We start from the raw sequence: 144179 nt of genomic DNA on the forward strand, positions 1-144179 counted from the left end.
ACAACGACTGATTGGACGAGTGTGTGAATATGTGTGAAATAATTGTGCGAATATCGACTGACGATCAGATTGTGTTAGTGACATATGAAAAAAATCAACACAGTATTCGTGTGAAATGATCGTGCAGAATTCGGCGAAGTTCCCCTCACAATTTTCTTTTTCACCATAGTTTAAGAGCAAATCTGGTAAATCTATTCTTCTTGGTGCCAGATCACAAGTGCAAATGTTCTGAGAAGGCAATAGGGACGTGGAATCGACGAATAAGTATACCAAGAGCGTCAATAAATTGGCGGTTGTTAACGTGGCTGCTCTCTATGTCTTTATTTGCAATGTGGCAAGTTTATAAATCACGATTCCATTTTCAGCAGCAGGAAACATTGAAGTTTTCTGTTCGATTGCTACAATCGATTGAACTACAAGTCAAAACAAAAAAAGACTGAACGGTGCATTTGTTGGCAAGAGGCTGTGTAGGAAATTTTTGGAAGTGAGCCAAGCTGAAGTCGGTGGACAAACATGAACTACCTCTGCAGCCGTGTACCCATGTCTGGCTCCTTTTTAAACCTTTCGATCCGCAGGAGAAGGAGGAAATTCTCTGCTTTCCAGTTCTAAAATTTTAGGGGATTTTGGCCTCCGAGAGGGAGGCTCCTTGGGGTCGAAAATGAATATTCTTCAGATAAATCTTTAGCGCTCTAAGGCGGCGTCCGCTAATTTACCTATCTACCTTGAGCAAGTTGAAGCTGACGTAGACCTAATAGAGGAGTTTTGGCTGGGTAGTAAGGGTATTTCTGGAATCAGGACGAAAAGTTATTAACAGATAATGCACATCCATGTAAGTAAACCTAGATTCCGCATACTCATCAGAAAAGAACTAAAAGTATTTACTTTCATGATGGCATTGTTACCGTAAGGCTGGAGTGTCATACCAGAAACCTCTGGCTGGTCTCAGCCTACATGACACAGGGAAGCAAGGTGGAGCTGCCTTCCATATTGGAGAGGGAAGCCCCAGCTGAGACGAAAGAAAGCCGGCGTCATCATTGGCACCGACGCGAATTCCCACCTCACTTGTTGGGGAAGTATGAGCTTTAATGGAATAGGGGAGACGCTTGACTATTTATAACAAGAGTGGGGTATATTAAAAGTGGAGTGCCTGACCTCACTCTGGCCTCTTCCTCACTGATGGGCCGAAAGGAGGTTGGAGAGTGCTTAATAGTCATTCCTGCGGAAATCCATAGGATCTTCCGAAAATTTGGATCTTCAGCGGCATCAGTCGATGAATCGGTGGTCATATTTCCCTGTGCATGTAAAAGAGCCCCCAGAGCTCTTATCCACAAAGGGTAGGGGTCCACATTTATAAGGTATTTAGGTGTTGGACGATGATCAGTAAGGACATACTCAAAATACTTCCCTACACCCATTTTCTGACAAATCCGATATCCCAAAATGCCAGTTGGAGTTGCGAGCCAAGCCCTCTTTTCATCCGTAGCAGCTTGCTGGATGAGCGCCGTGTGGCTTTAGAGATGAGTTCTTTCAAACCCTTCAAGTGAGGTTCTTAGGTTAACAAAACTGCAGCTGCTGAATGTTATGCGTGTTCTTTTCAGACATTGTCCGCTAGGTATTCATGCGCTGATGCTTGGTATTGCTTCAAATCTTTCCTTATCCCCAGTTGTCCTGCTCTCACTAGGGTGATATGCATACATCTTGGCACTCAAGCTTCTCCTCCTATTGGTGGCGTGCGTTTTGATGTTGTTCCACAAATGGAGGGACCTACAGTTTTATGCTGCCTGCGATCGGCAAATGATTTTTTATGTTGAGCTTTTTTCTAACTGAAATACACTCGGAAGTTTGCCCTTATCTGCCAAGGGGCGACCGCTATTAAAAATATGTTTTCTATCAATTGGTTTCGAAACTGTGCTCTGTAGAGAGATTGTAAAAACTCTCCACAAAGCTCGCGAATGCAAGAATGAGTATATGTAGCACTGTTTGTTCGGGGATGAATTTAGCGAAAGTATCACATACGACTGGCGGCAAAGAATACCTTTGTTATTTAGAACTCGTCCAAAAACCATGACAACCTTAACCTGAACCATTGCAAAGTGGAGCAAGAGCTGCTAGAACAGACGGTAGTAGAAAAGAATATTGTGGCAAAACACGAAAGTTCGCGAGCCGCCTGGCAACAAAAACCGAATGTATGAGATACTAAAAACAAAACATGAAAAAAGTTGTGTCAAAGACAATTTCAGACGAACAACAGTATGGATCTGCGCTAAAAGATCTCTTCACTATTCCCTACCTCCAAGCTCTATTCTCGAAGAATTTCAAGCAGTCGAGGATAAATTGGCTAGTGACGCAAGAACTAGATTATCTGTGGTAATTGCCGGTGATTTTAACGCGAGTTCCTTGGCATGGGTAGCAGTAGAACCAACGCCAAAGGCAGAGCCCTTCTCATAGTGTTGTTCTTTCTAAATAGTGTTGTCCCTGCTAAACACTGAACAGATGAATCCACGTATATTATATTTTCAACCGCTAACAGCTAATGATAACAGATATTAAACTACGAAAGAGTCATAGGCAAATTCTCTCACTGCAAGTTGGATGCATATTATTAACTCTCTTCGCGAACTAGAAATCTAAATATGTATATCTCTGAAGAATCATATGAACGGTAATGTACGACACAGATAACACTGTGTGACAAAAAAAAATTATATATACTTTTATGGAGACCTAGCACAACTTGTGGCTATAGAAAAACTAAACAAAATGGTATAGGAGAAATTTCCAATACACCCCCAAAATCTCGTTTTATGGCCATAAAACCGTTTTTCAGTAGGTTGATGTGAAGAATCACTCCTAACTTCGCCAATTTCCATCCGATTTCGAATTTGTTTTTTTAGTTCGAAAGAACAAAAACAAGCCTTTTTGACAGTGTGTTGACAATTTTTCTGAAATGACAACTGACGAGACTGTAGACGGAAGTATTTGGAATTTTTTTTATTTTTTCTCTATTTTTTCAACTTTGACATAATTTTTACGATATTATCCGATATTGAGGATTTTTTTTAGTACACTACTGTTATAGTAAATTTAATTTTGCGTCGAATGAGCTATATTTGACTGTAATTGAATTAAAATTAATAGACTTGTGTGAGTTTTAAGATTTTTTTTTTTTACTAATTTGGTATGTAGGCATCGAAGCATGAAAATGATAACAAGTGTCATTATAAACACATAATATTTATTGGAGTATTGTGCAGTGCAGCACTGTACGGTATGGTACGGTGCGGTACGGTGCAGTACACAACGGAACTGGTTCCAAACTTAAAAATGCATTGGAAACGGCCCTTTGGAGTTTAGTATGGTACGGTACATTTGTCATTCTCTTCATCAGTTTTGAATACTTCCATTGTTCTTCCATTGTTTAAATCGAGAAGCGAGCGTTTCAGATTGTCTTCCCGATAGAAGTAAATCACAAGAAAGATCCTGAAAATCTGAATTTGATACAATGTGTCGTTCTGAAGACTTAGAACCAGACGGAAAGTACTCTTCATCATCAGGTTTATTGTTATCAGTTTGAGGATCATCAGCAATGAGTTGAACTTCCTTCAGTTCCTGCAGTTGAGTCAATCATATCGTCCAAGACTACGGGGTTCTTAACAGTTGCAACATCAGCATACTTTATTACTTTATGTGCTTTCGAGCTTTATAATGATGACCGTTTACGTCCGTTTTATAAAAATAACAATCATTTGGTTTATGATAAGGCTGATGATGCCACATCATCGGAGAATATTGAGAAATTCGACTTTTCTGGCAACGTTTTGATTTATATCTCTTGAATTTCAATGAAACAAACAATAAAACTTTGACGTTTTAATAAGGTTAAATTATGATAACAAACTTCTTTTGTTAATCAATGTACAGTGTGAACTTTGGTACACTTGGGAGCTTTTTCATATTTCTATTGAAAAAAAAAGTGTGATAATATGTCAGATGTTTTCGTAAGTTTTAACCAGTTCTGTTGTATGCAGTACAGTACATATATACTCCAATAAATATTACGTATCTATAATAACGCATCAAAACACGTCCTTATTCCCATTTAGCGTAAGTTATACCTACATACCAAATTAGTAAAAAAAAAAAATCTTAAAACTCACACAACTCTATTAATTTTAATTCAATTACAGTCAAATATAGCTCATTCGACGCAAAATTAAATTTACTATAACAGTAGTGTACTAAAAAAAAATCCTCAATATCGGATAATATCGTAAAAATTATGTCAAAGTGGAAAAAATAGAGAAAAAATAAAAAAAATCCAAATACTTCCGTCTACAGTCTCGTCAGTTGTCATTTCAGAAAAATTGTCAACACACTGTCAAAAAGGCTTGTTTTTGTTCTTTCGAACTAAAAAAACAAATTCGAAATCGGATGGAAATTGGCGAAGTTAGGAGTGATTCTTCACATCAACCTACTGAAAAACGGTTTTATGGCCATAAAACGAGATTTTGGGGGTGTATTGGAAATTTCTCCTATACCATTTTTCTTAGTTTTACTATACCTACAAGTTGTACTAGGTCTCCATAAAAGTATAAAATCACTGTCGCACAGTGTAATTTAAGTAAAGAACTTAAAGTCTTTGGAGGATCATCGAAGGGATCTATTCTGGGTTCAAAACTCCAGAACATTATGTACAATGGTGCACTTCGATTGCAGCTACTTAAGGGCAGCTCAAAGTGGCCAAATACACAAAAAAAAAAATTACCAACATAGCAAACTGCTTAATCCGCAGTATACAATTATAGTTGGCAGAAGCAGGACTCCAACTAGCTTAGTACAAGACCAAGGCTGTCCTGTCCTGTTATGAAATAGCTTCCTATTAGAAGTTAAAATTAGTTATATACCATATTCGTGGACAAGTTGACTCAAGAGCAGTCGAGTAAAAAAAGTTTCACGAGCACTGAAGAGAATGATGCTGAACGTGGGAGGCCCCAGACAACTACGTAGGTAACTGTTCGTAAGTGTCGTACGTAATATCCTCCTATAGGTCCCGCAAATCTGGTCCGATGCTGTTAAGGTCACTGGATCAGGGGAAGCAGCCCTGGGGGTTAGGGGGTTTGTCTCATTGACATAGTGCCGAGCGAAACAGGGATGCACGCGTTATAGCAAGAGTGATGGGACTACTTACTTAGCGGTCGTTGAACATACCGTCTGATTTCTTCGATGAAGACGTGGGTAGGCAGAAGATATTGGAAAGTGGATTTCCACCTGACCCAAATGCTGACGGAAATCATGTTTATATATGTTCAGCATGAGGATAACCCTTACGGCACCTTCTGAGCAGGTGATTTTTTAGAAAGGGCTGATCATTACTTCTTTGTCTATCAAGCCATTGAAGGTAGAACATCTGGTGGATATTATGACTGAATTAATAGTTGCCGTTGTTTGCTACACGGCAAACACTATTCTAAATAAGCTGCGGCGCGTTGAACAGTTCTGCAAGATTTCACAGAAAGGCAATAGGTTGCCCCACCTCCACGGAAGGAAGGAAACGGAGCAGGGACGGGTTTTTAGTGCGGTGAGTCGGAAGGGAAGTCCCACAAGCAATTTAAACGCAAAGATTGAAATACATTTGTTGCTCACTTTCTAATTTTCTTTTCACAAGTAATTCGCCATAGAAGTTATCAGCCGATTTTGACATTCAAAATGCCAAATTGAAAAAACAAAATAGGCAAGTGTAAATGTTGTTGTTGCTCTAGCGATTAGATTATATATATATATAATTGGTGCGTACACCCTTTTTGGGTGTTTGGCCGAGCTCCTCCTCCTGTTTGTGGTGTGCGTCTTGATGTTGTTCCACAAATGGAGGGACCTACAGTTTCAAGCTGACTCTGCACGGCAGATAATTTTATGAGGAGGTTTTTGTTGGCAGAAATACGCTCGGAGGTTCGCCATTGCCTGCCGAGGGTGACCCGTATTAGAAAAATGTTTTTCTTAATTTCGATGTTTCACCGAGATTCGAACCTACGTTCTCTCTGTGAATTCCGAATGGTAGTCACGCACCAACCCATTCGGCTACGGCGCCGCAAGTGATTAGTGATTAGATTAGATTATGGAAATAATAGAGAAGTAGTAAAGTCCTCTCTCGACGAACAAAACTAGCACTCTACAAGGTTCTCCTCATGACCGCCCTAACATATGGCGCAGAATGGTAGACGATGACAATATTCGATGAAGCGTCGCTTGGAGAGAAGAAGAGATTGAACCTTTGCACGTTGGCGACGTCGAATATTTCAGGAGACGGAACGATGAGCTGTATGAGCTCTACGACGACATGGACATAGCACAGCAAATGAAAATCCAGCGGCTACGTTGGCTGGGTCATTTCGTCCGATACAAACGCTCCGGCTCTGAAAATATTCAATGCGGTACCAGCTGGTGGTATCAGAGGAAGAGAAAAGATCAGGTAGAAAGATCAGGTGGAGAAAGATTTGGCACGAGAAAGAAACTCGGCGAAAATCGCGTAAGCGGTTATCGCTTCATTTAAGAAGAAGAATAATAGAGAGACAGAATAAATAGAGTTGGTTTGAAAAATTGGGTTGAGGTCACTGTTTCGCATGTCTTTTGGATTCTTTGATGAATCTAAGGAGATCTTGAAAAGTATGGACTTGATCCATACTTAGTACATCCAATAGCCTAATTCTGATTAAAGAAAACGCCGGTCAGCTACAGAGAAAGAGCTCAGCAGTGCCCTTACTTTCAAGGCAGGATAGGCATATTAGGTCACCAATGATTTCCATAGTAGCCATATGCTGATCACAATCGTTTTGCTCTGTGATTACACCCATCAGTACTCTCAAGCTCTTCCTACTAAGTTTTAACCGCACGGTCGCTAATTTTATTTGTCTACTCTGCAGCAGCCCAAATCAGACCAACGTCTTCTATGGGTAAATCTCATGAAGTCATCAACGCATAGTTGTATTCATGCATAATTGACGCCTAAAAAGGATTCAGGGCCTAGTGGTATGCTTGCAAAACTTCATTAGCCAGCTTATCAGCCAACTCGTTCCCTGTAGTACCAAAAGGTCCAGGCATCCAAATAAGTTCAGTTGTGTCTTACTCTCATCGACTAATTTCGAAGAGCAGCGTGGGTTAGCAAGGGCTCTTAGTGCAGATTGACTGTCACTACAAACTCCTATACTGTTGCCCCGCCACTTTTTCTCAATTAGCCAGTACGCCACATTCAAGATGGCATAGACTTCCGTAAGGAATACCGTGGCCATCTGTCCTGCGGCATAGGAGTACTTAGTGTCTTCGTCTAAGTACCATCCAGATCCGCTTCCAACACTGGTTTTGGGTCCGTCGGTGTAGAAAGTGTGCTGATATCCCGTTAATAGGTTCTCTGGACTTAACCATTGATCTCTATCTGGGAGCAAAACGTCATACTTCTTACCGAAGCTAACGACAGGCACCCGATTGTCCACCGGCATCGAGAACAGTGTGCATCGCTCTGACAACTGGTGGTATATCTGACATTGGTCAGTGCTTACTTCATTTCCCCAGACTCCGTTTAACTTGAGCCTGTACGCCGCCTTCATTGCTTCCTTTAACATTTGAAGATATAGAGGTTGCAAATTCAAGGTTGCATTAAGAGCATAGCCAGATGTCGTACTCAAAGCACCGGTGACACCCAAACAGACACATCTCTGTAGTCTAGTTAGGGGATTTATTCTGGAATTAACTATAGTAGCCTTCTTACAGCTAGACTACAGCATTGTTTGTAGTAATGAGTCTAATCAGGGTGATGTACAACTAGTTTACTATCACCGGTCTTAGACCCCATGTCTTGCCAAAAGCTCTATTACACTGCCAGAAGACTTTTAGTGCTCGAGATATCATCTCCTCGACCTGCGTCTTCCAGGTCATCTTACTATCTGGGATTACCCCTAAGTATTTGACCTCAGAAAAAAGTTGCAGTGTTACTCCTTTCAAAATGGGTAGTAACAGACCTTCCATATTGTGTTTCCAGTGAAAAGTACAAGGTAATTTGAGACCATGCAGTTTGCACCAATGCTCAATCTTGTTTAGAGGTTCCTGCATTTTATTGCATAAAACGTTTGTGAGCCGGAAAGTATGTATTCTGGAGGTTACTTTGAAGCCGTGGGCAGACAAAAATTTCGTTGGCAGACCATGAACGTTTCAATAGGACGTGGCACCGTCTCACACAGCTCAAGTGAACCAAGAATGGCTAAAAAAAACTTTCCGAGCTTCATAACGTCCACACAATGGTTCTCAATTTCACCAGACGCGAATACGATGGATTATTCTCTTTGAGCCATTTTGTAGATCAAGGCCCGAATTAAAAGATTCACCAGTCTCGAGGCGCTGAATAAAGCCATGGTCCGCGAGTGGGCCAAAATACTTGCAAATAACATTCGGTCAGGTTGCGATTCGATTCTGGAACGTGTCAAGGCCGTCGTCAAGGCAAACAGTGGTCATATCGAGCAAAAGTAAATTGATTCTTAATTTTGTATTATTTTCACACATTTTTTACTTTGAATTGAACTAAAGTAATTTTCCAAAATAAATGTATGGCCTTTTTAATTGGTTACACTTCGAGTGTCGGACCCTGTATATATAAGGTGTTTTTTCGAGCTCCTCCTCCTATTTGTGGTGTACGTCTTGTTGTTGTTCCACAAATGGAGCGACCTACAGTTTTAAGTCGACTCCGAATGGCAGATATTTTTAATGAGTAGCTTTTTCATAGCAGAAATACACTCGGAGGTTTGCCATTGCCTGCCGAGGGGCGACCGCTATTAGAAAAAACTCTTTTTTATCATTTTTGGTGTTTCATGCGCGGAGATTCAAATATACGTGCTCCGAATGGTAGTCTCGCGCCAACCCATTTGGCTACGGCGGCCGCTTATAAGTATATCAGAAACTTTTTGGTAAAGCATAGTTGGTTTTGTGAACTTTGACCAAACGCGACGATTACTCAGCGAATTTGCCTTGACAGAAACGAACAAACTTACTTACATCAAGGAAAAAGCATGAAAAGGTAAACTGAAAAAACTTGTGCAAGTTTTCCATTGTAGGCAATTAAATTGATTTTTAACCATCCACTAAAATGCATCAAACAGCGTTGTAACCATCATCGAAAAGTAAATTTGGTGTCCGTCAACACTACCACCATTAACATCGCCAGCATCAACCGCCACCCGCAAACGGAAAGGTTATGTGCACACGTATATTTTTTAAAGCGGTTATATGAATTATTTCAAATTATGTATGTTTTATTATAAAATTATTTTTATACACGCGCGCACTTGAGCACAGAGGTCGGATAAAACGGCGCCCACTTCATACATTTAACGACTAAAAAAAGTCTTTTTGTCACTGCAAATATTTAATTGCTTTCAAATGTTTAAATGTAGAATGCATTGAAAATAATATTTATAAGACAGTCAACGTTTACACACAGATATATTTTATGGACGAGTAAACACAAAAACCATTTCAAAATAAACAAAAATATTCTAAATTATAGCATCCGTGCATATAGTCGGAGAAGCCAGTTATAAGTAATTATTTTGACTTATTTCTACCAGCATAACAGCTCATACTAATATTTTAAAGTAGCACAAATTACTAAATCAACTGCCCTTTGCACACCATCCCCTCAACAAATATTGTGTTTGAGTACTTTATAGTATAAGTAAATTTTGCGTACCTGCTTCTGTCGTCAAGAATTAAATACCATGATTGGGCACCCTTAATAAAACTTGCAGAAAAATCAAAACCATGGGTAACGCTGGCGTTTAATGCGTACTTTTATAAGCGCACATATATTTCCAAATATTTGTGCACATAATAACCCTCAAATTCATGCACGTGGCTCTTGACACGTGCTTAGCATCCAGGTTAAAGTTGCGATTATATTAATCGCTGATTAGTAATGGGACGTAATAGGAAGTTAAATAAACACTTCATTCACAGATATGAGCTCCTCTTTCTTTTGCCAATATGATATATTTAAGAGATTAAGCTTTATTTTTTAATACGAAAAACGAAGCAAATCGATGAAAAAGCGAATTGAATAACATGCAGATATACAAACCTATATTTCAACATTTTAACATACGTGTATAAAAAACCACAACAACAAAAACATTTTTTTATTTGACCAATTAAAAATATATTTAAGACATTGGGTTATGCATCTTTTTTAACGGAAGTGAAAATTAAGAGTCAATTCATATTTAAAATTATGTCTAGGCCGATGGCTACTAGTGCCTTTCGCAATGTAATATAATTACTTATAATTATATTTCTAGTAAATAAATAAATTTAAAATAATAAAAAAAGGGGGAAATCTAGGTTTACCATTTAACCCCCCTTGCAGAAGTGGGGACTTTTCAAAAAGGAGACTGTTGAGCACTTTTTCTGTAAATGTCCGGGCTTGACAGCTTCTTTCTTCGACGGCCTTGGGTAGTGCGCCAACCTAAATCCTTTCAATCTTCTCTAATACATCAACAGCTCTGGCTGACTGTACATATCTGCCTGTTGGAGGCCTCATTATGGTATCAAAACGGCACTTTAGTGCTACTTGGGGAGTGCCCGTGTGGTACTTCAACATTTCATCTACCTACCACTCGTATTTATATTCCTGTCAACGCTTGTTCGCAATTCTGCTCGTTTAAGAACTACCCATATTCAGCGCGCGTTGCTGCCGTCAACGTAGATTAGTTTGTGCGTTGAAAGCTTTTTTGTAAACAAATAGAATAAATGTAGGAATAATATCGTTGCAATCCTAATCGATAGCATAATCCTGGAAATTCCTGCTAAAACAATATTTGCGCATACTATATATTTATGTATGTACATCATGGTAAAACCATTCCTTCATAAAAACAGTCGCGTTTTAAAGCCTGGAGAAGAAATTTGCAAGCAGACAAACCGACATATTATTGATTAATTTTTACTTTTAAGCTATGTGCATATGTGTGGCGACCGCTGCAGCCGAATGGGTTGGTGCGTGACTACCATTCGGAGTACGTAAATTCGAATCTCCGCATATGAAATACTAAAAAAAAAAAGTTGTTTCTCATAGCGTTCGCCTCTCGGCAGACAATGCCATGAAAAAGCTCCTCATAAAAAATAAAACTGTAAAGCTCCTCATAAAAATTAAAACTGTCGGTCCCTCCATTTGTGGAACAACAATAAGACGCACGCCACAAATAGGAGGAGAAGCTCGGCCAAATACCCAAAAAGGGTGTAAGAGCCAATTATATATATAGAAATACATATATGCCTATAGTTTTGTAGGTTAGGTTAGGTAGTGCTATCTGATCTGTAAATAGATCTGACTTAGATCACTAGGGTTAGAAGATATCATTTTATATAATTCATAGTGCACGTCTTCGCGAGGTTTAAGCCGTTCAACCTTTTGTCAGCAATATCCTTCAAGGATGAAAAATATGTTCATCCTGGGCACATTTTTCGAGTCCTACAGAGAACAGGGCAGTGGCAAAGTAGGTGTTCTAAAGCACCCTTAGCATTCGCTTCGTTGCATGTGTTACACGTATCGCTTCGGACTAATCTCATTTTGTTAAGTGGAGTGAGACGGTGTCCCATCAGTACTCCAACCAATATTTTGCAGTATTTCCTAGCCAGTGATGAAATAAAGTTTGCAGTTTGAGTATTTCAAGTCCTGGCAGTTTTGTACGAAGTTGAGTGTCCCCATATTGACTGCGTTTTCAGAGCTAGTTCCTCATGTAGTTCCGTTTTCAGAAAAGAGAGTGATGGGCATACATATGTCTGACGTGCTCAATCTCGGCAAGAGAATACTTGCCTCAGTGTGCTCATCAGCTCCCTCATTTCCTTATATTTATTTCTTTGTGTACTGGTATCCAGTAAATAGTGCCATGCCCATTTCGGCAGAGTTCACCTATTTGGTATCTGCATTGTTCAACACATCCCGATTTAGTGCAAGGAGCCATTGAGAGCTAAGTATTAAGAGAAGTTAATTTCAGCTGCTTTTGTTGTGGCATCGATTTCAGCTTGAAATATACTACAGTAATTTGGGAGTCTGAAAGACTTTTGGAGATCAAATTGCGGATAAAATACAGCCGCTCCTACTCCTTACGCCATTTTGGCACTATCTATAAAGAAATTGTATGAATGGTATTTGGATTCCAGATCTTTCGGCCATCGATTTGGCTCTATAATGACCCTAGGCTTTTTGCCAAATTTAACTCGTGGAATCACGTAATCTGATCTTCCGGTTGAATCCAGAATATGACTGTGACCAAAAAGCCTATGGGAGAATCGTCCTGACATGTTCAGTCTTAGAGCAGATCTTTTGACTGAGTTTCTTACTACTAGTTTGATTGGATGCCAGTTGAGAATTTTATCTAATGCCGCTGATGGATTTATGCTCATAGCACCGGTTACACATATTCCTGCAATCCTTGCACGCTTTCTAATCTTTTGACGTAAATCACTTTATTGCACGCCGCTCATCATACTAGCGAACCATAGAGCATTTTTGGTCTATTGACCGCCATGTATGTCCAATGTGTGAGTCGAGGAGATAAGCGCCAAGTCTTGCCTATCTCTCTAACTGTCCTTGTGAGTATTTCCTCTGTTAGCCTTTACCGATATTATACTGGACCCCCATTCGCCTATCACATCCGATAGTTTAATAGGCTGCCGATCCAGTGTTGGATAGCAGGTTCCACACCAATTGAATCCAGGCCGTCTATCAAAGCTTCCGTAAATACATTGTTGACAGATTTGGTGACAGTAGTTCAGTTTTTTCCTTAATGTACAAACCAAGGAGTCTTTCGAGCATTTTCATTACGAATGATGTTAGGTCAATTAGCCTATAGTCCTTGCGATACAAGTGGCTGCTTTTACCTGGCATAAAGACAACCATAGCTAATCTCCAGCTTCTAGGGATGTAGTTTACCCTCAAACAGTATAGGAATATTTCTTTCAGCCACGGTATCAGCTCAGAGCTTCCTTTCTGCATCAGTGCTAGGAAGATTTCGTCCGGACCCACGGATGTAAAGGAGTCAAGAGACTTCAGTGACCAGTCCAACCTAGTTGTTGAGATCAGGTCTTCGAAGTTCTCGTCACTGCTTGTGTGGCGTGTAACTGTAGAGTCATTGGGAATGGCGCTGAAGTTTTTTCTAATAGCTCAATCTGCAGTCGCACGGTCGGCTTCCGTGGTTTTGGATTTCTTTAATTGCGGTATTGCTATTCGTAGCGCGTCATGGCCAGGTAGCGGAGCGACAGCCTCGTCATCAACAATTGGGTCAACGGAATTTTCACATTTTCTTTGACATCGTGTCGGCCCGTATTTTAAGTTCTTCGTATTCACGTTTTTCCGCCTCTTATACCTTTTCTCTGATAATATGTTCGCAGCGCGGCCATATTTCTGTGGCACCGTGCATGCTGGCTTGTTGATCAGTACTCTCTGGGAGAAGGAGTAAGTGTCGAGTGGCGAATCCTGTGATTGTCTGCTGCGATTGCTGTTGCAATCCGATGCTGCTTACAACTGCATTTTGGGTCACGGCGAAGTCGATCAGTATCAGCCCGTTAGTGAATGTTTTTTTTTTTTCATGTAGGCTAAATTTTCCGACTGTGTAAATAAAAATCCCTTCCTTATATATCATTTGAAGTCATTAAGCAATATTTTTATATCGTGCCGAGGGCACTACTCATAGAAACGCGCTAGGCGCTCATTGAAGTAGTATTGGCCGCATCGTCCTTCCCCTTTATCGGGACATGGGCGCAAATGAGCGAGTTGTTAGAGAATCTCGCATTGATATGGACTATTGCGAGAAGTTCGGCCCCCGTAGTGAACGAAAATACTTGGCGCCGAAGTCTTTCCCATCTTAATTCCGATAATGGGTCTTGTCCCGTCCATCACATCTCTTTAATGGCTAATGCCCATGTGGAAACAAATTCGGACAGAGGCACCTTCCCCATTAAGGGACCGGACATTCCAGTTACATGCCCTCAAATCGTAGTCACTCACGTTGCCTTCACACGTTTCCGTACTCCCAACCGGATGTTCGAAAGCTACCTAAGGGATACTTGAGTGTAACCCGGAAACTTTGATTTGCTTCAACGCTGCAGAAAAACGCCTATTTCAAGAGTTATTGACCAACACTAACACAATTCCAGTTTTTGCCACACGTATTGGTGTTTTTAGGCGTGCAACTCTATTTTTCTAAAAAAACTTGTTGCTCAGCTTGGCTCTTTTGACGGTTCATTAACATATACAAGCAGGTCAACTTGAAATTGGTTGTTAAACTTAGTTTATACTAATTGAAGGTCAGTAAAGCCAAATGTATTAATTTAAATTTCAATTTACTTGCTTTCCAAAATACTTCGGCCTTTCCACAGTCACCGAGGGCACCGTGCGAAATGTATTAAGTAAAGATGAAAATTCTGTAGCGAGTTGTCCGATTCCACTACGCTACGCACTGTGGTAGACTCACTGAAAATCGAGTGGGATCTATTTAACTTTTCCCTTACATGAAAGGCTGTTGAATACTACGAAAGACTGGTTCAACGGAGACTCCGTAGCACGACCATTATACCATAATTTCATGTTCGAATCCTACATGCTCTATCATACGGAGATCGTTAAGGATTACACGACAAACGGACCTGCCAGCTATCCCCCATTTCATATCGCTTTAAAGGCATCAAAAACTACGACTAAGTAACGTGTCGTGTGCTAGTGAATATGGATTATCGTTAGAGAATTGTTTGTACACTAGTTCAAAACTGCAGAAGGATCCCGATCTTTTTGTCTCTCCAATAAACGATTGTAGATGGTTTCAGTTTCCAAATCTGTCAGACATGGAAAGAAGTACGATTGTAAACAGCAATGCCGTGTTCTGGAAATAGTTCTGCGGGATAGTAGCACAGAAAGTGTCCTGCGATAGAAGTCATTGGAGGAACAATCCTATACGTTCCTATGTATTTCTATTGGGAACGCCCAGCATGTCGAAAGTCACCGTACTAATCAAAGGCCGGTCTAGATTGATGAGGGGCCTAGTTCTGTGTTCACACCTTCTAGACCTGTCTAATTACCTCATGCATAAGCTCTGTGGTTCATCTACTGTTGTTCAGCGTGATGTAAATCGACCTGATCCAGATCTTGCTTGAGAATAATGGAATGTCCACATATTGGGCAGAGTTGACTGATTTAAGATCAGTTCCCTTCCAACTCATCCATGATGCATTATCCAGAATAGAGTCTGTGCTCAGCGAACCAGAACATGTTCGTGGTGTGCCGCTCAGCTAGCTCTTTTACAATACTAAATTTAGTCCTTATGTTTCTATCAAAGTAATGAATCGAAATTTGAAGAGCATAAATAAAGACGCTAAACTGTGGAAGTTCGTATATTGTTGAATTACGAAGTACTTGTATATTAAATGCAAAAGGGTTCGACCGTTAATATTTGAGGAGACAGCTTTGTGTACGCACATGCACAGGCTCTGAAAATTTCTCAATTTTCTCTTCATTTTGTCTTAATGTATTGAAATTCAAGATTAAATAGGAATGTCTGTTGTCCGACAAACAGCTATTTCGGATGAAACTTCGCGGTATTTCCAATACATGCTCATATACATATATGAATTGAGAGTATCGACGTACCTCCATTCTCGGAGGTATTAATACTAATACTGCAGAAAAAACCTCAACGGATAATAAAGCTTCGCGACATCTGTGAGGAATTGCCGTTTGGTGGATCGTCTAAGTCCTCTTCTCACGAATATCTGTAAGGTTTGCCTCTACTTTTGCCACATACCGGAGGGTTGAGCAATGGCAATAACGGTCTTCATACCCAAAAGAGTCAGGACTTTTCATATGAAGTCCACTATTGTCAGGTACGCAGTAAGAGACACTCTTCTGCGCGTGGCCCTCTTTCCCCTACTCTGGAATCTTACAGTAAACACTCTAATCTTAAGATTGCAAAATACTGGCTATAATGCCATCGCTTATGCGGACGATATTGCATTAACGGTAATTAACAGGAAAACATCTCCAAGTTGAGCGAACTGTAACAAAATCTCTGCATTCCCCCTGGGGATAGCTGGTGCAAGGAGAGTGGACTGAGTGCCAACCTCACAAAGCATAGTGCACTGATGGTACACTGTGATTGTGAGCTCATCTTCTTCTGCGGGGCCACTGCTTGATGGCCAACTTTTGAAAAAATGGTATTCAAGAGCAGACTGGAAAGAGTCCAAAGAGCAGCATCCAGACTTATTACAGGAGTGCTGCTCTTTATCGCCACTAAGGCTCCTGATACTATTATACCTTCTCACTATAGAGTTATTAATGCCAAATTTCGGGTTAATTGCAACGCAATCAAATTTATGCGTACCTACCCTGTAAATATTGTAGATTTGGGCACTCGAAAATTCTTGGAACTTCTTCGGGAAAGCATAGGAAGATAAATTGCACACTGCTCTACAATTCTGTTTTGAAAACAATTCTTCCTTACGAATCCCAGAAGGAGGCGAACGTGTCTTCACTGACGGCTTGAGACTAAATACTACGGTCAGGAGTGGCATCCGTTCAGAAGTGCTGGAATTAAGCCCACTGCTACCCGACTACTGCAGGGGCTCTCAAGTCTAGTTTATAGATATAAAAGGGGCTGCATTGTGGGTCAGGAACTCTTTTGGGGTGGCACAACCGATAACTATCTACTCTAATAGTAAAGCTGAAATAAAATCTCTACAATGCAACAATAATTCTAGAAAAGTGGTAACTGAATGTATGTAGAGCTAGCTATTCTATTGTACTATTTCACAAATCGCCCTTCTTTTCCTCTCCATTCTCTCGTGCTGCCAAAATGCAACCTTGAGCTGAGAGAAACGTCGTCTAAATAAAACGAATCTGTTAAAGGTGGTGTTGGTAAATCAGCTAATTTGTTTTTTTTCTTTCCCCGTGTCCATGTAGCTGTCAGCCCGGAATGAAACAAGGCGATTTCATTATTGGTTTTCTAGTCTCCCTATACTTTGCTTTGACAATCAAATGTACAGAACATTGTTGTTGGTCTAGTGCCACTACCATGAATGCGCCTTGCGTCGAAACGACCTGTTTATACGTATTTATATCACCTTCCATTACTGCACCATGGTAAGTATCTTACAAATGTTACTTACCTGTGAATATAAATTATGAGAGGAAATAACATGTAGATATGGTTTTGATTCAAAAAATTTTATTCGAGAGTTTGCATACAATTTTTTTTAAGTCTGCGAGGATGTTTATTTTATAACAAACAAATAAGTTCGGCCAGAACCGAGCTTTATATACCATGCACACCTTTCTATGAAATGTAATTAGGTCAGCATCGTATTTTTAGCTTTAAAATTATTATACGCATACAATTGGAATTCTATAAGTAATAGCATTAGATATATCACATTTTTAATTTTGAAAAGTTTGTGCTATGGGGGCTACTGTCATATTTTATTAATGTTAAGCAGTGAGTGGTTTTATGAGATTAAAAGCAATGGGGGTCAAAGTTATATTGAGTCGTTGGAGTGTTTTTGCGATACAGACATTTATTCCAAATAAAAGACGTCGCGACCGTATTATTTTATATACATATATGTAATTGTATTTTTGCAATCATTTCCTATACCTGATCTAACCAATTTTTATTTCTTTATTTAATTTAAAAAAAAGCAACCTACTATATAAGAAAAATAACAAGAGTTTCATTAATATTTGAACATTTACTCATGTCATCGTCTGCACGGACGGACCGGACGTACGAGCGGACAGACGTACATGCCTCGCCATCCTGGGCATCCTGGTAATACAAATGTTCGTTTCTATCGTGAATCCGTTAGGTTTTTGCAAACAACCGGACAGGATTGAATAGATACATGTCATACACATATACATATAGTACGTAATTAATATAATATTTTTTCTTATATATTTTACCACGCTCTGCCTTGTAAAGGCAAATACCCCGTGCACTGTTGCTGATGCCCGTTTGAAATAAAATTATTCTGATTGCGATATGCCATTGCTAAGCTGTTTGACATTAAAGAATTATTACAAGATTGTTGCTGGATTTGATTGTGACCAACGATTGTCCCATTGTAACTGGCAATGAGCGCATTTGATGTGTCTGGAGAGTGGGAGTTAGTTGTTTCTCCTGTAATAAGGTTCAAACTACTTGAAATGCTGTTATTTACTTCCGCGGACCCATTGTTTTCATTTATAGTGTTATTGGTATTGCTATTAGAACTAGAATTGCCGTTGCTGGCATTGGTACTAGCTTGCTGCGATTGTGGTCCACTGTTATTACCCGCGCAGGGCTTACCATCTTTTACCAGTACAGGTACCGCAACACGTCTAGGCGAACTTGAGGTCTGTAATTAAAAGAAACGCAATATACATAAGGGGTCACACTGTAAAATATTGTATTTAAATAAAAAGTGCAATTTAATAGTAGTGCTTTTCTACAACATTTAATATAGTGCCCGCTCTCGGCTTTTCTTAAAAATGGCTAATCTTCTGTAAGAAGCCTTATATTGCAGAAACGAGCGAGATTTGCCAAACGAGCAAAGTGCATGCCGTAAGGCGAGCACTATTAAACAAAATCTGTTCTAACAATTCCAAGTTTATTTTTGTTAGAGTTTGAACTCAGGAAATTCCGCTGGTAACTCACATACAGCGTCTTGTGCGTTTTACTAGGGTACCTGCCGACGCCGGCTTTACCTCACAGCACTCAAAAGTCCAGCAGAGCAAATTAATTCATTGAACAGCGCCCCAAAACGCTAAGACCATTTATGGTACCATGAAATGGGCCCACGCGTCTCCTTGATGGCGTTCGAGGCACATCTAAACATCTGCCTAACTAACTAAGGTTCTAATTGCCTTTCTGCGTTAAACCACAATCACCACGACACTCTTCGAAGAATGGTCTTCACGAGCAGGTTGGAGCAAACTCCTATTCCTCGTGGTATCGAATTTAAGTCTCCGTCAGCCTTCGTATCCGAAACTTTTACATTTGAACCTCTACACCCCCAATATTCTCTGAGTATATGGTCAGTCGCCTATAAATGACATGTGTCAATATGATAACATTAGCGCATATCAAGATTCCACAGTTTCTCCAGATTAAAGAAGAGAACAAAACACTTTTGGCAGAAAATTTACAACGAAACCTCCGATAACTGACTGAAACCGATCGACTTCGCCGCGGCACAAAGCACTATAGTCTGCAGCACCAGATACTCGTTCTTTATGCATTGTCGCCGAAGAACAAATCAGATTTTGGCGAGCGCAAAAGAAAGGATGCTGCTTATAGCGCCACGCTTCGACCACGCCAATGCGAACAGTGTGGAATCACTACCGGGAGCTGAAAAAGGAATAGAGACGTACTACAGAATGAAGATACGAGAGGCCGAAATACGTGAGTGCGAGGAGCTTATGATGCTGCCCGATAAGAAAAGTGCACGAAAGTTCTACCAGAAAGTTTGGCGGCTTACAAAAGGTTTTAAGACACTTGCTGAATAGCGGCAACTGTGGATGTGCGAATATAAATGTGAATATTACGATCCCCCAATCGTTGAAGACGGGATTGCCATTCCGCTCTACGACCATGATGAGACTAGAAGCTTGGACGATGACAATATCCGATGAGGTGTCCTTTGGATTGTTTGAAAGAAAGATTCTGCTGAAGATTTATAGACCTTTGAACGTTGGTGACGGCAAGTACAATGAGCTGTATGCGATTTACGGTAACATAGACAAAGCACAGAGAATAAAGATCCAGCGGCTTCGTTGGATTGGTCATGTCGACCGAATGGACACAAAAGCTCCATCTTTGAACGTATTCTATGCAGTACCAGCTGGTGGTAACAGAGGAAGTAAAATACCTCCTCTGCGTTGGAAATATCTGGTGGAGCAGGACTTGGTTTCACTTGGTACATATGTCCAACTGGCGCCGGTTAGCACTTGTTAAATTAGGCCAAAATCGCGTAAGCGATTATCGCGCCAAACAAGATGAAGAAGTATCAAAAATGTTAATTTTATGGTGTTGGGTGTGCCCAGAATCGATTTTACAAAGTTCTTCTCCGAGTAACACACGACATTGCACCCAGAAGTATGAGAACTATGGCGAGGCTGATGACTGACCGAGACATTTGACTAGTAATACGGCGACATAGCCGTCTTCAACATACATACAAAGGTTTTTTATTAGAGATTTTTATATAATTCATTCTACAAGGTTTCTGTAAGAGGAAGGAGGAAACGACAACGTTTTTTATTGTTTAAAAATATTTACTTATTATCAGAAGTGATTTAGTTAAATTTTTATAAGTTAAAGTGGAAAATATTATATTAGAAATACCTGGTTTTGTTGACTTTGTTCTGCCATGGCCTTTTCTTTTGCTTGCCTTTTGCATTTATACCTGTGATTTTGAAACCATATTTTAACCTGAAAATTGCAAAACAATAGATTATATACATAATTTAATAATTTCATTGCTTGTTTTAGCATTTGAATATTTTAATAATAAGACACAAGCAACATGAATACGCTTCATGCTACACAGTATGAATTATCAGTTTATGGCGAGTTTCGGCTCCATACATCCGATGGAAATCAATGTTATTTGCGCTATCATTTTAAATATCTTAAATCACAAGATTATTACATCCATAGAGAAGTCACCGGAAAGCAGTAAAAATTAAAAACTACCTGAAAACCTGAACGCTTTATCGCTTCGTTAGGGGTCTAGCTCCCTTGCGTTTCAGACCCACTGCTGTTTGTCCCATTCTTTAATTATACTCGTATATGTAAGTGAATGCTTCCTTATGCCATTGTACTGTATGCGGATGATCGAAATTGTTTGCAATCTCGACTTACTTTGGACATAAATAAAATGGTTCAGAGTGTCTTTGGCGAGAACCAAAAATGCCCGCACTACGTCATATTGTATTTCAAATAATATCCTGAAAAATGTTAATGAATCTAAGGGCGTAGGCATTACTTGTGTCACCAAGCTCAGCTTTAATAGTCACATGCGAATGCTCGGGTTTCTGCGTTGTAGCATTATGAAGCTTATTGATCCATACAAGCTGAACATTTTATTCACGACTTTCATCCGTTCTCTTCGAGATTATGCAGTCTTTGTTTGCAGAGCTTACAATCAACTACAGATGACAAGAATAGAGCGGATACAGAAGATGCTTTCCATTTCAATTCAACCGGGCTATTCGGGCCATGTTCTTCGATTTCGATGAAACTTAAATATGTTGCTCTCTGGTCAAAATAATGAGACACGTATTTTTTTGTTCGCCAGAAAAAATTTTTTTTCAAGAGTTATCGGCAATTTTGTTGTTCGGCTCAAACTCGATTTTTTTTAATTGTATAAGAAAAAATTTTTTTTAAACGTAGTCAAATGTGAACCGATTTTAATAATTTTGGGTTCAAAATTATTGTCATTACTTACACGAGCGATTTCATGTAGAAACAATTGCAAAAAAGTAGTTGAAAATTGTTTAGTTTGCAAAAAACAAAAAGTGCGAAACAGGTTTTTTACTCAAAAATTCATTACTCAATAACAACTCATTTTAGCTACTGGGCATTCAGCTTAATTGAAGTTTGAGGTGTCCTCTTGATTTGGAAAAAGTTATAAAAAAAAAATACACTTTTTGAAATATTGAATTTCGAAAAAATTTCAATTTTTTTTCTTTTTTGCTAAATAAAAAATTTTTAACTACTTTTTTGTAATTGTTTCTACATGAAGTCGCTCGTGTAAGTAATTACGATCATTTTGAACCCAAAATTATTAAAATCGGTTCATATTTGACTAAGTTATGGGCGTTTAAAAACAATTTTTTCTTATACAATTAAAAAAAAATCGAGTTTGAGCCTAACAACAAAATTGCCGATAACTCTTGAAAAAATTTTTTTCCGGGCGAACAAAAAAATACGTGTCTCATTATTTTGACCAGAGACCAACATATTTGAGTTTCATCGAAATCGAAGAACATGACCCGAATAGCCCGGTTGAATTGAAATGGAAAGCATCAGAAGTTATTTCTCAAATTTTCTTTTTCTTTTCTGAATTTTGAAACTTCTATGCAATCATACACATCCCGCCTTATGTGAGGTTAGGTTAGTTCGGTTGCTTGTTTAAGACAATACACTCCCTGGTCCTTGTGATACCTGAATTTGTTTCCCTTCCCCTAACTAAGTTGTTTAAACCACTTAGATCTTTTTAAGAAGGTAACTAGTCGCTCCAGTGAGACATTTTGCAAACTTCCCAGGTCCTCAAAGAAATAATTGGCAAGATTTTTGGCACGGCTTCTTTGAAGTGCAGGACATTCACGGAGAAGGAGTGGGTCCGACTCAATTTCTTCTTCATCTCCGCAGAAGTGCAGGGGCCCGATATAACACGTATGAGGACGCTGGTAGCTGACTGTTGAATCCAATAGACATTTGGTACTTTTAAGATTCAGTTTTGGTCACAGCGCTTTGGTGACCCTAGAGTTAGTTATCAAACACCACCTTCCATTGGTTTCCGCGATTACGCTCAGTTCAATTGCCGTATATAACTCGCTTAGAGGAATGCTTGTGTCCTCTACCACATATCTTGAATTGATGCGCGTTGAGGCCAGTGCCTTGATCGCTGCATGACTATCAACTAAAATGGTAAGGATTGCTGGAGGTAATTCTTCAGTCTTATCGTTTTTGCTGCTTGGTCTATAGCGTAGATTTCAGTTTTGTAGCAGTCTGGGAGTCTAAATGAGCAATTTAAAATAATTGTTCCGAGTAAACTCTTGATCCAGTGCCATTGTCCATCTTTGAACTGTCAGTATAAATATGGTGGGCACTATCATCTGATTTTACTCTGGTCAGCCAATCCTTTCTGTCGGGTATTCGTAATTTATACTCTCTTTTCAGATCTTTCTTGATAACCAGAAAGTCTGTTTTCGATGCGTCTTGCAAGTGTTTCGCAGACAGTAGGACTGATGCATGACCGTGCGTGTTTTCTTTTAGCATGCCTGCCGCTATAATCCTGGAAGCAGATTTGGCCGTTATCCCTTTAACATATTATATTATATATCAATGGGTCGAATATGTAGTTTATGTTAATAAACTGAGAACTCTCGCAAGCCGTAGACCTATATATATTATCATAAAGTTTTGTCTACAGTGTTATTAAAGGAATAGTTGGCTATCGTTATCTCTTAGAAAGAACTAGTATTAATGCTCCGAAACGCAGACTCCAAATCTCTTATCCCCTCCATAGAGCCAATGTTCAAACCAAGTTTCCGAGGAAAGGGAAGGCATAGTCACTTATATTGCGAACCTTCAAAATGATATGTACTTATCTATTCAAACACAACTTGGCAGCGTAGGATAATCTATTGCCCAGCACTAAGATTTACTGGGGCTCCGCACTAGCTCCTGAAGAAATAGAAATGATGCTCGGTAATAAGGAATTTACTTTCCTTTCTTTGACATAGGACCTTAGAGTCTTGTCGGCATTCATCAGCTGATAAAGCTTTGGTGCGGAGTTTACTCGAGAATAGCCGCGAGTTAACAGAGATAGAGTGAAAGCTACAATGAAGGATTCTGCAGCTATGTAATGGCGAGTACATCGTGAAATACGTCAAGTCCCGATTATTCTGAGATGGTTGCGTAATATAACGCGCATGACAGATGGCGCCCCCAGAAGTCAATCGTGTCATACAACTCCGTAGCACCTAACTAAAGCACGAGGACATCCAAGACTAATATGGTTTGAATAAGTTTGAATGGACCTGAAAACAGTGGCTGTTAGAAGCTGGAGAACTATTACCGTGCATCAAGACGCATGGAAACGAATCTAGAACGAAGCTAAAGTTTACCTCGAGTTGTAAATCTGCTCGATGATGATGATGAGCATTTCTTTACTAGGGTTCATGATTTCTACCAAATTTTAGTAATTTAGCTTACTTTCTAACAGCGATATCACACTTTTTTGGTTTAAAAATTAACGTTATATGGGTGGTGGGTATGGTTATTGATCGATTTCTTCCATTTTCAATACTAAACTACCTGGGATAAAGAGTAAAATGTGTACCAAGTTTCGAGGCGAAATTGACTCCTCTCACCATTCTGAGCATTTTGGTATATCTATCTCGATTCTTTGATGATTTTACTTGCAACTGTTATGTGGATCAAATTATAACACCCTTGTGCGCAAGTGCGCGGGTATAAAAAACGGTTATTTGATTTATTTGTTAATCCTAATTTGACGATTTTAACGCTATGAAACAATATATGCTTAATTTGGGCTTACATTATTCTCTAATAGCATATGAATTATTATCTTATATGTGTAAGTATGGTGCAAGGTAATGTAAAATGTTAGACATTGCTTTTCATAAGACATTGTCGTGGTACATCCATTATGTATAACTCTCAGAAATGGAGCACGACGATTTGTGAAATGTTTTAACGAAGCCAAAAATCTTTTCACTCTATTCACTCCATTCATGTCTTTTCTGCAATTATCGGAATTTTGTAAAACCGAAAAAGCATTGTGAATACACTAACCGCATTTATTTGTTTTGTTTCTAGCACTTAAGATATGAAGTGCCCTTCTATAACACACTTTACAGCATCCCCTAACGGAGGCATGGCAGTACAATAGGAAATTTTCAATTAATATTTTAGGGTAGTTACGAATATTTATTCTGTCCTTGGGTTCTTCATTGTCCTTCGGAACAAAGAAAAATTAAAAAACTAAATTCTGGAGACGTGATATGACATGCAGAAAATTTTTACAGTTTTATTGTTCGATCACGTTTTGGCTGATGGGGATATTTTCCACATATGTATGTATGTGTTTATCCATACGGAATATTTGAAGCATAAAGTAATCGAAGCTATTATCTTGTGTCCCTAACCATCATCTAATGAAAATTGTATGTTTTACCTTTAACTTGCCCTTATTTATACCTATGTATATGAGTGTAAAAATATATTTGTATGAATAAAATTGCCAACCTAAAACAATATTTCATTGATCATTTATAGGCTGCATCAGTTAGAAAAAAATTAAACTTCGAAAACTAAAAATAATTATTTAAGCAGCTCCACAGCTAATTATTATACAATTACATTTATGTATGTATGTATATATGGAAGTTGATGAGGATATGATATACATACATATTTGTATGTATAATAATATAATGATATATTTTTCTAAACCATTATTTGATGTTATTCTTCTGAAATTCTGCTCCAATTAAATTTAGCCAAATTATTTTTGAACAGAAATGCATTTTTAAAGATAACATTTAATTTTTTTTTATATCTTAATAACAAATATTCCGGTTGCTCTGCTCTGCCGCTAATGCAAAGTATGTAAGTCATGGGATGCACCATTTTTATTTTTCTCCTTGTTCATTCCTCTCGGGAGCATAGGGCCTCGGCAAGACTCTTCCGTCGTACACGGTTCTGTGCTGTTGTTTTTGCACCGTCCTGTGAAATGTCGGCATCTGCAAGTTCGCACATCATCGACCTTCTCCAAGTGTTTTTTGGTCGACTGCGACCTCTGAAGAGATCGTGAGTCCATCGAGTTAGTTATAGTTAATAATTTGGGTTTGTCTGTGTTGCTGCAAAGTTGGTCTCAAAGGACCTGAAGTTTATGCAAAAAAGTGATCGAGTTGATATCGCCAAAGATTTTTGGGCTTATGAGAATGACATGCCATCCAAACATCAGGCGAGTGAGTGCAGAACTCCGAATGAACTCTTGTCGTTAGTCAAACAAGAAAGCGATTCTAACGGTTTTTATATATAACAACGCGTTGTACACCACAATTTTTTGCCAGAAGGTTAGGCAGTTAATAAGGACTATTATTTGAGTCTTATGAGACGTTTGAGCAACCCGTGAAGCAATCCGCCAAAAAAGGAAAGGATTTGTGGGGAAACAACTCGTGGATTTTGCACCATGATAACGGACCGTCGTACAGTGGCATCATTATTCGTGTGCCACCAATTGTCCAATTATGAAACGAGTATCACCCAAAAGTTAACGGATTCAACTGATCCGGCTCCTTTCAATTTTTTCTATGTGATCGAGTCAAAAAACCCTTACGGGGAACGCGTTTCAACAGCCGAAAGGAGGTAATGGAAAACTCAAAGAAGGCTCCAGAAACGTTTCGAAAGCTGGATCAAGCGTTGGCATAAATGCGTCAATTCTTACAAGAGCTGTACTTTATAGACTAAGATCTTTGCGTGGTGTTTTCCACGTAACCGAAGGGCATAGGCCAACAAGTTGAGATTAACGACGAATAAACATTTAGGCGTCTTTTTCAGCACGTCGCTTTAAGAACTCCGCGAACAGACTCATTTTTTTTCAAAGTAAATTTCCACGATTTGGAATAGTTTTTCTAGCGTTAAACGGTTCGTGATGACTTCCCAAATCTTACTGTATAGAAATGTCAACATAGTTTGACATTCTCAGCTGTCAAATTATAGTTACCAATATAGATATTTCTCATGCAGTAAAAAAAATTTGATATAACTGGCCATGCAAAAACACGGATTTTCGAGATTTATTTATTTGAGTCTATGGCTGCAATTCGTTTCGGTTGAGATAAATCCTATCCTACACTTCATAAGAGCGTCTTAATTGTTCCATGATAAATAAAGGCTGAGGTTTCCGTGTCACACAGTGGTACCACAACGGGCCTATATGGTCTAAGTGAGTTGGCCACAAAAACCTTACCTAACCATGGCCACAAAACCTTACATACTAACGGTACAATCATGCACGTTTTCTAACTAAAAGCTAAAACGAAAGCAAATATATAAGCCTTTGGTAAAAAGGCATAAACCTTGAGAATATATGGTTTTGAGAAGAGCAAAGCTTAGGCCAGTAACAGCTCTTGTAATAAGAGTAAAATTTGAATAAGTTAATTTAGTAACTTTTACATAAGACGGAGGAATGAAAACGCAATACTCTATGAGGAATGTTCAAGCGATTCTACTCTAGAAAATCAAGACAACTTACGAGACCACAGACAATGTCGTAGGTAAACATTACGGATTTTAAAGCGCATCTCGAACCAAGTGAACTAAAATCTATGAGCACACACCGAGAACAGTTGGACGAAAGAGGTTCTACCAAATTAAGCGGTTGAAGAGCGAAGCGAATAATTCTACACTGAAGTCTATCGATGCCAAGCTATTGGTACATATTACAACTTTGACCTAATCAGGGAATCGTGAAGAATTTAAAGAAGTATTGAAATCCTTAAGAGTATAAGAATCTTTGAAGTCCTTAGCTTAACTAGAGCAGGCCTTCGGTACAATAAAGCTAATTTGGTTAATAAACCCTGAATCACAAACGGCCCTAAGGTCCAAAAATTCATTGACAATAGAAAGCTGAGTGTTAGAAAGGGTATAAGCAGAGGTTAGTACTATAGAAAATGTTAATATGTCTATGGATAAGTTCGTGCGGTTTTACAACAGATGGCGTAACTTGATTATTATTCCATCGATCCACATTTCCAAACATTCATTGGAGAGCTACTGTCGTAAGGCACAAACGTCAGTATAAGTTTTTTATTTGAAGCGTAAACAACAATATTTTTACCACACTTGAAAATGTCGAATTTCGTGCCAAATAATGTGTTTTTGCGGGGAATTCTTCTTCATTATTTTAATATGAAGAAAAAAGCAGCCGAAAGTCATCGTATCTTGGTGGAAGTTTATGGTGAGCATGCTCTAGCTGAGCGAACGTGCCAGAAGTGGTTTGCACGCTTTAAAAGTGGTGATTTTGGCCGCGCCGCCAAAGTTCATGGATACCGAATTGGAGGAATTGCTCGATCAAGATCCGGCTCAAACGCAAGAAGAGGTTGCAAAAACTTTGGGAGTTGATCAATCAACCATTTCCAAACGTTTAAAAGCCATGGGAATGATCCGAAATTCAAATTTCAAAAAAAACCGCACGAACTTATTCATAGACCTATTGGAAAAAATTATTTATATTAAGAGTTTATTCATTTCTAAAACACCAGTCCAGGCATTTTCTGATACTAACGACATAATCTCAGTATCGATACGTTTGTTTCAATACTGGGTATATCGGTATTCGATCCAATATGCATATATTTACTACTCCTTTATTGGCAGTAATCTATCTGCACAATGTGTTTGGATTCAGCAATCAAAGGGAGAGAGTTTAGATGCGAAAGTTCGTTTTGCGCATGAACAGGTTTAACATGTATTAGTATCTGTGAATGTATGTGACAAATCCATTGAAGTGAGTGAATTCAAATGCCATTTATGACATACGATTACTTGGTTTTCCTTTTATTTTTTTTTTTATATATCTGTATTGTATGTAATGGTTGCTGACCGCAATTGTTGATACAGCCAATATCCTTCATATGCGCCCATTCGGTTATTTTCTTTCGTTACTGCATAAAATCCTGCCTCGTGATTATTTGTGCTTTCATTACCTTTCCTTTCGATATCAATACTAATATTTGTTTTTGATACATTCTGTAATATTGGAGCCTTTGCCTTTAACACATGGGCTGAAAAGTCTTGTGGCTAACAAAGAAAGCACTTTTTTGCTGAAAATTAGGTTTATGCATCAACATAATTTCCATCAAGAACAACGCAATCATTCCAACGCTGTTCTAACATTTCAATACCACCTTTGTAGAACGATTTACCTTTTGCCCCAAAATAAGTCTAAGTTTCAGCGATAAAACCTCTTCACTCGAGTGAAATTTTTTACGGGCCTGCGAACAGCCAGCATCCGCTGGAAGCCAAATTTGGCGAATAGAGTGGATGTGGGAGCACTCCGAAGTTCAATTCATGTAGTTTTGAACTTCTGTCCGAGCAGAAAGGTTGTTTCTAATAATGGAATACAGGACCCGTCTGCTAAGGGAAGAATGGAACAATTTCTGTTCTTAAGTAACACTGAATATGGCTGAATATATTTTTATAAGAAATAATTGATTAAATTTTAAAATAAAAATTTCAGCTTTAACCCTTTAATCCCATGTCGATGGGTCGTTCGCGCCGGATGCTTATTTCTGCTATATGACTCCAACAGAAATTTAGAAAAAAATCATAAGGTATCTTCTAAACATATCCAAAGAGTTTTTTCCAAAATTTTTTATTTATATAATATTCTATCAAAAACAAATGGTATGAAACATGCACCGCGCAATGGTTTCATGAAAAATTCATGATTTCTCAACGAATTGCCCGGTCACGAACGACCCATTGACATGGGATTACACCTATTAAGGGGTAACACCACTGTACACGCGTAAAATAAACACGATTTTTAAAGAATTTTTTTGTATAGAAGGAAAGGGGAAACAATCACTCTGATTTGGGAAGTTATTACTTATATACTAAAATACAAAACTACAAACTTTGATCGAAAAATTTTACAAAATGGCGGCATTGGAGACATTTCTGTAATGTGGTTTCTCTTGAAGGAGCTCCGCGGCACGCAGCACAGAGGGTGCAAATTTTAATCTGGAACAAAGAAACATTTTTTTTCTTAATCTTGATAAGAATATCTAGAGAAACACGTAGGAGATTTAAAAAATATTTATTTTTGTGGAATTAGCAAGCATTTGAAGGAAAAAACTCTATTTTGGACTAAAAAAACGGCACTTAAATAATTATAACAATTGTTTAAATTAATCTATCGAAAATCCCCTACGCTCTTCTCTTAAGAAGGTTATTATACAGACGTAGTGAAAAACCTGATTAAAAATATTTAAAATTGTTTGAGTTATGCTGCGTGCCAATTTCAGAAAACGTGTTTTGAGAAAAACGCGTTTAAAGTTTGGAAATTTGGAGAAGTCGTTAGGTAGCAGTCACTAACGCTTGGTTAAAAGCTTAAAATATTTATGAAATAGACTTCGGTAACGTATAAAACTTTTTGTTCTGTATTTTAAAAGGTTCAAAGAATTTTTTAAGCTTATAAAAAAAAACCAATTTTTTGAAATTTCTACAGTGGTGTTACCCCTTAATCAGTATATTTTCAGAAATTTGTGGAAAAGGTTAGCATTAAGTGGACCTTTCTTTGGATTTTATTCTGTTTTCTATTTCTGTTTCTTTATTTATTACGTACAATTTTATATTCAATTGCAGCCGTCGTTTATACTTTTGCATCAGAAGGCCAAAATATCGATACTTTACTTTCGATACCAATCGAAATATTAGTAACGATATTCATCTTCTAATACATATTTGTTAGTGGTACCGTTACTTTTTGTTATCTCACTTGATGAAACATCCGACAAGCTATAAGATTCTACTAAAAACTTCCGAGCCATCTGCATAAAGCAAAAACGTTGAATGATGAAAACAGGTCCCAATGTCATTAATGAAAATAACAAATAAAAGTGGACCAATAATGTTCCCTGGGGAACTCTAGAGGTGGCTTCAAAACTAAGCGATTTAGTATTATCTATTTCAACATACATACGTACAAACGAGATTCTTTTTGAGAGACATACCGTAATCCAAGTAAAGAATGAGGAATGAGCGCCTAGACTTTCAAATTAACGCAATAGAATATTATGAGAGACAGTATCGAATGCTTTTGAAAAATCTGCATGATATCGTCCTCTGAAAATCCATCCTTGAAAGATACAATGCAAATGCAGAAAATGATGATAGGTTGTCTACTGTAGAACGTACACAGACAAAATCATGCTGGTGTGGATTGATTATATCCTTGGTAGCATAAATTCATTTTTCTTCCACCACAATTTTACGCCACTCTGCATTTGTGGTGAATGTACACGTGCTTTGTTTATTGTAATGTGAAAAAAAACAAGACGGATCACAGTGTGGCAACTAGAAGAAATTAGCTGGACAAAAATATTCAATTAGCATTTTGGACAGATAAGGTCGAAATCAAAAAAAAAAAAAAAAAAAGAAATTGCTTTAGGGTCAGGGTAAGAGAGGGTAAGTGTTAATTTATTTAAAATTTAAAATAAATAATAAATAAATTCTAAAACACCTTATGGCGCTGAAATGAAAAAAAAAATAATAATAATAAAAGAGTAACACCCTTTGCATAATGGACAGTTTGTTTCAAAAATATAAACTACATTGTTTTACATAAAAAAAAAAAAAAATATTTATATATGTATGTATATACGTATATCAAAGAATATCGGGAATTTTTCATTTAAAAAGCGCGTATGTGTAACATATGTCTAAATTTTTTTTGCTGAAACGTTGGTACAACTGTCCCCCATAGGGTCGCAGAGCTTGAGCATAATCTGTCAATTAGCTTGTTTTTGGCATTTAATTATATCAGTCAACCGCAGGTGTGCTCTGCTATTTTCACTATGGATAAAAATATCGAGCTAGGAATTTGCCTCAAATTTTGTGTTTTGAACGGGATTTCGTATGCCGAATCGTTGAAAATGTTGCAGAAAGGCTATGGCGAGGGTGCTTTGGCAAAAACACGGGTCTACGAGTGGTATAAGGCCTTAAATGGTTAAAGCTTAACGCCTTCAATGGATGAAAACGTCGGCAAAGTCAAGGAAATGGTGCTGGAAAATCATAATTTAAGTTTGAGGGAGGTAACTCGTAACCTTAGTGTGTCTCACGAATCAATTCGGAAAACTTTAAACCAGCAATTGGGCATGAGACGCGTGGATTTTCGACTCGTTCCAAGAGAGTTGAATTTATTTAAAAAAATGCATACACCTTCGGCTGAAGACGTGCTTGAGTAAGTGACTTCGGACCCAACGTGTATCCAGCGCATCAGCGCATCATAACAGGTGATGAGTCGTGGCGCTATTTACATGAGCCGAAACCCAAAAAACCACGTCAAAGTCGGTCAAAAGAGAAAGTTATGCTGCTTGATTCTACGCTAAATAAAGATCATCGAACAACCACCGTATTCACCGGATTTAGCCATCTGTGCCTTTTTTCTTTTCCCAAAACTTAAATTGCCACTCCGCGGAATTCTGAATCTTCATAGCTTTCTCGATCTTCAAAATTCTATCTAAAATCTATCCTATCTCTAATTACAATGAGTATTTGTGTATTGGCTCAGCAAATAAGGAGAATTTTTTTTGATGACTTTCTCAAAACCTTTATAAGAAGATTTGACATAATCTGTAGCATGAACAACAGATCTTCGTTAGTAGTTATAGGCGAACACTTTCCAGTATTGTGAAGCCGATTTTTTATAAAATCCTTATTGCGAGCTTCCTGAGGTTCTACTGACAATTTCCTATTGGTATTTTACCACCTCATGGCTACGAAATAAAATTTTGTTTAACGTGGAAGGCATGTAGCTCCAATGGTATTGTTTTAAATAATCATTTTTGATTTAACTAGTGATTTCTTTCAACTTTTGTAAACATATTTCATAGCCTAAAGAAAGGTCTTTAATGATCTCTACATCTGTTACTGTAATTTCAGAATCTAGCGGTGGATTTTTGAAAAACCTGCTCGCAGTGTTGCTGTCATTTAAAATTCCATACGCTGCATTTATCTGTAATAACAGTCATTTCTTCTTTAAATCTATAAGTAGATTCATCCACATTATCTGCTTTAAATCTCGTTCCGTATTTGTTACTCTTTAGTGCGTCCTTTGGAGCTTCTGCCAATGGTGGTTAGAAATGCTGATATTGTTATTATTCTAACCGATTAATCAGAGGATTAGATTATATTTAGAGTGCAAAGACTTATAAAAATCTTCTCTTTGCTTACCGTTTTGTACTTTGGAACACTTTTCGTATAGTTCGCATTCACTAACGCACATTCTGAAAATTCGGGTTTTGAAATGGTTGTGAATAGAGGGTTTAGCTTATAAATAAAAAAATGAAAAATGTACGAATACAGCCAAATACAAAAACTCAGATCTATGTCAAACATTTTCACCTCTATGAGAGTTAAAAAATTGAGAAAAACTAAAACATTTTCAACGGGTTGAGTATTGTTCGCTATAACAACACAAATTCTAGTTCATTGCCACGAATTAAATTTGAAATATCAGCACATACCTTTAACTTTAACACTAGAAATACAGAGTTGCCCATATTCGACGGACCCATCTGGCACCCTATATCTTTTGACAGAGACATCAGATAGCTTAATGACATACCGCGTTGGAAGCGTCAGTCCAAGCAGATTTTTACCATGGAACAGTACACGCCCCGGGAGCGCTCCCAAATTGTTGAAATTTACATTCAACAAAAGAAGTCAATTGTGAAAAGACGAAGAAGAAGAAAAGAAGAAAAGAAGAAAATTGTGATGCCAATTATTCGTCGAAAGCGTATGAGGCAGTTCTGGTTTCAACAAGACGGCGCTCCACCACACACAGCTCGCACCACAATCGATTTTTTGAAGAAATGTTTTCCTCGTCGTTTGACGTTGAAAAATGGCGATTTTGACTGGCCACCGCGTTCGCGCGGTTTGCCGCCACCTGACTTCTTCTTGTGGGGATATTTAAAATCAAAGGTTTATATTAATAAGCCAAAGACCATAGAAGAGCCCAAGAACAAAATCCGTGAGGAAATAGCTGCTATTCCAGCCGAAATATTAGCTAAAACTATGGAAAATGCGGCAAAACGGGCACAATACGCCGTACAGGCTCAAGGTGGCCATTTGAGAGATATCATATTCAAAAAGTGATGTCAACAAATCTATTTGAACCAAATAAAATGATTATTATCGTCAACATCAAAAAAATTGTGTTTTTCTTTGATTTAAAAAAACACATGGGTCCGTCGAATATGGGCAGCCCAGTATAATAACGTAAATTTTACGTATATGCTGCATCATCACAATGAATTGCTAAAATTTCCCTTTGTAAAATAATCTTTTAAGTTGAAGTGACATTTAAATTCATTTTAAAGTAGAAGTGATTCCACAATACCGTCAATTGAATTGTAATAAAATTACTATTTGAGTGAAAACAAAAAAGTTGGCATTACTGATTTCGGCAAAATTGCATCGGTGATTAAATCAGTTTCAATGAAAAAACTGTAATTGATTTTCAAAATTCAAATGACTACGATGAGCCAAATAACAAACAAAATATTGAAGAAGCTCTCTACAGTCCCACCGTGTCAACGGGAGCCTCAAATAAAGAATATCCAATTGTTATAGTCTCTGAAGATATTGCAAGCGAGGCAAAATCAATCATCTAATTTTATTTCTGAATAACTTTTGTACTAAAAAAAAGCATAATCCTTATTTTAAAAAGTGGCGAAAAATTAATCATTTAATTATATTTCTGAATAACTTTTATACTAAAAAAAGCATCATACTTATTATAAAAAGTTGCGCAAAATTGATCACCTAATTTTGCTTTTGATTAACTTTTATACTAAAAAAGTGATTTTAATTGATGGAAATCTTTACTTTAATCTTTCCCCGCTCCATTGTTTGTCATTTGTATACTGCAGCTGTCTAGCTCACATTTGCAAAAATTATAAATCTTCCGAGGGGGTGATAGGGATCCACAGTTTTAAGCCGACTCCGAACCGCAGGAGGAGTTTGTTCATGGCAGAAATACACTCGGAGGTTTGCCATTGCCTGCCGAGGGGCGACCGCTACTAGACAAAACTGTTTCTATTATTTGGTGTTTCGGCTACGGCAGCCGCCGATTTTTAAGATGCTATTATTTACAGGTAAGTAACACTTGAAACTGCTTTTCCAAGTTTCATAACACTTATTTTCAAAATGACCTCCCCACAATGTCTCTAAGTTTTAAATCGCTGTCTGAAACTGTTTGCACATTTTACCCAAGAAATTATTTTCAGCATCATCTCCTCCGGATGAATCAATTTTAATAAGCGTGCAATCTATTGCATCTATGAACCAAAGAAATCGTGAAATTTTTTAAAATTTTAGCTGAGGACTTTTTCATTCCCTCATTCGTTTCACAAATTTTGATTTGTATTGTCTATGCAACGAAGCGCTTTCATTTGATACTTTGTTAATAATCCTGCAGCTGAGGAAGTTGAAACACGAATGAAATCTGCAACTGCTTTTTGCATACATCTGAGGGCATGAAATGTAAGCGTAAATAGAATTCGATTCACTGGTTTAATACTTCCACCCCTGCAAATAATTTTGTTATTATAATTAAAAGTATATAATTGGTGCTTTTGAGGGGTTAATTTTTAGTTGGTGTCGCTATCAAACGCTCATCTGCTGCCAAGAGTGGTTGGCTTTGTTATTCTAAACCCAGTGAAAAATTCCAACTCATCAAATTTCAACCAGTAATTTCCCGGTACCAGCAGCCGGCTTGCAGGGCGGCACAACGCCAAAATAATTGAATTCCAGTACTTTGAAGCCTTGGAAACATGTTTCTTGCAGCTGAATAAGGAACGTGCTGATACCGGAAGGTTGGCGTTTATTGAAAAAACAATAAACAAATTTTCTATTGATTCTAAAAGTTTATTTTTTGTAAACTGCCAACAATGTCCAAATTTGATGTGGCTGCCGGCAAAGTCACCAGACTATAAATCTATTGAAAATTTGTGGAGCTGAAAATGAAATGAATGAATATTTCGTCTGATCTTCAAAATCGTCAAAAACTGATGGCATCAATGCCAAATTTGTTGAAACCTGTTGTGGACAGCAAGGATTATCATACTAAGTATTAAAAAACTGAAAATCGTGTTTTACTCTACTGTTTTTGAAATTATAAATCCCTGCGTGAAATAAGCTGTGACCTGTATTTAGACAGTATTTTAGGTGGCGTGGGATTCGCAGCACTTTAAGCGTCCTACTTTTGTTATTACTGAGGCCAAAATGTTTTTGATATAGCACACGATAAGATAGAACTCCATCTGCCTTGCGCTTTTGTAAGAAAGAAATTGTGCATTTTCCCTTTAATAATAATCAAGGGGGCACCGATGTCTGTGATGGGGACAATTGAAACCGGCAAGCTCATTGACAATTTCATTCCTCTATGTTCCTATGGCCTGGAATCCAGATAAGAGAAATGTTTCCTGCACAGCCGAGCTCCTCCTCCTATTTGTGGCGTGCGCCTTGATGTTGTGCCTCTAGCGTTTAAATTTTGCACGAAATTTAAATATCAAAATTGTAGGACTCAACATGCTTTTGATAATCAAAATTCAATACAAACTCATCTCCACCGTTGGGTTCCTCAAACAACAAAAAAAAAAAATAAAAAATAAAACACCTTGATAGGCCGCTCAATAATGTATTTACCCTAAACTCGCCCACATTCCACAACCTATACCTTGAATGCACAGTTTCAGTAAACAGTACCAGCAGCCACGTGGATGAGTGGATTTTGGTGGTTGGTTATACTTGTAAAATTGATTGTGTCTGAATAGATTTTTATTGACTACGGATTAGGTGAACAGTTTTGTTGGTAACGTTTATAACGGGGTTGCGAATTTCTGTATTGTATTGGCTGTTGGTTGGCGGCCGCCGTAGCCGAATGCGTTGGTGCGGTAGAACCAAAGGGTAGTGACCAGGTTCGAAACCCACTGTGAAACACAAAGTGATAGAAGCAGTTTTTTCTTATAGCGGTCGCCCTTCGACAGGCAATAGCAAACCACCAAGTATATTTCTGCCTGGAAAAATCTCCTTATAAAAAGCAATTTAGCGTTCGTAGGCGGCATAAAATTGTAGGTCCCCCCTTTGTGGATTAACATCAAGACGCACACCACAAATTGGAGGAAAAGCTCCGCCAAATGCCCAAAAAGTGTAAGTGGTAGTGTTGAATTTTTCGTCATATTCTCATATGATTTACGCAACATCTTCGCAGGGAGTAGGGCAATATTTTTGTAATTTTGTCATATACTCGTAATGGGATGACATTTCGAAAAAATAATTAATTAATAAAAGAAGGTGAGCGGCGTACTGTTTGTTGTTCGAAATGTATCAAAAGTAGTGTACAAGTGTTCGCGGCACAAGAAACCAAGAATCATAGATTTATGTATCACGTTTGCTCTTTAACTATGGTGAAAAAGAAAATTGTGTGGGGAGATTCACCTGAATTATTCATCCGAATCCGCTCAACATTAAAATCTTTTCACCAAGCAAGAAACATAGGTGCAAGAAATAAATATTGTGCAAGCGCAAAAGCAAACGATCTTGTAAGCATGTGGAAAATAATCGACAAGGTGTGGCCAATATCAGACCGATAACCGACTCTCAGCGAATTTTTCATTGCGTCAGCTGATTGGCTGACCCCGCCGGGATTATGACAGCATTCTGCTAACGAAAAAACTGAGACTGTGTTGGTTATATACGAAAAAATTAACGGCGTTTGACTTTCGTCTAATCGAATGGGCGGACCGATGTCGGTTGCCGAGTACCCGGTGACGTGGCACAATTTTGTTCTACACCATTGCAAATTGGCCAAACCTGGTTATCTTCGTCCTTGCTTCTAAGTACGGCAAGCAAAAACTAGATGAGGAATATAAGTTCGATGTGTCAATAATTTGCTCGTCGCAACAATAGAATTCACCGCCACCAGTCTAAGCTCTTTTTGTCATAAATGTAAACTTCTCTGACCCAGATGTTAGCTTTTGCAGACAATAGATTTTCAATTGTGCTGATATATGCAAAAAATCAACAAATTTGCTACTTATTTCGATATCTGAAATTTTATTTTACTTCTCCTATCTCAATAACAAAACATATTTCTCACAATTATATTTTGTAAGTGCTTTCTTCCCATCAATTGCATACTCTAGTGAGTTTCCATATGTTGCCCACTTGACCAAAGAAAATTGCCGACGGCGCTTTACACTTGTTTTTGTTCTTCAACACATAACATATATAAGTAAATTATTTCCAAAAACAATGGTTACATATGTAATTACCTACATTGTATATTCAAGTGTAAACATACATACATATATTTGCACAGACAAAGCTGTGCCCGTCGTCTGTATGCAAAAATTCTAGCAAGAAATATGTAAATACTTGTAACAAAATCTACCAATGCGTTTACATATATGTTTCCATAGATGCAAGGATAACAGATTACCAGGTTTGGTCATACGAAGAATAAATGAGAGCGTAACTTCGGTTGGCACGTCATCGAGAACTCGGCCACACTCGTCCAATTAAACGTTGTTCAGTCGGCAATGAAATAACATACATAAGTGGAGGATGCGTTGATTTTTTCATATAACACCAATACAATCTCAGTTTTTTCGTAAGCAAACCGCCGTCACAACCCCCATGACGTTAGCAAATCAGCTGATTCCTTCAAAATCGCTGAGAGCGGGTTAACGGTCTGATGTTGACCACACTTCTGCATTCTCGAGATATAGGTGTGTATGTACGAGTATTTTCACCAGCGAAGAAATGACGCGAAAGGCCAACAAATACATGAAGTCAATTCCATCCATTGTTTGTTGATTAACGTTGAAAGTGTGTCTGTACACTAACAGCAAAAAAATCTCTCTCTTGTGCCAGAGTAAATTAGCGGCTGTATATGTATGTTCTTGTGCTATTTTTATTAATTGGTGTATTCCGCACGTAAAGGAATATATTAATTTAATATTTGTCTACTAGGAGGAAACACAAAATAGTTTAGACAGACATTTTTTATAAGTTACTTTTTATAAGAATACTTGTATGGTGGCTATCAACTCAAAAGGCATCTTATACGAAACTTCTGAGCAAGGTCCCAAAAACAGCGCTTTTATGCATCACCGGCGCTTTAAGGACCACCCCTAACAAAGCGCTAGCAAAGGTGCTAGTCAACTTGCCTGCTCTAAATCTGATAGCAAACCACGTGGCTGTGACGCTTCTATATTACATACTATGAATAGTTTTAGCCAAGAAATCGACTACTCTTTCCCTAAACCCACCTTTGGCATACTCTTCAAGACTAGCATCCCGTCAAGAAGAGAATGGCAAACTCAAAGACCATGAAGAAGAGGGGAAATAAATTCTTACACGGCTGGATCCAAGCTAGAAAATAAAGTAGGCTATGGAGTTTTTTTTTAAGAATTAGGGTTAGAACTATCTGTCTAACTTTCGGAGTACTGTAGTGTCTACCACTACGATAAACATCTTCTCAGACAGCCAGGCGGCCATCGAATCAATGCAGGCGATTAGACGAAGATCAAAGATTGCTCAGAACTGCCTGGCAGCTCTAAATGGTATTAGCACCGTCTTCAAGGTTAGCCTTATATGGGTTCCGGGACATAGAGATATATTCTAATGCTGATGAACTAGTCAGAAAAGGTACTAATCCTTCACAGAGGCAATATTGCGAATTCTATGGCAACTTGCAAATTAAGAATAAAAAATAATATTATCCAGCGGGATAATAGGTCATGGAGTGAAGAAAATACTTGTGTTACAACCAGGCTAATTTGGCCGCAAATACAGGGTGGCTGATGAAAGCCGCTACCAAAAAAAATTGAATAACTTTTTTTCTTTTTAAGTTATCTGTTCCATTTTTGTTTTAATTTGCAGATTGATCTTTAAAATTTATTAAAATGGATAACTGGGACACGCAAACAAGAATTTGGATAGTCCGCCGCTATCACGCACTGGAGTCCGTAGTTTTGGTACAGAGAGAGTACAGGCGGATGTTTGGCGGCGATCCCCCGAGCAGATGGACCATAATGAGACTGGTGAATAATTTTGCTGAGCAAGGAACAGTCGCAAGAAGGCCTTATCATCGAAACCCACCAGTTCGGACGGAGGAAACGATCGCTGCTGTAGCTGCAGCTATACAAAGCAATCCAAGGGTTTCAACAAGAAGCTTATCTGCTCAACTTGGTGTCAGCCGACAGTCTTTGCAAACAATAATGCACAAAGATTTATACTTATTTCCCTACAAAATTCAAATGGTTAACAAACTGAATGCAGCAGACTTGCCGATTCGCTTGGAATTTTGCCAGAAGATCCTGCAAATGGTGGAAGAAGACCAAAACATGTTAAACTGCCTTTTCATGTCTGATGAGGCCCATTTCGATTTAAACGGCAATGTGAACAAACAAAATTGTCGAATATGGAGTACTTCTAACCCACAGATACTCCACGAGACGGAATTGCATCCCCTTCGCGTGACAGTGTGGTGTGCGGTTTCTTCACGCTGTATTGTCGGGCCTTATTTTTTTGAAGAAAATGGTCACACCGTTACGGTTACTGGAGAGCGTTATTTGAAAATGCTGAAAGAATTTTTCTATCCAGAACTACGCCGAAAGAGAATTCCTTTCAACTCTGTGTGGTTTCAACAAGATGGGGCAACGTCTCACATAGCCCAGACTGTTATGACAGAGTTGCGATGAAAATTTCCCAATAAACTGATTTCAAGAAACTCCGAATTTCGTTGGCCCCCCAGGTCGCCTGACCTTACTGCACCTGACTTTTTCTTGTGGGGTTTATGTAAACAAGAAGTTTATAAAACAAAGCCAACAAATTTGGATGAACTAAAACAATCCATTCGGGCAACAATTGCGGCTATTCCTGTCGCAACTCTCAAAGCAGCAATGAACAACTTTTTACTAAGATGCCGCACTTGTGTCAACGAGCATGGGGGGCATTTAAATTCAATTATTTTTAAAACTAGTTAAGCTACATTTAATAAAATTTAATGACCTTCAACTTGAAAAAAAAAGTAAATGAATTCCATACACTAAAAAAAAAGTTATTTGAGTTTCTTAATGTAGCAAAATTCATCAGCCACCCTGTAGATAAGAAAAGATCAGGAGAATTGCTTAATCTCTCACGAGCAAACATCTCGAAGGTCGTGGCTTATGTCACGGGCCACTGGCTGTTAGGTAGGCACTCTTCTAGACTAGGATGGGGAAGCAGAAGAAAGAGCAGAACAATTCCTCTGTAATTGTCCAACCTTAACTAGGAGTAAAGCAAGGTTTTCAGGTTGAATACCATTTTGACTCTCTTATGGAACTATCCGGTGTTGGGATAAAACCTATCCTACGCTTCATAAAGGAGTCTAACTGGTACCATGAAATAAAATAAACAATAAGATTACCATGTTACACAGGGATCCACAATAGATCTACATGATCTAAGTGAGTTGGCTACTCCAAGCCGACTGCCACAAAATCCTAACCTAACCTGCTTGTAGCTGTTTTTGTGCATCTTAGCGTATGGTTCTGCGCTCACTTGACACAAAGCAGTTAAAACAATTGACATTCGTTGGGGGTGTCGAGCATTTAATAGACATACCCTACAAGCCGAGACACTGCTGAGCACTTTAGGCGCTGCGGTGTTTGTGATTACAACAAGGAGCATTTTTTAAGTCGGCAGTAAGCAGTAATTACATTGTAAGCATAGAAATGATGAGTTGCTTTGTCTTTGTGAAGCAATGAAAAGCTCTTATATGTAATTGCTATGAGAGGGAAAGAAATATAATACCACAATGCTCCGTTGACTATTTTCTAGTGGTCGTCAGTGATTTCTTCAATTTTAGATTGGGAATTTTTGTCAGCGTCAAGAAGAATTGACATATGGACGGCTCAGCTGGGTGAGGGAAGATGTAGTACGCTCGTTTTATGAATGAATGTGCATACTCTACTTCTAGAAATACGAGCATGCACTCATGAATGAATTTGTTTATACAAAATCTTAAACTTTTCAGCGCCATCGCGACCAAAGAAATCATGGCCACTGGGTTTGCGCCTATGAATGAATTTTTTTTTCTAGTCGCAAACCTTAGAATTTTAGCTTTGGATGGTATACGCATGTAGAGGCATATTAGTAAGTGCCCTTATGTGCGATTATATTATATTATATGTGCCTATGTACATTCATATGTGTAAACGAATGAGCATTGTTTTGTTGGAAGCTTGGAATACAAGGCATAAATATTTGTATTTGTGCACACGCCCATGCATATGCGTACATTATTTAATGGAACTAGGCTGCTCATCAATGCGGTTAGAGCACATTTGACTGAGTGTGCAATTTTGACTGGCTGTGGTGCTGGAGAAAACGTTTTTATTAAAAGCATCCAAATAAAACCGACGGACCTTCCATTTCAATTTCAACGACTCTAGTTCGCAATCAAAATATGTTTTGCATTGACAATAAATTCAGCTCAATAGCAAACACTTAAGGTCGCGGGTTGGATATTACTAGGTTGGTCAATAAGTTTTCCGGTTCGATAAGAAAACCACAATGTTATGGATTGAAATAAACTTTATTATTCAGTTTAGTCTCCCTGAACATCAATACACTTATTCCAACGAGATTCAAATTTATGAATTCCATCCCTGAAATCAGAATCTAGAAGGGAAGGCCTGAAAAGACGCTTCCACAGCTGTTATAATCTCATCATTTGATGAAAAACGCTTTCCACTCATGCATTTCTTTAGGTCTGGAAACAGATGGAAGTCGCTAGAGGTCAAATCTGGTGCATACGGTGGATGCTTCAACAATTCCAAGTTTAATTCATGGATTTTAAAATCTTGGTAATGTTCTTGTGACACGGTGCGTGGTCCTGATGAAAAATAATGTTTTTCTTTTCCAAACTGGGTTTTATTTTAATTTTTTCCCTTCAGCTGGTCTAAAAGTTTACAATATATACAATATATATATATATATATATATATATATATACATACATATATATAGTTGGCGCGTACACCCTTTTTGAGTGTTTGGCCGAGCCTTAATGGAGGGACGGACAGTTTCAAGCTGACTCCGAACCGCAGATATTTTTTATGAGGAGCTTTTTCATGGCAGAAATACTACTGTGGGCACAAAGTAAGAATTTATTTGTCAAACTTCGCGGGATTAAAATTTCGCTCTAGTTATTTTTTTCATGAGTTGGCAGCACTGTTGATAACATCTGAACCAACTTTCATGTCAATGTCATTATCAGTAATATATTTACGCTTGTGTTTACCAAACGACCAAGAGTGCATTTTTCGATTTTTACAATGTCTGATTTGATTGAGCAGAGAAGTGCCATCAAATTTTGTTTGCGGAATGAAATTTCGGCTGCGGAAACGTTTAGCATGCAGAAGGCATTTGGTGATTCGACAATGTCGCAGAAAAATGTTTATAAGTGGTACAAAGACTTCAAAGAGGGTCGAGAACGTGTTGATGACTTGGAGTGCTCCGGACGACCATCGACGTCAACAGATGACCAACACGTCAATAAAGTGAAGGAGTTAGTGCTCAAAAATCGTCAGTTTACTGCTAAAGACCTTACTGATATGATCGGAATATCAGAAGCATCTGTGAAAACCATTTTGAAAGACCATTTGGGCCTACGAAAAGTCAAATCTCGTTAGGTACCGAAAACTCTCAATTTCTTGGAAAAAAGTCGTCGCGTTGATGTGTGTGAAACAATGCTTTCAGACTATCAGGACAAGCTCAAATGGATCATTGCGGGAGATGAGACTTTGATTTATGCTGCTTACGACCCTGAAACAACCGACCAATCAAGCGAATATCATGCTAAAGGCGAGGCCAGACCGAAAAGAGCACGTCAAAGTCGTTGAAAAATAAAGGTCATGATGACAGTTTTTTTCGATTTTCGTGGTGTGGTGCACTATGAATTCCTTCCACCTGGCAAAACTGTTAATAAGGAATATTATTTGAGCGTTATGCGTCGTTTACGTGAAGCAATTCGTCTAAAAAGACCAGAATTATGGGCCAACTACTCTTGGTTTTTGCATCACGATAATGCACCGTCTCACACTGCACTCGTTCTTCGTGACCATTTCGCCAAAAATTCCACGCATATCGTGCCGCAACTACCGTATTCGCCTGATTTGGCACCGTGTGACTTCTGGCTATTCCCAAAACTCAAGAGACCACTCCGGGGAACGCGTTTCGAGTCCATTGAGGAGATAAAAGCTGAATGGAAGAAGGTGCTGATGGCTATACCGGAAATGGACTATTTGGCATGCTTCGGGGATTGGAAAAATCGTCGGCATAAGTGTATTTCATCGAGAGGGGATTATTTTGAAAGGGATGAAATTGAATTACAAGAATAAATAAAGATTTTTCATTTTACAACCAAATTCACCTTACTTTTTGCCCACAGATATACATTCGGAGGTTTGCCATTGCCTGCGGAATGGCTACCGCTATTAGAAAAAACTTTTTCTTAATTTTGATTTTTCACCGAGATTCGAACCTACGTTCTCTCTAAATTCCGAATGATAGTCACGCACCAACCCATACGGCTACGGCGGCCACCCGTAACCATTACTTCAGTAAAAATATTGCTTACACTGCCCAATGAGATGCCTAGGGATTTTACTAAATATCTTTCAGTCATCACTCGTCGGTTTTCTAATACAATGTCCTGTATTTTTTCTACGATTTTTGGTGTTGTTGCTGTTTTTGGACGTCCATGACGTGGATCGTCGTCAAGGCTTGTGCGACCACGATTCTACAATAATTGATAGCGAAAAGTCCTTATACACTTTCAACACTCGTTCATAAATTTCTTTTGCTTTTAAACCTTCCATAAATAACTCAATCACTGCACGACTCTTGATTGTTCCATTGCAGAGAATACTGTGAAACGGCCATACTAAATGGCTTGTAAACAAAGAACCAACATAACAAAAACAAAACAAACAAAAAATACGATGCTTGCAGGAAGTGTAATTAGCCGGACAGAAGAGAAACCCTGGAGCACCTTCTATGTCACTGTCCGGCTCTCTCGAAAACTAGACTATATTACCTGGGAGCTCTCAGTTTTGACAAACTAGAATCTCTCCCTGAACCGGATCTTGAGCCACTCCTAAAATTCGCGAACAGTGAGTCATGGATATTTTCGCTAAAACAAAAAAAAGGACCCTAATCCTCAGAGACCATTCTGTGTGACTTCAGCCAGCCAATATAGCTTAACCTAACCTAACAAAATGTGGTCCAATGTAGGCTAGTAGCAACGCACTCTCTTATCGGACCCCCTAGACTTATAGATCTCAATGTTTTACACATCGGAAAGTATTTGTAGCTTTGCTCATACTTTTAGACATCGTTTTAAAAAGTTCAAAAAAATTAGTTTTTTATTATAATTCCTTGATTATAATTATATTCTTATTTATAAATAACCGTTTATTTTATGATGAAGCTGTGTGAAACAAGATGCGTGTTGCTACCACTTAAGTACTTGTAAAGATAATTTATTTGTTAAAATCATAGAAAATATTATCAAATGAATGACAAATATCGTTACATATGCATGTATGTGTATCCATAGTCTCACATTAGAAAACTTTGATTGATGTTAATCGCTACATTTTGGCGACTTGTCTCAAGTTCGGCTTGTGACTCTTCTAAAATAAATATTACCTGAGTTGGTGTTAAGTGTATGAGGCTGGCTAAGTGTTCTCTTTCTGGTGCGGACAGGTACCTTTGCTGCTTAAATCGTCTCTCTAATTCATACACCTTAAATAAGAAAAATATTTTAATGTTATAAAAAGAGAAGTCAAAATTAATGGCTTAAAAAGTGTATATACATACATACATATATGTTAGACCTTTACAGCAAGACACGGAGGAGGAAAACTCTAGTTAATGCATGCAGAACAAAAACTAATAAACATAATACATATATAAATACATATATATGTATGCCTATTCTTGCTTCTCTGTGCAATTGAATTTTATGCATGTGTACGAGTACATCGATTTTGAATAATTTATGCTAAATTCACCTTCTTCTCTTATGGTGAACATATGCCGGATCAATTAAAAACGTGTTTTACTAATAAGGCACAAAACGTTTTTTGCTTCAACCCACACTAAGGGAAACACAATGCGACATGGCAAGACATAGTCATAATTAAGAAACTGCTCGATCCACAAACCCAAATTTTTTATAGTCGTGTGTGTGTATGTTTTTTTTTACCTCACTCTTCGTACAAAATCGGTGCACCGTAAAACGAGGGTGTGCATTAATTCAAATAGTCAATGATGGCGAAACGCGCCCGAAATTCGGCATAGCACGTGTCCATCGCACTTGGTTGCAGTCAGGGGTAACAAACTTTATTTTAGCGTTGCACCTGACTGATAGCTGCCAACCTAAGTGAGTAACTGAGGGTTTGCTGTGCTTCTGGTGCCTATGGTACAGCGGAAATTCTCTCTTGTGAGATTCTATTACCGACAAAGCAACTATAGGAAAAACAATCAAGCGGATGGGTTCGCAAAGCGCATCTCAACTGGCAAATCTAGTGGAGCTACATATCCAGGATCGCCAGGTACTAAATCCTAAATGGAAATCAGCAAGACGAACGCAGGACAAATGTATCAAAATACTTGATAAATTGGCTTGGAACTGACAGAAACTACGATCCGTAAAGTGCCAGACTTACGGGCGAAAAGTGCACGCAACTGGACTCCATGGATTCTTCTACATCCAAGCAGAAGGTTTTGGGTCATACCAAATCTCCTCCAGGGGTGAGAAAACGCAGCGCTACTGAAATCAGCTCTTCAAATCCCTCCCTACACAAATACTCTCACGGCAGGATGGCAGAGACGGGTTGGGGAACTCCTCATAGAGGAGATGTATAGGGAATGCAAATCCGAACTTAAATTCGAAGGTACAGTTTCGACCAGACATAATACTAGCCTACTATCCAACTGAAGAAGCTGCCAACTGGTTGCGTGAAACGGTGTCAAAACCATCACACTGAGAAAGGTGAGATTTAGTCACAAGTGACGAGGACCATATGCAATGACTGCGTACCCACCACGAGGAGCAGACACAAACCAACTTCTGGCCCCTATCATCACTCAACACAGGTGTCTGTACACACACCAATACAGTATTCAGCAGCAAGGAGCTGAAAACAGGGAAACTATTAACAATAGGCATCGTCGACCAATCATAAAAGTAATCAGGAAAAGCAACTGTAGGATATCCTCCAAATTCGGCATGATTCCTCTCCACTGCGTAAAAACTCTCGCAGATGTTGCAGAAAGTTGGGATACAGAGAAAGTTTTTAATATGTTGAAAGAAGTTTTTTGCCAAAAGGCTACAGAATTCATTTGTTTGGCACATATCGTCTTTGAACAAACTTATAATTTTTTATAAATATAATGATTTTTTTGGTTGGAATGCAAAATTTCAAAACCCTTTTCCATCTGATATAACACATGGGCTGAAAATTCCCGGGCATAATAACTCCCAGCAACCACTGGCTGTTAGCAGATCTAAAAAATTGCTCGCTGGTAAGAAATTTCCCTCGAATGAAGAGGTTATCGCTGAAACTTAGGACTATTTTGAGGCAAAAGATAAATCTTGCAAGCACGAACATACAGGTTGAATCCGAACCAACATTTATCACACGTATCATCAGTGGAGACGAGACGTAGGTTTATGAGTTGGACACGCAAACCAGACACCAGGCGAGTAAGTGGCGAGCTCCGAATGAACCGAGACAAGAAAACCACGTCGTTTTCAGTCAAAAAAGAAAGCGATGTTCACAAGCCAGCCATTTTTCCAGGTTCTTGAAAGAGGATCCTTTCAAGGGATGTTGTTCAGATGTTGGGTCACCCTGATGTTATATGTACTAGTAAAACTAATATTCGCTAATAGTTAGCTAACAGCATTGCTAATAAATCATTCGAAAAGATTTTCTGAAGAAAATGTTCGTGTATCCTATTTTCGCTTGCCATTATTTGTTTTTTTTTTCTTTTTTTAACTTTGACAATTGCTTTTTACATCGCCCATAGTCCGCATATGCATATAATTTCACTTTTTCAAGGAAAACCCATCTTGACCCAACAGCATCTATAATAATAATAAAAATACTGGTACTTCTACAATAAATTAATAATAATACAAATAATAATAATAATAAAATTTTTTTTTAAATTTTAGTTCTTTTACTTTTCGCTGGAAAGGTTGACCAGATACCAATGATAGTTTTTCCAATTATTAAGTCGAAGTTACCAATGACATCCAGCTGTCAAAATATACAATAGGGTTGTAAATTTGGCAAACACCATTTCACGTTTTCCGAGCGTGGAAGAATTAATAATAATTGGCCCTCGCACTCTTTCTTGAGTGTTTAGCCGTGCTCCTCCCCCTATTTGTGCGTTTTGATATTTTTTCACAAACGGAGTGACCTACAGTTTCATGCGTCCGCCGAACTTTTTCATAGCAGAAATACAGTCGAAGGTTTGCCTTGACCTGCTGAGGCAACTGCTTTAGAAACAACTTTGGCTACCATTGGGTGTTTCATGCCTGGCGTTTCGAACCAGGCCACTAACGAACGTTAGTCACACACCAACCCATTTAGTTACGGCGGCTGCGTGTAAAAATTATTAAAATATATAATGAAATTTCGGCCCAGTTATATATCCGGAGGACCAGTTTTAAGCCGAAAATTCTTCTTCTCAGACGTGGCCCGTATTTATCAAAACGGGTATGTGAATATGTACAATGGGAATGTATACAATCCAACCACTAAAGTTGACTGTCTGGTGCGGCTTATGGGTGTCGGTATAGCGTGATGGTAACCACTTTTCTGTGCGCAAAGCTCGACTCCTTCGTACGAGCTCTGTTCTCAATAAGATAGCGCTACGTGCCATACAAGCAAGGCAACGTTCGTAGCTGTAACGACTGGATCAATTCAAGGCGAGCATCCATCAATTGTCCAACGAGATTATGCGACTTGGCACTCCTTAATAATTTTTCTTGGTGCTACATTAAGTCTTTAATCTATACTAGCAAGCCAACAGCTCTGGATGATCTTGAAGCCAATATTCGAGATGCTATTACTAGAATAACGCAGCACATATTGAACAGAGTCATTACAATTACATGACCCTCTTGAAGCACTGCTAGCAAAGCAGAGATGGCCGCTTGAATGACGTATTGGTCCATACCTAATGGCTTGAATGGCGGCCACCGTAGCCGATTCGGTTGGTGCGTGATTACCATTCGGAATTCACAGAGAGAACGTTGGTTCGAATCTCGGTGAAACACCGAAATTAAGAAAAACATTTTTCTAATATCGGTCGCCCCTCGGCAGGCAATGGCAAACCTCCGAGGGAATTTCTGACATTAAAAAGCTCCTCATAAAAATATCTGCCGTTCGGAGTCGGCTTAAAACTGTAGGTCCCTCCATTTGTGGAACAACATCAAGTCGCACGCCACAAATAGGAGGAGGAGCTCGGCCAAACACCCAAAAAGTCTGTACGCGCCAATTATATTTATATATATATATAATGGTATGAATGTAGCTACAAATTAAAGCCGGAATTGATTTGATAACTCAATTAAATTCGTTTCCTATCGTTCTTATCTGGTCATCCTATAGGTAGTAGTCCCCGTCTAAGAGAATCACACATAATTGAATTTCCCTTTATTAGAACAAAAATTGATGAACAGTTTTTTTTCATAGAAAATATACTTAATTTTTCCGCATAATAGAATCCCGGTTAACTCAATTTCTGTGTTTAAAGAATCAATAAATGTGTATTATTACTAAATACGCATTGTATTTTTGCGTTTGATTTAACTTATATTAAAGTGCATGCATCATAAATAATTTAAGGTTTCTTGTCTGAAATGTTATTTAGTAGTGGTAAGTGGTTTGCTTTATTATTATTCCATAATTGAATTGGTTCACTAAGACATAATAAATAAATAAATTTTCTATTTTATAATTAAATATTTCATTCTTTTAAAAAAGGCTTTTAGGATGGGGGTTAAAGCATTTATCGGTTTACTGAACCAAAACATCGGTTTTATATATATAATAAAATTTATATTATACATTTTATATTTGGTAGAAATGTTGTTACAATTACCTGAGCCTGTGTAAATAATACTCTTCTTTTCCTCCGTTGTGTCAATGGAAATTGCAATGGCTTGGAATCGGAAACACTGCAGGTTGCTAAGCTTCCCATATTTCCCATATGCCCCATGGAGCTAGTAGCTGATCCACCCATTAGTCTCGTTACTATGAAAAAAATGTAGAAAAGGGGCTCAGCATCACTAGGGAAAATATTTTGTTTAACTATACGTTTATCCATTTCTTTATTGCAATCTGCTTTTTAAATATTATGCAATATTTTTACTTAAATTAATTTTATGATAAATAATAATCTAGACTAATTTATAATGATATGAGGTCTGTTGCAGACTTTCTCTTTGGTAAAGGCAGACTCTATTGCTATTATTTCTGTGGCAAGAGCGTTTGAGCGCGATTGGAGTCGAGTGTTGTATGTGGATACTTTGAGATTACGATGAATTTGTGCATTTGTGGTATAATAAGTGACATTTGAGATTATTTTGAGGGTTTTCGACTGGAATCTTTGAAGTTTTCGATGTTTGAGTTCGCTGCAGTAACGCAAAGTTGAATACCAGATGTCCATATCGGTTTCAGGATAGCTGCGTAAGTGAGACCTTATTTTCGAGGGAAATATGAGAATTTGGATGTAGTAATCTATAGAGGCTACCGAATTTTATTTCCAGGCCCTTCCGTTTGGTGAAAATATGGGTTTTCCATATAAGTTAGCTATCAAGACGCATGCCGAGATATTTTGTGACGTTACATTGGCGGATAATTATATTATTGAGCTCAACGGGTGGACAAGTTTTTCGATTTAGTATAAAAGTGACTTGCGAAGTTTTTGCCTCGTTTGGCTTAATGCGCCACTCTTTCAATAAATGAATTATTTTATCAAGTACTTTCTAGGGGTGGGAGTCAATTGTGAGTACGACAGGGTCATTCGCAAACGTTCCAATTATTGTTTTTTCAGAAGCTGGTAGATCGTACGTACGCTAGTCCAGACTGTTCTTGACCTTGTTTGACAAAAAAATATCGGTTTTCGAGATAGATCTTAATAAAAATGTAATAATTTATTGGTAGAGTGTCTTTTATTTTGTAGTGTAGGCCATCATGCCAAACGCGATCAAAGGCTCGAGATATGTCGAGAAAAGCCGCTGTGCATTATTTTTTTGTTCAAATGCTGTAGGTATGTATTTATGCTAAGTATAAATAAATTCAAATTAGTGCTCTTATGAGTTGTAAAGTACTGTTGTCCGAAATATTAATACTTTTTTAAGTGCCAAATATTTATAGAAAAACTATCTATTTCCTTCCGAATTTATTTACTCATTTGCATTGAAAGATATAAACCGATAAATTAATAATTGAAAGGTGGAAAGAGTAGATTTTAAAAACAAATTTTATCTCGGCCGCCAAATATAGTGAATGCTTAATTTTGATAAAATATGATGACACTTAATCCCTTTTTGTGTTAATATTTATAATAACCACGCTAGCCAACTTAACTCAAATCCTATAGTCTATAGCTCGGTTTATTGTCTAAAACATAAAACCGACTAACTTTAATTTAAAAATGTTGGGCGTAAAACATAAATCAATTATTTTCATACAAATCCACTCAATTTCATTCATATCAGCTCAATTTGAAAATATATTTACAAATATATTTAACGCAGAATATCTAAAAACTTCCCTCTAAAGTTATCTACTTTGGTGCCCACCTTGCCCCTTCTCCTTTCCATCTCCTCCAGTAAGTCGTTAACGACAACAGTCCAGAGTAATGGTGAGAAAATACCGTCTTTGTATAAATTTGATAAGGTAATTTCTTATTCGCGCTTTTTCCAGAGACCTCTTGATTACCTCTGGGAGGGCATTGTTAAAATACCATTCAACTGCTATGATTGATCTGCATTTGATTTACAGTATTCACACCCTCCGTATGAATCAATCAGTCTCTAACGGCTTTCAACGGAAACGTGACAATTTGATTGGCCGGAAATCCTTAGGAGATACATGAGTGGTCTTACCTCCCTTGGGTATGAGAGTTACTTTCCCAGCGCTCCACGATTTGGGTATATACCTCTTATTTATGCATTTCGCATAAATTTGGAGCAGCCAGCGACAAGACACATCCGCAGATTTCTGTTCACTTTGACAGGTATAAAGTCATCGGGATCGAAAAGCTGGTCGGATTTGTCAAAATATGGGCATAGAGAATCAACTTCAGTGACTCCTCGCTGCTAATCGTTTAACAGCCCGATCCATCCTTAGGTACCCCATAGACCAAAAAGTTCTCGAGAGAACGAGTCTGAGCCTCATGGCAGCATTCCACGTTTTCACAAAATTTCATGAGTCTCACTTAGTTTTACTAATTTCGGATTTGTACATTCATAGTTCCCATTCCGAGGGAGACTTAAACCTTTTTGCTTTATTACCATCTACACGAAGCCCTTAGTTTAAAGAGTTCAGTTGTCCATTAAGGCGGCTTTCCCTTTTTAGAAAGCGGTCTTAGTGAACAAGAGTACTCGAGGGTCATGCTACATACTTATTCATCTATTGATTCCTCCAAAAGATCTAAAATATTCTCGCAGTATTTCCCGAAGAAGATCCTACAGATTTCTACAGTATAAATCCTCCAATACGTACTCCTGGTTTCATTGAGAAAGAATACCATTGAGAGAATAAAACTGTGATCCGAAAAAATGAGCATACATTCGGTACAGCAGTGAGGAAGATGCCAGAATAAGATCAAACAACTCCCTACCCCAGTAATGAAAATGAAGACCTTTCCCCTATCACCAATCTTCTAATCCAATCTTCATAAAATGGAAAATTGGCTCACCTTTGGCAATAATGTCCATACTTCCCCAACAAATGTGATGGGAATTCGCATAGGTAGCAGTGGTAACGCCCGTTTTCCTTTGTCTCACCTCAGTCAGGGGTCCCTTATCTACCAGAGTTTTCCGATAGGGCCTTCCAAGCTTACAGTAGCAATGTTCTCATTGCTGAAATTAGGCGAGATAAATGCTGTTAGTTATTTTCTGAAGAGAATGTAGGATCTAGGCTTACCTGTACCCTATCTACCATCAGTAAATAGCTTTTCGTTTTGATTTCACTTTCCGTCCTTCTGCTTAGCCACGACTCCTGGAAGAGGGCTAAGAGCGCTTCACCTTGCTGAAAGTGGAGTAGTAAATTGGAGGACGCTGTCTTAGACTGCTACGGATTTATCTGAAGAAAATTCATCTTCAATAATCCTTTCCAACACCACTAGGTCAGTGTCCTCACTATCCGAGGCCCGAAGCCTCTCAAACAAACTTGGAGGGACGGAAGAAAATTTAGTCCTAACATACGAAAATGTGCAGTTTTAACCGATCTTAATAATAATTATGTCGGATCTAGCTAATGTGGGGTGCAATACATAAATATACCAAGTTTGGGCGAGTTTCATTAAGTCGTGTCGCGATACAGGCTTTACTCAATTTAATACTAACCTACCTTGGATAAAGGGTAATATGTGTACCAAGTTGCATTGAAATATGTATATATGTATAGTATGTAATTACATACATTTTTGTCGATTTTTCGTGCGCCGCCACCACACGGCTAAATCAACTCCACGTCTCATTCTGAGCATTTTGGTATGCATATGTCCTAGTATATCTTGATTTTTGTATGCCGTTACACACAACCGTTTTGTAAACAAAATTATAATACCCCCGTATACAAGTGGGCAGGTATATAAACAGGTTAACTACATCAGCGACTGATGCTCTTATACAAGCACGCATTGTAAAAGTACAAAAGCTTAACCTTAGGAGTTCCCAAATTTAAAAATAATAAGTTAGTAGTGGTGAGTAAATACAGGTATGTATGTAGATAGTAAGCTGTTTTGTGTTTCGTGGGTATATTTTGGCGGATAAACCTGTTGACAACCATAATAAAATTATAATTGGCGTATACGCTTCTATTAGGTATTTGGCCGAGCTCATCCTCCTGTTTGTGGCGTACGTGTTGATGTTTTCCACAAATGGACAACTATATTTACATGAAAAAAGTATTCCATTTATTAACATTAATTTTATTGCCATTTTCGGAAGCTAATGGTGGATCCATAATTGGTAGAAGACTTAGGAAGACTTTGAAATTTTAGAAACTTTTATGCAGAGCCATTTGAGGAATCTTTTTGTTTGAGGTTTACTGTAGGATTTCGAGTGCATTGCCGTTGGTATATTGGACGATGAAAAAACTCTTCACGTGATGAGATGAAAAAAATTAGAAAATAATAAAGATTTTTGACTTTAGTTGGACTTTTAGTTGAAAATAGCATATACATATATAGGGTCCGCCATATAACTTTACGGAATTAAAAATGCTATAAAAAATAAACTATTCAATATTTTCCCAAACTGTTTTTTTTTATTTTAAAGTACAATCCTTCCGGTTAATGATGGAATGCAACTTCATTCATATGGCTGCCTCGGCTAGCCATGCACCATCCCATACGATCGGTCCAATTTTTCAACACATTTTCGATTGTATGCGGCTGTATTTCAGCTATGACATCGCGTATGTTGGTCTTCAGTGCATCAAATGTTGCTAGTTTGTTGGCATAACACTGGTCTTTGACGGCACCTTAAAGATAATAATCCAACGGCGTCAAATCGCAGCTCCGAGGCGGCTAAACGATATCAGAATTTCGGCTGATAATGCGATCTTCGAAGACAGTGCGCAAAAGATTGATCGTAGCATTCGCTGTGTGGCAAGTAACGCCATGATTTTCAAAGTAATGTCGCAATATTTCCCAGCGTTCTTTGAGCGTATATATTATACAACCATTTTCGTTCAGCGGAAGAATAAAACTAATTTTCTGTCAAATCAGATGACAGCTAATTGTTACCATTCTTCAAATAATACCTAGTTCAAATCCGTAACGATAGATGGCGGGCCCTTTATAAAGAACCTATAAACATCTTGGCTGTTTGATGGACGCTTTAGCCGAGCAGATGACAACTATAAACGGCTTGGTACTGAAGTTCGAAAAAAACCATGGAAGTCAAACATAAATAAAGAGTGCTATTTTTTGCTATTGAAGTCGGAGAATTGAATTTATTTTCTATGTCAAAACTCATTCTTGACTTACATAAAGTGCACATCATAAATCTTGGTACCCTACCATTTCTAAGCATAATTTTAAAAAATTTTACACATTATTATAGATTCTGAAAAACTTTATTAATATAATATTTGCACTCAATTGTAATAAACAAAAAATCAACTTAATCTGCTACATCAACAACGGGAAGCAAAAATGTAACTGTAATGGTGATCACACCCACCAACGTAAACGAGCGCACATATCAGCTGACGCGATGAAACTAATGAGAGCCCCATGTAAATGAATTATCAACACCGGTCTGTTCCGTAGTATCGTAGATCGTTGTTTAATATCATATGATACGGGCGTACGTTTTCGTATGAAATTCGTACAGCAAAAATGTTGATACGCTCCCACTTTGAAGTCGGTAATTTTGATTTGCGGTGCGTCGAAATAATATTTGTTCGCAGACTTTTTTCAGTATAACTGACGAAGCCCATTTATTTGTATATCTGTTTACTTTTTTACGCGTCCAATCATGTAAGAATTGACATTAGAGGAGAGAAAAATTATTGTACGCATGCATAAAGATGGAAAATCATACTCAGAAATCGGGAAAACCGTTAGCAGGAGTAAAGCAACTGTGCAAAAGGTAATACAAAGAATAAAAAAGGAGAAAACGATCGAAAATAAATAGAGATCAGGTCGCCCTATAAAGTTAACAGAGAGAGATAAACACCTTATCAAGAACACAATAGAAAAAATGCTTTCGTAGGTGCTCCAAATATAGCTACTGTATTGCATATATGTATCTCTAAACACCATTGCTTCATCGGATATAATGCGAAGGTTAATCAAGAGAAATGGATATAAGGCATGAATTGTTAGAAAAAAGCCCTTTGCCAGTGATACTAATAGAAATAAAAGGCTCAAACTTGCTAGAACTTATAAATTCAAAGAAAATGACTTCTGAGGCAGAGTAATTTTCTCCGATGAATCGAAATATAATATTTTCGGATATGGTGGACGACTTAAAGTGTGGAGGATGCGAAATGAAGAATTAAATCCAAAACATCAACAATTTAAACGGTCGAGCATGGAGGTGGCGGAGTCATGGTTTAGGGCTGCATGTCCACATCAGATGTTGGCAATCTTGTTTTTTTTTTGTTGATGAAATAATGACAAAAGAAGTATATTTGAAAAACCTTCAAGAAAACTTGTCACAAAGCGCTGAAAAATGGAATTGTCAGGTGAAATTTATTTCCAGCAGGACAACGATCCCAAACACACCGCGCACATAATGAAGATGTGACTAATACATAAAGTATCTCATTTGTTATCAACGCCTCCACAGATCCCAGATATGAATCCTATAGAGCATTTATGGGATCATTCGCAAAAACGATTAAGGCAACACCTCATAACTTCGAAAAATCAACTTAAAAGCTTGCTCCAATTTGAATGGGAAAATATATATGCGGATTATACAAAAAACTTGATTCACTCAATGCCTGAATCAAATTTTTCTCAAATTGTTATTAAACTTTTTCATACATAAATACTTTATTGCAAGGGTATCAACACTTTTGCTGTGCGAATTTTCAAATTTTCTATGATTTTTTCTTTCTTATTTGAGAATGAGATAGTTTGCATTTCACACGGGAACAATTGGATTTATTTAATTTTTAATAAAATATTAAAATACGTGAATAAAGTAAAAAAACGTTCCTGATATTTTTTATAAAACATCTTCGCAGTGGTAGGGCATCAAGACTTCTGCTTTTCTAACACAAATGTTGGCAATCTAGTTTGTTTTTGTTGATGAAATAATGACAAAAGAAGAGAAACCTTCAAGAAAACTTGTCACAAAGCGCTGAAAAATGGAATTGTCAGGTGAAATTTATTTCCAGCAGGACACCGATCCCAAACACACCGCGCACATAATGAAGATGTGACTATTACATAAAGTACCTCATTTGTTACTTTTGCTGTGTCCATTTTCAAATTTTCTATGATTTTTTCCTACTTATTTGAGAAGGAGGTAGTTTATATTTTGCATTTCACACGGGAACAATTGGATTTATTTAATTTTTAATAAAATATTAAAATACGTGAGTAAAATAAAAAAAATGTTCGTGATATTTTTTATAAAACATCTTCGAAGTGGTAGGGCATCAAGACTTCTGCTGTGCACGACAATACATGTATGTATGTAAAGGGTTTTTCAATAAAAGGTGTTATTTTGATATTCAAAGAAAAATGCTATTTTTTAATATAAATGATCGGATATGAATGATATTTCATTATAAAGAGGAAGGTATGCCGTTAATAGTGGAAAATAACATCAGGCAAATGACCACCACGACCACGCTTAGAAGACAATATCCTTTTCATGGAATTTTCCATAACCGAATTGCAAAGTGGCTGCCCTATGTCCTCAATAGCCTTATGAATTCCATCTTTGAGGTCTTGAATCGACTCTGGGCTGATGGCGTAGACCATCTCTTTCACGCGGCCCCAAAGAAAAAAGTCACAAGGTGTTAAATCACAAGATCTCGGTGGCCAATTATCGCTTCGAGAGATAACACGGTCCGGAAACTTTTCCCGTAAAAGATCAATGGTTTCGTTGCTTGTGTGGCACGTAGCGCCGTCTTGTTGAAAATAAACGTTGTCCAGATCCATGCCATCCAATACCGGCCATAAATATCGTTAATCATCTCTCGATAACACAAACACAAAATAACACCTGTTATTGGAAAACCCTTTATATAAAATAATGAAAGCAATACTCTCATACGCTTAATAATCTACAGATATCAGAAATTCAAAGCAATCTTGATCCAGAGGCTGCCGTAGACAAATGGGTTGATGAGTGACTACCATTAGGGAGTGCGTAGGTTCGAATTTCCGTGCATGAAACAGCAAAATTGTAGAAAAAACTTTTTTATAGAGAAAATAATGTTATAATTTATTAAAAAAAAGTCTTAACAAAGCACTTAAATAAAATTTTATAATAAATTTATACGTAAAATCATTTCAGGTAATTTTTAGTATTTTTTTTAATTGATTTAAACGCCATCTCATTTAGCCCCCTTTGCATTTAGAGAGGAAATTTTGCAAATTCTTTTTTTTTTTTGGTTGTTTTTTATTCTTATCTTGTATTCCCTTTTTAAATTTCTAAACAATTTTATATCTCTATGCTGAAGGCACGAGCGCACTTTCAGGTTTCACAAAGCAATCATCAACTTCAAGTTTTTCTCTCATGAAAAATGCCACTCTGGCCACATTTTTCCCCTCTTGCATGTAAAGTACAAAAAGAGCCATATGATCTGTTTTACACCATTTTATATCCAAATCAAAAATATTGAAGCATTTGCATATGTATGTACATATGTATTAATAAGAAAATTTTGTTTGTAGTAGTTTTTATCATTCAATTCTTGAAGGGTCAGTACTCCGGTGGGCAATAGGTTCAAAAAGTGCACTAAATGGTAAAGAAATATTTAAACTGCTCTGAATTCTGAGGGGCATATGTACATATGTGTGCATGTGTGTAGATACTCGAACGTACATACATATATGTATGTATATGTATTTTTACGTACACTGGCGGAGCAGTTTATTAAAACAACAATGACCTTGTAAAACATAAATATTTAGCCATAGTGGGTTTTTGTGTACAGCAACAAATATCTAGTAGCACAAAATATTTATTCCGAAAACCCGACGCTTGCATTTATGAAAGGATCAACTTAAATAAACAGTGATTTAGCAGTTTCCATACACATATATACATACATATGTACAAATCTACATTATTACTTTGCATTATTCTTCCGCATAGTCATGATGACAGAAAGAAAATATAGCGAAGGCAGTATTTGAATAGGCATGATTAAAAAATGTTATTCATTTAACGTTTGTATGTGTGTGTGTACATCTACATATGAACATATTTCGTATAATTTTTCAACGACATTTTCAGGTGAATTACTTCGGTTTGATTTTAATGAATTTGATGTTTGTCAGCACCTTTCCAAAAAAAAATTAACTAAATTTTACAGGCAGCAGCGCCGAACCAGCACCGAGATGCAACTATCAAAACTTAAATTTAGCTTTAGTCCCATGACTGTAGCTGTGAAATCTATCCAATTTCTTCTTATTTAAGCAGAGTACTAAATAACGACTTAAATTAGAAATATTTTGAGTTTAAATTATTTTTGGAAGTAAATAAAATTATAAACTATTTTCTCATAGAAGTTTCCTGACTTATTATAATACAGTGCGCTTATCAGTGGACAATTCAAAAACATAACCTCGATAATAACCGATTGCAATCGGTTGTGTGTGTGTGTGGCGATGATGATGATTTCTGTCATTTCTTTTGAGATTCCGAAGTATGTAACACTTGAGCGGATAATCATAACATTCTTAATAAACAATACTTACGGGTTTGAAACCCCGGGCATGAAACATCAAATGATAGGGAAATTTTTTTCTAATATCATATTTCTGCCATAAAAAAGTTCCTCATAAAAACACATATGCAGTTCGGAGTCGGCTTGAAACTGTATATCCCTCCATTTGTGGAACAACAACAAGCCGCACGCCACAAATAGGAGGAGGAGCTCGGTCAAGCACCCAAAAAGGGTGTAAGCGCCAATTATATATGTATGTATGTATGTATGTATGTATATATATCTACTCCTATTTCAAAAGCAATACATATTTCGCATATTTACATATGTATGTATGTATTGTGAATGCTTTCTTTACAGGATATGGATACTATTGCGATTTTTCATGTGTTGCCCACTTGACCAAAGTAAATTGCCGACGGCTTTTTATATTCGCTTTATGTTTCCAAATTCATATATGTACATATGTATATATGCATATAAGTAAGTTATTTCTAAAACACTGGCATGCAAACACAATTACATACATTCAAAAACATACATATATTTGCGCAGACAAAGCTGTGCCGTCATCCGTATGCAAAAATTCTAACAAGAAATATGTATGTAAATAAGTGTACTCCAATGCGTATACATATATACATATCTATGTAAGTATGTATGGATGTATTGTACATGTATATGAACTATCACGTTAGCGTATGTACACTTGTCGAAGAAATAACGCGAACCGCCCAAAAAATCATGAAGTCAATTTCATCCATTGTTTGGTGATTTAGGCAGATTAAGGTTGAATGTATGAATGTACACTAAGAGAAAAAAGTCTCGCTCTTGTTTCAGAGTACACATCTAACTTTGCTGCTATAAATGTATGTATGTATGTTCCTGTGCTCTCTTTATTAATTGGCGAATCCTGTATGTAAAGGGATGTATTAACTTAATATTCATCTACTAATATGGAACAAAAATTAATGCTTTCGAAATTTTCAATAGTATAGACAGAAATTTTTTATAAGCTTACTATGGCTATTTTCGTGCATCTTAGTGTATGTTTCTACGCGCATTTGACGCACAGCCCTTAAGACAACTACTGCCTTGCATTAAGAAGGCATACTCTACAAGACACGGCGGAGCACTTTAGACACTTCGGTGTTTGTAATTACAACAATAAGCTCTTTTTAAGTCAGCAGCAAGCAGGAAGCACATTGTAAGCAGACAATGTTGATTTCATAGAGAAGCTTTAATCCTGACCCGGCCCTCATTTGGGGGAGGAACAGTACCTGTAACAAAGTACAGCTCGAAAATTATTTACTAAATGTTCAGCACAATTTAACAGCAGGAGATATGTTAAGAGGGAATAACAGAGTTAGAGCTGAAATAAACTGTATGCTTACATTTGATGTTAGATATCTTTTTGTGCCATCTCTTTATTTACATATTTGATTATCAATCTGATTTCTTATGTTATATTAGATGAGAACTAATTTAAAGTTTTTTTTTTTTTGTGTAATATCCACTACCTTAATATTTCTCATAATATTTAATTATTTCTCTTTATTTTCAGATACAGTTATATTCATTATAATTATAAATAAGGTATGTCATGGTGGGCTACTAAACAAAATAAACGCACTATTACCAAATCAGTAGTGCGATTCACTAACTTTGAACGATTCAACAATTGCTATTTTTGTTTGCAGTATTTGCCGTTTGCACTAACGATTTTGCTATTCACAAAATTATGTTAACTAACACTGAACTTACTGAACGGTACTTTTTGATCATAGCGTGTGCTAATGGACGACTGACTCATGGATATTCGCCGTTGCTCATCTACGGGTCGTTGATAACATCAAGTTGCAAAAAATCGCAATGCAGCTAGAGCCTTGTAATATGAAGGTAGAATTCAGAATTAAATTAGCTTGAAGATTTACCTATTTTTCAGTCGAAATCGATGTTATTCTGGAACCTCTAAGATGACTGTCAACCTGAGAAAGTATGTACCTCAGTCAAGTCTGGAGTTAACCGGAATAGTTATTGGAACTTCCCTGCAGCCAAGTGAAAAGGATTGCCCATATCCCGGAACAAACTTCAATCCACTGCTTGATTGTTCACTACCTCCTCTCCATTCGTTAAGCCATAGACCAAAAACTCGAAATATGTATATATTCGCGTTGTTTTAATAAGTTTTCGTTATAATAATTTCATAGTTTTTATTCATACCACTAATTCTTGTTTTCTCGTTTAATTTAACCACTCTCAAATTAATTAATTGATTAATTTGCAATCATACAAACAGCTGATTTTGTTTTATCGATTATCGTTATGAAATGGGTTACCGAATAGCAAAATTGTTAAAGTTGTGGTTAAGGAAAGAAAACAACGCGAATATCGTTAAAATATGTTAGTGAATCGCACTGCAGAACTATCTCATTTTACGTTCTTATTTATCCGATCGTTACTTCAAAGTCAAAGAAGAAGATGCGTATTCAGGGCTCAAAGAAATAAAGACTGGACTTCCTCAAGAAAGTGTGCGTAACGCTATCCTGGATTTACTGTTCACATCTGACCTGCCATGCAATCAAAACTGAGTAAGAGCAGCATTCGCTGATGATACAGCAGTAATTTCAGCTAGCAAGACTGTAAACGAATCGACCTCGCAATTGCAAATCGCCATAAATAAAAAGAAATGGCATATTCGACTTAATAAAACTTAGTCTGTACACGTAAACTTTACATACAACAAAATACTCGCGCAATACCTGCCTACATATACATATGTATGTGTATGATTATACATGTGTATCATACATACATAAATAGGACACAAATTCCCTAAACAAATACAGCAACGTACTTAGACATGGTATTGGATGCTAAGCTCAGCTCAGAGAACACGTAAAGAAAGAAAGAGGAGCTTGAATTTAAATATAGAAATACGAGGTGTGTTCAAAAAGTATCGTGAATTTTGAATTTTCGCAGGTTACGTTTATTCGAATTTCAATTTTTTTGTGGCGATATGTTGGGACTCATGTCTCTCACTCATGCCGACGAGTTCGGCCATTTTGCTACTTGGACCAATGCAACGTTTATCGATGGTACAAAATGTTCTCAGAAGGCCGCGAAAATATGAACGACAAAAGCATGCCGGACGCCGGAGCACTTCAACAACAGACGAAAAAATTGATGAAGTGAAGAAAATGGTATTGGCCAATCATCGAATCTTTGTTAGAGAAGTTGCTGAGGACCTAGGCATATCGATTGGCTCGTGCCACTCGATTTTTTTGAATGATTTGGGCATGAGACGGGTCGTCGCAAAATTCGTACCAAAACTGCTCAATTTCGACCAAAAGTAGTATCGCGTGAACATTGGTAATGAGATGTTGGAGTCTGTCCGCGACGACCCAAATTTGCTCCAGAGGGTCATAACTAGTGACGAATCGTGGGTTTATGGTTATGACGTGGAAACCAAAGCTCAATCATCTCAATGGAAGCTGCCGCACGAACCAACACCGAAAAAAGCGCGCCAAGTACAGTCGAATGTAAAAGTTTTGCTTACCGTTTAATTCGATTGCAGGGGCGTTGGGCATCATAAGTTCTTGCCACAGGATAAAACGGCCAATAAGGAATATTACCTGCAAGTTATGTGCAATTTGCGCGAAGCAACCCACCACAAACACCCAGATTTGTGGAAGAACGAAAATTGGCTCTTACATCACGATAACGCCACTGCTCACACATCGTTGCTTGTGCGCGAATTTTTGACCAAAAACAGCACGCAAATGATGCCACAGCCACCATATTCCCCCAGATCTGCCACCCTGTGACTTTTTCATGTTGCCGAAACTGAAGAGGCCCATGAAGGGGACAAAATAGGTATTGAATTAATTGAATATTGCTTTGGCTGGAACAATCCCATATCTGAGCACCATAAGTCCATATAGGTTTTAGTATTTGCTTGTACGAAATTATCTTGCTTTGGGTAAATACTCATAGTGGTGAGTGCTTACGCATGAGCCATAACATACGAGGTATCTTCAAAAAGTATTGCGAAGTTTGTGTTTTTTCAAAAATTATTAATTTATTCATTCAAATTTTTCAAAATAAAGTGATAAAATGTGCCGTTGGTGCTCCTTCATATATCCGTAGCTCTGATCTCGAACGTGACCTCCCGCTTGATTCAGCTCCACACACAATAAAGAAAATTCTCATAAAGAGAGACTAAATAAACACATAAACACAGAGGCCTCCACCCTTGCTGACACAAATAAATGGGGAAGAAGGCTTAAACGCAAAACTCCACAAGACCTGGCCAATTAAAAAACAAAAAAAATCAAAACCCGTTTACTTATTTCCATAATATTTAAGTAGAGTATTCCAATACTAATTTGTTTTATACAAACTCACTAAAGATTCTTCGTTAGTTTTAAGTATTTTGTAACTTATGGTAATGAAAACTTAATCAAAAAAATTATAACTTTAATAATTTACAAAATGAAGAATAAATAATACAAATTAATTAGACATTCGTTCGTTGCTATGTCATTAAATTTCCTCAAACAAAGCAAATTTCTATCTGCATATGAAAAATCATCGTCACACGTCTGTAGAGCATAACAAGACAGACATGCATACAAACTTACACACAGCACCTAACAAAACAATCACCATTCGTCGAAAATAAAGTGAAAAGATGGCATATTTTTCTTTATTGTTTTCGTTAAAAGTGCTCAAGGAATGCAGCGCACATTCATAGCAACAGCATTGTGCCGAAAAGTATAAATCATGAAGCATCAACAAAATTTTTTCATACTTTACTTAGACACCTTTTTAGGCCTTTGATATGTATTACATTATTTTTTGGTATACTCGTATGAATTGTTATCTTAAAATTAAATTTTAATTCAACAATTGCGGCTTGGAACCCTGTTGTTCTGAACACATTTTTACATACAAATGCTGCAGGCACTCGCTGTGACAAAAATTCGCGATTACCAAATATTAGCAAACTGGCAAATAATTATAAATAATAAGAAATAATGCAATATTGACTTACTATCGAGTGGCCGTTAGTGATTTCTTGAAATATACATAGATTTGGAATTTTTGTCACCGTCAAGAAAAATTGGCTCAGGGGTGTGAGGGGAGATGTAGTGAGCTCATTTTATAAATGAAAATAGTTTGATCCTAGAAATATGAGCCCGAACTTATGAATGAATTTGTTTGTGTTGTACTATATACATATGTATTTATGTATGTAAGTACAATATTTCAGACTGTGCTGCGCCGACGCGTCTAGTGAATCTGCTACTGGGTCTGCGCCTATGAATGCTTTTTGTAGTATATTCGCAAGGTTTAGAATTTTACTCTTACGCATGCAGACGCATAAAGAGAGTGTCCTTTGTATGCAGGTATATATGTGCATACACACATATACCTACATATGCATACGAATAAGCATTGTTTGGTCGGATGTTTAGAAAACAGGTATATGTATATGTATGTATGTATTGCATTCATGCATACATTCATGCATATATTTACACGCATACTGTTTAAATGAAAAGTGTTTTTGCATTTGTTAGGAAGGAATTCGATCATTTGTGTATTTACTCTTGAATTCTCGTCAATATGCAAATGAGATGTGCTGTGTGGTAGGTCAAGATTTTTTCTGCTCACAAACTTATGTGCATACATACAGTTAGTCACTTAAGTATGTACACACTAGCGCTGTCTTTCGAAAAGATCGAAGTTAACGCGCTTCCTGATTTGTAATCACAAATTTTTACGCACACATACATACATAGCAAATGCGTTTTGGCGCACACATTCCCATGTACACAAATTTAGCTGTAAATTTTAGATCCCGTTGGGCATGCTTCGCATGCTCTTTGGTGCGAGCGAAATTAATATCACAAAAGTTAGTATACAGTGGGCGGTTGTTTAATGAGCATAACACGATTCTTTCGATTTGATTTATGTAGAAAGTTCAAATAATTTGCAAAAATTTTCAAAGCGAGTATTACAATTTAAAGGTTTGTGTTTTATCTGAAATGGTTTAAACAATATTAAGGATTGCACCAAAAGATGAAGAATTTGATAAGAAAATATCATAAAAAACAATAAATCATTACGCAAGATCGGCCATTAGTGGATCAGTGGATAAATGTTATATGTACTACAATTTAAAGGATGGTAAATAAATATAAAAATGCGCAAAACACCTTTAAGCCCAAAGTAGAGGTGCCATAATGGTTATGCCATAAATTTGCTGATCGAACCAAAAATGTGCAACTCTGTAACTGATTAGTTTTAGCCATAAACATAGAGGCCAATTGAATTTTGGTTTTTCGCCGTAACCATAACCAGTTTCATGATTTTGCGTTGTTTTGCATTGTGATTTGTTGCATTGTGGTATACTTTTTGTTATCTTTTCTTGAGTTTCTGCACTTCGAACTGCACAGATGCGATAGTTTATGTAAATATCAGCTGCCTATGGCTATGTCACTGATAAACTGATAATTTATGACATAAATATCATTATGGTTAATACTATGGTTATTAATATGGCGTTATGGTAATATATGACACCTCTTCTTTGCGGTTTAATAAGGCTCCAGTCGGTCACGGGTCTTCAGTGACTGGAAAATAGCGTGATCGTACGCAAAATAAGCACAAATCCCAAGATAAGTGCGCCTAAATTGAGAACTGATATGGAAAATGGGATTGGAAAGCATTGTAGTGCTCAAACTATCTGTCGAGTATTGCCTAACGTTGGTTATCATGGGCATAATATTAGAAAGAAACCTTTCCTGAGTAGTAACAATTGATCATGAAAAATATGATCAAACATTTTGGAGCAACGTCATATTTTTAGATGAATACAAATTTAGTGTTAGTGGATCCGATAGTTGTGATAAAATATTGAGAAACGTAAACAGAGAATTAAATCCTAACAATATGACCGACACTGTTAAGCATGGGCTTAAGGTTAAGGAGCTAGGTGATGGTTTGGCAATGGATGGCAGCAAACGGGATGGGAAATTTTGTGTTAGATTTGGATTTATTGGAGGTTTGCATTTCGACCTCATAGTGTTCCATTCAGACCCAGTTTACTTATTAAACTTAAGGACCCGGTGGTCTAAAAGTTTCAAAAAATCGATTTTTTTGTTTTTTCGATATTTCGAAAGTATAGTATCTTAAGAATATACTGTGAAATTTTCATGCGTAAATTCCCAATATTATAGCTTCTACAGCCCATGTACCTCAAACTTTACACTCATTTATCTCGAAACGACTTTTTTGGCCTCTTGTTGTCAAAAAACAAGCAGACTATTCAACTGAATCGTCTGAAATTTTAATATGTTGTTCACAACATCAATGGCTAGCGCCCGTACTACAAATAGAATCATATTATAATATTATTTCAATTATTTCGTATTTTTTTGATTAAAAAACTGTTTTTAGCGTGTTAAATTCAAAACCGCGCCATTTTGTTAATTTTTTTTTTATTCTACTACGGGACTGATTAATAATTGTTTTGGTTTTTGTGTTTCAAATAAATAGAACAGTCAAAACGAACAACACCGTCCAGGTCCAATTTTTCGGGAGGGTCAACTTTGACGCCATTTTTAAAATCATTAAAATTAAAAAAAAAAATTTATTCATTTTTGTATGCAAAAGAAATTAAATAAAAAGTCTAAAAAATTTAAATATTCCTGAAAATACCCTAGACCATCGGGACCCCTGAAGATAGAGCTGAGTTAGACTGCGCGTATGTGCCTTTCTTCCGACTGCAAATAGCCGAGATGTCTGAACCTTCTCCGCGTTATAGCGCTACATTCAAGGAGAAGATACATTGGCTTTTTGAAATTTTACAAAATAATCTGACACTAGCTGAACACACCGTCCCAATCACCAGGTGCAAATCTAATAGAACATTTGTGGCAACAGTTAAAGTGTCAAATATGTAAAAGTTCAATACGAAGTAAAGAACAATTAAAAAATGTTCTTCTAGAAGAGTGGAATAAAATAAGGCCAGCAGCAACTGAAAACTTGGTGAAATCAAAGTCACCATGACTTAAAGCTATTATTAAGTCCAATGGTAATCCAGCCAAATGTCAAATGCCTTTAATTCAAGAATGGTCTTTACTTAATTGTATATCACATATTTCATTGTATAACAACTTTTGTAATATTATTTTGATGCTATAATTTTGTAAATAATCTGTGTAGAAGATGATTTTTATGCTCCTTTCATGTGAATAAAAACTTATTATAATTTGTGTTATCTCAAAGAATCAATAGCGGAAGTAATGCAGATATATGTATCTAGTGTATACTTAGGTACTTAAGTGACTAACTGTTCATATGAATGATAGATGTTGAAATTGGTATTCAATTTATAGATATTATATATTATTTAAAGCAATACTATTATTCAATGCACGTGAATGGTGTACGAAGTCAGCGCTTTACGAGGGTTGCCTTTTATATTTTATATATTATATCCGTCAATTGATAACAAAAATGGCTTTATTGTTTTTCAAAATATTCCCCTTGGAAGTCAATACACTTCTGCATTTGGTTAAATCTATTTTCAAAGCACTTTTGCCACTCAGAAGTGAATACCTCTTGAACGAGCTATTTAAAGGTTTGTCTTCGCATTTCAGTTTTTATGTTCCGCAACAAAAATAAATCATTAGATGTCGAATCAAGCCTGTAAAGCGAATGACCCATTAATTCGATCGTTTGAGCGCTCAAAAAGTGTCTTATGTGAGCTTAGATCTAAGATTCGTCACCTGTTAGATGTCATAGATTGAACAACATTTCTTTACACCAGTCGACACGGGTCCTTTTTGGGACAATTGTCAAATTATGCGATATCCAGCAAGAACATATCTTCTTGACGACGAAATGATCACGCAATATTGAATGTGTGCCGGTCCCACTAATACCCAAGGATGACTCTATATTGCGATATGTTACGTTATCTTGCGTTTTCCATTGACGCACAGCATCCATTGTTTCTGGCACAACGACCGGTTTTGGACGGCCTTCATGAAATTCACCCTGCAAGGATCGACGGCCACGTTGCAACTCATTGTACCAGTGTTTCACAGTGGCTAAGCGTGACGCTTCAACGCCAAGAGTCGAAGTAAGGTGATCAATGATCAATGTACTGCTGTCTCGATAAGCCACATCGCAAATCGTAATAAATCATCGTACGAAAATGTTCATGAGTTAATTCCATCTTTTCGGCGAGCTGAATTTTTCAACTCACTAAAAAAAAGATATCTAAAACTCGTAAGTGAAGACGTTATATGGAAATAAGTTTATGCTAAAGTATCGGAGTAAAACTCATGATAAATATAAGTATGAAAGGCAACCCTCCTGTTTATACGACTTCCATAGTAAATTTTGGTCAAATGTTATACCCAAAAATTCTACTTTCCTTCGTGAAAACTACTTCGGAAACAATTTTAGGTAATACTTCATGCTTCTGATCTTGACGCTTTTGAATTTAAGAAGTGGTTTGAACATGAATTTTAATACTACTTAAACTAAGGAACACATTGTGTAATTTCCTTGTAATATAGGAGCGGAATAAATCGACTTTCTATTTGTAATTAAAAGTTGTATTTCGACTTACTTGCAAATCTGGGATCATTTGTTGTAGATCCATACCAAGTCGCTGAACTTCTCATATCTGAATAGTGTCCCGCCAGAGAGAGGTTATCTGCTGGGCCGCAGTAGCTTTGAACTCCTGGGCTATGATAAAGTGAACTCATGGCGTACGGGTTTGCCATGGTGGCAGATCCTAAGGTACTGGGTGAAGTCACACTACTTCCGCTGGAATTTGTTCTGAAAAATAATGTTTTCTTATTAATAATTATTATTATGATGGGTCTTGAATATATTAGTTATTTTAAAATTTCGCAAGAATAAAATAGTACCTACAAAATAAATTGCAGATATAATTAAATTTATACAGAAATTGTTGCCCTAAAGCATCATCGGACAGTAGTAAATTATTACACTCTGGTAAATCGATAAATATTTGTATTGAAAGGTATTCAACCCAACAATGTTTAGGAATAGATTTATGTATGTCTTACGCTGTTGCTGCTTCTAACACCGAAACTGCAAACGCAACAGTGGACACGCGAAGGAGCCGCTATACATATATCCGGCAAGTAAAAATTAGCAAAAAGAAGAATCAGGTTTAAAATTGGCGTGATTGGTCAATTATACGACTGCCTTCCAAATAACGACTTCAAATTTCTCGGGCTACGTACTTTCACTTATCGAAATTTTTACGCAACTTTAAATCTTACATAAATGTTCGGTCAGGTCCGAATTTAATACTTCTTACTTGTTTAGTTGTGGATGAACGATTAGCAGGGTGTAATTGAAGTGTGCATTTGTAGCCGAGCCGCCAGGTATCTAGCCTCTCTCACACCAACACCGCAAAGTGATGAGATGAGAGATGCAAAATTGCATCCTTCACAGGGCCGTAGAGAGCATACCCGGGCCCCGGGGGAAAATTGCAAATGCGGGCCTTTTCCAATGATGTCTAATTCATATAAATACGTATAATCTCGAGTCCGGGCCCCTCTGAAAACTCCGGGCCCGGGGGAAAAAGTACCCGTCTTCCCCCCCCCTCTCTCGCCGGGCCTGATCCTTCAACGTACTAACCTTGTTTTTCACAGAATAATACGAGTCCAGATCCGCGGGATGCCGAATGTACCCTCTTCCCTAATCTCGGGCGTCATGCGTTTCTGTGCCTCCTAGATGGTTTCTAGTCAGGGGCGCCCGACTGTATTCTAATAAAGCTTCCTTCCACCGGGAGTAAGGGTGGACTTGCTGTGGCATGGAGCTCTGTCATAGTCAATCGTTTCCTCTTCCCTTAGTTTTACCTTGCTAAAAGATCTCCTCTAAGTAGGTGGCCAACGCACCATATATGATGAACGAAAAACACAAAAATTCTCAGAACCGTGGACGGAAAAAATTTCCAGCACGGCGAAAACTCTATAGCTGCCTCCTCGTGAACCACTCTGATGGTGTAAAGACCCCTCGGTATTATGTTCCCAGAAGAAGCGAAGATAAACCTCTGGAAGGGAACTCGCTACCAGGTGAAACCGGGTGGACTAAACCAATCGAGGGACTTCAACGAGTCTGGACCAGCCACTGGTAGAACTCATACGGTTACTTCTATTACGTTATATGCAGCGCGTAGCATTCCTCACAGAGAGGTCATCTCCTCCTGCTCAGGATTCTTACTATAAATAGCCTACTCTTAAGATAGCAAAATACTCCGTGTAACGTTGTAGCCTATGCGAATGACATTGCATTAGCCACATCTCCATGTTCTGAGTGAACTTTTTCAAAGCGCTATTTATATTGTGGATAGCTGGTTCTGGGAGAGAGGTCTGAATGGCAACCCACAGAGATCGAAGTTGTGCTACTCACAAACAAATATAAAATACCCGCTTTAAAGGTCCACTTAGTAAGTAAATTAGGTGAACTTGCAGTTGATATCGAAGTAAAGTGCAACGATATTATTCTAGATCCTAAGCTCAATGGGGACCGAAACATAGAAGACAAGTACAAAATGCTGCAGGTAAAAGATGAGGTTTAAAACCAGGCATAGTACACTGGTTACAGGCTACGGTTAAGAGGCCTATCCTTTTAACACGGTATATGGTTGCTAACGTTTGAAAATATGAAACGGGTAAACAAGGAGCGCTTTCCTTTACCCCTTAAGGGCCGGCGAAGTAACCATTGGTTGCCACAATACCCCGGTCTAAGCACCTTGTAGAGTGGCGATGAAAGTAGGCTTCAAACGGACAATTGAAACCTTAATCTCGCGGTTGTTCACTTCGACTACAAAATACTTTTACATACATAAGAATGTGTTGAATAACTCTGAGCGAACCTCTGTATCGTGGCGATGGCGATGGCCGTACTACATAGATCGCCTCGAATAAAAAACGGTGTATACGAAAACTTTCTGGTTTGTATCAATTAGCCGCAGATCTCTTATACACGTACCATACGTTTGACAATATACATACAAATGTTTCGTTGCTTGCTGGTGTGCTATCTTTGAAGAGCTCAGAAGGTAGCCGTAAATTCTCGCCCTCCGCTAGATGCGCTGAAGAAGTGTATGTATGTACATCGTAAACACAATCAAATGAGTGGCAAATATGAAGCCCACTGACTAACGTTGAAGCATAGGATTGCTGTTTTAAAAGTACGATGCCACCTTTCACATATTCCATTTGTTTGGGGGTGATAATGCGTTTGACGAAAATGGCGAATGCTTTGGACACAGTCGGCAGCGCTTCTGGCGTGTGAATCTGCCTACAATGGTGAGGGTGGGAACGGTCTACCTAGTTCGATATGTAAGTGCACACACCGATGAATGGGATTTTACTGTCCGCTGTAGCAAACTTCGGTCATAACGAATTGTTTTGTTCCGCTGGCACTGCAGACAACTATGCGCGTAATTTCTATTATCACGTTGAACACCAGGCCAAACAAATCACTTTGTCACCAGACGAGTAGTGCCTGATATATCTGGATGTGACAGATTGTGAATTGACCGTAAAACCGTTTGTCCAAACTTTTCAGTTACGCTGAAAAAAAAAATACCAGTCTAACGGTTAGACGCGATAGAAGTGAAACCTTCCGTAAAACAAACTGAGAGAGAATGAGACGAAAGCAGCATTAGGGGCGGGATAATTATAGGTTCATTATAATATTGCTATAAAGTTCATATTTTATTTTCTTCATTTTATTATTATTCATCCTCAATGTTTTCAATTTCAACAAATGATACGAGTGGCTTATGATAGCTAAAATATGATACAAATGCTTTGGTTTCGATGTTGTCAACATATCTTTGAAATACCGCGTCAATTGTTGTTTTTGATCGTGTTGTCGATTCAGTGCGATTGTTACACATTTTTAAATTGAATGTTGTATTGAGAAAGTCAATTGAAGGAACCGCTGTGTCCAATGCAAAATTTACGTTAAAATCGCCACTTAAAATCATTGGAACTTTATCGTAATCTTTTCTAAGTATCCGCGATACTTCTGGTGTATACTTTATTAAATTTTCGTGAATGAATTCCGTGATGCTATTTATTGATTTTTTTTTCTGTCGATATTCACGACACTTTTCTGCATTGTTTTTCGGCATAATTGCGGTAAATATTTAAAAATGAAAATATTTACGAATATAAAAATACACACGCGGTTGCTATTATGAGCGTCCCCAGCAAAATCTGCGTGACCGAAACTCTAACACAATTACATTTTTTTGAATGTTACAAACGCTTATGCACGCAGGTTTTGCTGGGGCGTGACCGAAACTCTAACACAATTACACATATGCACTCGTATTTGTTTGAAAATCGACTTTTTTTTTTTGGTTCTCCGTCACCTTTGGAAAATGTGTAAACAGTAAGCAAACTTTATTCAAATATTTTCCCTCATTTTTGCATCAGTAAAATTAAACAAACGCCGTAGCCGAATGGGTTGGTGCGTGACTACTATTCAGAATTCACAGAGAGAACGTCAGTTCGAATCTCGGTGAAAACACCAAAATTAAGGAAAACTATTTTTCTAATAGCGCTCACCCCTCAGCAGGCAATGGCAAAACACCGAGTGTATTTCTGCCATGAAAAAAAGCTCCTCATAAACATATCATAAAATAAAATAAAATAACTGTTTAAAAAAAATTTTTTTCTTGTGATCCGAACCAAGGATTTTGGATCGGAAGCTCACATTGCTAGTCGCTCGGCTACCGCGCCATGCTGTCGGCGCTGGCCTAAAAGTTATTTAGTTACGAAGCGTTATAGTATATGTTGATATAAACGTAGCGACGAACTAAATAACTTTTAGGCCAGCGCCGACAGCATGGCGCGGTAGCCGAGCGACTAGCAATGTGAGCTTCCGATCCAAAATCCTTGGTTCGGATCACAAGAAAAAATAAAAGTTATTTAGTTCGTCGCTACGTTTATATCAACATATAATATAACGCTTCGTAGCCAAGAAGGTCGCTTTTTCGTTTCACTTTTTCTCAAATCACTCCCAACGATTCTAAAGAAGTTTTCACTTCAAAAAACCCCACAATCAAATCAAAAACATTTTGAAGTTAAATTAAACGAGAAGTGTTGGTTTCAATAGCAAAGTTATTGCTGCAATATTTTCAGAGAAATACTGTAAATCCATGAATCTTTCAGGTCACAGAGCTAAATTCCCTCATAATAATAATGAAAATAAGGACAACTTCATAAGGGGGGAGCAGAAATAGAAAATTAGCCCAAGAGGAAGATGATAAAATTCACATTGCGATATCCTAATGACCATGACCATGTACTGTCGCTCTGGGCTACTCGGTGGACCACCACAGTTTAAAAATTAGTCAATGACGTTACTCCATAGACCACCATAATTTCAGAAATGACGAAATGCAGAGTATTATTTTCTGTTTGAGACATTTTTTTTGAGCATTTTAAGGATCACATTTTAAAAATAATTTATTAAATTATGATTGAATTAAGATTAAGGTACATATGGCAATAAATGACAAAATGCACCATATATTCAATATATTGAGTTTTTTTTCCTTGTTCACTCCTCTCGGGAGCATAGGACCTCGACAAGACTCTTCCGTCGTACACGGTTCTGTTCTGTTGTTTTTGCACCGTTCCATGAGATGTCGGCATCTGCTATTTCGCACAACATCGACCTTCTCCAAGTGTTTTTTGGTCGGCCATGACCTCTGCTCTCTTGAGGGTGCCAGTTCAGTGTCATTCCCGTGATGCTATCTGATGGTTTTCTCAATGTGTGACCTATCCATCGCCACTTTCTGCGTTTGATTTGCCTACGGATGGGTTCCTCGTTCGTTAATCTCCACAGAGCGGAGTTACTGATGGTGTTTGGCCAGAATATACTGCAGATGATGCGGAGGCATTTGATGATATTTATTATGAAAACAAAAACAATTAAAAAAAAATCGCATCTTTGAAAAAAGAGAGAAAAAAAATTAAACCAATCACATATCCGTTATGAAATTGAATAAATCATATAATTAATCATTAAACCAAGCGTATATAATAAAACACATTTAATTTTTTTTTTAATATGATAAATTTGATTTAACTAAAAGCTCATCACATCATCGCACAATAACAAAAAATAATTTGTTAAAGAATAAAACAGAAAATTTAGTTTACCAACTTCAAACTAAATGTTTTTGAGATTTTAATTTACTCATTTAAACTAACTTTCGGTTACAAATAAGGCGAACGTGTCCTTTTTTATAACTTGAAGAGCACCTCGTAATTCTTTTTCAGTATTGAGTAAATTTTAAACTGCTGCAGCTGAAATAAATTTAACGAATTAAATTATAAAATACATTTTTCAAAATTAAAATACAAACCTAAAACTATGTTAAAACGATTTTTTCTGTTTCTCAATGTTTTTTTTTTCAAAGATTACATCCGTTCCATGGCACAGGGTCCGGATTCTATAGTAAGTTCTTGTGTTTTCATCAAGCACATGTTTCACAATGGATATCTGCAAAATTAAAAAAATAGATGCATGATATATGTATGTACAATATGTAGTAAGGTTTTTAAAATTTAAAATATTTCACAACAACAGTAACAATTACATATGTTCCTCATTGTGTTCGCTTATTTCCAAATCGATTTTCAGCAAATCCCTTTCAGTTTTTACCGAAATTTTGAGTCCAGTGCATTTACGCCTTACGTTTTGCGTTTTGAAGTATGATATACATACATACTATATGTATCCTGTATGTTATCAGGTAGAATCGCCATTAAAAGTACTTTATTTTGATATGGCAATAGCAGAAATTTGCATTACGAAATATGTGAAGTCTACACTCATGTTGTGTGTTCATTGTTTACATATATCACTAACGCAATCTTATTGCCAGCCGAAATCTGCACGATCTTTACACATATATTTATTCACACACTCGTCCACACACCTATTAACACACTCGTCCAATCACTAACACATTTTTAGTTTTTTCGTAAACAAATTGATTCATAACCCCGGCTACGTCAAAGTATCAGCTGATTCTGTCGAATTCGCTTTGCACCAAAGTAAGCCCGCATTACTCTGTCACTTTCAATACATTCAGCATGCGTGGCACACGTGAGTAAAAAATGAATCATCCAAATTTATTTTTGAATAAACAAAAATGATTTTAACTGATGGAAATCTTCTTTACTGCAGCTGTCTAGCTCACAAGCTCATAACGTACGACGCCATCTGCGAAAATTATAAATCTTCCGATAAGGGGATTAATTTTGCACCACCTCAATACAATATAAAATATTTTCATGTTTCTGAATTTCGGAGTGTTCAAATCAGTGGGAACCATTTTGGTTTGGTATTTTGCTTTTGATAACAAGATGAAATTTATTTTAATTTATACAAATTTTAATTGAATCAAGGTTAGGTTAGGTTATGGTGGTAGTCGGTCTGCACGACCAACTCACTTAGACCTTACAGGTCCGTTGTGATACCACTGTGCTGCACGGGAACCTCATTTATCTTCCTTCGTGGAACCATTTCGTGGCTCTTATGAAGCGTAGTATTGATGCCAACCCCACGCCAGACAGTTCTGTAAGAGAATTAAAAAAGTATTTACCTAGACAACCTGCTCTGATTTTAGCTAGGGCTGGACAATTGCAAAGGAAGTGCTCAACTGTTTCTTCCTCTTCCTCATCTCTACAACTTCTGCAATATTCATGGGAGAAAACTCCTAGTCTCGAGGAATGCCTGCCAAATAGCCAGTGACCGGTTAGACAAGCCACGACCTTCGAGATATTGTCTCTTGAGAGACTAAGCAATTCCTTTGTTCTTTTCTTGTTTATTTGCGGCCATAGTAGCCTAGCTGTTAGACACGTATCCTCATTTCTCCATGACCTATTGGCCTCTTGGATGAAGTGGTTTTTTATCATTAGTTTACTCGTGGCCATGGGTATTCCGATGGTACTTTTATCACTAAGCAGTTGGAGAGCAGTACCCTTTCTGGCTAGCTCATCTGCTTTACAGTTTCCCTCAATATCTCTATGTCCCGGAACCCAAATAAGGCTGACCTTGAATACGTCACTAATGTCATTTAGGGCTGCCCGGCATTCCTGTGCAACCTTCGATCTTAGTAAAGCCGCATTCATTGATTTGATGGCCGCCTGGCTATCCGAGAATATGTTTATAATCGTTTTTGTTACGGCGTGCGTATTTAGGTATATAGCCACTTCTTTTATAGCTAGTACCTCTGCCTGATAGACGCTGCAGTAGTCTTAATTGAATCAATATTAGAAATAATTTTATAAATAATAATATAAATATGAGTATTTAACGAAACATATGCGGGTATATTATTAAAGTTACTGTGAATTTCAATATAAAGAAAAAAAGGTTTGGCAATATGATATAATAATAGATATACATATATTAAATCCAGCCATCGACTGCCATTTTCGGCGTTCGGTTGTCTTGTTTCGCTGTGCTCATCGCAGTTGTTTTGCCTTATTCATCTCATTTCTTCTATTGCTTTGTTTTGATGTGTTTTTATTACTTGTCACCGTGCGGGGACCTACCCTACACATACCCTTACATGGGTATACCGCGGGCGTATCTGTGAATTTGGATGGATTTCGAGGAGTAACGGTCTTTAATTTAGTCGCAGAACAGAGATATGGAAGTGGTAAGTGCAATGGGGAAAAGAAACCAAAATAAACTAGGATATAGCATCACAGGTGGGGACTGAGGAGCCGGTAAAGTTTGACAACTTAAAGTTTCCAGGCTACTCCGATGTATCCGAAGATGCTTAAGGGGTTATATATAGTTTGAATTTTCAAAAAATCGATTTTTTTATATTATTTTCTTGATGTGCATAAATTTAAGAACACACACAGAACGTTTAATATCGTTCCGGTGAATATTTTCGAAGTTACACGCAAATTTGAAAAAAAATTATATTCTATGTAAAGTGCTTTTTAAACTTTAAACGGGTTTTTCTTGTTTTCAAAGTCGGTGATCAACATTACTCGAAAACGGCTAACTGATTAGTCTCAAGTTTTAGCTTTTTAAATATATTTTTTAGTAATTAATCGAAGATTTTTTCTCACCTATAAATTTTTTTCTATAAACAATTTAAGGCCGATTCTTTTTTTTGAGAAACCGCCATTTTGTGTATTGTATGTATTTTGCTTATTCCTTCGATTAATTACTAGATTTAACATTACTTTAACGAAATATTTTTTTTTAATTTCAGAGGTTCCAATTCAAAGATATAGTGGTCACCGCAAAATGTCTGGTTTAAGAGGAGCTCCCGGGGATCAGCTGTAGCTTTTTTCCAAATAAATACTTTTACTAATACTATGTCTTAAAATACAGTTAAAAAACAACATAATATGTGTCAAAATTTTTAGATCAATAAAATTAAAAGTTTTCTCAGAAAATTCGCTTTTTTTCGGCCTTCTAACTGTATATAACCCCTTAAGTGGGGGAGCCAAGTTAATGTGGATTGTTATAAGAGTTTTTGGGACTTGTCTGGCATTTGGCCTCCACTCTTTTGAGGAAAATTGTGGTAGTTTTCATTCCCAAATACAGGGCAGGATAACTATGCAGTATCGACCTATGCAGTGCAGACCAACCAATTTGATATCCTTCATACTGAAGAGTCTGGAGCGCACGGTCTAAAGGTATATTAAATCAAAGGCTTTGGTGGGCTTCCGACATCTTGTGATTTAACATTTTGTGACTTTTTTCTTTGGGGCCACGTGAAAGAGAAGGTCTACGCCAACAGCTCAGGGTCAATGCAAGACCTCAAAGATGGAATTCGGGAGGATATCGAGGACATAGGGCAACTACTTTGCAATTCGGTTATGGAAAATTCCATGAAAAGGATATTGTCCTGTAAACGTGGTCCTGATGGTCATTTGCCTGATGTTATTTTCCACTATTAATGGCATACCTTCCTCTTTATAATGAAATAAACATCCGATCATTTATATTAAAAAATTGTATTTTTCTTTGAATATCAAAATAAAACCTCTTAAAAAACCCCCCTTTAGTATTATATTGATGTATTTAAAAATCTATTTTAAAACTTGTATAATTTATTATTTACTTTAAAGGTGGTAAATAAGTTATATGAATTTTTTTGTTTTTAATTAGAAATTAGAATTATATTCCATATAAACCACGTGGTAAAATAAGATAATCTTTATTGCTTTGCCAACTGAATATTTTAGGTTAATATTACATTTTAAGTCACAAATAAGGCTTAATAAGCTATGCAGCTCGGTATTTTTGGACTGGCTCTCAGCTAAATCATTGTGATTTAAAACAACACCAGAAGTGATTATATGCGCGGAGGCAAATCAGCTGCCATGTTATCTTCATCGCATACTCGTACATGGCGAATATCCGTAGTGATTTACGTTGTAAAATTAAATAAATAAAAATTAATGAATTTGGCGATCGGAAGCTTTATCAAGCTGTTGCTAAACAGCATAAATCAGCGGCTTGTGGACAGTATAAATGTGTCAACGTGGACCTTCAGTCAGCTATCTATCGTAAGTCTGTTTTCTGCGGAAATAAATCAGCACGAGCAAAAGCCTAATGTTTGCAGCGTCCCATTAACGACTTGATACTATGCGGCGCCATCAGAGAAGTTGGAGCCGCCCACCCATAGGGAAAGCTCTGCATCATGGAATGAATGAGTGAGTAGCGCGCAGTTTGCTGGTTGCTCGATACACGCATTAAAACAATCCATGGCTTCCGCTGAGGATACAAGTGGTGTTGTATCTTTTCGGCGATTTCCACGAACTAATTCAAAAAGGAGAGTTTCAATATTTAGTGCATTTGGTAGCTGAAAACAGCAATAGGAAATAAGTTTTGCTCAGAATCGCGTAAATTCCTTAATGATAGCTGGTTTTTTTAAATGTATAATGCGATTGCATAAAATATATATAGTAAGAAGTCACCACCGGTATTTGACGCATTTTCGCTGACGTATCGTACATGCGCAACTGTATGTCCTTGCTGACCTAAATCTGATTTTTTTTTTTATTTAGCCCATTTTGTGCAATGTTTTTTTGCATTGCTAGAAAATTAATAATTTAGTAAAACTATGCCAATTTTCTAAAAAAATATTCTAATTTTACTCCAGATCAGTTAACAGTAATATTTTTAGCAACTATTTTTGACTTCTAGTGCATACAACTTTCACGTTACGGTCGCGTTGGTTTTGCTTTACCTTAGCTCGGCTGCATACATCTTGGCTATAAAAAATATAAAGGACTTGCAATTCTAAATGCATTAACTTAACTTTATCATTGAATTTATACCTATCCGTTTGTTATTCGAATTCTATCGCGCTCACTTTTTAATAATTTTGTTTGCCTAATATTGTTGGTTAGGCATAACACAAGTAAACGTACTGTAAAAAATAGGACTCGCTAAAATATATCCAATTGCGCAGAACTCAGCTGATTTGCTGACGTTACAGGCGATGCGACGACGATTTGTTTATGACATAACTGAGATTGCACGAGCACGAGGCGAATTCATTAAATATGGTAGCAGTAAGCCAACAACAACGTTTTCGCATGCATGTCATGACAAAAGAAACTAGAAAAGAAAAATAAAAGGACGAATTAAATTGAAGAGCCGGAATGCAGTTGGAGTTAACCGATGTATACGACAATGTTGCGAATGGAACGGCTCTTCGCCATTTTATTTTGTGCTGACATCCTATTGTACACGGCGAAAGAAAACAAACCAGCTGGTCTAGTGATATTACCTTTAACAGAATTGTGCTGGACAAGCGTAAGAAAACGTGTAAAATGAGTGACAGAATTTTGCTGCTGAATTCTATATGACGTGGCCACCGAAATTATTATCACAATTTTGCCTCAGTTGACCAATCCTTGTAGTATATCGTCCTTAATCCGGCGATATATTTATTTGAATGCAGGGGCACCAAGCAATGGAGGAAGGAAGGAAGGGATGATGGGCTGACGTAACCGAAATTATGACAACGGTTAGTTTACGACAAAATTAAGATTGCGTTGGTGATATACAAAAAAAACCAACCCTACCAATGTTTAAATTACTTCGATGCCGTCTGAACAACAACTGATTAGACGAGTGTATGAGTACGAGTGAAATGAACGGGCAGAATTGTGCTGCCGAGTTCCCGGTGACGTGGCAGCCGAAGCTACTCTCACAATTTTACTTCGGATGGCCATAATTTGTGATCTATCATCATTGATTGTCTGTACTGCCTTCTCATAAAAATCGTGTGCACGATGAAAGAGACCCGAACGCACATAATAATCAGCCAAAGAACTCTAAAGATGTCCAAACCGGTCCGTATACCTAAATTTAAACACATACACAAACTATATACAACAAAAACAAAAAATTTAAATTTAAACATAAAATTCTATAATGAAAAACAAAATAGGATACTTACCGGCTTGACTGCAATGTTTTTGTTTCTATTTTTTCACGAGTAATTCGCCTTCAGATGTAGTCAACTGATTTTAGCAAAAATAATCACTTTTACGAAAAATATAATACGTGTAAATGTTATTGCTGAAATTCATAACTTTAGTAGAGCATAACAACAGCATCGTTTAAATGCACTTATTAGGCGGATAGTCTTAGCTACACGTGTTTTTCGTAATGTAATAAAATTATTCATAATTCATAATTATATTTCTATTAAAAAATAATAAAATAATAAATGCACTTATTAATCTTAGCTGTCAAAGCGTAGCGTACGCAATACGCCAATATTTTTGATCTTTCCAAAGAGTTCAGTCTCTTTCTTTTATACTTTTATACTTTTATAATTTATAAATTATTTTAGCTCTGTAAAGAATACAAAGTTGGCGCCACCCACAGTGCCGCTACTTTATTCTTTGCGAATTTGACAGAATCAGCTATTTGGAGTGATGTCAACATAGAAAATAAACAAGCCCTTGTGCGCAAAGTAAATATTGGCACTGTAGATGCGGCATAATCCAGCCCCTCTACCGAAACTGAATGAATTACTTCAATTTTACTCATATACTCGTACTTATGTACATATATTTTATACATAATTTCGTATATAATTAAAGAATTTCGTGATGCGTCTAGAAATATGGCTTCAATGTGGCGTTTGAACTATACGTGTGGCGGTAATGACTATGCACCTACTTTTCGTAATATATTTTTAATAAAGATTATAGTTACCTAAACGGTGAAGGAGGGCTGCAAGTTAACTCCAGTTTCCGATATGATTCCTCAATTGGACTTAAAATATCTGTTACACTAAATGGCGTGGAATGGTTGCTATTAAATATGGAGCTGTGATGTTGATTATGTAAGCTTTGCATATGGTGAATACTAGAAAAATTATTCTGATGAACCACTGAAGTCGCTGCTGCCGAAGCAGCATGTGGTGATGGTCCCACAGAAATATTATGCTTTAATAACTGTTGCTCCAATTGGTGGTGTTGGTGAATTGGTGTCGAAGAGGATAACTTTGGGGATAGACTCATAACCAAGTCGACCCCATTAAGTTCCGTCAATATATCACTGTCGTTCTCCGTATCGGGATCCTCCGCAAAGGATTCTGAGTTAATTGGCAATGATAGTATTACTGGCGCTGACATACGCAATATAAAGCATACAACCGTACGTGGTAAAACAGCTCTCTGAAAAAATAAGTAAATATATAAAAAAGAAAACAATTAAAATTGTTCAGTACATTTTTCGAAACGAAAAGATAAGCACAGAGTTTAAAGTTTACACGCGTTAGAAATGTTGGTTCATCGGGATATTTTTAGATGAATACCAAACTTTCTAAACCACATACAAATGTTCTAAATATCATAATTTATTATTACTGTTATTATTCTTTTTTATGTTGTTTTCTTCCGAATAGGAGAGGAAATGCTTTACGCACCCATACCCACTAAAACCCTGGCTCCTACCGCCCGTGCGTTGATCGTCATCCACAGTTTCACAGTGCAGGCAGAGCGGAGATTTCAGTTTGCCTTTCTATGGAGATACTTGTAGTGGTAACCGTGGAACCTTGCGGAACTCCATCAGGTAAATATCAACCTCCCCATGAGGTCTTTTGGCCGAGCTCCTCTTCCTATTTGTGGTGAGCGTCTTGATGTTGTTCCACATATGGAGGGTCATACAGTTTCAAGCCGACTCCGATCAGCTGATATTTTTTATGAGGAGCTTTTTCATGCCAGAAATACACTCGGAGGTTTGCCATTGCCTACCGAGGGGCGACCGCTATTTGGTGTTTCACCGAGATTTGAACCTACGTTCTCTCTGAATTCCGAATGGTACTCACGCACAAAGCCATTCGGCTACGCAACTAGAATTGGCATCGATAATAATGTCAGTTCGGAAATCCAGAATATTTCTTACCAAGAAGTGATACTTTTGATTAAGTAAACAACTAAGTAGTAAACCCTTTCTTTGACGTGATGTAATGCAGTGAATAAAGATCCAGCGGCTACGTTGCCTGGGTCATGTCGTTCGAATAAATACAAACGCTCTGGCTCCGAAAGTATTTGAGGTGGTGCACAATCTGTTGGTAGCAGAAAAAAAGAAAGGTCTCCTTTGCATTGGAAATTACTTGGCTTCACTCTCTGTGTCTAACTGGGGCCAGTTAGCATAAGGAGGAAACGATTGGTGCTTTATTAAACTGGGCCAAAATCTCATAAGCGGTTATCGCGCCAATCAATAAGTATAAGGAGCCTGCATTATCCATCATTTCCGCAATATTTTATAAAGGCACTCTTTTATTTAATTTTTTCAACAACATTCGAATACACGGATCTTTGTAATTTTTGTTGTGTTTTATTATTATTTTGCCTACGCACACATGTCTAATATTTTACCCCGAACAATTTCTATCAACACTGCATGGGAATAAGAATATCTTACATCTGATAACCCAACAACAACACGCTTGCGCATTGTCTTCTTCACCTTTGTTCGCGTTTCGTTTGTCTTGCGCGATGCGTCCACTTTCACATTTTATCTATTCAGTTCCATCAAGTGGTTGAATTTTTCTATAGGAATTATAATCGTTTATGTCAAAATATACGAAAAACGAAAAATCTCTAAGTTTATTATGAAAATATGTATTCACCAAAATTACATATCTACATGTAAATTTCTGTGCATTTTTGTGATTGGGTTTTGGTTAACCATACAAATAAAATATTTACTTTTAATAAAAATATACCCTATTGGTGTATTACTTATGATATAAATGTGTGTAAATATGTATTTTAGGAACTGAGTGACAAAAGAGGCTGTAATAAGCGAAATCTTTGTGGCTTGGCGGAAAAAATAAAAATTTATTATTAGTAAGTTTGCCGGTCCCGCTTAGTTCTCTGTTGAAGAGAAGACTTTAAAAGATGGCACAAATTATGCGCATGCTTTGCAAGCAGAAGATGAATGACTTCCAAGTGAACTTGGGCAATGGCGCACAAACACAGCGAACACCTATTGAATATTTTAGTTAACGCCAATGTATGGAGACGTACTCTGTTGTTGTCAATACCAGCCTGCCAACTCGCTAACAATGGTGTGACAATAGTAATGACAAATAAAATTTGCCTAGGCGAGGGAATAGTTCTTTATGAGCTCATAATATGAGCCAAATAATAGTGCATATTTTACTTTTATTCAAATCCTACACACTGCATAATTTCCAGAATCTCTCAAAAAAAGTTTGTCATTTTCAGAACAGAGTTTACGACAAAAAAAGTCCAGTCGACAAATAATACTATTACAGCTCATAATGAAGCAAAAACCCAGTATCATATCAAATGTTTCATAGCCAAAACCAAATACTAGCTGGCTTGAGAAAACTCATCAATGAGGATTTGCAGAACGATAGATATTTTTCGATAGGAACTAAAGGGTGATCAGATTGGATGTACTTTTTCCAATAGGGCTCTTTTTGACCGTTCTCGCGTCAAACGAAATTCATAATTTGTTCAGTATTCATTGACATTTCATCATGCAAAGACGCCTTAACAACCTTTACAAATCGTACAACTATGTTTATTGTGCGATCAGCGCTAAAGCCAATTTTTGGCTTAGTGACTACGTCACCATTGACAAAATTACGTATAATTTTACATCATTGGATGATATTCGACCGATTAAACCATATAAAGGTCAAAGTGAATAGAATCTTGCGACTGTAAATGGGATTTTTGTAGAAGAACCAGAAAATATAAGCAAAATTGTCGTATTTGGGCTGAAGAGCAACCCAAAGCCATTCAAGAACAGTCATTACATCCATTGAAAACAACAGTTTGGGCTGGAGGAATCATCGGCCCATATTTCTTCAAAGACGAGGCTGGCGCCAATGTATCAGGGAATGGCAAACGTTATCGCGCTATGATAAAGGACTTTTTGATGACGGAAATTGAAGTCCGTGATCTCTACAATACTTGATTCCAACAAGACGGCGCTTCTTGCCATACAGTCCGTGAAACAATGAACCAGTGGATTGGCCACCAAGATCGTGTGATATCACACTTTTGTACTTTCATTGGTGGGGGTATGTAAAGTCTAAATGCTTTGTGGATAAACAAGCTTCGATTGAGGCATTGAAGGCCAACATTACTAATGCTATTCACGAGATACCGACCAAAGTCCTCCAGCGAGTCATTCAAAATTGGTGTTTATGAATGCCCGAATTACGACGCAGTTGCGACCAACATTTGAAAGGGATTATCTTAAAAAAAATTGCCATGAATGGTTCTAAACAAAAATAATAAAGATTGCCCAACCAATTTCAATTTTCATTGTTTTATTTTAATTTAAAATCCGATACCTCTGAATTGTTCACCCTTTGTCAAGGGACTGGAAAAAGTTGAAATTGACGTGCAAAATGATTTCACTAAATATGTAAGTATTTAAATTATATGAATTGCAATGTAAGTTTTTAAATTATATAAATTTACATCAGCATGGGCAAAAACTCATACAAACATACATATTTGAATTTCGCTAAACGATTAGAGAATGAAGAGAAGAAGTCGTTCGTGCGTGACGCGTACAGTCTTGTCAATGAATTTGAAATGCAAATTATAAGAAAATAGAGATTTTTTATTATGTAAATAATATGAAAGGTAATGTGAAAAATTAAGTTTTTCACTTTGGATCACTAAACATTCGTCTAACAGACTACGCACGAATGAGGTTTTGCGAATTCGACATATTCTCGTCTCACCACCTCACTAAAAAAACTTTCATAAATACTTATAATGCAGCGGTTTTGATGAAAAATTGTCCGGCTTGGTCTATCCCCTGAAAATTATATTCAACAAATCTTTATTGTTAAAGAGTTTCATGGAAGCTCTCTTCCACTACCTTCTTCTGTAAGAGTAACAATAAAAAGACGTTAGAAATTATAGACTTATTTTAAAACTATCGACTATTTCCAAAATGTTTGAGCACGCGATCAATGCAAAACTGAGTTTTGTGGTTAAACCTTTAATATGCACAAACCAGCGAGGGTTTGTTGTTAACAGATCTACAATATCTAATCTGACTGTTTTTAGTGAATACTGCATCGATTCTTTCTCGGCTGGTTTCCAAGTCGACTGTATTTACACTGACTTTTCGAAAGCCTTCGACAAAGTTTCTCATAGAATCTTAATTAAAAAATTCTGCTTTTCTGCAATGGATAAACTTTTATTTGAGCAATACACGTTGTGTTGTGACAACTGGTGGTATTTCATCTACTCCCTTTGCTGCCACCTCTGGTGTTCCGCAAGGAAGTATCTTGGGCCCGCTCTTATTTGGGTTACTTATTGATGACATCAAAAGCTGTTTCTCATTTGCTAAATTTTTGCTTTATGCTTATGACTTTAATACCTTCTCAGTGATTAAGGCACAAGATGGGGCTTGTTCGAGGCACATAATAAAAGCGGCAATACTGCCGCGCTGATGACAATTTGCAGCACTGTTGTAATTGCTCAACTGATACTTTTCTGATGTTCGGCAAACAAAAAATTTTTGATGCCGATTTATTTGTATTCGCGCGCAACATTTGCCGAATTTTTGACACTTCGGACGTCATGCTTTTGACAATTTTGCAAGAATTTTAAATCGAACGTGATACTTTCACAAATCGTGCAACACTGTGGTTGTGATTGAAGCTCGAACACGTCCATGATGTCATTAAACTTCAATCCGATATGGATAGGCTTGACTTGTGCTGCCAGAATTCACGTCTTTCGCTGAACTTATCCAAGTGCTTTCAAATATCTTACTCGAAAACATCTAACATTGTGTGTACTGAGTAGAGTATCCCGACTTGTGTCCTACAGTGTGTTAGCGAGTTTAAGGACCTTGGCATTAAGTTCTCTGATCCTTATACCATAAAGTTACTCTATACTCGACTCTATCATTTGTTAGGCCTAAATTAGAATATTATGTTTTTATTTGGAGACCAAGTAGTCAGCAAGCTGTCAATAGAATCGAGCATGTGCAAACAATTTTTATCAAATATTCCCCAGTCTCTGAATTTTAATGATCCCATGGCAGCATATTCTACTCGTCTCATGCGTATAAGTCTCAAGTACTTAGAAATTGTGTAGGTCTATAGGAGTCTGTCTTTTATTCAAAATATCATTATTATAATATTATCATGTTTAGATTTTTATTGACATTTTAAACATATCAAACGAATAACAACAAGCAAACAACAAATCAAAATGCATTTATCTTCAAATTTTGAATTAATTTTTTTTTATTTATGTACGTTCATATTTTATAAGGTATGCCCTATGTTCCGACTAGGAGCGATATAAAATGCATTATGATGTTTTTTAATTTTTTTTGAATTGAGAATGTCATGTAAATAAATAATTTATTAAATAATAAAAAAATTTAAGTCCATAATCATTTCAACACGTTAAATCAAGTCCGAAATGTAAAAGCAAGCTCACATACACTCTTTTTAACTCACATGGGCATTTCATCATCTTGAACGAGACCAAAGTACACATTCAAACTGAAAAAAGCGTCATCTAAAACGTTTTTTTATTTTGTAAAAAGGCTTAGCTTACAGCTCTTGAATAGCGCTATGATTGATATTAAATTGGTTTTCGTTTTTAAGATAATTGCGAAAAATCAAAGCATTCCCCAGGGACAAAAAGCTGAGGCGGCTTTCGCGACCTCCTATGTACAGTCTGTGTCAAAAGAAAAGATCCGGTTTATTTCTTGTAACTTCAATATATATTTCGTTCTGCTTTTTGCTGCGTAATAGTCCCACCCAAGGGCTACGACACCAGTGCTAACTCAGGTTAGTGTCATTCGAAACTTTCCCGTAAACGCAATCAAACAAAAATGAGTAAGAAGTACGTGAAGCGTTTTGAGGCGGTATTTTTATGCACGCGTTTGAAAGGGCCAAAATTATCTTACGCCGCGGCTGCAAAAGTAATTAAAAAATCAAAAAACTTTGTTGTGGTGTAGAATCAGCGGTATAAGGTGTACAAAAATGTTGATGACTTTTCCGAGCGCGGCTTGAAGCGAGTAACGACAAAAAACAGGATAAAGTGATCGCCCAACTTTTTAAGCGGAACCCTTCTTTGTGACTACACCAAGCACGATCAGTTCTTGCTAAAAAGGGAATAGATGTGAGTATCAACACCACCGAACGTCGACTGAAGGAGGTGAACATATCCTACCATCCCACATCATAAAAACCACTGCTCTCAGAAAATTACATTGAGAAAAAACAAAATAAGAAAATGGCGTACAGTATTGAACAGTATTGAACTTCCTTCCCAGTCCCCAGACGCCAACCCCATTGAAAATATGTGGGGAACTATGAAAATGCTTCTTGACAGAAGGGGCCAGTCCATGATTTAAAGCAACTCGTGCGTCAAGTTTGCAAAATCTAGTCCTGTTTGTCAACGAGCTACTCAGAAAAGCTGGTTCAAGTTGTTTTGTACATACATATTTTCATATAAATAAAATTTTAAATATATATATTTAATACTTCATGAATAATTGTGGTTCTTTTTTTCTGGCACAGGCTGTAAATGCCGATATCAGCGAACCTACGGTAAAATTTCAATGTGACTAATTTTGGAATGTTATGTATATGTACTTTGGTGTGAGTTTACCCAAAAATGATTTATTCCTTTCTTTTTAATTTAATTTAATCAATATCGCACGTGACATTTTTTGCCACCACAATATTTATATTGTTTCTTTACTCTTTTTACGAATTTATTTACATAAGCTTAGTAAAGGTGTTTTTAAACCAACAGCAGTATTCAATGTATTTCTTTTCACATAATAACAACAAACTAAACAAAAATATGTAGTAAACACAAATACATTTAAATGAAAATAGTAACAGGAATGTTATTATTGCTTTGTTTATATTTTTTAAACAAAATTTCAAGTACATACTTCGAATTTTTTTTCTGCATGCCTTCTGGCAACGCATCCTCAACTCTTTTACGGCTTTTGCTAACGTTTGTTTGCATTTGTAAGGCTTGTTTGTTTTGCATTTCGCATTTTTGTGAACTTCTCCCGCCTTTGTCCCTCACGTATGCAATCATTTCATTATTTGCTTCAGCCAACTTTTTCCGCTTTAGCCGTTTCCAACTCTCTTTATTTCTTTTGTCTCTGTTGCTGCTCACCTACATTTAAGTAATTTAAAAGAATATACAAGCTTTCTTGGCAGCTAGGAATAAAATAACTAATGCCTTCTGTTCTTAGCAAATTCATCATTTTATTTTCTTAAACTTAGTGTTTACAATTATTAAAATGTGGTCGTGTGTTCTCGAAAGGTACTGCCCGCAGTTGATGGTATAATTCGAGTGTAGCTTAGCAAAACAATTTTTATGTGTACAGTACAATTCCTCTTAACCGGTCACCTCGGGACTGCATACCTGGCCGGTTGCCGTTTTGGCCGGTTAATCCGAAGTGTACTTGTTAATATATTGTATACATACCTACATATAAAAAAATGGAGAAACATTTTTTACATATTTACCTATTTATTTCATATTTACATATGTTAATGTGTTACATCAATAAAATATAAGTGTAATAATAATTTTTTGAAAAAATCTGTGATTTTCTTCTGTTTTTTAACCTTCAGTGAATTTCTGAATGCGACATCCCTCCATTTTCTAATCACCAAAACGTCTAATGCTGTTGACTCATGTGGCTGCTCAATGTATTTCAATGCAATTTCCATCACATTTTTGGCTTCTTCAAGAGAAACTGTTTTCTCCTCTTCAACGTCCCTACTCTCATCATCTTCCTCTTGTTCTTTGTTTGCTAAATCTATCATTTCGTCATCATTCAAAAATTCATTTTCAAGGTGTTCGTCACAGTTTATCATCCAATTTTCCACATCTTCTGCCTCTAATGATTCGTTACCCGATAACTTTTGAAGGTCTTGTAAAGTAGATTTGTTTTCTTCTTCTTCAGTCCCTGCAATATTCGAGATCACAATTAGATTCTCAACATCTGGCCAAAGTTTTCTCCAAGACTTAACAAACGTTGAAGAGGGCATTTCTTGAAATGCTGTAGCTAACATATAGATAACGTCCTTGATATTGATCTTCTAAAGACCTTTGTCTTCACTCTCCGAATGTTGCAGAATTTCAGAAACAAGTTTACGCCTGTATCGTCTTTTTAAGCTTTCGATCACTCCTTGGTCCATTGGTTGCACTAAGCTTGTCAGGAGGAAGATAAACTAATTTTATGTCATCTATAGCGCAGTCATGAGGATGGGTTGGAGCATTATCTAACACAAGAATTGCTTTAATAGGCAAGTTTACACTTTTTAAATGTTTTTTAACTTTTGGAACAAACTCCAAATTAAACCACTCTTTAAACAAGTCTGAATTCATCCACGCTGATTTTTGTGACTTATAATAAACCGGAAGGGAAGATGGATTCAAGTTTTTGAATGCAGACTTTCCAATAACGAAAAGAGGAATTTTATGAGTCCCTGCTGCATTCGAACAAACGGCCACTGTAATACATTCTTTGTTCTTTTTGAAGCCAGAGGCAGACTGTTCATGACTGCCTAGAAAAGTTGTTTCTGGTAACATTTTTGTGTGTAGCCCGGTCTCGTCCATATTATAGATTTGTTCTTCAGATAATTCCTCTGTTTTAACCATTTCACCAAACTTAGTCTTGAATTCTGTCGCACCAGAAGTATCAGCAGACATTTTTTCTCCACTTACATGTGCGAAATGAATTCCATGTCGCTTCTTTCATCGATTAAGCCAACCATCACTTGCCACAAAGTCACCTCCAATATTAATCTTCTGGTGGACAGCCAAAGCTTTTTCTTTCAAAATTGGGCCGCCAATCGGTGTACCTCTTCGGCGTTCCTGAAGAAACCAGATCCACAAAGCTTCATCGACGACCTCGCAAATCGGTTTTTTTCTCGTACAACGGCTACCCAGATTTCTATCAGATTCCATTTTCGAGCAAAACTCCTCAATGGAACGCCTATCTCTTCGCCAGTCATTTACAGTGCTTTTCCCAACATTAAATTCTACACATATTTTCGCTACGGATTCACCATTATCAATCCGTCTTGACACTTTTAAACGTGTATCCATCGAAACCACAATTCGTTTGCGCTTTTGCACTCATTGTTAAGGAAAGAACTATGTTATGTCCGTAGCCACAGCAAAAACAACCCAAATTAATCAAAACGACAAAATCCTATCTAACATAGTTTATAGTTTACTTCACCGGGATCTCCCCGTAATATCGGGGGAATCCCAGCCGCATCGCCTCGCCGGTGAATTTCTTGGAAAATATTGCATTGCGCTCGGCTGTTGTAAACAGGCCGGTTAATCCGTCGACCGGTTAATGCGAAGCCGGTTAAGAGGAATTATACTGTATATGGTTATGTCCAGACTATGAATAAGAAAATAAGAGAATGAAAAATATGTAATAATGCTCTAAGTAGACGAATATAATGCAAGAATAGGTGCCGGAGTTCGGGAGACCATTCTTCTACAAAATCAGCTGCTGTTCCGAACATCCTCCCCTACGTTGAAAGCTCAGGGTTTTCAACAGATTTTCTAAGCAAAGAAGTCACAGGTCATTATAGTCATAACTCGACGGGTATTGTCAGTGGATGTAAGCCAGAACCTCACCGTCCTCACTGATAATGATTTCGTAAGAGGGCACTTCAGAGGCGCCGCATTTTCTTCCTTTATGTATTTGATATAGTTGACTTGGGATGGGATGAATGGTATTCTTCGCTCTACCGTTTCCAAAATAGCTGATTGCAGTTTAGAGCAATGAGAAAAAGGTCTACCGTTAAAATGCTAAGGCCTTCTGGATTTTCTGAAAAAGGTACGAAAGGATGAGAGTTAATCGTAGCGAAGATTTGCCATACCAATGTACGTAGTTCACAGAATCCAAAAATTGAATAACCAAGAGTACAATATTGGTGTTATTTAGCCATTTTTCCTTTGGCCTCTCACAAGCGGCCGAAATGCAGCGCAGGTCAAATTCATTATTGAGGCAGTGAACGCGGTAATTTTTGATAATGAAGTGAGCGTTTAAGTCAAATCGTTCTTAGCACTCACAAAATTGGTTGCGTTTGTCAGACCAAATACAGATTGGCATGCCACGCGGAGCTTTGAGACGCTTGATAGCGCCCAAGAAAACATCAAGGGGCAGTGATTGAGAGGAAATGCCTCTCGAAGAAATGATCGCTTCGATTTTCTTTCAGGGCAACCTATTCTAACTAAAGCTCCGCTCTCTGAACAAGGAGTTGAGTTCCATGATATATCTTTTTGTGTACGTACCCGTTGCGTTGCATCATGACGAGCAGTGACATTTGGTTGAGATCAACGAACTCCTTTATAAATTCTGAGTACCTTAACTTTAATCAAGGCTCTCAAATCGGCGCCTTGCTTGTAAGTTACTCGCCAAATGTTTCTACTCCAAGTTTCAAAGGAAGGGAACCAAATATTACCCTGAGAGTAAAAAGTGAAAAGTTTTTATGGACATGCGGCTAACCGTCGAGATCGTGCTTTGCTGTTTTAACGATTGGCTGAAAAATATGACCTCCTTCCGAAAAGACAGGTACCATATCATCTGGTCGAGTACCACAGTCGATGACCTTTGATTGACCACAAATGATGAATGCTTAAAAGTGTACTGGGCACCACCTGTTAGCACCCACCCGAGAAGATTTTTTTAAAGAAAGCACAGAAGTCGTCCTGCTCTCATGACCAACATGAATATTGAAGTTGGAACTAGCTAGTTGGATGTTCGAGAGGACATTTCAATACGTAATGCTCACTGAAAATCCAGACTTATTGTTTGCACTACGGTGTAAGCTTGCGCGTTGAGAAGTCTGAAGTCGGCACTTCAGTACAGCATCGTCTGAGCAGCCTTCAGTTTATAGTTTCAGTGTCTAGAAGCACAGCATCAGATGATATCTCTCTTTATCCGCGGACAAAATGAAAAGCGTGATGAGCACACTTTAGGTAATTAATACAATTGGCTTTTTTCTGGCGAATGCTTGGCGAAAGCTTGAAAAATCGCTGACAACCGTCAAATATGATGGTCAGTGCAGGGACAAAACTCGCAAGCATCTACCAAGGTATTCGAACCAACAAATGATTTTCTTTTATTTGTACTCACAGTTTTCCCGTTCGTGCCAGCTTGAGCCCTTTAAGTTTGTATAGTATGCTCCACATTTTCGGGAGTACAACACCGCTTCTCCAAAAATACAGTTAATTGACTCCACAACGGTAGCTTGTTGTTCGAGGAACTTTCTTCCCATTTGTATTTTGCAGCTATGCCTAACTTCTGAATCAGAAATTCAACTATGATGCAGTCAGCAATATGTTCCCATGACTGAAATGACTGCAGCGCGTGTAAATGCGATGTAACCTTGTCCGTCAACTTCCGCACCTTGCTTACGTACGCATCTGCGCTGTTCAGCCAAAAATCTGTCTGATATATGCCTGAAAAATAACTCGCTTGTTATCAAAATCGTTTTTTAGGTAAATCTAATGCAGTTTTGTAATTCGTTTCGTTTATCTCCAGTTTTGTAATTAGCTTCGTTTTATCACAAGCAGGAACGCAGATACTGCCGCTTATCCCTTTGCATTAGGCCGCCATCATTATCGATGGCAGAGGTGAACATAGAGAAGAAATTGATCCACTCGGTGTAGTCGCCACTAAATTTAGGCAATGAAGTCTTTCGGTGTTCATATCTGTTGCTGTATGTATGTATGTCATTGTTTTCAACTTCAAAAACGACATATGATGAAGATACCACCAGCCAGGCTAAGCAACATGTTGAAGGACCGGAATTAATAACTTCAATGGTGAGGTTATATCGATAGCGTACGAAATTAAAAGGCAACAAAGTTCTATGTATACGGAAACCCTTGGAAAGAGTTGCTTCATAGAAGCGGTACAAACTACGGTATCTTTATTAACTCCGCGAACTTGCCGTGTAGATTACTAAACGGTTTTTATTTTATAGATATGGTTTAACATATACGTTTAAACATAAAGTTTAAGAAAATAAAATTGAAAATTCGCCAATTATTATTTTATTCAGCAACAAAACAGGTTTTTAGATGCAAATTTTTTGGTGACCCCGACGTGATAGTTATATATTTTTTATGGTTTTTTGTGAAACTAAACTTTTTAGCTACCAACCTTTTTGTTATTTTACCAATTGACCGTTATTCAGCCAAGAAAAGTGGTTCCACTTAATCGCGTATATTTTACGAACAATTTCAACAAACTTTGTATGGAAAAATATAATTAAAAAGCTTCTCATTTAAAATATTTGCGGTTCGGAGTCGGTTTAAAACTGTATGTCCTTACATTTGCGGAACAACATCAAGACGCACGCCACAAATAGGAGAAGGAGCTCGGCCAAAAATCTAACAGAAGTGTACGCGGTACTTATTATATTTATCATTATTAGTATTAGCTTGGGCTCAAGCACCCTCTATCATTCCCAATGCGGTGAAACCACTTTGTCTCCCAGATTAACGTTAAAATGTTGTCGAATGCTGCGAAAAAAAGTTAGAAGTGGTATTTTTTACCCAGTAGCGACGAACGCCACGTTAACGTTATCACACTTGCGTAATGCAAATTTGGAGTGCATATTGTGCAAGTTTTTGAAGTTCTTAAAGCTTTATGTCGCCTCCCAACAGCACATGGTTTACCATTACCTGCCGGAGACGACAGGGTGGAATATGAAACCAAGATCTTTAAATGCATTCGATTACTGTATCGCTTAATCCCTTGCCGTGCTGTTACGAGTCTGACTCGTGATGAAAATTTTGGCCCAAACATGAATATGACGAGCCAAGCTCGTGAATAGATCGTAATGTAATGAATCGATTTCAAATAAATAATAAATACAAAAAGTATTAGGGTTTATTTCCACCACAGCAATATTGTGTAAAGTGTCTATATCAGAGGCATTTACTTTCGCCCTATGACCTTTCTCGCGTATAAGTCTGATCTGTTTACCACGCTTTGATACTTGGGCCCGAGTTTCGTCGAGCTAAATGGCACGGCAAGGTATTAAAAATCAATTATAAGTGCCTAAATTGATATAAAATCATTTACTTGCAAACTGCCGTGTAAACAGTTATAAATTAATTTGGCGGACCATAAACCATTGAATCCCGGGTAGTGTTTTCATGATGGCTTGCTCCCTTCTATAACGGAAAACATCCCAGTAGAAGCGTAGGCACTCCGATTCTATTAGGTTTTTACATAATGCTTTTACATTCTTAACTATAATCGTAAGTAAATCTTTTTTTTTCTTAATTTGCGAACCTTCTGTGTGATTCACACAACACAAATTCTGTGCAATAAGATAAGGATAATACGTTTTTTAATAATTTACTTTTGCAATTGAATTAGAATAATTTTCAATTTCATTTGCTCGACTGTTCATCCATCCATATGTCCGCTTGCCTACATAATAACAAAAATGTAGACATTAAAAAAAAGTTTTGCAGTGGCGTCATGAAAGAGCTTATAAAATTAATAATGTAATTGTTGGCAAGGAAACTTCTTAGAGATCAGAAAAAAACTCTACCCCAAGCTGTTGCCGTTAGGATCACATTATTTAAAAGGGCCACAAAGATGAACCAAATTGTGTATGTATACAACTGTCTCGCACATACATCGCATCGATCAGCATGAATTGAATGCATTATATTATATAAGAATTACGTAATCAGACGTTTTGACCACATGCGGCTTCATTTCCACACAAACGCATATGTACATACACTTACGAGTACATTTCATTGCATACTTACAAGCGCATTCATACTATATATAACCTCAGCAATAGGGTACTTTTGCGAGCATTCTCTATCATACATGCCTGAGTACATATGTGTAAATTATCCTTCTGTGCATTACGTCATTGTCTTATCCCAAATTAGAGCGATTCTGTACTTTATGTATTTTACAATTGAGAGCATTTCGACAATTGCCTAGTCATGTGTAAGTGAGCAACAAACGTTGGCTTTAAGTGTCGTTTTCCCTCTTTGTAATTTTCTATTCATACAGCGATAAAAAATGCAATTTTTGTATATACTCTTGAATAACAATTTGATGTCATATATGGTGTGCATGTAGTAGTACACGCAGGACGGCTGCGCGACCGCGTCGCATCAAGCTGTTATAATAAGAGCTACTCCGCGAGTTACAGAGCCACAAGACTGAATGAATTTTTTTTTAGTTTTTTAGCCGCACCACACTGATATGCGCTAACAAATCTTATGAGAATGAAAGCTCAAATAAATAGAAACATAAAGGAGCTAACCCAGTAGCTAAGGTTCCATTCCCGCTATGACATAGGCTAACCAAGCACGCTCACAGATATTTTTTAGAGAAATTTCAATAAGAAGACAAAATAAAGCGGATATTTCCAAAGCAAAAAAAACAGAATAAAATATAGTAAATACAATGTTTAATACAAACTTTTTCAAAAAGTCGTTCGTTTTCTATTTGGCAACAAGTATTTTTAAATGAAATTCTGAAATGTTTGTTTTATATTTGTAAACGTGTATTTTCAAATAGTATTCCCAAGAAAGAAGTTTTCAATTAAACTTCTAACATTTTTATTTTAGCCTTTAATAAGAATATTTATAAAAAGTCTTTTAATACGTTCGTTAAGAAGTATCAGTAGAAAATGCAGAATTCTATTTTTTAAATCACTTTTACCAAAAAATTCCTTCATTCAAAAAGTTTCACACGAAACTCTGCTCTGCCTCCATTGTTGTTTATGGCATGTTTCATTCAAATATTTTGGATGGTGATATTCCATTCCAGTGTCTGCAAACAAAATTAACTAATTAATTAAATTCATCAGTTAATTCGTTTAAATTTTTGCCTATCGGCTAATGCCGAATTTCTCCATTTCCTTGTATTGTAGTTTTCTTCTTTCGCACACTTGCACAGCACCACTGAGCAAAATCAAATGAAATGCCAGTGGCAGAGAAAGGGTAGCCTGTTATACAATTTAAATTTCTTTTTTTATACTATATAACAGTTTAGTGCATATCGACAAGGGCGGTTACTGAAAATATTTCGTATGTATTTTAAAAGTGTTGCGTTTTACTAACAAAAATAAATAGTTGGTCTTAATTTTGAAAACTTTTGAATATTAGCTTACAAAGTGATTCATTAAGAACACAAATTTTCTTTTCTAATAGAAGACCACAACAAAATGTGTCGTTTTTTTATTATGTTTTTCAGTCTACGATTTTTTAGTTTACATTTATGCATAAAACATAATGCCCACCATAACTCCCCGAACAACTTTTTAGTATAGTTCGAGCTGTACATCGTTTATAACGCATATGATTTCATTTTTCAGTTTCGGAATCGTTTTGAGCTTACGAGGGGTGCCTTTTATATGTCGGGATTAGAGAACAAAAACAAATTTTAATCATCGAAAATCACTTTATTGTTTTTCAAAATATTCTCCATGAAGATCTATACACTTTTGCATATGTTTGAACCAATTTTCGAAGCACTTTTGCCACTCTGAATGAGGTACCTCCAAAACATGCATTCTGAATGCCACAACCGCTTCTTCAGGTGTCGAAAAACGTTGACCTCTCAGTTTGTTTTTTACGTACGGGAATAAAAAGAAGTCATTCGGTGCCAAGTCAGGACTATACGGCGGATGACCCATTAATTCGATGTTTTGGGTGCTCAAAAGTGCAGTTGTTTGAGCCGATGCGTGAGAGCTCGCATTGTCCTGGTGAAGAGTGATCCGTCTTTGGCGATTGGTTTTCCTAATTTCTTGGAAGACAACTGGCAAACAAATGGTTGTGTACCACTCAGAATTTACTGTTCTCCGTTGTTCTAGTGGTACGGTTGCGACATGTCCAGTTTTTCCGAAAAAAGAGGCGACCATTTGCTTGGAAGTGCTTCGTGCGCGAACAACTTTTGTTGGATTTGGCTCATCTTGAAACACCCATACAGTCGACTGCTGTTTACTTTCGGGCTCATACGCGTAAATCCATGATTCATCACCTGTTACGATGTCATAGACGTGTTTCGAAGCCCCGCGATCGTATTTTTTGAGCATTTCCTTCGACCAATCGACACGAGAATTTTTTGAGCGATTGACAAATTGTGTGGGATCCAACGGGAATAAATTTTTTCGACAGTCAAATGTTTATACAATAGTGAATATATGCTGGTCCCACTAATGCCTAAGATTGTCTCAATCTCACGATAGGTCACATGACGATCTTGCAATATCAGTTCGCGCACAGCATCAATGGTTTTCGGAACAACAACTGATTTAGGACGACCTTCACGAAATTCGTCTTGGAGTGAACTACGACCATGATCGAATTCACCATACCATCGATAAACACTGGTCCTTGATGGAGCTTCATCGTCAACAAATGAATTAGGTTCATCCATGCAATGTTGCTGAGTTAATCCACGTCGAAAGTTGTAAAAAATAATCGCAGGAAAATGTTCACGATTTAATTTCATTTTTGGACCGAGATGAATCTTTTAAGTTACTGTAAACAACACAAATAGCGCTGGTATTTCAAAACGTTCTGAGTACGTAAAAGCCAAAAAATGTCAAACTTTGCGATACAGCTGTCAGTTGCCAGATTGCAACACCAGGGTTGCCAAATCCCGACACATAAAAGGCACCCCTCGTATTTCATACTTTTCACATAGCCACACAGAAAGAAGAAAAGCAAGCAATTGTTTTCACACCATAAGTTAAGAGGCAGAAATTTAAAGAGGCAGAGATTCGATCCAGTGTAAGAAATGTGAGAGGAGGCTTATACTTGACAACTGAGAGAGAAAGATTTTTGAAGGGCCCTGTCAAAAGCCGTCGTAAAACCAGATATACAGTATCCAGTTGATGTCCGGATTTGAAGGTCGTTTAACAATGATCGGTGAATAAACCTCATTTAGTGGCTGTAGATCTACCTTCAGTGAAACCATATTTTTGAAAAAACGTGTTTTTACCGCTACTTCTTTTAAAAATCTGACGTGTTAGCGCACGAAGTTACATCGGAAATCAGGCTCATATTAAAAATAAGTCAATTTTGTAGGCCTGTGTAATTATTAAAGTCATTCGTATTGCCATCTTTAGAAATTGTGCTATTGCTTTTTCCACCCATCGATAAGTACTTCAGATGAAAATGATTTATTGGGTATCTAATATCTTGTTCAGACCAATATTTAATCTCCTCAAAATAAAATTAATCTCTTCGTTGATCTGGACTATTCACATTGCCGCTAGAGAATTATACAACAGCTGTTTCTGACTCATTGCTTCTTGCTTGTTTCGTATTGTTTTTCAATATTGCGAAAAATTTTAAAATTTCGTATATAGTAATAAAAGTTTAATTATTGTTTTTAAATATTCTCCACTCATTTCAAATAATGGAGGAATTATTTGATATTAAGCGCCAAGGAATGAAACGATGCACAAAATAGGTAGCGCATGTGAATCAAATTCAACAAAGTAAATTTGGACAAATATTTACACATTTGAATACAAATGTTCTTAGTTTATTTAAAATAACTATTGCACATAATAAGATTCGTGATCAAATGCACTGGAAAGTTGATTGCCAGTGGAATTCAGATGCATCTTTTAAAAATAGTTTCCGAATGAAGCCTTCATCTTCAAAAATTTTCATAGTTCAAAAATTTGGTAATATGGGAGAAGAGAAACACCTACTGCTGCAAAACAATTATATATAGATAAATGTCACGTATACCCTTTTTGGGCGTTTGGCCGAGCTCCTCCTCCTATTTGTAGCGTGCATCTTGATGTTGTTCCACTAATGGAGGGACCTACAGTTTCAAGCGGACTCTGAACAGCAGATATTTTTTATGAGGAGCTTTTTCATCGCAAAAATACACTCGGAAGTTTGCCGTTGCCTGCCGAGTGGGAACCGCTATTAGAAAAAACTTTTTCTTCATTTTGGTGTTTCACCGAGATTCGAACCTACGTTCTCTCTTGATTCCGAATGATAGCCACGTACCAACCTATTCGGCTACAATGGCAAAACAATTATAGCACATTGAAAAAACGAATTGAGTTTGTTTGTACGTGGTTGGTTCTTCGGCGGCATACCGTACAATAGCAAATGTGTACGAAATCGGTAAAAACACTGTTTGCTGCATTTTAATTGAGTTTTTCCATGAGGTCAAGAGATCTTTGTGGCCGTTTAAATAAATTCCCAATGAACAAAATTCAATTAAGGGAGTATTTAAATGCTTTCGAACCACTGGGTTTCCCTCAAAGGTGGTCTTTATAGGGACCACATAGAAGTTCATCCAGCGGCAGAGATAATTAAATCAAATCATCAACAAATTATTTCGCTTTCTTTCGTTTGGTTTTAATTGTTTGGCATTCGGTGATTGTCAGGATCGGCCGTAATGGATTTTTTCACAAACAGAAGAATTTCATGTGGATTAAGTTTTAGCCCGCTCGTTGACGAGAAAATCAAGTCATATTTGTATATGGCGAAATCTTGCTAAATCAAGTGAATTTCCAGATAATACATTTAACACCGATAATTACGGTATTAAATTTTCGTCCGAATATAATATTAGAGCCTCGGCAAAGCCATTATATTTTTTGGGCAATATAAAGAACATACCATCAGCATCGGTTTCTGTAGAGGGTTTCAAGGATACGATACGCTCTTCAACGCTACTTAACTGTAAGAGACGAACAATCAAAAGAACAGGCATAGACTTATAGCTAAGAGACTTAGCAAATGAATAAGCCGCATCCTCTATTCTTTTGGCTGACTGGTATTGGAAACAAAAAGTAAGATTTCCGATTGTTCTACCGCGATTTCCCTAATTTGGTAAAGTTCCAGAAAACTTTTTGACTACTTTTAATGCACAACTCATAATTATGAATAAATAATTTGTGCAACCTTTAGTCCTATTAATTTTTCACTGCAATTTTTTAAATTTTGCAAATTATCTTTGTATAAAGTAAAATGACGAGGACTATTTGTCAACTTAAGCTTCTTGTGGAGCCTATTCTCTAAGTTGTTGGGCATAATGGCTATGAGCCGGCGAGATCGGCGGAAGACACTTAATAAGCATTCGCTGAATATTTTGCGCAATCAAAACTAGATCTAATGTGCGACTCAGTTAATTTGCCAAATTATTTATCTATAAAAAATGCATAATTCCACTATATTATTAACATTTGTTAGTATTACGATAAATGGGCTCCCTATAAAAAACCAGTTTACATTGTATACTGTAAACGTCATCCGATTTCATTCTCATCCCAGAAATGTTTAGAAAATAAATATTGCACGCTTTTGAGCAGCATTTAGAAAAATAAATTTGGGCGAGAACTAAGCGACTATGGCTGGATGGTAGTTTTTACGTTGGAAAAATCAAAATGGGCGCACTGTCGCAATAGCAGACCAGACTTCAAGGTTCTTCAACTTATAAGCGATTTTCTGCAACACCCATTTTGAAATTTACCTCTATTAAGGACTCCACTATTTTAAAAGATTTGCCGTTCCGATCCGGCTTAAAACTGTAGGTGCCTCCATTTGTGAAGCAACATCACACCACAAACACGAGGAAGAGCTCGCCTAAACACCTAACAGAAATGTAAGCGCCAATTATTTATTTAAAATTTATGTCATCAAAAGAAAAACGATGCTGAATGAATCCACTTCATTTGAACAGTAACTTTTAGTTTAGCATTTGCACTGGAACCAACAACACGCGAATAATTTTTTTATCGCCTTTCTTATTTGACATTTTTAAGGAAATGAGGCTGTAGAAGTGCAGGGATCGGCTTTCCACTACTCCTAGAGTTTGCGGTCAGATTGTTCGCGAGCGTTGCAGTTGGATAGCCTGCAATGCAGGAAAAATACAGAAGACAGCCTAGATACCGGTGAGGAGGTATTACTAACAACAGTTAATTGCTACTAAGAGGTGAAATATTAGCACAAAGCGAATATGCTTTAACAGCAATTATGGTATCAGCGGCAATCAAAAAACAGGCGGACAAGGAAATGTGTGAAAAGGGCGAGTAAATACAATTAGAGGTGGAGGGATTACAGAAGATGGCCAAGAATGATATAATACAAGAATGCGCCAATCAGAGAAGAAGAAGAAAAATGCACAAGTGTACGCCCATCTTTAACCGCAATGCTGCTTGCATTGTATTTGACAGAATCCGCAGTGTAAAGAATACAGAGGTGATGACAGCCGTGAATCGCTGTCCTGCTCTCAGTGAATTTGGCAGGATTAGCTGGTTTACTGACGTGATAATATTTGTATTCATTTTATTGTTGCATTGTTTATCACTTATTATTATTCATGAGCGAAGTTTCCCTACAACGCCGTTCTCTTTCTAGTTTTTTATTGTTACGTCACAGCCAGATTTACTTTCATGGTGGAAGCAATCTTGTAATCTATCATCCTTGGGTACATTCAGCTAATAAGTTTTTAATTTTTATTGTTATTAGCTAGCGAATCTCTTTTACTACGCCGTTAGCTTTCCTGTTTGCCGATTGTTGCGTCACAGCTTGAAATACTCTCACGGATGTCGCAATCTTGTAATCTATCATTCATGAATTAGCTGCACTAAAAACCTCACGTATGAGTAGACCTGCGTTATTTTCAAACAGACCAATTAGTTGAGGCAATCAAGCCTTAAATTACATCCTTCACATACAATTTAGCTTGCACACCTAATTAGTATTTGATAGCTGTAGGCATTTTGATTTTATTGTAAAAAGATTCGGTGAGAAAAATAAAAAAAAATTTTAGAACGATTTTTATTAGTTTATAATAGATGTGTTGAACTTACTCAGTAAATACAATAGAATTTTGATTGCAATCAGGCTTCGTTCAGAAAAAAAGAAGGAAACCTTTCTAATTCTTTTAAGTTTAAAGCGGAAACAGATTTTGCTCCTTGTAGCATTAAAATAAAATGCAATTCAAAAAGTGATTTGAAAGCTGATAAATTAAATTAAAATACGTTTTTTTTTCTCTGCACGATTTTAATATCTTTCGCTTTCTTGTCTCTTCATTTTTACGACGTTTCAGAACTTATATCAGTTACGCCAAATCAAAAAACCTGGGCTAAAGCCCATTCTTCTTATATGCAGTTAGAATTTTCAAAAACTCGATTTTTTTTATTAAGGTACATATATTTAAGAATACATACAGAAACTTTAATATCGTTCCTGTGAATATTTTCGAAGAAGTGATTTTCAACCTTTAAACGAGTTTTTTTCAAAATGGTGTTTTAATTGGCTAAACCGATTAGTCTCAAATTTTAACACGAACTTCTTAAATATATTTTTAGTAATTAATCGGAGATTTTTTCTCACCAATAAATTTTTTTCTATAAACAATTTAAGGCCGAAATTTTGGTCTCAAATCGATTTTTTTTTTTTTGAGAAACCGTCGTTTTGTCAAAAAAATTTATTTCGCTTATTCCTTCGATTAATTACTAGATTAAACATTACTTTAACGAAATCTGTTTGGTTTTTTACTTTCAGAGGATCCAATTCAGAGATATAGCGCTCACCGCAAAACGTCTTTTTGGAGAGGAGCTCCCGGAGATCAGCTGTAGCTCCTTTCTAAATAAATATTTTTACAATACTAAGTCTTAAAATACAGTTAAGAGATAACATAATACGTGTATAAATTTTTAGATCAATAAATTTAACAATTTGCTGAGAAAAAAATCTAGAAAATTCGCTCTTTTTCGGCCTTCTAACTGTATATAACCCCTCAAGGCTATTAATCTTTTTGCAAATTTTTATAGCCTCGCGCCCCTGATTTTGCTTATCCACTGTTATTGACTTTCAATGCACCTCTCAACCGGAGCGGGTTTATTGAAGCATGGAAGGAGATGCACTTTACTCCTATTTTTAGAAGCGCCTATTTTCAGATTATTGTTGAACGTGCGTGTTGTGCGTGACTACCATTCGGGAGTGTGTAGGTTCGTGCATGAAACAGCAAAATAATAGAAAACGTTTTTTCTATTAGCGGTCGTCCCTCGGCCGGCAATGGCTTACCTTCAAGTGTATGTATCTCTGTCATGAAAAAGCTCCTCATAAATGAAATATCTACCGTTCGGAGTCGATTTAAAACAGTAGGTCCCTCCATTTGCGGAACAACAGATAGGAGGAGGAGTTCGGCTAAACACCTAACAGAAGTGTACGCGCCAATTATTTATTTTTTATTGTTAAACGTTTTGTAATTAATCGGATTTTTACTGTTAAACAGTGCGGCTTCGTGACTGGTAGATCAACTACTTTTAATAGCTCAAATTGATACTTCGGCGATTGACTTTTCGAAATCGTTTGATAAAGATACATGTACGTCATTTAATCTTAATTTCCATTTTTGTGGTTGTAATCATGCCTCACTATCCGCCATTGCGTGGTGGTGGTAGACAATGTGTTTTTCCATACATTAATTGCGCCATCTGGCGTGTCGAGGGAAGTATTTTGGGTTACCTATTATTTGGAATCTTTATCAATGACATAAAGGCTTGTTTTAACTCCTCAGAATCCCTTTTGTACGTTGATTAAAATCTACAATGCATTTAAATGCACTTATACACATTCAATTTACCATCAGATACTCGTATTGACAAAGTTTTCGCTTGGTGTAGCAAAAATAGATTATCCTTTAACTTACGGCGTGGTAGTAAATTTTAAACTCCCTGTTTTATCTCTATTTTTATGTGTATAAAAAGCCTGTTGAAATGTACTACCAATTTTCCAGAGTACTACAAAAAGTTTTAAATATTTTCTTTCTTACTAATGTAATTGGAGTTAATTTCGATTGGTTTATTTAAATAGATTGGTTTATTCATTAACATATAACACAAAAACTTCTATTTAATTAAAAGAGAGAAAATGGTGTCAAATTTACTACCACCTCTGCATATATGTATGTACTGTGCATAGGATAAAAAATTTCACCCCATAAATTAAGGGTGAAATTCAAATATAAAAAAGCGTTTTCATATCTCAATCTCCAAATTTCGTTCCCTTATTACCTGCTTCATAACATGTAAGTGGGTCTAGTTTAACCATAATTGGAGAAATTTCTCATCTGGGTGTGACGTTTGACTCTAGATTCTTATTCATTCACTAATCCGTATAATATCTGCTTTACCTGAATACGAATTGCCTTTTACGTCATTTGTAAGTTCTATTTTGGAATAAAAAAAGATTGGCGCGTACACTTCTGTTAGGTATTTGGCCGAGCTCCTCCCCCTATTTGTGGTGTGCGTCTTGATGTTGTTCCAAAAATGGAGGGACCTACAATTTTAAGTCCTCTACGATAGACTAGGAACGAGAAAAACACTCGGAGGTTTGCCGAGGCGACGACCGTTATTAGAAAAAACTCTTTCTATGATTTTGCTGCTTCATGCACGGAGACTCGCCCCTACGCGCTCTCGAATGGTATTCCCGCACCAACTCACTCGGCTACGGCGACCACTAAGTTGGTGTACAACATCAGTAGACCCGAAAGAAACCTAAAAGTTGTTTGGTTCAGTTCCCTCTTATAATGCCAGACGCATGCTCGTTAACCTTAAATCGGGACACAATAGAAGCATTTTACTCTCGCTGAATTTGGTTTTTATCGTAGTAAGTCGTGATGTTGGATCGCCTTTCGTACTCGAACGCATTTATTTTAATATCCCGCAGAGGATATTTTAAGAATTTATTCTCCTGATTTTTCTTATACTAATTTCAATTTAGCTTTCACTGATTTGTTACAAAGCTCAAAAAATGTTTTTAGTAAAAAATGCAATATTTTCTATATTTTAAATAAATAAACAAAAACGAGGACTATATTCCATATCCGGAAGTCACTTTACAGAAGATTAATCCAATAAATTCAATGGAGACAGATAGATACCAGGTAGTAGTTAGTAGTAGTAGTAGTTAGAACTCTCAGTCCGTCTTTAAGCCAACAGTAGCAGTTTTCCTGCTTCTGCCCGTTAAACCAATTTGTTTTAACTGCAAGCCCATTGGTGTGGCTGCCATTTATATCCCTAAGTTCATCAGTATCATTTAAGTACGTTGAGTCAAAGCATCTAAACCTAGTGGCATGTTATGTAGGTCAGTGGCAAAAAAAATGTCTAACAAACTCTTAATCCTCCTCATTCTAGCAGCATCTTCAATGGTCAAAATGAGGTAAATTGAATCTTTAAGCATGTTAACCTAGGAGACAGCGGGCTGTGATCAAAGCAACTAACATAGAGACGTTTTCCCTTAACCGATTAAGTAGCGCCTGACGTCCCATTTTGGCCACATTCTTTTTCTAGCATTACATTACAGACAATCAACCCATCTCGTGTTGGCTGTTACTTATACCACGCAGTTTGTAGGTTGAGAGGGATATACCTACGATCTCCTTACCAAAGGGATACGACAGGGGACAGACAGGGCCAAGGCATTTAGAGAAAGTAAAGGCAGAAAATTGGCAATTTGAGAACAAACTTTTTCTAGCAACTATTTTTTTGAAAAAAGTGCCGAATGGCCTCAAACTAACTTATTTAGTTATATTAAGTTCGGAACGGGCTTGTGCGTGACTTTTGGTATAGCCCAGGTTCGAAGCATCGAATGCCCAAATGATATTCAAGGTTCAATATCAATGGTCAACCCACAAGAGCATTTTAGCGACAGAAAAGCTTCTCATAAAAAACCATCTGCCGTTCGAAAGCGGCATAAAACTGTAGTTTTCTCCATTTCTGAAACAGCATCAAGACGAACACAACAAACTGGAGGAGGAGCTCGGCCAAACACTCAACAAAAGACGTATGTATGCGCCAATAATATGCACTACCCTATCGGAAGAACTCAAATGTTTGCAAATGACGTCGTACGTCAATCATATTTGACACTTATGAACTAGGCAGCTGCAGTATACAAACAGACAAGCAATAGAGCGCGTAAAGATAAATCGCTCAAAATATTTTTTTTTTATTAAATAAAAAAGTTATTCAAAAACAAAATTGGATGGATGATTAATTAGGTATGTATACGTATATAAGTTTCGGAAATGAAGAATTGCGTTAAAAAATGCGTGAGTCAATAAGATTACAAAAAAGTATACAATTTTAATAATTAGCCTTTATTACGGAGGACAAGTAAGTGCCACCGCACACGCTCCGTTCTCACTTTGCTGAATACAGCCGTCGGGTGTCAACTTACAGCTAACTTCACCTGACAAGCATTCGTGTGCCTTTTTTGTTCCTACGGCTCAAATTACCACTTCGCGGAAAGTGTTCTGAAACAATTGATAGTGCGATGATTTATGAACACAACGCGCAAAATGTGTCAACGAATACGATTAGTCCTATAAATATATTGCAACAAAAATTCTTATAAAGAGTCTTATAATAAAACTATCAGGTCAGTCCATAAGTTCGTGCATTTTTTAAAGGTGGTTTTAAAATTAATAAAAAAGATATTTAAAGTATGATAGAACAGCCAATTTATGGCAAGCTGTTGGATTTTATACATTGATGCAGATAAAACCATTTCAGTTCTTTGATTTAAGAAAGTATCGCAAATATCAACAAGGATAATGACCATGGAATGATAATTTGACGAATAATGGCTCATAGATCCCAGTTAAGTGCAAGATAAGGGGCCCACCGCTAAGTATTCTAATAACTCGCCAGTGCTAGTTCAGAGTTATTATTATTATTAGTTGCTGCCGCGCCGGTTTTGCGTGCAATTTGCTCAACGATAAGTTGTTAGCCTAGGGTCCTTAGCCGCATGACGGATAGCCGTTTGCTACAAGACAGACACTATTTTGGGCTAAATGCTTACTGAAAGGCGGCGCCTCCTCACCTTGTCGGTGATGGATTTGGTTTTGCAATTTTTATAAGATTGTACAGAGCCTACTGCCCAACCTTCTACGTCCGTATCCACCACCCGCTGCTTGCTCGAAGACAAAAAATTGCCTGCACTCTGTCTAAAAACCAACATGTAAATACAAATTAATATCAGAATTAAGTATTTTGGAGGTGTCATAAACAGAAGTTTTCCACTTAGGTATCGTTGAAGTTCTATATAGCTGAAGCTGCATGCATTGCATCCAAGAAATCAAATATTAATTTTTCGAAAAGATATTCATCTACATACTTGGAAATTACTACTGCAATAAATGACGAGTATCGCGTATTTTTTTTAGCTGCTGAGAATTAAAAAATTAATCAGCTAAACATAGAAAACATTTGGTTACAATAGACGGTGCAGCTTGCCATTCAGCTCGCTTAACAATCAATTCATTGAATTGGTCGAATGGACCATGTATGTAACTCGTAGCTGCGCGGACATATCATATTCAAAAAATAAATAAAGGGCTGATCACCCTGGGATCATAATTTTCTCAGTATTCATTGACATTTCATCATGGGAAGACCTACGCCTCAACAACGTCTACAAAGCGTACAAGCGTATTACGAAAATCGACGCTCTGTGAAAAGTCTTCATCGCGCGATTAGCGATGAGACCCATTTTTGGCTTATTGACAAAATTACGAATTATTTTACATTATTAGATGATACTCGACCGTTTAGACCATGTAAGGTCCGAAGTAAAGAGAATATTGCGACAGTAAATGGGAGTTTTGCCGAAGAACCGCTTCGGCACCGGTCTCAACAACTTGACCTAACTTATAGGACTAAAAAAACAACTAGCTCAAGATTTGAAGCCGGTTCATTTTCCAAAATGTCATAATTTCAGCCGTTGAGCTCTTGGGACACGAAGTTTGTTCAGCGTTGGGGCCCATTTTCGGCTTAACGGCTACGCCTATAAGCAAAATTGTCATATTTGGGCTGAAGAGTAACCTGAAGCCATTCAAGAACAGCTACTACATCCATTGAAAACAACAGTTTGGTGCGGCCTATGGGCTGGAGAAATCATCGGCCCATATTTCTTCAAAAACGAGGCTGGTGCCAATGTAACAGTTAATGTTGAACGCTACCGCGCTATGATAAAGGACTTTTTCCTGTCGGATGGCGGAAATTGAAGCCACAATATTTGGTTCCAGCAAGACGGCGCCTCTTTTCAAACCTCCCCCCAGACGAAGTTTTAAAAAAATTTTTGACATGAATCGATATGAAAAAATAGGCACTCAAATAGTAATAAATATATAGTATATGTTCAATTCTTCTTCTTCTTAATTGGCGCTATAACCGCTTACGCGATTTTGGCCGAGTTTAACAAAGCGCGCCAGTCGTTTCTTTCTCGTGCTAACCGGCGCCAGTTGGACACACCAAGTGAAGCCAAGTCCTTCTCCACCTGATCTTTCCAACGCAGTGGAGGCCGCCCTCTTCCTCTGCTACCACCAGCTGGTACCGCATCGAATACTTTCAAAGCCGGAGCGTTTGTATCCATTCGGACGACATGACCCAGCCAACGTAGCCGCTGGATCTTTATTCGCTGCGCTATGTCTATGTCGTCGTAAAGCTCATACAGCTCATCGTTCCATCGTCTGCGATATTCGCCGTTGCCAACGTGCAAAGGTCCAAAAATCTTACGCAGAATCTTTCTCTCGAACACTCCAAGCGTCGCTTCATCGGATGTTGTCATCGTCCAAGCTTCTGCGCCATATGTTAGGACGGGCATGATGAGAGTCTTGTAGAGTGTTAGTTTTGTTCGTCGAGAGAGGACTTTACTGCTCAGTTGCCTACTTAGTCCGAAGTAGCACTTGTTGGCAAGAGAGATTCTACGTTGGATTTCAAGGCTGACATTGTTATCGGTGTTAATGCTGGTTCCTAAATAGACGAAGTCTTTTACAACCTCGAAATTATAACTGTCTACAGTGACGTGGGTGCCGATACGCGAGTGCGCCGACTGTTTGTTTGAAGACAGGAGGTACTTCGTTTTGTCCTCGTTCACCACCAAACCCATTCGCTTTGCCTCTTTATCCAGTTTGGAGAAGGCAGAACTAACAGCGCGGTTGTTAAGGCCGATGATGTCAATATCATCGGCATACGCCAACAATTGTACGCTCTTATAAAAAATTGTGCCTGAGCGATTAAGTTCTGCGGCTCGTACGATGCTCTCCAACATCAGATTAAAGAAGTCACACGACAGCGAGTCACCCTGTCTGAAACCTCGTTTGGTATCAAACGGCTCGGAGAGGTCCTTCCCAATTCTGACGGCGCTACTGGTGTTGAGCAACGTCATCTTACATAGCCGTATTAGTTTTGCGGGGATACCAAATTCAGACATCGCGGCATACAGGTAACTCCTTTCCGTACTGTCGAATGCAGCTTTGAAATCGACGAAAAGGTGGTGTGTGTCGATTCTCCTTTCATGGGTCTTTTCCAAGATTTGGCGTATTGAGAATATTTGGTCGATGGTAGACTTTCCAGGTCTGAAGCCACACTGATAAGGTCCAATCAGTTGGTTGACGGTGGGCTTCAGCCTTTCACACAATACGCTCGCTAGAACCTTATAGGCGATATTTAGAAGACTAATCCCGCGGTAATTGGCACAAATTGCAGGATCGCCCTTCTTATGGATTGGGCAGAGCACACTTAAATTCCAATCGGCAGGCATGTTTTCATCCGACCATATTTTGCATAGAAGCTGATGCATGCACCTTACCAGCTCCTCGCCGCCATGTTTGAATAGCTCACCCGGTAGTCCGTCGGCGCCCGCGGCTTTGTTGTTTTTTAGCCGCATTATCGCTATTCTCACCTCGTCATGATCGGGTAGCGGAACGACAATTCCGTCGTCAACGATTGGGGTATCGGGATCTTCACTTTCTCGGTGACATGCGCAGCTGTCACTGTTCAATAGGTTCGAGAAGTGTTCCCTCCATAATTTAAGATTGCTCTGTACGTCAGTCACCAGTTCGCCGTCTTTGTTCTTACAGGAAAACGCCCCGGTCTTGAAACCTTCTGTAAGCCGCCGAACTTTCTGGTAGAATTTTCGGGCGTTGTTCCTGTTGGCCAGCATCTCAAGCTCTTCGCACTCACGTATTTCGGCCTCTCGTTTCTTCTTTCGGATAATACGTCTCTCTTCCTTTTTCAGCTCTCTGTAGCGATCCCACATGGCTCGCGTTGCGCCCGATCGCAGCGTGGCTCTATAGGCGGCATCCTTTATTTCTGCGGCAGCATGACATTCCTCGTCGTACCAATTGTTTTTTCGGGCTCGCCGGAGTCCGATTTCTTCTTCGGCGGCGGTACGTAGAGAACGAGAAATGTTGCTCCATTGTTCGTGGATGCCGGTTTGTTGGGCAGTGCTCTCCGAGAGCAGGAGTGAGAGTCGAGTGGCGAATCTTCTGGCTGTCTGTTGTGATTGCAGCTTTTCGATGTCGAACATTCTTTGCGTAGGGAGATGCACGTTTTTTGCTGCACAGAGGCGTGTGCGCAGTTTGGCTGCAACAAGGTAGTGATCCGAGTCAATGTTGGGTCCTCGGATCGTACGTACATCTAATACACTAGAAGCGTGTCTTCCATCTATCACAACATGATCGATCTGGTTTAGTGTTTTTCGATCAGGAGACAGCCAGGTGGCTTGGTGAATCTTCTTATGCTGGAATCTGGTGCTGCAGACTACCATGTTTCGGGCCCCGGCGAAGTCGATCAGCCTCTGTCCGTTACCGGATGTTTCGTTGTGCAGGCTGAATTTTCCGACTGTGGGACCAAAAATTCCCTCCTTGCCCACCCTGGCGTTGAAGTCGCCAAGCACGATTTTTATGTCGTGGCGGGGGCAGCGCTCATAGGAACGTTCCAGGCGCTCATAGAAAGAATCTTTGGTCGCATCGTCCTTCTCTTCCGTCGGGGCGTGGGCGCAAATTAGCGATACGTTAAAAAAACGTGCTTTGATGCGGATTGTTGCGAGACGCTCGTCCACCGGAGTGAACGACAGTACTTGGCGACGAAGTCTCTCTCCCACAACAAATCCGACACCGAATTTGCGCTCCTTTACGTGGCAGCTGTAGTAGACGTCGCAAGGTCCTATGGTTTTCTTTCCTTGCCCCGTCCATCGCATCTCTTGGATGGCAGTGATGTCAGCCTTTACTCTCACGAGGACATCAACCAGCCGGGCAGAGGCACCTTCCCCATTAAGGGACCGGACATTCCAGGTGCATGCCCTCAAATCATAATCCTTAGTTCGTTTGCAGGGGTCGTCATCAGTATAGGGAGGTCTCATCCGAGGCTTTTTTAAAGTTTTCATTGGGGGGGGATTTTTAAGTGGCGGGTCCCAAACCCAACGCACAACCAGCTATCCTGGAATGTTTCGCCTTCTCACTTTAGCTCACTCCCGAACGGGTGTTCGGAAGCTACCCAGAGGATACGTGGGCTAATCCCGGCCGTTGTGAGCTGCTTGAACCATATGCAGAAGAATCGTCCTGGCCATTCCCAAGTGAATGGCGATCAGTAACTTTCCCCACTTGCGTGGACTTCTACACATGGAACCATCCTCCAATATGTTCAATTACTTCTATAAAATCTGATAATAGCTAATGAGATAGATCGATTAGATGTACAGAGAACAAAACAAATTATACGAGTATACAAATAAATCATGAGAACATTGATGAGTTATTATAAAGCATATTATAATAAATTAATTTCAATCGTTTTTTGATTATTATTTATCTTTATCACCAATCAATGATTCATCATATCCAAAACTGTGACTTAAGCGTGTTCTTTGTCATAGATTTATAAACACAAGCAAAGTTATATCAGACTGCAACAAAAGTTGGACCCCCCTAAGTCTGAGGATCTGCGCACGGGCCTGTATGTAACACTTATCCACCAACTCCTTTTTTATTACTAGCATTCATTAAATGCTTTCTCTTCCAGTGCCACCAACGTATGTTTATTTATGCCAACTGCTTTAGTAATTCGCCACTCGCTAACGCATGGCGAATCGGAAACGGCTGTTATTATTTTAGCTGCTTTCGACTAACCACCTAGCGAGTAACGAATAAAACAAAAAGTGTGCCATGGATCTAACGTTGCATATGATTTAGCTACACTGCATTTTTTACTAGTTTTGTTTTTGCCAAACTGTTAAGTAATCCCATTGCTTTTCGAAGCGTCCTACCTGAAAGTATACAAAAAGGTTTGATCCCGTCGCAGGACGGCCAAAAGCTAAGCGCGTTGCTCCGCATCACTTGTAATTCAATTGCTTTTCGCAGCATCTCGCCTAAGGTATGCAAAATATATAATAAACAAATATTCCTGCTTATACCTGGCAGCCCTGGCCTACGCATATCGCCTATGAGCTAAGGGGCTATTGTCGCTTGACCATCACTAAACTGTTGTTGCTTTCACACACAAATTTTCTGGTTGGTGAGCAACGGAATTCGCTAGCGAGCAGAGAAGTTATTTTAGCATATGTAACTAATATATATGTACATACATATATATATATTTAAATATGTATTTATATAGTGCACTCGCTCTTAAGCGGACACCTAAGGGGCTGCAAAATTTGACCGCCTATAGGAGCTGGCCGCTTATGAGAAAAGTGTAAAAAAAGTTAATAATATGTTATGGAAGGGTTAATGTGGTATGACAGAATTGTCCGCTCAAGAGAAAAAATTTTTTAAAATTCTTAACAATCCGTTGGACATCCGGGTCTGGCCAGACTGGCTTTTTCGACTTTGGACGTAAATTTTATATATTTCTATTATTTCTAACGACTTGAGCTTCCAGACAGCTTTCTAAAATTTAATTTTCTATTTATTTATGGATATAACCTTTTACAAAGGATTCTCGAACAAGCCCAAAAACAGGCCAGGCCCTCGTGCCTAACCGAAGGTTTTGAAAAAGGTTTCCAACGGAGGGTTAAGGATTTGTGGTATGTACTGAAAAAGAGTCCGTTAATGGGAGGTGTCCGCTTAAGGGAGGTGTCCGTTAGAAGAGAGTACGCTGTATATATTGTATTACACCCTTTTTGAGTGTTTGATCGAGCTCCTCCTCCTATTTGTGGTGTGCGTGCTTATGTTGTTCTACAAATGGAGGGGCCTACAGTCTTACAGTTCTTACCTTCTTTCTATCATTTTGGTTTTTCATATACGGAGATTCGAACCAACACACTTCCGAATGGCAATCATGCCGCCGGCTTAATAAATTTATATTTATAATTTAATATAAGGTGTTTCCGGCGGCTCTGCCAGATATATAAATGTTTTTTGTTATCATAAGGAAGGCAACACATTTTCTGTCGAACACAATTTTTCATTATATCTTTATTCTATCCAGGCCCGACGAGAGGGGGTACTTTTTCCCCCGGGCCCGGAGTTTTCAGAGGGGCCCGGACTCGAGAGTAATTCGAATTATACGAATTAGACATAATTGGAAAGGGCCCGCATTTGCAATTTTCCCCCGGGGCCCGGATATGCTCTCTACGGCCCTGATTCTATCCCCTATCCCATGAACTCAATTCGTATCTGGTCTTATCTTGCCTACGTAAACCTATTATTTCTAAGTCGAATGCAGCACCTCTAGAGTAAAATATTTTTAATTTTATTTTAATATGAGTATTTATATGTATATAATATAAATGTTTAATTGCCTTATAAATAAATGAATTAGTATTATTCTTAAAGGACTTTTTTGGTTAAGAAAAATGGGGTTTCGCGCATATATTTTTTGGGATGTTCCCACCAAAACGGGCTTCCGTTTACTATAAACCCAAATTCACAATAATTCATATAATTCAATAATAACGGAATTCACTTTTTGTATGTCCGTGGAAGTAAATTCATCCGACATGGCACTTTCATAGAGATCGCAAAGGGAGTCTTACAACTACGGATACTGATTATGTTCATTTTGACTTGAAGATCAATTTTTAATCATTTTATATTTCTGGGAGTTATAATTCAAAAATATTCAATCATATTCAAAAAATGTATACGAGTAAAGAGTATACGAGGTATAAAGCTTCCTTTTTACTCACCCAAACCTACTCGGCTCAAAACGCATACATACATACATATGCATGTTTCCCAATTGAGACTAGAGTCGGCAAAGAATTTCATTTTCTTGGAGGTTTTATGGGGGCATATAAACGAAACCCTTCGTGCTTTAATGAATTGGACAGTTAGTACGATTTCTTATGAAATAAATGTAAATTCCGAATACGACCTGTATCGCAAATTTCTTCAGAATAGCTCGATCACGATCATGCACCAAACACCATAAATATGATTTTTTTTTAAACATCTTTTTTAAGTGACTAATATATATTTAACTTGGTATGTCCAATTGTCTCTGGTTAGCACAAAAAAGAAACGACTGGTGCGCTTTGTGAAACTCGGCCAAAATCTCGTAATCGGTTATTGCGCCGTTCAAGAAGAAGAGAAAAATATATTTCGAGTAATAAATACGATTTTGCGGAATATCTCGACCAACGCGCCACCTAACGGGCCCATTTCTCTTAAGTAATTGAGACATATTCCGAGTACAAACCAAATCGGAACATAAATGAAGGTTTTGGAATAACCCGGCCACAGCGGCTCCTCACCAGTAAATTTTTCCCAAAATAAAAAATGTCTTTTAAGACAGTTAATATATGTGCATTCGTACCAAGTATTTTCTGAATCGGATCATATGTAAGGTATATACATATAAATATCTAGAGTCAGCGGCACCTAGCGGGCCCAAGCAAACTCGTATCCGCAGAAGACTCACCAAATTGTCTTCATAATCACTTAAGCGTTTAGGAAATAAATTTAATGTGGAACACATTTAGGAAATAAATTGAATATGGAAATAAATTTTGGAAATAGTTCAGTTTTGGTAACGAAAAACCTTCCGAAAATATGGAACACAATTTAAGAATATGCATAAAACATTTACCTTATAGACTCGACTCCGTGAAGTCCACACTCAGGAGTTGTGTTTGGTTTTTCTTTTTTTTTCTTATGTGACCACAAAGTTTTTATGAAATAATTCTCCTTCTTTAAATTCAATATGAATAACGAAATCGCACAACACTTTCACTTGCTTTCGTATAATAACACTTTGTATAAGTATAAATAATTATATTAAATAAAATATTTGTTTTTATTTATGTAATAAAATTTTAGTTCCAAAAGAACAATACTCGATCTTTATAAGTATGGAAATCAATATTTGCTAATACACTTTTCTCAATGTGTGCAATTAAATAGTATTTACGTCTATTAAAAGCATGTTTACAAAAACACTATTAATATCGCTAAATTAAAGCTGTAAAAATAGTTGATAATACTAATTACAGTACAGAAAAAACTCGTATAAAACAATTGTTGTATTAGGCACATAGAAGAAGAACCCACATCAGTGAATTTATTATGAATATCCACTCGACACGAATCCGTCAAATGAAACAAGAGGTCTGAACAGCACTGACGAGTGCTTCTCAGATGGCTTCTGGATAGCCCTCGAATAAGTTTTTCTATTAAAGGTAAACGCTGCATTTTGGTTGGACAGCCAACGGAACGTATTTTTTTCTTTCACCTTATTGTAGCTTTTTTTTGTGCTCATTCAATCTAACATATACATAACAGCCGCATGTCCTCTTTCTCGCTTGCTCTAACACTGAAACATGCATGAAATCGCCAAAGGCTTGTGATAGGCTGTGCTATATCCAATCCAAGCGTCATTTACTTAAATGGCAAGTTCAGTTGATAACCACCCCAGTGTAAAGCGGTTGCTGTAGCCTGTTGGAACAATCCCCATATAACATATACCACTACATATACGGCAACAGGACGAGTGTAGTACTACAATATATTAGACCTTTGTATCGTTTGGTCTCTATCTTACTTACATTCATAACAAACGTTTTTTTTTTGTATTTAAAGCATGTTAGCACGAACGTATTGAATAAATATACATATGGTTGGACACTTAGTGCACAAATGCATGTAAATATATATGCATGCTGTGGTATGTATGTAGGCATTCATATTAGGTATTACATTAAATGTACTATGACAACAAATAAGTGGTACAATTCCTTTCCTCTTATTTTCAAATATGTACATATAGAAGAATGATAATAATTGCTAAGTATGGCATTTTCACACAGTTTAACAATACATGACATTTTTTAGTCACTGGTCTGATTGAAGTAAATTTCTAGTCTAACAAAAGGTTGTTTATATATTCTCTTTTATTTTTATATAAAAATTACTTGCATATTTTAAAAGTTTACAACCAACATCGTTGCAGTTGTGTAGGTAGCTTTGTATTATCTTATGAAATAGAAACTTCTTTAAAGCAGTACCACTGATTTCGAATTAAAAAAAATTCAAGTTATGTATTATTATTCAAGACTGGTCTATTCAAAAACGTTGAAGATCGAATAAATAAATAATAATAATGATTTACCTAAAATAAACTACTTAAAAGATCTTTTGTGGCTGGATTGGCAGACCACAGTCATAGCAGATGATACTGGTCAACATGTTTATACTGACGGCTCAAAGATGGATTGGGAGTGTACTCGGAACAGTTATTCTTAAATTGCTCCTTTAGACTTCCAGACGGGTATAGCGTCTTCCAAGCAAAGATCTACGCTTTAGACAGAGCTGCAAAAGCGGCAAGCCTAACTATTTTTGTTGATAGTCATACAGCGATCAAGGCACGTCCCTCAACGCGCATCAGTTCAAGATGTGTTAAGGGGTTAGGGTAATCAGAGGCACGACAAAATGATGATTTTCAATCATTTTTTTATGCTAGTCAATTGCTTTATTTTACAAAAAATAATACAATAATAACATACCATTAATGCATTATTTTTCAACTAGACTTTAGCACAATTTCAAAAAAAAAAATTATTGTAGTAAAAGTTATCGCTGTTTGTGTGGAGCCCGTTTCTCCAGAAGCCCCTTGGGGTGATCATCACAAGTCCTTGGAGATTCATCTAAAATCAATCGGACAAGAGAAATTAGTTTTATTAATAGATAATCTTATGCCTGTTCGAAGCTTGTTTTTTTAAAGTTAACATGGCGGCTTCAACGACCGACAATTAATTGTTTAAAAAATCGAAATTAAAAAAAAAAACCTTCGATCAGGCTCGAGCTTTTCATGTTTTTCAAAAGCAGTATAAATTTTATTGACATCTACCAAGCGGTTTCAAATTACAGTGATCACCAGTTAAAAAACAAAAACGCTCCGGAGCGCCCTTTGTTAATGGTTCAATAACTCGAAAAGTATTTGTCGTATTTAAGAAAATAAAAAAACTAAAACTAAAAATTTTATTTTTTTTTAATTCTAACTACCCCTAATCCCTTAAAGAATGTAGGAGGTCACTCTCGCTTATCCAAAAACACAACATCACACTTTGTTGGGTTCCCAGCCACCCTTGATTCGAGGGAAATAAAAGAGAGGATGATTGTGCAAGACAAGGCTCGGAGCTTGATCTTCAGCGAGAGGTAGAGGACACAAGCATTACTCTAAACGAGTTATACACGGCTATTGACCTGAGCGTAATCGCGAAAACCAATAGAAGTTGGCCTCTGGTTACTAACTGCAGGGTCTCCAAAGCGCTCTGGCCCAAACTGAATCTTAGAAGGACAAAATGTATGCTTGGATTCAACAGATAACTACCAGCGTCCTCATAGGTGTTATACATACTATATGAACTTATAATTTAAAATTTAAATAAATAAACTTAGTGGGGCCACGATTTTCCTTACAACTTCAAATTAGTGTACAAATTGCTTTTATCCGGTGTTCTAGTTCGGACTTTGCTGATCCATATACTTTAAAGCTGTTGTATCCCTCTCTGGTGTGTTCGAAGCTGGAATGCGCCGTCTTTATATGCTTGCCATATTAGTAGGTTTGAACGTGTCCAGGACGCTTTTGTGCGTTATGCTTTGCGTCCTTGAACTTCACTGATCCAATTCCATCCTATAAAAGCCGGTGTTTGCTCATTCATTTAAAAACACCAGATATTTGAAGGACTATTCTTTCTCCCTCACTTACGTTTGCGATTTGATACGTAGGGCGATTGACTTCCCATCGCTCCTCAAGAAAATTAATTGTAACATACCTCAGGAAAGCTTACGAAATCCTTCTTTCTTAATTGGCGCGATAACCGAGTTTGGCCGAGTTTACGAAATCATGATATTATATTTTCTGGTTAGGGATGGTTAGAAGTAATTATTTCGCTAACGGTCTGAGAGAATTTAATTCGCTTTCAAGTCATATTGGCCTAGAATTTTCTTCATCAAAGAACCACTTCAAATTGTTACTAAATGAATTGTTGAACTAAATTTCAAACATTATCTAATACTCTTTCTCTGTAAATTATTGGATCTGTTGCATTTTCTTTCATTCATTACAATGAAAGAAGTAAATTATAAGTGTAATTTATTTTTGACTGAATTATTTAATATTAATCTGTTTTTCATAGTCTGTAAGAATTTTTGCTTTTTTAGGTTATTAAATGAATAAATAAATATTGTATGTAAATAAAAGGAAAAGTTTTCAGATTCCATTGTAACTTTGACACTTTTATTAATTACAGTTTAGAGCCCCTAAAATTACGCATAAAACTGCTAAGAAATTTAGCGTTTGTATCTATTCGGATGGCATGATTGTAGATACAGTTTTTTCAACGAAAAAAAAATACAATATTTTGTATGTTTTTTTATATAAAAATATAATTAATGCATCAATCGGATCGGGATCCTGACGTCCAACAATGCTTTGGTGGTCTTCCTAGCGGTCGGGGTGTTTTAAGTTGACCTTTCATCACAATCTTTGCCAACCGATCGTCTCCCATCTCTTTATATGTTGCATCTATTATATTCTTATCTTGCGGCTCCATTTTACTACGTCAGTCATTTCGCACGTCTCTCGTATCTCCTCGTTTCGTGTAAGACCGCGCCCTGTGTAGCCAGCTATTCCTCGCAGCGTTTGCATTTCGACGGTGGATATTATTCGCTCTTGTATCTGCTCTTGGCACTTGAATTTTATTGAAATTTTATAAGTCGGGCCAAGAAGCACCGAGAGATTTGGTAACTCCTAAAACACTCAAGTTAAAAAGCCAATTGTATTTAAAGCTCTGGAAAGTGAAAGGGTAGATAGTCAAGGAGGAAAGGAGAGAAGTAACAGAAGGGAAAAAGATAGAATAGAATATATAAATAGTGGTAGTTAGACCTGTGAGAATTTTCCAGATTATTTGGTAAATCTGAAGGTATCCCCTAGTTTGCAAATTTTACTCGTTCTCATGACACCGGGATCCAAAATTCACAGCCTTACTCTAACAAATGCAGAACACTCACAGAGAAAATGTCCATAGCTATCCACCTCCTCTAAGTAAGACAGGTAAATCGGGTCCTCAAATGTGTTCTTGCAGTAATACCCAGAAGAAAGTCCGACAGTTTTCTGTTCGGGCTTGTCACAAAATACTTTGCAGTTCTGCAGCGTTCTAGAACGGGCCATCGCTCTTTATGTAAATTGCATACAGAATCACTGATCCACTTCATGATTCCTGCAGAACTTATTCCGATTATTGGAGAAACCGCTACACAGTGGAGAAACCGCTACACAGTTGGCCAATTGATCGGTAATTCCATTCCCTTGAACAAGTACAAGTACTAAGTATAAGCTCATTCTATCTTGCAACAGAATTAAGCTTCTTGCTTCTCTCTGAGGTTTGCTTTGCGTTCACCAGAGCCTTTAGTGCAGCCTGTCTGTCATTAAAGACTCCAATCTGTTTCCCGCTCCATACTTGGCATTACGCTTATCTTATATGTTTATGCGAACTTTGCGCTTGATGCTCATTGATTTGATTACCATATAATATCGCGTAAACACCCGGACACCTGTGCGAATTTTTGTGTAAATAATGTTTTTCGAAAACTAAAAAAAATATTCAAAATTATCGGATTTCGCTTTAATATAGGTCCTTAAACGGACGGCTCATGGTGGCATTCCGGCACAAGTATGTATGGTTTCATTTGATGTTTAGAAACATACGCATACCTATTTTACTACGTTTGTACAACCTCACTTTCTTGTTTATCCAATATTTCAGTAACAAACTTGGAGTCCATTTTAAAACAGCTTTCCGATGAGCTACATAGACTCTTAAACCTTTGAGTATTGCTGAAAACCCGGCTACAATTCAATATTTAGCAATTTGTTTAAAATTTCGTCGAGTTTTATAAAAGATGTAGATGATTTCTGTTCCACGTTTATTTTGTCATGGGTTACGCAGTTAAGCTATGGAGTTAATACACATTTTTGTAGTCAAATCAATTGATATGCGATGCTTTATAATTGCCGTGGAAATATGGTGGATAAACTTTCTTTAGCGGTTCAGGCTGCAAGGAAAAACAAGTATCAAGAAGCTCTTACCAATTGTCACTTTTTCCCAAGAGTCCCAGAGCCACAAGGCGCAATAAATTTATTCAAAGGTGTTTAGTCGCACCATACTTGTGTGCGAAAGAAGAGAGGTTTGCAGACATAAATAAAATATTTGTTAGAATGTTGCGTCGAATAGTTGTTAGGTTGTGTTCATTGACGTTTTGCCCTTTATTGCTTATTATTCAATGTCGGTGCAAATCGGCGTGCGATATCTAAATGTCTAGCCACCACATGCGCAGGATGTAATCATGTTGCGAACGGTTTCTGCTGATAGAGACAAGGTTTCACAAGCATAAAGAAGGACAGACTTAACAATTGAATTGAAGGTTGGAAGTTTGCTAGGCACGCTAATTTGTTGGGCAGCCACACTGGTCAGAGATTAGCAAACGCGTTTCTTGTTTTCTTCAGCCTTGTGAAAGAATCACTATAGCATCCTCCGTCTGTCGTGATTTGGCTTCCACTACATTGAAGGACGCGGCATTCGCATTTATCGCCAAATATTTTGTTTCCTTTGCATTGACTTTGAGTTCACTAGTTTGAGAGTATATTACCCAGTCGTTCAGTTTATCTGAAGAAGCGGTGATAAGATGCAGTCCTGCTTCACACCAGCTTCAGTTCATGTGGGCTCCAATAAGATCCTGTCATGCAAAATTCGACATCCAAAAGCCTCGTATTGTGCCTTAATTAAGGCTCTCCCAAATAGGGCATACCATATATTACTGTATTTTAGTCGGTCAAATGCCGAGGAGGAGGAATGTTATAGTGTTAATGGGAGCATGCCCCACATACCATTGGTGTGACGGCACCTTTGATGATGTTTCAGACATTTTGACTTACACCTCCTGACTAAAACAAAAAAAAAATAAAGTCGGTCAAATGCTTTCCCTCAGTAATGAAAACGAGATACAGATATTCTTGTAATTCGCTTACTTATTCGGTGATAATGGGGAGTTGTTACTCTCGATTTTTGACTGCAGCAGCTAGCTTGTTGGGGTCTCAAAGCAACGTCTATCGTAACTTTGATTCTGTCCAGAATAACTCTGCAAATCACATTTAGAGTAACACATGGAAGCATATTACCCCTCCATTTATCTCATGAAGTTAAGTCTCCTTTCTTTGAACTTTGATGCCGTATTCCAAATTTCCTCTCTGCATTTTTTGTAGCAATTTTGCTGAAAGTTCCGGATTCGCCTTGAGCATCTCTGATGCTATTTGGTCGCTGCCGTATTAATTATTTGATTTCATTACCATAATTGCTGCTATGATTTCGCAATGTCTTTAGTGCTTCAGAGCTTATGCGCGAGATGCGTCGGATATTAGGTTGGTCAGCTGGTACATTAATCTGGCTGCTGAACCTTGGTGCTGTATTTTTCTCTCCTTAGTCCTTATTTGATTTAACCGCAGAGTTAAAAGATTGTCAGTGCATCTTCGAAAGGCTTTTAGATATAAAGAGATCATCATGAATTAATAACAATCATCTATGAAATAAATCCAGCTATCCAACCATGATTTTCTTCCTCCCCAAGAATTTCCTGTGAAATAAAGTTTATGGTTCTACACATACGAACAACCCGATTACGTCCAGTTCTGGTCACGATCTAGAGAGTACAAGGCGGCACAAAGCTCTCCTATGTTCTTGACGAATTTTGACATTTCAACGACATCTGCACTGAATATAAGCAAACCTTTGTGTGGAAAATTATTTGTTTGTGAGTCAATTATTGAATAAATATTTTGATTTTTAAATTAAATTAAACGAAATAATAAAAATTCAGTGCTGTCTATTAAATTGTAAAAACGAATGCATACAAAGCCTCTCAATGCAGTTTTATTCCTTGCTTTCCATCGTTATTCTTCCTATTCGTTTCGTTTCTTTAAAAATACTACCTTGATCAAAAAGTACCCAGAATATATTCAGAAAATTAAAAGTACAAGTTTACCATATTCCTCAAAAGTGGTATTATCGCCTTCAATGTACTACCCATTAATTGCAACGCACTTATTCCAGCGTTTGATCCAACTCTCGAAACATTTCTGGAACTCTATTTTCGATATATCCATCAAAGCTGTCTTCGATTCTTCCATTACTTCCTTTCGGCTATTAAAATGCGCTCTTCGTAGTGGTTTTTTGACTCGGTCAAACAGAAAAAAATCGCAGGGAGTCCAAACAAATGAGTACGATGACTGTTGGTCATCTTCTTGGTCAAAAAGTCACGAATAATAATGGCACTGTGTGGCGGTGCGTTATCATGCTGCAAAATCCACCAGTTTTTTTCTTACAAACTCTTCCTTTTTTGGCGAATCCCTTCACTTACACCTCTCATAACGCCCCCATAATAATCCCTATTAACTGTCTAACCTTCTGACAAAAAATCGTGGTTTACAATACCGTTATAATCCATAAAAACCGTGGCATCGCTTTCTTTACTGACTGAAAACGACGCTGTTTGGTCCTGGTTCATCAGGAGTTCTCCAATCACTAGCCTGATTTCTGGATTGCGTATCGTACTCATAAACTCACGTCACGTTTGATGAATGTTGGGATTCAGCCTTGGAAATCATGTTCATGGCAATATCAAAATTAACTTTGCAGCAACACTGCGCAAATCCAAATCAACTACAATGTCCTGAACAGATCCATAAGCCACGTTCAAGTCTTCTGCCAGCTCTCTGGTGATATTTTCATCAGTTTTCGATTCGACGGCCTGCCACTAAGTTCGTCATCTCCGATGGACTTACGATCTCTTGTGAAGCGTTCATACTACTCGTAAGCTTTCGTTTTTTTTAGACTATCATATCCGAAGCAGTTTCCCAACTTTTGTAAGGTTTTCGCACCATTGAATCCATTTTTAATGAAAAATTTAATACAAACTCTTTGTTCCAAATTCAAACCCATTCGGGGATATATTTGCAATGGCGATAAAGAATTACATGTAAAGAAAATAGTACAGAAAAAAGAATTCAAACACATTGTTGCACTTAGATTTACTAAGTAATTAAAATTAGAAAGTGTTAACATATTAAATTTACAACACCTTCAAGGCGCGTTAGAAATGCCAACAATCAAAAATAATTTATTGTTTTCAGATTTTACATTTCAAAATACAAAATTAAATACTACATTTAAAATTTAAAAAATGTTGCGTACGCATAAAGGTTTGCAATTGTAAATCAGACAAACATTTTCCGAAAATAGACGCAAATTTTCTGCAGTAATAGCCTTATGAACATGTCGGCAATCATTTCATTTGTTGGCAGGTACTTCAACTCTATTTCTCTGTCGCCAATCTTTTGGTGAATGAATTTGGATTTGATGTCGACGTAGTTCGTACGTGAGTAGTACGAGTTGCTACATAGTTACAATATGGATTGCGCACTTGTTGTCACAAAATTAGGTGGTCGTACTCGCCTCCTGTGGAATGAGCTCGTTCTGCAAATCTTTTAATCATATTAACTCTTGTATCGCTGCCATAGCGAACACAAATTCAACCAAAGTTAATGCTAAGGCGATCGTTTTCTTTTTTTTTTTTGTTGACAAGGATGTGGCATCGGACTCAAGTGTTACGACATGGCCAGTTGTAGTGTCGGTCGTCTACATCGCCAGCACAGTCAGCATCGCATTATGCTGTAATTATGCTACTTTCACGTTTCTTGTACTTAATGCCTTTGTTGATGATGCCTTTGAGGAATCGCATTATCTCTTTCAGCGCTTCACAGTATGTATTCCTAGGTTTTGTAGCAAATCTGCTTAGGGCGTGCACCGCTTAGCAGAAGTCATGACTGATAATCTGGGCTGCGAACAATAAACAGCCTGTAGCATATACGGAATATTGGTCTTTTTTTAATTTTATTTTTATTTATTTTTCATTTACATATTTATTTAGTGAATCTAGAAATGCAACGTTTCTTAAAGACTACATAGAACTAACAGTATTTGTAACAATTACATGTACATTCTTACATCATACATGGAAGGACGGAAGGCCCTCATTAGTCGATTTTGAAACAGTTTTCACTGTAAGTAATTCGGCTATCAAGAATAGATGACGGCTCGCCCATATCTTTCATTCCAAATTCATTTACTATTCTTTTCTTTACACATTTAGTCGTTGGAAAATATAAAAATTTCCTCCATATACTAGGTTGATGAATAAGTTATGTTGGTACACTCTGATCGAATTTTTACTTTTGAAAGGCTTAAAAGCAAAGGAAATTTATGAACGAATGTTGAAAGTGTATAAGGACTTTTCGCCATCAATTAGTACAATAGAAAGATGGGTTGCTGAATTTAAACATGCTTGTACAAGCCTTGAAGACGATCCACGCGAAGCATGTCCAAAGCAGCAACAACACCAGAAATCCTAGAAAAAATGCAGGAAATCGTATTGGAAAATCGTCAAGTGACTGAAAGAGATTTAGTAGAAGCCCTAGGCATCTCATTAGGTAGTGTAAGCAATATTTTGACTGAAGTATTAGGTTTCAGAAAGCTGTGTGCACAATGGGTGCCGCATTCGCTAACAATGGAACAAAAACACATTCGAATGCGACTTTCTCAACAACATTTAGAGCGTTTTCGAAAGGATAAAATGGACTTTGTGCGTCGATTCGTTACTTTGGATGAAACTTAAATCTATCGCCATGATCCTAAATCAAAACAAGAGGCTAAAGAGTGGTGTTAAGCTGGTTCTTCGGCTCCGAAACGAGTTCGGGTACAAAAATCGGCCAAAAAGATGTTAGCATCAGTGTTTTGGGATTTGGGACGCGAAAGGAATGTTGTTTGTGGATTGCTTGCACACTGGTAAAACAATAAATTATGAATATTATTGTAACCTTTAGACCAACTGAAGCAAAAAAACGTCTTTTTCATAAGGGCAATGCACCGTGTCACAAGAGTATTTGACAATGGGTAAAATCCATTAATTAAAGTTCGAATTTTTGGAGCATCCACCGTATTCACCAGATTTGACTCCTAGCGACTTCCATCTGTTTCTAGCCCTAAAAAAATGCACGCGTGGAAAACGTTTTTCATCAAATGATGAGATCATAACAGCTGTGGAAGTGTATTTTGTAGCCCATCCAGATTCCCACTTCAAGGATTGAATTTATAAATTGGAATCTCGTTGCAACAAGTGTATTGATATTCAGGGAGACTATACTGAACAATGAAGTGTATTTCAAACCCTAAATTGATTTTTTTTTTTATCGAACCGCCAAAGTTATGGAACAACTTAATATGTCGATATTATCAGGATTCTAGAATCGAAACACATTCGTTTTTATTTATTATTAAATTCAGTTCCAATAGTTCACCATTTACAGTTTGCTACCAAACAACTTCCCATACCGTTTAAGTCCATATATTGTTTTATGCAATCTATATACCTTTCAGAACCGCCGTCAAAACCTTTGTTTATGGCGCAAAGTGCACCATTCAAATATGCACACACGGGCGAAAATGTTTGAAAAAATCAAAGCCGGCTTGCTGCGAATATCCTTTAGCTACGAGCCAACCTTTCTGAGTAATGATTTCCCACCTGAATCGCCTTTCGTCATGTACACCTTCTCGAATGGCTTTCTTGTCAGACGGAAAGCTTATTCTAACATCCACGTAACATTTACGACTAAACTATCTACTCCACAGCGCCGTAGTCGTATGAGTTGGTGCGTAAATCTCCGTGAATGAAACACCTATGTGAATGATAGAAAAAGCGGTCGCCACTCGGCAGGCAATGGCAAACCTCCGAGCATATTTCAGCCATGAAAAAACTCCTCATATATCTCAACTTATCTTAGTATCTTAAAATTGGCTTGCTCAAATCAAAATCAGAAAAATCAAATGACGCTTAATAACAATAAATGATTTCATCAAACTTATAGTACACTTTGCATACTTCTTATAGTATTGCGAGCTTTGTCCCAGATGAAGGACCTTGGCTTTGTATTTGATTCCAAGCTGACATAATCTAACATATCATGCTGATTATATTCTTTAGCGCTCATATTCAATGTTAGCTTTTACAAGCCGAAACTGCCAAACGTTTACGAATTCCTACACTGCAGCCTCGGTAGTCTAGCGTAAGTGCACCAGTCTGCCATCCCAGAAGTTGTGGGTTCGAATCCCACGTAAATCACGGTCCTCGCATTTTGCAAATTTACCTACTTTCCCTGTAGGGGAACCCCAAAAATGTATCCTTTCCATCCATACTCGCGCATTGCATTGTGGCTGCTAAAACAAGCAAAAAAACAAAGAAAAACACGCAGTTACACATTGCATCAGTGGCGCCAGCAAAAGGAAGCGGGTGACTGCGGTAATTGCGTAGACACACCAAATTTAGCAAAGTCCTCAACCACCTGTGCGATCCTTCTGCCAGAAAAATGTGAGACACAGATGGCGCTCCAGGCAGTAAAAAGGCGTTGTTCCTAAGCAACGACAGGAACTGACAGCGGTAGGCTAATTACCCTCCCAGTCAGAAATCAAAAACAGATCAACGAAACCAACGCAAGACTGAGTCTTGTCGCGGCCCTATGCTCCCTAGAGGAGTGAACAAGGAAAAAAACACACTTAAATCTCTGTATTGTGCATTGGTTAGGTCAAGACTGGAGTATGCAACGTTTATTTGGAGACCTTACACAAAAATTATATCTAAGCGCTTTAAAAAAATTTCCAATTTTTATTTTTTATTTGGTTTCCGCTCACTAAATTTTTCTCTACCACCACCTTCTTAATATTCCAACTGTTAAGCCTTACTACACTTGCGGACAAAAGATCCATTTTGGCGTGCTCATTTGACTGACCTTCTCTTTTAGAAAAGATTGCTTTTAATATTCCCTCTAGAACTCTTCGGCATGCGGTATTCTTTAAAATCGCTTTTTCTAGAAGTAGTTATGGTGTCAACGCACCCATATCTTGGCTGAACTAAACTTAGTCTTCAATATTTTAGATTTTGATTTCATGCAATCAATACCTTCTTTAGTTAAATATTTACGATTTTTTTTCCTGCGCCACATCACTAGTATTTTATTTTGGCTCATGTATTTAATAATTGTCCTAATTTTTAAATTGATCCACATTTAGATTAATGTAGCAGTGTAGATTGTAGAACATTTTGTACTCCAAGGCTCGAAGTAAACATAAGTAATATGCAATATGATATGTATTTTGTCTGTAAAATTCTTGTAATCATAGACTTAAATAAATAAATATATAAATAAACGTGATTGGGTGATTGTCAGCAATTTGCATACCACCTAAGGTGGCATATACTTGACGGCAAGTTGTTCAGATCGACGTATCCCCTCATCGTAGTTAACATTACGTGAGTTTACATTTTCTGCAAAGTATTTATCACCGTCGCCACTTGAACTAATATCAGACATCTCCACAGTGTCTTCAAACTCGTTTGGAAGTCTTCATCAGCTGAATTATGTTATTCGGACTTCAATTTCACGGAGTGGGTAGCTTCCCTTTAATTGGCACCTTCGTAAGCAGTGATTGTGTCTGGAAAAAGAGAGGCTGTTATTATCATTTTCTACGTTTTCAAGCTTGTTTTCAAAGAACAAAACATTAATTATGATGGTTTCATTATTCTTAAGGTTAAAAAATCGATACGATTTGATTTGTGGGTTACGTCCAGTCATAAAGCATTTCACGGCCTTTCGGCGTTCTAAAATTCTGGTCCATTGCCTGTGCGCAAAACTTGTGATTTTTCATGAGCACTGATTTTCGACCACAACTTTAAAGTAGAAACGGAATTCGGCGGGGTAAACATAATTACAAAGTTGAAACAACGGGATAATGATGTTGCTGGATTTTTAGTTCCTATTAAATTTCATCAGACTCCTCCAAAAAATGTGTATGTGAGAATCATTTTTCTTATAAATATAGCTGATATGCATGATTCAATTATTAGAGGTTTGCTCACTTGTGATATTAGAGTAGTGACACTCCCTTGCAAATGTTACATTTAAGAAGGGTGAAGAACATGGAAAAAAATTAATCCCTTTTGGTAAAAATATAGCAAAACGTGATTTTTTGCAATACTTAAATGGAAACAAACACCAAGCAACGATTATTCTTACATTACTAACTACGATCTGTACTTATCGAAATTAATTATTATTATTTATTTATAGGGATTTGAATTTTCTTTTTTGAATTAATTTTTTTTTAATTAATTGATACATTTTTGTTTTAGAAAAAGCTTATTGAAATCGCTGTTGCCATTCACGTGCTGTGGACACTTTATCCATCCATGAAAAGGTACAATGAAGGCGAGAATGTAATCCAATTGTGTCCTCGTGGAGACTATCCAACTCTTCTCCCTATTTTAGCTTTTTGTTAAATGATAGCTAATGCTTTCCATTTCAATTCAACCGGGCTATGTTCTTCGGGACATGTTCTTCGATTTCGATGTAGCTCAAATATGTTGCTCTCTGGTCAAAATAATGAGACACGTATTTTTTTGTTCGCCCGAAAAATTTTTTTTTTAAGATTTATCGGTAATTTTGTTTCTCGCCTCAAAATCGATTTTTTTAATTACATATATAAGAAATTTTTTTGTTTAAATGCTCATAACTTAGTCAAAAACGAACCGATTTTAATGATTCTGTGTTCAAAATGATCGTAATTACTTACACGAGCGACTTCATGTAGAAACAATTGCAAAAAAGTAGTTAAAATTTATTTATTTAAAAAAAAAAAAGTGCGAAACAGGTGTTTTACTCAAAAATTCATTACTCAAAAACAACTCATTTTAGCTACTGGGCATTCAGCTCAATTGAAGTTTGAGGTGTCCTCTTGATTTGGAAAAATTAAAAAAAAAATACGCTTTTTGAAATATTGAATTTCATAAAAATTTCGAATGTTTTGTTTTTTAGCAAAATAAAAAATGTTTAACTACTTTTTTGTAATTGTTTCTACATGAAGTCGCTCGTGTAAGTAATTACGATCATTTTGAACCTAGAATCATTAAAATCGGTTCGTTTTTGACTAAGTTATGAGCATTTAAACATTAAATTTTCTTATATAATTAAAAAAAATCGATTTTGAGGCAAAAAACAAAATTACCGATAAATCTTAAAAAAAAAAATTTCGGGCGAACAAAAAACATTATTTTGACCAGAGAGCAACATATTTGAGTTGCATCGAAATCGAAGAACATGTCCCGAATAGCCCGGTTGAATTGAAATGGAAAGCATCAGCTAGTTGCAAAATATGAATTACTTCAGAATCACCTCAGAAGTTGTCGGGCGGAGGGGGTGAAATAAAGTCTTTTGCACTGTTTATGTCCAGGTCTAACTAGAGCGAGACTAAGCTCTTTTGGTAAGCCTTTCCTACAGCAAATTAATGAAATCTCAGACATAGAGATAACAAGTTTGCTGCTATACGATCTCACGAAATCGATATTATTAAAAAACAAAAAAACGCCATCACACGAGAACAGTGGTTGTAAAACGGCGCTAGTCGCTGATCAGGATTACTCGTGTTTCAGTTGAAATACTAAACCACTTAAACGACAAAAACAACAACAGCATCAGACTCAGATTATTAAAAAGTCCACCTTTCGCACGCATTGCCCCCAAAAAATGTCCTATGATATCCTGATTTAAGCAGTATGCCATGATACATTCCATGCCATACTGGTCCTGGATATACCGATACAAATTCCTGAGCGAGTTTTTTCAACAAATTTCACTTTTCCTATACTAAAACTCAAATTTTCTAAAGTTTGCAAACCTTTTATTATTGACTGAGGGTTGATATGGCTCAATTGAGAAGTATTTCAGATAACTGATTTATTAAATTAAAGAGTAAATTGTTCATTAATTTTAATACAAATGGGATAAATCATTATTTCTTCTTTTTTACATTTAACAAAACTATAAAATATTAGATATAATACTATGGTAATTGTCTCTGTTTCAACCAACTGCCCAATAGTCCTTAATCCTGCCAACTCTCTAATGTTACGTAGCCAAGACATTTGCTTCCTTCCAATTCCTCGTTTCTAAGTTTCGTTAAGACTTCTTTGTTACTAACTTTGTCTGTCCCCGATATATTCATCATCCGCCGATAGCGCCACATCTCAAACGCCTCTAATTTATTAATACTCGTAATCTTTAGTGTCCATGCCTCCACCCCGTACAAAAAAACAGACCAAACGTAACATTTAAGGTACCGAAGGCGTAATTTCATGTTCAAGCTTTTATTGGAAAGAACTTTCCTGTAATTGAAAGCGATCCTCGCTGCTTCAATCCGACAGAAAATTTCACTCTCATTTGTCCATGTTTTGGGAGGCCAACATCCTAGGTAGATACTTAAATCGGGATACTCTTTGTCATATACATAAATGGTTGAATTGATGATTTGTTCAGAGTTTTTTGAAACATCCACGAATTTGGTTTTTTGGGTGTAAATACTAAGGCCGTATTGCAAACTTTTTCCGCTGAGTTCTTTAAGGAGATATTGCAGGTCATTAATTTTGTGGGGTCATCGGCAAATCGTATGTTATTTATTAATTCGCCGTTGACTTTTATTCCTAAGTTGACTGAGGCCAAAGCTTCTTCGAATATATATTCCGAGTATAAATGGAAAAGCATGGGTGATAAACACATCCTTGGCGAACATTGATTGAAATATCACTCGTCACATCATTTTGTAGTCTCACGTTCGCAGTTTGGCCTCAATACAAGTTGAAAATGCACCTAATTTCAATTCATTTATGTCCATTTGCCTTAAAATGTCATATAGTTTTGTGTGCAGTACCTTATCAAAAGCCTTTTCATAGTCAATAAAGCATATAAAAATATTTTTACAGTTTTGTACTAAGACTTGAAGGCTGAACAAAGCTTCACGCGTTCCCATAGCTTGTTTGAATACAAATTGTGTACGACCCATCGATTGTTCGCATTTTGTAAATAAACGGTTGTGAAGGATATTAAGGAATATTTTCAAGCCATGACTTATTATTATACATATATAAATTTATTGAAATGAATTTTTTCGTTCAAAATTTATATTTTTAAAACTCTTTACTATGACATCCAAATTGATATATGTATATCATTTATTTTATTATTTTTTGTGGCACTTAATTTTGCAAAAATATGGCAACACTCTTCAAAAATATTTCCCAACTTAAGTCAAGTCTCGCTTAATCTTATTTTATTTTTCATTAGACAACTTTATTGTAATATTTTAGTTAACTTATTAATTTCATTTAATTTAACTTTTTAACAGGTGGCAACTCTCTTGAAAAAGTATCCTATTTCTTAATCGAAGGCCATAATCTATAAACCGTGTGCAAAACTCCATGCAGATCCGTCCAGTCGTTTTCGCGCAATAGCCACAAACCCCCAAAGCATACAAGCTTTAATATTTATATTATCAATTTTCAATAGAAAATAGAACACATCGTGACCCAACAACACTAGATCTTATAAGAGCGAAATAATTAAAAAAAGGTATTTCCTCCCAGCGACGTCACTTTCTTGACGCCATACTTTTGTTTTTGTCAAGAACTACGAATTATACTACGAAAGGAAAAAAACAAGCATCAATGATTACTCAGAGCATGAATAAACATACATACATATATTACATATTTATTACGCAAAGATGTTTAAAATTTAATAAAACAGTGGTTTTAAATCAGTGATGCCCAAAAATTTCTTATGAGTGAGCAAGTCTCATACATTGGAAAAATGTGTACATGTATTTCTGTGTTTATGTATGTGTTTTCAAGCACATTTTTCATTCAAACCAAGCCAACCCAGTAAAAGCTTGGGATGTTTCAACAGCCGAAGCTACCACGCTAACACCCTTCTGCGCTCAACTAAACTAGCTTCACATCTGCTTCCAGTTAGAGCAGTACATGGAAGCAGCACTAGTAGGTAGTATTTGTAGTAGTTATTGAAAATAAAAGTAAAATATACAAAATTTTGATAATTACTTATTCTAGTATTAAGAAAAAAAATGCTTACAATAATTTAACGACAGTGGCATCAGCCGTCTGTCGATTTATTTTTCGTGCAAAACAATTATCCGGTTTTCGGCATTTAAAGTCAGTTAAACTATTTTATTAAGTAATCTCTGCATCTAAAGGCATATTTAATAAAAAGCAATAGTTTATTCTAATGAATACCGCAGTATTTGCAAGTGTATTCGATGAAAATATAGAAAAAAAATTAAACAAAAGGTTGTAATTAAAAAAAAAAATTGAGTTTGGTTTACCGAATGGAAGAGGGCATTCATTTTGGAGAGATATGGACAAAAATAGCTTAGATGTATTAGTTTAAGCACATATTTCACGTGATTTTGCTCATAATAAATATTTTAATAACATACAAGAGAATGAAAATGATCCCGACCACCCCAAAAAGGATTTGGCATGGAGTCAAAGGGCATGGAGAGAATCGTTGGATCGAAGTCCATGCCTTCTCTGTTTTCCAATGCCGGACAGGGACCGTAACAGTTCCCATAGTGTTTCAGCATGCAGATGGCCTTCAAGGCATCTCCTTGGATGAAAACATCAAGTAGTGGTAGAGCAACCAGAGCATCTAATGCCGGGCCTGAAGTAGCACCGGTGCAACAGATGGCCACAGTGCGTTGTAGTCTTGAAAGCTGTCAGAGCTTTGGATGTTTCAACGTGTGACTTCCAAAGAAGTTTACTATCGAGCATTACTCCAAGATATTTGATTTCTTTGGATAGCTGGATTGTGACTCCTTTTCGCTTGGGCAAAACGAGTCCATCAAGCTCCCTCCTTCTGGTAAACAGGACAATACAAGTTTTGTGGGGTTCTGTACATTGCGTTAAGGAGCTCTTCCTAGGTATATACGAGCGTATTGAAAGTTCTTCAAGATATTTGCGGCTACTGCACATGCCATTTTCCAATTTTCTTCGCTTTCGCTTATATATATATATATTATATATGGGATACGATTTGGCTCACTTATGTTTTCACTAAACGCTCTCTCAACAATATTTCGCTCATTAATGATCCGTGGGCATTGAAACAAGATATGCCTCGCCGTTTCTTATTTTTCGGGACTGCATGCAGTACGCGTCGTTCTCAAGATGAAATCTGTGTAGGTATGCTTTGAAGCAACCGTATCCAGTAAGCAATTGCGTGATAAAAAAATCGATTTCTCTGAGTTTTTGCTAAATTTACCTCGAACTATTTGGAATCAGTTCAAGGATCCACCTACATTTCTCAGATTGCTTCCACCGTTTCTTTCATTCTTCAATTGTTCGCAGCCTTCCTTCTTTCTTAGCTGCGCTAGACGCTGCACGGCAGAACCCGCAAATTCCATTTGAATATATTCCCAGGTTAGAAAAATAATAATTCAATCTACCATGTCCTGTTATGTCTCATTTAATTTCATACAATGTCAGTCCTGGACAGTTGCTCGACTGAGAAGAAGTGTTTCACAATCTCTGTGCTTTCTATTAACGTTTTTCACGGAGTATGCGTGCACGTTCCTTGTAAACCTTTCCTGCCCATATCGTTACTTCTTAACAAGTGTCTCGCATATAAGTGCACCGAGTGTGACATACTAATCATTGCCCCCGGGCCGCCCAAGCTCGAGAACAATAGGTTTACTCTGCTTGCCTCAGAACCCCATCATTCTCTTTTTAGTCCTAGCCATGGTCTCTTAGTTCTGGTCGGCCCTCCTCGTACGCAATCTCTAGATTACTCGATACAGGGTTGTCCGTTCGTTGACTTCACTTCGCTGCATATCATTTTTAATAGTGGTTAGCCAGGATTTAAAGGGTCGGGCATGTCCCATTGATGGTAGCAGCTGTGTTACCAATTTTTATGTTGCGTGCTGTTCCGGTCTTCTCATAATGTGTCCATACCAGCGCTTTTCTCTAAAATTTTCACTTATTGGAGCCACATTACAACTACCTCTGATGTGTTTATTGCTTATCTTTTCCAGTTTTGTTACGCCCGATGCCCATCGCAGTATTCTCAAATCCGCCACATGGTTTAGCAGAGAGCGGCCAGCATTCTGAAGCATACTCCATTGCAGGTCTAACCTTAGCTTTATAAATTTTACCTTTGAACTTTATTGGCATCTTTTTGTCACAAAAGACCCCTCCCACTGCGCGCCAACTTTGGCAGCCGGCTTGCATGCGGTTCGTCACTTCGCGGTCTAGTGAGCAATCATTGCTTATAATGGAGCCAAGATATTTGAAACTCTGAGACGTGGATAACGCTTCAGCATCGATATGAAATTTTCGAATCTGGTCACTATAAAAGCGAAAGTGACGTTTCTGCCTGCTTATGCATAAGCCACTTATTTCCAAGACTTCAGGTCACTGTGACAATTTATTCTGTAAAGCGTCAGCATTCTCAGATAGTAGCGCGACATCATCGGCGTACAACAGTATCCAATGCAATGCGTCTTGTAGTTTGCGTGTCAGGATATCCATAACCAACTTGATAATAAGGGCCGATCCCTAATGTACCCCTACGTTTATGGAGAACTTCTCAGATACACCGCTAGCATATAAGGCTTAAGAAAAAATTCGTCATACACCCCGGACTCAAAAAGCCCACCTTAAATTATTCCTATTTCGTAGCACACAAAGCTACGCAGTGTCAATCTTCTATTGCTTGTTAAAAACAATCAAATTGCTCAAACGTTTATATCAACCAAAAAAACTTACTGGTGTTTGTGAAATTTATGTCAAATATCCTGACAGCCTTAATAGGTAAAGGTAAAATTTTACCCTCTCGTCCATCTCCATGCTCCCGCATAATCTGCGCAAGCTGCTCGGGCGACCACCCTTCATCTGCTAACACTTGCTCAAAGTATATGCAAACGAAAAAAATACTCAAAATAAAGGGTGAAATGTTCCATGCGCGAATTCCTCTTTTGCGAAGTTGCCAAAACGACACAAAAACCAACCAACCAGCATTTACCAACCAACTCCAAATCTCTCCCCTTACCACCATCCGTTTTATCAAACAAATCACACAACCCTACATGAACTAGTTTCCTCTTTCACACCTGTTTCTCAAGGAGGATAGACTTACAAGGTTACCTCTTTAACTATAGTGCAAAAGGAAATTGTGAGGGAAACTTCAGCTGCCACGTCACTTGGGATATTCGGCAGCCGAATTTTGCATAATCATTTCACACATGTTCGTACACGCGTCCAACAGTCGTTGTTCAGACGACAACGAAATGTCATTGGTTAATTTTGTTTAGTAACTATATCACCAACAGAGTCTCAGTTTTTCTGTAAACACATCCCAAGGGACGTTAGCACTGATACTGATTAACCTAATAACAGTCTGTTAAATAGCACACCTCTAAACATCTTTTCACCACACCTCTTTCGCAAACTATCTTGCACGCATGCATTCAACCTCGAAGTAACATTGGAAAACACCATTTCACAAACCAACTCTTATCAAAACTCTCACTCTCTCTCTCTCTCTCTCACTCTCATTGCAATACCAACTGACACCTCATCTATAACTTAGCACAAAAAAGACTACATTATAACAAAAAAAAAACAAAGAGCTAACCATGCCAACCGCCGACTCTCATTAAACACATACAACTCAACGTAGCATACTGATTTTGTCTCAATCCTCTTCTATACTCCTATGGTTAAGATCTTACAGTGGAATATACCTGGATACTACAACAACTAAACGCCACTCGAACTTCTGTTAAAAGAACATACACCAAGTTTCATCACTCTTCAAGAGACGCGCATTGCTGTCAGCAACTGTTCCGAATCCATACCAAAGCTATTTTCATAATCTGCCTCAAAATGCCACAAACAAGCAGGGTATTGCAGTTCTAATAAAGATATCCCCACCCTAAAGACAACTCTCTCTTACATCTCACGCACCGAGCTTAGATACATCTTGCGATCAGTAACTAATCCAATCATAATTGGGGCTCAGCTCGTACCAACAATAAAGGTTCTGTTATAGAAGACCTGATCCTATCACAAAATCTTGTTCTACTGAACGATAAGAAACCTCCGCACTTTTCCACTCACAACACTTTTACTACTATAGACCTGACAATCTGTCCCTCTAATATCGCCTCTAAGCTAACCACAATCAACCTCCAGCACCTACACGGTAGGCACCACTTTCCTATCGTTATTGTATTCTCCAGTCCCCCTTTTTACAAATCCAAACCCAAGCGAAATTTCTTAGCAGACAGAGCGAATTGAGAAAAGTTTCAACTTGTTGCTAGCAGTTTATACACAAATCTGCCATGTTCCGATAATGTCAGCAAAGGAGTTGCCACAGTTACAAAACTAATAAGCACCTTCCCTCATCTATTAATTCTACAATCCAGTAATAAAATCTTTACAAAAACAGTGCCGTACTGGTCTGTGTCAAATAAACACAAATATCTAAATAGTAGCAATAACAACAATCTCAAATATCACTGGCTGCAAGATAGAATGCAATGAAAGAGAAACCGCAACAATCCTAACGGTCCGGCAAAACTCTTTCCAAAAGAAACCACCTCTCGGTGTTAAGCATAGATTTCGAGAAGCCTAAGCATAGACATTGTCTATGGCAGTTGGAAAAATGGAATCTTAGCGGTAAAATATTCAAAATTAATCAGATCTTTCTCACTTATCGTAAATTTGTGTCCAAAGTAAATAATAACTTTTCAGACTTTTTTGTTTTGCACAGCGGCATCCCTCAGAGCTCTCCTGTGTTCTGTTGATTTGTTCAGCTTTCAACGATATTAGCCACATTATTAATAAATATGAAAATGTTTTTTTAACACATGCTGTGCTGTGCATAAAGCTTTTAATACAGGAATGGCTTGCAGAAACTTGGTATCACTTCCGCCTCAATCCGCCAAAATGAACTGTTTCCGCCTTGGCTGATGAGCAAATCTTAGCGGAATATAGTAAAAATCACGCTAGCACCATAGTTTACTAACGTCTTTTTCGGGAAGTTACATCTCCTCTGATTCTCGAATGGAGCTTAATTTTCTAACTAACAACTCGTTCGCAGTTGTCAACTAGAAGGAGAAACAATCATGGCAGGTAATCCACCCAACTATGCCTATGCGATTACCTTCGCTGTAAACTCCTTATTGAGAGCAGTAATTTGCACGAACACAATGAATAAGTCACACATAACCTCCTGTATCCGGAGAAAATTATTAGAAAATAGCGACCGCATAAAACTCATGTGGGTTCCAGGCCATATGCATACATATATAATTTCCTTTAACCCCTATTTGCGGCGTAGGGCCAGAACAAAATTATTGAAATCATTTCGATTGTGAGCAAGTTGTTTAAGGAATTCCAAGTAGAGTTTGAGTTTAATAGATCCGTATCCCCCATGCGTCGCCAGGAGGTCTTTACTCTTCCATGGTCCCTTGTACCTTGCGCATTCCACCACAGAGCAGCCGTGCAAACTTCGCCGGCATCCTTGGGAGTTCGTTGGTCGAAATAAGCAAATCCTGGTTTGAGATAGCACGAGGCCACCATCTTCCAGGCCATGCGGGGATAAAAAGAAACTATCTAGCGGGCGAACGGGTTATACTCGAAAGAACCACTTATAGCTTTTTACTACATTTCGAAAAAAAAACGTATACAAATTTATATTTCACAGGCATTATAATGCACCAATCGTCACTTGGAGATCCACTTCCCACCATTATATCATGAATAATCCAAACAGAATAAAACCAACTAGACACTAAATTGTCGTTTCTATGAGATCAAGTCCGCCTACAACTAGGGCACACAATCGCCACCCATTCGTGCTGCCAATCATGCCACTCATCGTCTTTAACGGTCTGCCATCTACTCAAAGACTGCCCACATTTTGCACCAATCTGAAAAAGTATTTTCCTTAACCAAATACCTTCTACACTGTTAAAAACTACTTCCTCAGAAAATATACCAAAAATATTGAACCAATTTATTTGATGTTTTGTTCTCTTAGGTAGTTATTATATATTAGTTCTACCAAGTCCTAATTAATAAAGTTTTCTAGTCTAACTTTTACATGTAAGACCATTAAGCTTACATCAGTGAGCCGAAGGTCCTGATAGGCAGTGCTCGTTTTTTACGTGTAAGAATAATTGTATTATTGCCTATTTCACGTTTGTAAATACATAAATAAATAAATATTCCAGACAATTTTTAAAACGGTTTAGATTAGGTTTGATGAGCAATAAACCCGGTAGATTGTCCCAGTAAGATCTTCTTTGTATTTCCTCTACTTCTTGGCTAATTTATCGTCGTTTGGTTTCCAGCAACCCTGATTGTTTCGGTCTAAGATAAGCTTATTAAGTGATTCTAGAACTAGTTTTGATGTAGCCTGGCAAGAGTTTAGAGCCTTGATTACTGCATGACTATCAGTAAGGATAGCAATGCTTCTTTCGTTATGGTTGCGGTTTTTGGTAGACTTTCGCTTGGAATATATGTATCTTTATCTTTTCCCTTATCCGCCTTTAAACCTTTCTCGATGAGAGATCCATCCATGTTTTATATAATATTATCATGTTTTTAGACAACCCTTCCCAGAACACTTTTTAGAATGGCCCTCTTGCTTGTGAGGAACATGAGACATGTAACGACTTACTTTACATTTATTCTCCACTCTTTACCATAAATCAGCTGGTTTACATTAAACTGCCCTACACTGTTCTACATGCACTCATTGTATACATTGAGGATTTATGAGTAGTTGCGGAAAAACGACAGCACAGCAAAGCTACACAAAAATTCGTGCAAACATTACTTTGACAGTTTGCAACCCTCCAAAATTATGAGGTGTACTACCTACTCAACCTAAACAGCGTCTGCGTTCTGTGTTCATATTGTACCACAAAAACAAAATAAACCAGTAGATACAACAACAGCTATGGCAGCAGTTCCGTCTGCTGGGTTGTTTTTGCTCAAACATTGTTTTTGTAAATTGAAATTTTTGGTGAGTACATAACTTTATTGTCATACTATATGCTCGCCTCCACTCCCCTGTACAGAATAACTTCTTATTAGAGAGTATAGGCGACCAATAATTTTGGAAAAAGAAAGCCTACGAGTTTCACAAAAACAAAACGATCGCTCAAGTCACTGCATTATAAGTTTAAATCAAAATTCTCTCGTCACTTTGTGTTTTCGCACTCTACAAAAATCACTTCTTAATAGCAAACAAGCCCACGCCAAATATGTAAACAAAGAAATACGGAAACGAGAAACATGAAGTGAATGATGTTACGTACTTTTCCCTATATTCCATTACAAATACACGGTCTTCTTCTTATGTAATCTGGTATAATTGGGACATGGAACACACTGCCACTTACTGTTAAACATAGGATTGTTGTCTTGCGATCAGTGCTTTTTGGACACTCAGTCAACATACTTATATCACCCTTCTAAAGCGTCACTAGAAGGTTCTGCAGCTTTAAAATAATTTCACTGAGAGCTGAATAGCGGTTTGCGGCTGTCGCATTTCTTCATCAGCAGAATGCAGAAGTACCGGCGCTCAACGATTTTGAAATAATCAGCTGATTTGCTAACATAATGGGGGCTATGGCAGCGGTTTGTTTACGAAACTGTGGTTGTCTTGCTGATATACAAAAAAAAAAGCATAATCGACTCATTTACGTCTGAACAACAACTGATTGCCGAATAACAGTTAAAAACATTAATTAACATTGATTAATGGGAGAAACGCGTGGAATTTTAAGAGGAACTAAACTGACTTTGGTGCATCGAGATTATAGATTTACCAGGTTAGCCAATAGCTTGGTGAAAAATAAAATTGTGCGAGCATCTTCGGCTACCACGTCACAGGAGCACCCGAATTCTGCCCGCTTATTTTACACGTATTCCATTCAGCCGTTGTTCAGACGACAACGAAATGACATTGTTTTGATATTTTTCGTATATCACCCATCACATCTTTTTATTCATTGGAAAAAATAGGCATATGCAATGCAATATGCACACGTGTGTCATTTGTTCGCATTTTCCCATTTCTCTTATGCAATCGCACCAGTGTGACGTCACGCCTTTCTGATGGGTGCAATCTTGTATTCTATTATTCTTGCACGTGCCGATGATATTTCCATTTCCATGTACATACTCTCAACCTTGTTGTAAGACAAGTTATATGATATTCCATCTGCACCTGGTGCCGGCAGTAGATCCCCCTCTCCATTAGGCATTCGAGAGACAGGGCAGCTTAGTCAAAACACAAACTGAACTTACCGTTCTCGCCACTCCAGATGGCATGAGAACTCAAGATGGATTAGCACCCATGACAACGTCAGCGCCAGCAAGACCACATGGTTCAGCCAGTGATTTCTAGACCTCGTCCCTCTGATACTATCACCGCCCCGGGTAGTACCCATCTCCGTTAGCATGTAAGGCACAAGAAAAGACTCCAAAATGTGGGCCGAGTCCTCCACTGCCGAACGCCAGGGCAGCGCCTAAATAGGCTCCACCTAATAAAATCCCAAGCAATCGTATGAAGGATATCGATTAAAGCCAAAAAATTAAAGCTATCAATCTTACCGACACATGGAGCCAATAGAGTGATAAAAACTTTTTTCGCAGAAACAGCAAAAGAATGCTGTATAGGGCCTTGATTGATCGCAGTTCCCGTGAGGATCCCTCAACCAAGTAAACTGGGATCTCATAAACGGGAGCATATGGAAGGTTTACGGGGATATTCCGCAAGAAAATTCAGGACCTCCACCCAATTGCTCGAATGCGGATCGGTTACAATCCCGTGTCAAATTGATAATGTGCGTGGACAAAACTGATGTTACCTGTCATGTCCGGCCGACTGTCGCAGTTCCTCCTGTCACTAAGCAGAGGGGAGTGTAGGAGGCTGGTTGGACTGGTGACGGGCCACTTTCCATGGGCCAAGCACATGGAAAAGGGCAAAATGCATCTCAGACAGTGCGCTCCCCAGCATATGGAGAGGAGAATGAGACGGCGGACCACTTTCTGGGCGTCTGTCCCGCCTTCGCTCGAAACAGGCTTGAAGCCTTTGGCACTGATGTGTTAAGAAGCGACCACCTGGGCTCCTTAGCACCACAAGATCTACTCAGATTTCTTCGGAGGTCGAGTAGATTTAAAGAAAATAAAAAAGGGAATCCGGGTGTACAATAGACTTAATTCTGTCTGAGTGCTGTACCTGTCCCGACAAAAAAAAACGGTGCATGCACTTATATACTCGGGCCATTTATCTCGTAAGGGAGCTCCTGCCTCAAAGTGGTCCGTCGAGAAGACAACCCCAACTTTTTAAGATCTAAATTCTGGATACCAGACTATCATGTAGCGATGATTGACGAGGTGGCGACAAAAAAAGGCTAGCGGTCATCATCCTTAATGTGGAATCACTGACCCCAGTCGCTATCCAAGCCTGGAATATCTCCTATGACTTCCAGCCTTGACACTCCCCGATCAAAGAGACAATATATCCAGCAAGAACATCTCATCCGCAAAACGGTGATTCTCCCAGCAGTCGGCAGAGCAGCACAGCTGAGATTATTTCACCTCATTATCTAGGCAGCTACTGCAGAAATTACCGAACGGACAATATCCATTAAGGGCTACCTCAAAATACCATAGCTTTGGCTTTGTTAGCCTTAGAATTCCCCTCGAGCGCCTTCGATCGCCAGAAGGTTCTCGCAACGCTTGTTCCTACACTAATCCATAATAAGTGCCATGTCATCCGTGTAGAGAACCACTTTACAGGAATCCTCTCCAGTTCTTCCAGAGTGTCGTTAACCACAATAATCCAAAATAATGGTGAGAGAACTCCGCCAGGCGGGAGGAGCGAGGTGCTACTTATCTGTGGATAAACCTGTTAAGGTCAGTTATCCAGAAATTGAGGGCTAAGCACCCTCCAATCAGTGATTCGGTCCATTAGTAGTGAGGAAGAAGCCAGAGTGAGGTCAAGCGCCTTCTGATCGCAGTAATGAAAGTGGAGTCCTTTCCCTTTTTACATATAAACAAGTCTTCACTTAGAATAAAATCAAAAAGTGGCTCACCTCTTGGATTAATGTCCGTACTTCCCCAGTACATGTGGGGACAATTTACACCATGTTGACTGAGACCTGCCAGAACTTTCCGGTACAGCTTTCCAATCTTATAGTAATAATCTCCTTACGGCTGAAATTAGGTAAAATAAAAACTTTTAGTCCTGTAGAGTTTGCGGGATCTAGGTTTACCTGCACTGCTACACAACATAAATAAATAGCTTTTCCTGCTGATTCCATAACTACCACTACTGGTCAGCCACGGCTCCGCTTCACTCAAGCAGGAAATTGGGGGACGCTATCTTAGAGTGCTGAAGATTTATCTGAGGAATATTAATCTTCGCTAAACCTCTCATTCGCCTTAGTTCAGCACCTGGAAATGGCTCCATAATTGAACCTGCCTGTTTAGTTTCGCAAAATGATTTGGGCGGTCTACCGTCAGTCTGGGTTCTTTTTACCAGGGAAGTTTACGTTTCATAGGAGCGTTGTTGCTTGCCCCCGATTCCAATGGTGGTGTTCTCTCAATCTCAACGATTTTTGTAGTCATGATCTTATCAGCGAAGGTCTTCCTGTTTTGGCGTGGCTGCCATTTTACTGGTACTGGACATCCCACCCAGCCTCCCTACCTACATAAATGAAGTCGATGCCCACTCAAATCTCCAAACACAATGCGGAACCTTCAGCAGAGTCTAGCACGGATATAGATTTGAGTGTCGATTCTGATGCTCTTCCTTGACTTATCAACACTCGAAGCTGCACCAATCGAGCCACTGAGAAGAGAAAATTTTACCCCTCTATTCATAATGAATGGGCTTTACTCTGAATCCCCGCTTCCATTTAAAACTTTTGAATTTTGTTTACAAAAAGAATCCCAACTCGTAGCTGATATCAAA

General features: G+C 37.5%; 1 protein-coding gene across 3 annotated transcripts; it reads right to left on the reverse strand.

The window, feature by feature from the left end:
• Positions 1 to 17241: 17241 nt before the first annotated feature.
• On the reverse strand, positions 17242 to 116292 carry LOC129235469 (thyroid transcription factor 1). 3 transcript variants are annotated; one of them, XM_054869335.1, is made up of 8 exons: positions 116228 to 116292; positions 115767 to 115929; positions 81593 to 82056; positions 68937 to 69148; positions 49788 to 49939; positions 45318 to 45413; positions 20409 to 20495; positions 17242 to 18420 (listed from the first exon to the last, which is right to left on the reverse strand). In XM_054869335.1, the coding sequence occupies exons 3-8, from the start codon at positions 82012 to 82014 to the stop codon at positions 17983 to 17985; spliced, it is 1407 nt and encodes a 468-aa protein (XP_054725310.1). In that variant the 5' UTR covers positions 82015 to 82056; positions 115767 to 115929; positions 116228 to 116292; the 3' UTR covers positions 17242 to 17982. The 3 variants fall into 3 exon arrangements, with proteins under 3 accessions (XP_054725310.1, XP_054725309.1, XP_054725311.1); XM_054869334.1 differs by having other exon boundaries at positions 115767 to 116138; positions 116228 to 116289; XM_054869336.1 differs by lacking the exons at positions 115767 to 115929; positions 116228 to 116292 and adding an exon at positions 93047 to 93185.
• Between the last annotated feature and the right edge of the window lie 27887 nt (positions 116293 to 144179).

This window comes from Anastrepha obliqua, chromosome 1 (genome assembly GCF_027943255.1).
Source record: "Anastrepha obliqua isolate idAnaObli1 chromosome 1, idAnaObli1_1.0, whole genome shotgun sequence".
Classification (NCBI taxonomy): Eukaryota; Metazoa; Arthropoda; class Insecta; order Diptera; family Tephritidae; genus Anastrepha; species Anastrepha obliqua.

Excerpts from the sequence above, each read along its gene's own strand:
- LOC129235469 (XM_054869335.1), bottom strand. The coding sequence starts at position 82,014 with ATGTCAGCGCCAGTAATACTATCATTGCCAATTAACTCAGAATCCTTT. Across the intron at positions 69,149-81,592 it reads AGCCCTCCTTCACCGTTTAG|AACAAATTCCAGCGGAAGTA; the intron begins GTAACTATAATC and ends ATTATTTTTCAG. Across the intron at positions 18,421-20,408 it reads AACAAAGTCAACAAAACCAG|ACCTCAAGTTCGCCTAGACG; the intron begins GTATTTCTAATA and ends TTTTAATTACAG.